Below are 115727 nucleotides of genomic sequence, written 5' to 3' on the forward strand. Positions count from 1 at the left end.
CCGCTCCCGGGGGAGCGGGAGTCGAAGGGAGGGAGCGCGGGCGGGAGGAGGGATGGCGGGAGCGGGCGGGCCCAGGGGACTGGGGGCCGGGGGAGGCGGGGGCGGGGCGGCGCGGCCGGCCGAGGGGCGGCCGGGGACGTGACATCATCGGGGGAGGAGCGGCTGGGCCCGGGCCGCCGCGGCGGGGCGGATCCTGGCGAGTCGGTCGCGGGGGTTGGGGGCTGCGGCCTGGCGGAGGCGGTGGGGGAGGAATAGGAGGGACCCGCGGGCCCTGGGAGGCCCGGGCAGGGGGCTGCGCGGCTAGGGAACCGCGCCAAAGCCGGGGGAGCGCGCCACGCCGCGCTCAGAAACCTCCGCCGCCTCCGGGTCGCCGCGGGACGGAGCTCGGGCTTCTGGCCTCACCCCCCTCTCCGGGTACCCGCCGTGCTGCCCACGCTGACACCCTGTTCCTGCGCTTGCTGCTCATTTTGACGCCTCCAAGCTTTACTCTTGAGGTTCTTTGCTCGCCACTGCGGTCCTCCTTGCATTTCAAACCCTGGTGAACCTGACCTCGGTTTAACCTCAGCCTAGGACTCGAAGCTCCCTCTCTCTCTTAGACTGGGCGCCAGACAGCTGAGCGGCGTCCCTGCACACCCCGTCCCTCGGCCCCTTCCCTGGGTCGCCTAAACCTAAAGCATTTTCGTTTCCAGACGGCGCCTTTCCGAAACCTCTTGATTTCTGATTGCGAGTTGGACACTTAGGGCTCAAGAGGTAGCATTCGGAGCCCAACGCACCTCCTCTTTCTCCCCGGCACCTTCATTTGCAGATTTCATTCCTTTTTTTTTTTTTTTTTTAGTTTCTGGCACAGAAATCATCTCAACCTTGTTCCTAGGGTCAGAGCCATTTCTACCCCTGACCTCACCCTCCAGCTTGATGTGTCCTGGCCAAGCTTTGAACAAGCCCAGAATGAGTCCAGTACCTTCCTGCAGAACAGCAGGGGGGTGGACTGCCCTGCCTGCTTCTTGCACTCTCAGATACCCCTGGAATACCACTTTCCTGCCCCAGCCAACTCCCATCCTCTGTTGGGGGGCCTCCAAGTGTGCAGTTGGTGGTCCACCCCACATTGACCTAGATGAGGGGTCCCAGGGGCACCGCTGGGCTTCCTATCACCCCAGAGGCTCCCCTACCTTCTCTCTTGACTTCTTTCCTCTTTGCCATCCTTCCTTCTCCATGTCCCCCTTCTCATCACCTACAGTGCAGGGCCTGTGGCTCTCACCCAGACTTCTCCAAGTGTCAGCTTTTGCCCCAGGTGAGATTGTCAAAGGTAGGTCCCTCGTTAAGGTGAATTCTTCTGCCAGTCTCTTTCTCCATCTCCTTATCTGACTCTAAATCTTTGCTCCTCCCATGTGGTCCCTGACCAGCAGCAACACTGCTCCCAGAACGTGGGAGCTTGTTAGAAATGCAGCATCTTAGGCTCTGCCCAGGCCTGCTGGATTAGAACCTACATTTTAACAAGATCCCAGGTACACATTACATTTGAGAAACGTTGCTTTAGAGAACCCCCCCAGCACCACCAAGCGTTCCATACTTGCTTCACCCCTCTCTACAACCTTCAAACCTACCTCTGGCTCTCGAAATTTCCAGCAGACAGCCTATCTCTTACTTAATGGAGAGGGTCCAGGGAATGGTGGCAAGATCCCACTGTGTCTCTCAGCCGTTCATGGTTTCCATCCATTCTCAGTCTCATCGCCCATTCTGTTCTCTCCTTGCACCCCCAATAAACATGTGGACTCAGGGATCTCTTGACTAAGTCCCATCTTCTGCACCTCCTGATGTTGCCCCATCTGATCTGTTCGCATCTTGGACCTCCTTTCTTCGGCTCAGACCTCCCCATTCTTAAAAGAACCCTCCCCTTGTCCCCGCCTCCTCCTCCAACATGTGCCCCTCCTGTTCCTGAGAGTCCCCAGGAGCACTCCACCAAGGATGCCTTGCCAGCCCCCAGAAAGCCACTCCCGAAGCCCTAGTGGTCTGGCTCCCTTCCAGCTCTGCCACTGTGTGCCCTTCCCTCAGGCCTCAGGCCCTCTGACTCCCTGTAGCCCTGGGCTCTCCAACCCTCCTCCTCCCACACACACCCCAGGGAGAGCCATCCTGAGGACTAGAGCTCTCTGCCTCTCTTGCCCCTGTGAGTGCCCCAGGCTGCTAGGCCTTGTTTCCGTCTTCCTTCTCCGCTCGTCCACGGCCTCAGAGGCCGTCCCGGGGACACGATCTCCTAGTGTGGGCCTCCATCCTGCTTCTCCCGGTCCTGGACATCAGCTGGTGAGCACAGAGCTGGCCTCGACTCTCGGGGACGAGGGGAGCCCCTGCCTCCATGGAGGGTCCCTGTCCTGGGCCAGGAATGAGGCTGCTTGGTCTCTGCAAACTAGCTCTTCCTCCTACCCCCCTCCTTGTCTGTCCAGGGCACCTTCTCCTGATGCCCATCAGGCTTGGGGCCAGGGGTTCATCTCTGATACTATCTCCCTGCCCCCAGCTGCCCGCCCCAATCACCCTCCATCCTCCTGCTGTCACTTGCTTAGAAACTTCCAAATGTCTCTAGTGGCTCCTCAAGTAGACATTTAGGGACTCAGTTTAGGGACGGTCTAAGCCCTTTGATGCCTGATCCACATGTCTCTTGCCAGTCTTCCCTCCATTCTCTTTCTATGCGAGTCCCTTGCCCGACGCCGAGATCTTACTCTTTCCCAAACACAGGTTGCCACTGCCACCCCCAGGCCTTTCATCTGGCTGGTCCCTCCGGGGGCGGTGCCCTCACCATTGCCCCACCTTTCTTCTCTGGGAGGCTGCAGGGCCCACATTCCTTTTCATGATGGTGGAAGGGCTTTGCTGTTGCAGATCTTCGTGGTTCTAGAAGACTCTTCCCCAAGTAGACTTGGGGTCTAGTTGCTCAGGGTTAACCTGGGGCAGAAAGGGGACTTAGTGGCACTGAGCGAATAAGGCCAGTTTGGAGGGAATCCTGACTTGTTTGGGTTTCTATTCTGTATTAACCACATGGACTAGAAAGAAACCAACCAGGATGGTGTTTGTGGCTTCCTAGGGCCTGCAGCCCCAGAGAAAGGCTTTCTGGGTTAGAGCCGCTGAACCAGGAGGGGGCAAACCCTCTGGGTGATGAGGGCATCAATTGCGCCAGCGTGTAGAAGGCCAGGGAGCAACTTCTGAGTCAGTCCTTGTGGTTGGAGCTAAGTATCTCTGCTTTAGATCCAGCAAATCTGTTTCTTGGAACTCCACGTGTGTTTTTATGTTTTGTGTGGCGGTGAGAGACTTGTGAACACTCCGTGTCATCCAGAGTGAGTGGCCTGGGCTCTTAGAGATGCAGGGGCAAGTACTGGGGCCAGCACGGAAGAAGGGCCTGAGCCTGAGACCAAGACAGCATATGTAAAGGCCAGTGGAGCTCAGTGAGTGGGTTTGCTGTACGTGCTTCAGGGTGGAAGCTTTTAGTACCTGGAGCATCGTAGGTGATGCGGAGGAACATGGCATCTTTCCTGGAGGCCTGGGCCTTAAAACAGAATTTTAAAGATTTTATTTATTTATTTGAGAGAGAGAGAGTGAGCGAGAGAGAGCGCACAAGCAGGGGGAACAGCAGAAGGAGAGGGAGAAACAGGCTCCTCACCAAGCAAGGAGCCGGATGAGGGGCTCGATGCCGGGCTCCATCTCAGGACCCTGAGATCATGACCTGAGCTGAAGGCAGATGCTTAATCGACTGAGCCACCCAGGTGCCCCCAAACCGTATTTTTAAAACCAGCAGAACTCACTCACTCTCTCTCTCTCTCTCTCCAAATGGGGATGCAACACGGGAGAAAACAGATCTAAGGTGGTGCATTAGGCAGAAGGCTCCTGGCCAGGCTGTGTGTTGGGCCATAGCGCCCCCTGGAGGTCCCAGAGTATCAGTTACTTGGATCCACTTCAAGGTCAAGGTCTCTTGATAGGTGTTAACATGTAGACAGAATAAAAATATTAAAGCATCCACTAAATACGGTTGTTCACATGTTCCATGAGGAAAACAAAAATGTCCGGGGCCATCTCAGAAGGTTTCTGGGTGGGTATGCCCCAGCTCTCAGCCTTCCTCCCTGTTGACTTCCCCTGTTGTTAGGGGAAAGACCCACACACTACAGGTGTTAGTCTCGCCTTGGGGTCCCTTCCACTCCCGAATCCAGGCTGGGTTACTCAATCTTGAATAATACACAATGGGAGTCAACAATTTGGCAGAAGAGTTGAGCTCGCATCTCCAGTTTCTAGGCTGGAAGAAAGACTGCACGTCCCCTCCATTTTCCTGATGTCCACACCCCTACCAATCACAAACCATCTCAAAGACAACCAGTCTCATCCTCACTGAGGAAGAGGAAGGAACTGTTTTACCTGGTACAGCAGTGTGTGCAGTAGGCTGGCCCCTTTGCTCACCCAGTAGCTTTCAGAGAGGGCCCGGGACCTGCAGATTTCCAAGCCAATGCTGCAGCAGCATTCAAGACTGTCCCTGGAGGGCTGCTCCTCAGCTATCCACAGGCAGTGGTGGAAAATCAGGAAGAAAAGCATGTAAATATGATATATATATATTTATTTGTGGGGCAAGATCAAATTCCTTTTTTGATGATGGTGGGACGCTCAGTGGGAAAGGAAGCCATCATGTCTGAAGTAAGGGTAGCGTGGGGGCGAGGGTGGGAGGGGCCTGTTTTTCACTTTGTTCTGGGTGAGGTGGGGAGAGGGCCTGGCAAAGGCCAGTTCTCCAGGAGGCTTAAGCTTCAGGGACCCTTATCCACACAGACCCCTTCCAAGGCCCTTTGAAAGCTCCTTGCAATGTGTTCCCATGGTTATATATAATTTTGTATTCAAAAGTTTGTCTTTTTCTTCTGAAAGAGCCATACCTCTTCTGGTTGTATGAGCTTCAGGCTCCCCTGAACCTCAATCTTGTTTGGTAGGAACCATTCAGGTAAAAGATAATAAAGACTAAACTAAGGCAGGTCAAGGGGGAATGAGAGGAACAGAAGAGGGAGATGTTTTCATGGAAAAGGGCTGTCACTTACCGACCCCGTAGCTCTTGCTGATGGCAATTTTTGTCTCTTCTTTGGTGTCCCTAGTGTTCAGAACAGTGCCTGGCACACAAATACTTGTGTAATGAATATTTGTCTGGGAGGTAGAAGTCAGGAACTCATGACTAATTAGGTATGTGGGGGTCCCACAGGGTGCCCCAAATGGATGAGCTTAGCACACCTACCACCTGTCACCCAGCCCTGCTCTGCCCTGTCACCCAGACCCACTCCTGGGGTAGAAAGCCTCAAGGCCTCTCTTTTTAAACCTTCAATGGCCAATTGGTTCGTTGGAACCAGGTCTTGGAATGCACCACATGGTGAAAAGGACTTGGGGTCTGGAGACTCAAGTAGGCAATATTATTGCCTACTTACTATAGTTAATATAATTAAATATTCTTGCCTAATTATCCTCAGCTTCATTTACTTCCTGGGTAAACCTGGGGTGCCGGGGGTCCATTGATGTGACGGTTAAATGTTTAACAACCACCTCTCAAAAAATAAACCTAATTTTCATGAGGTATATTTCCGCTACGGCACATTTCAAGCTAGTGACGTGATGTGACTGGGATGTGTGGGGAAGAGATGTGCACAGTAGGTTCTCCAGAGCAAGCTGAACCCAGCGCGCCCTGGTGCGGGCCTTGCGATAGAAGTCCCCCCTACTTGAACAAGAGTGATGGACCAAGGGGCCCCTTATTCTGGGTCAGGCTGCGTGTGGGCAGTTCTTTTTACTGGCGAGATTACTTCAGGTTGGGTGAAATGTATGTGGATGATCAGTTTGGCCCAATGCCCAACTTTTTTTTTTTTTAGTTTTTCAAAAAAATGTTGATTTTTAAAAATTATGCTATAATGCTGTAATTTCACATGTATACCTTGATGAAGTTTTTGCACATATATACCCATGTAACCCCTGCCTGGATTAAGATACAAGCCCTTGGCCACATCCTAGCAGCCTCTCTGGTACCTCCTCCCTATCATCAGTGGAGTTTTTTGTATCTGGCTTTTACTCCTCGTTAGATCTGAGAGTTTATCCATGTTGTCATGTGTAAGAATTTTCCCATTTCTGTGTAGTATTCCTAGTACTGACTTTTAATATAACTTTAACTCAATAAAAGTGTTTGTTTTCATGCTTCTCATGCCTGTTTCTGTCACTCATCTATGAAACTCTGGATTCCACAGGTTGGCCCTCCTGGCCACAGACTTAGTCCCATGATGCTCTGCTTCTCTTTGGCCCTGACTCATCCTCCACCACTTCCTCACCTCCCAAAACATCGGCCATACCCTTCTCCATAATTAGTCCACTTCCTCATATTCTCCACATTTCTTTAAATGCTTCTCTCTTCTCTAGTCTTAACTGACATCTGAATGACACTGGTTATGGACTGAATATTTATGTCCCCCTGAAATTCCTCTGCTGAAGCTCTAACCCCCAATGTGACTGTATTTGGAGACAGGGCCTGTGAGGAGGTGGTGAAGGTTAAATGACATCATGAGGATGGGGCACTAATCCCACAGGGTTGGTGCCCTTGGGAGGAGAGGAAGGGAAAGCTCTCCCCCTACCATGTGAGGACATAGTGAGAAGGTGGCCAGCTGCAAGCCAAGAAGAGAGTCCTCACCAGGAAATGAATCGGCTAGCACCTTGAGCTTGGACTTCCCAGCCTCCAGCACATAGGACCATAACTGTCTGTGACATAAGCCCCTCGGCCATGGTATTTTGTCCTGGCAGCCCGAGCAGACTGCGCTAACACCCAAGGACAGCCCTTCTCCTAAGACCCTTTCTAGCACTGACCATTTATTCTCTTTCACTGCACTACCTGTAAGTATTTGGAATTTGAACTTGCCCTACTTTCTTTTTTTTTTTTTTTAAAGATTTTATTTATTTATTTGAGACAGAGAGAATGAGATACAGAGAGCATGAGAGGGAGGAGGGTCAGAGGGAGAAGCAGACTCCCTGCCGAGCAGGGAGCCCGATGCGGGACTCGATCCAGGGACTCCAGGATCATGACCTGAGCCGAAGGCAGTCGCTTAACCAACTGAGCCACCCAGGCGCCCAGAACTTGCCCTACTTTCAAGCTAATAAGTTAACCTGTTACTGGACGTTAATGTTAACCTGTTAATGGATGCTGGCTGAAGACATACGATTCCTAGATCAGAGACAAAGAACTTTATTACTCACAGCACAGCAAGTAGCGATCATGTTTGCATCAGTTCCCTTGCCCTCCGAGTCCTACAGGGACCACACGGGGGAGCCCTCTGGGTGCTGTGCACTCAGTGGGTTTGTGTTGCATCAACATGAGACTGGGGAAGCCGCCTCTTCTGTAGAAATCAATAAGCAAGCTCTTTGTCCTTGAGGCAACCTCAAGGTTGCTTGCTGTATGCACAACCCTGAGAAATACCCCAGGCAGAGTGGTCAGGGCCCTATATTCCTGGCATGCCCAGTACAAATGTACAGTGACGCACAGGGCTGACGTGGTTTGCCTCTCCCAACAATTGGCCATGCAGATTCTTGGCTGACTTGAATATTCACATGAATATGCCACTCTATCCGCCACACTGATTAATCTGATCAACAGAGACTGGGACCAAATCCGCTCAATCTGTCTCATGTGGAATTTAATTGAGTCTATTATTTATAGAACTTGAAGCATCAAGATGAGGCCAACCTAAAGTATTGGCTTCAACCTTGCCACCTAGGGTCCCAGACTCAGTCACCAGTGAATGAGTCCCAAGGGGATCAGTAGGTCTAATTTCAGAAGGTTGGGATATAGTCTAAACCCAGGTTATAATCCATTACAATTCTCACAAGTGAGTTTTAGACTAATCTCCTGATTTTTTATGTCACTGCCAATAATTATAGGAGGTAGTAGATGGGCCAAAAAGTAATCCCCATTCCTAATGGAGAGACATTCCATGGCCCACATACAAACATATGCCTCGAAGAGTCACACGTTACTCCAGTTCAAGATTTGTGGTGAATTCTGATTTGTATCACCATTACACAGGTTTGGTTAAGCCACATGGGCAATGTCACCAAATAGGTGCAGCCTCGGTTACCATATATGAACCAAGACCACTTGGGTGACAGGCAAAATATGTGCATTTGTACCAGTCAGACTGCAACAAGGTTGTGTTGGATGGGGTGTTTGTACAAGGTCAGGGGACGGGAGGTTCCATATTCCGGAGCTGCCATTGGTGGCAAAGGGCACAACTGAATAGTCCAGGACCAGCCACGGAAGATGTGAGTCTGCTGTTTCCATAGCATGTGGACAGGACGACAAACCCAGAAGGGGTCAGGCTGCCAGCTGAAACTTAACTCGTATAAACCAGGTGATGGTTTTGCTAGGCTGCAGTGCTGGATTGGGGGGGGACAAAGAGAACGGCAGTCACCCCTCCCTCCCTGCACCTCCTGGCATCTAAGGTGCCACCAGGCCTCCATACCTGTGGGAGCAGTGTGTCCCATTTCAGTAGCAAGCACTTCACCTTTTCTCCAGTCTTTCCCTACTCACACCCTGACTGTTATCTGGCGGGGCCAGGTGTGAGTGGCACAAAATGTGCAGAGACCCCTTATATCTCCCACCTTGGCCTCTGTGGGCCAGCGTAGGGGGACTTGGCAAGCAGTGCACTCAACCAAGTGGTCATTACCTTTATGACCTAGGATCAGGTAAATCCATCAGGCGAGTCCAGGTGGCTAAACCAGAATGAAGTTTGAATCCCCCACCCCCTTCTGCCAGGCTGACAACCAGAGGCTGTAGCAGCTAGGCTGGCCTGGGGTTGATGCTGGGCGACAAAAGGAAGCACTATGCCCAGGAGTAGTCAGAATCCCAAATCTTCAGAAAAGGTCTATATAACCCATCCCTTTTGTCCTGATCATTACGGAAGAAATGGCTGAGAGATGATTCTTGCCTGGGGACAACTGTGCTCAGTGGCCACACTGTCTCACTGAGGTGTGTGGACCAAAAGGAGATAAGGGAGGTAGCTTTTGAGTTTATTTTTGAGGTGGCCATTCCAATGCCTGATAATATGGAATGCCTGCAGATGGTGGGGAGCATGGCATGGCCATCAAATACCTTGACTATTGGCTCCTTGTTGGGTGGCTTTCGCAACAAAGGGTGCATCGTTGTCAGACCGTAGATGGTGTGAAAAGCCAAAACCTGACATGGCTTAGTTACGAGGGCCACAGCGGTGTGGCCAGTCTCCTGATCAGAGTAGGGAGGAACACGATCACCTGAAAATGGACCCATAGCAGTGAGGCACCAGTGATCGTCCAGAGAGGGGGTCAAAGGTCTGAGGTAGTCAGTCATCTAGGAGCAGACAGGAGCAATGCCCCAGGCGATGTGGCTTCTTTACCGTGAGACAGCCCAACTTCTGGGGGGCATTTCAAGTTTGAGATGTAGTGGTGGCTTCTGCATCAGAAACACACAGTTCTTTACTTTGTGCGCTGTCCACAATGCTGCATGTGTTGCCATGCCTTGTGCAGTGATGGATCTAGGCAGCGGTGCCGGCTGTATGGCGAGTGCAGGCTGGGTGGGCAGCCTGAATCCAGAAGGTCGTACTAGAGAAGGGTCCTTACCATGGGCATCTCCATGAATGACCCAGGGTGTCTGATTGGCAGATCTGTTTCCACGGTTTGCAGCTCCCAAGAAAAATGTCTTTGATCTGCCAGTCTCGCCAACAGGACAGCTAGGTCATTGACAACAACACAAAACGCAGTAAACATGGGCCACATCTCATCAGGGGAAGTATCGGCTAGGGCTATCACCACTGCCTTGAGTTCTGCACATTGAGCAGAATGAACATGGCTATTTTGATTCTGCTTCGCTGGTGCGGAGGTTGAGTGTGGACATCATCAGGTGTCAGGGTAACCAAACCACCAGTGAACCAGGCAGGCACTTGGGGGGACCTTCTGTGAATTGAGGGCCACATTGAGCTAGCAGGTGATGCTTCAGGTGATGAAGTGAGGAAGGGAGTTCTCCCCAAAGGGATTGCCACCACCCTTTCATGTACAATTCAGATTATGTCCGGGACGGGCCAGCTGTGCTCCTGAATAAAGCATTTACATTTGACTGTGAAGGCCTTTTATTCTCTTCTCTTGATAGCCACTAAATCCAAGTTGACCTATCCCAAAACGAGGGACGTCAGGTGGAAAGTGACAGGACGTGTATGGGTCAGTAACAAAGTACTAGGTTCGTTAAAAAAAAAAAAAAAGAAAAAAGATGTACTTCTTGACTGTGGTCGGCTGGTGGCGCTGTTGTGCTGGAAAAATGGCCTCTGCGTAATTGCAGCCATAGAGGCTATTTTTCCCGTTCACCTTTCTCCTCTTGGAAGCCTATAGTTTGTTCCAGACAGTTCCAAGTGCTCAGGAATCACTTGTGGACAAGCAGCAGCTTCCGAATGGGCAAGTGTGCTGACAAGTAGGAGCACTCCCAGCACAAGCCTGTATAAGCATCAATACCAATTACATTTTCAGCCGTGGCACCCCCAACGCAGAACACTGAATTGGCCCAAAGGTCCCAGCTATAGGGCTGCTTTAATCTCCTGCAAACGTTGCTCAGAGCCCAGCAGTTGAAATCTGGTGATTTTTTTTACCTTATGGAAAAACAGACCAAGGAGTTTAGTGTGTGCCAATCGGAGTTGTCGCAACAGCTGCAGGAGATAGATCATGCTATTCCTTTTTTTTTTTTTTTTTAGGATTTGATTTATTTGTCAGAGAGAGAGAGCACGAGAGAGCACAAGCAGGGGGAGGGGCAGGCAGAGGGAGAGGCAAGCTCCCTGCTGAGCAAGGACTGCCCCTTCCCCCCCCCCGCCCCCCCAATGCAGGACTTGATTCCAGGACCCTGGGATCATGACCTGAGCTGAAGGCAGACACTTAACCGCCTGAGCCACCCAGGTGTCTGGAGATCATGCTATTCCAAGGCAGAGGAGTGGGAAGGTTGGGGGGTTTCTGGGGGGCAGGGGTGCGGAGGAGGGATGGAGGAGAGCAGAGAGTGCTGGAGGGCGGGGGGAGGCTAGCCCATGGGGCAGCAGTGGGGGCAGCCGGCAGGCTTTTATTTTCTCTTGGCTTCCGGCTTTAGAGTTGACATACCACTGCCCCCTCCCCTGTGTACCTCTAGTGTCAGTCCAGGGAGCACCTGAGCCTGGGGTCATTTTACCCCTGTTCCACACTGCATTCCTTAGTGTCTTCAGCCACCCCGGCTGCATCTATCCACAGGACATGGTAAGGTGGTGACATGGGTGCTTGGGTCCTATAGAGCTACAAACGTTTGAGGCCCTTCCCTCCATGAAGTTCCCAGCATACTCCACTCTCTCATCAAAGCAGCTGAGGGAAGAGAGGGATTGGGGCACACAGAGGGACAGAGCAGGTCTGTGACAGCAAGCAAAGTTTTTTGGTCACTTTGGGTTTGAATGGCCACCGGCGGGGCTCACCCAAATACATTTGTAAAGCTTTTGGTTCACCTAAAGTTCCATTTCAAACATACTGACTGATACCAGTTATTTCAGCTTTTGGAGTCCTTTGATTCAGCAGCCACATCCATATTGTTGCCCCACTGTCATAATGTCCCATCCACCTCCTGCATGGATGAGAGTAAGGGGGAACCAAAGCACCATTCCGGGGGCTTGTTTCAATCCTACCTCTCCGTGCTTTGTCTCAGTAACAGGTAGGCCACTGTGAGATCCTCACTCGAGCCCCCCTCACCCTGCCGCCCACCATTTCGGGAAGATGATTCACTAACATATGCCAGGTCCACAGGGTCCTTCCTGTTCCAGAAAGGCCATGTCTCTGTTAGCATCCCATCCTCACTGCCAAAACTGTCAGGGTCTGGAATTTGAATTTATACTGATGATCAGTGATTAATTGGCCTCTTACTGTTTCATGGAGGCTGGCCAAGATGAGACTCCTGGCCAAAGACTAAGGACTTTATTACTCTTGGCACAGCAAACAGCATAAACAGAATGTTTACATTGCCTCCCTTTCCCCCCAAGTCCCACAGGGGCAATGTGGGGGGCCTCGGTGGATGCTGTGCATGCAATAGGTTTGTGTTGCATCTGAGGACAACTGAGCCTGGGGAACCCACTTCTTTTACAGCAGAAAATAAGCAAGCCTGCTCTTTGTCCTGGAGGGAGATATTACTACATTCCTCAAAGCTGCTCTGCAAGCACAAGCCTGAGAAATGGCACAAAGAACAGTTAGGGACCTCACATTCTTGGCATACCCAGAAAGAATGTGCAGGGACACTCCAAGCTCTCCCAATAGCTCCTACCCTGTGTCCACTTCCAGGCCATGCCGGTCTCTTTTTAATTTTTTAAAAAGATTTATTTATTTATTTGAGAGAGAGAGAGGCATAGGGAGAGGGAGAGAGAGAACCTCAAGCAGACTCCCCTCCAAGCATGGAGCCCAACTCGGGGCTCCATCCCACTAGCCTGAGGTCACAACCCAAGCTGAAATCAAAAGTCGGATGCTTACCTGACTGAGCCACCCAGGCACCTCACCTGTCTCTTTTTAAAAGCCCTTCTTCTCAGTCCTGATGCCCAGACTGGTTGATGGGAGCAGAAACAAGGAAAAGAGCTCTTTAAGGATCACAGATGCAAAAGACTTAAATAGAGGTTAGCAGAGCAAATAGAGCCGTATACTTAAAGAATACTATATCATAACCAAGCCTGCTTTTCTAACATATAAGGATGGCCCAGCATTATAAAGCTCATCAATGTATAATAACAGACTCAGGGATAAATTTCATTATTTCAATGAGCAGATACCTATGAGCCAGAAGTTGACAAAAATAACAAAATTCTAGCCTTCACTGAACTTACATTCAAGTGAGAGACAGAGACAAGTGAACAAACAAATATATAATATGACATCTAGTAGTGACTGGGATAATTGAGAAAGCTGAGGGAGGTGATAGAGATCAACAATTGCACATGGTTTGATCTAATATATAAGTGCAAATTTAGCATTTGATAAAGGTAGAATTTCTTATCTGGGAGAAAAGATAATAAATGATACCAAGGCAATTAGCTAACATTTTTGGAAAAAATAAAGTTAGGTATTTATCTTTCACCTTTTACAAAACCACATTTCAGATAAAATCTGAACCATATTAACCATATAAATGTACAAAACCATAACAGCATTAGCAGAAATACTGGAGAATATATCACCTCAGGACCCCTGGCAGTGATGTGGACGTGGCTCTTTCTGTGGCGCCCTGGCCTGGGGGCCCCTCAGCAACAACATGGTTCAGCAAGTTCCAGAAAACACGAGTTTTCCTGCCGAAGAAGAGGAAATCTTGCAGTTCTAGTCTGAATTTAATTGTTTGCAGGAATGCTTAAAGCAATCAAAACATGGGCCCAAATCTCCATTTTATGATGGGCCTCCTTTTGCAACTGGACTGCCTCACTATGGACATACACTTGCAGGGAGAGTTAAAGATATAGTTACCAGATATGCTCACCAGAGTGGGTCTCATGTTGACAGAACATTTGGATGGGATTGTCATGGCTTACCCGTGGAACATGATATTGATAAGACACTGGGAGGGGCACCTGGGTGGCTCAGTCGGTTGAGCGTCTGCCTTCGGCTCGGGTCGTGGTTCCAGGGTCCTGGGATCGAGTCCCACATCAGGTTCCCTGCTCCTTGGGAAGCCTGCTTCTCCCTCTCCCATTTCCCCTGCTTGTGTTCCTTCTCTCGCCGTGTCTCTCTCTGTCCAATAAATAAATAAAATCTTAAAAAAAAAAGACACTGGGAACCAGAGGACCAGAGGATGTAGCCAAAATGGGGATTGTAGAGCATAACCATCAGTGCCAAGCAATTTGTTTTTTTTTTTTTAAGATTTTATTTATTTATTTATTTGTCAGAGAGAGAGAGCACAAACAGGGGGAGCGTCTGGCCGAGGGAGAAGCAGGCTCCCCGCTGAGCAAGGAGTCTGACATGGGACTTGATCCCAGGACCCCGGGATCATGACCTGAGCCAAAGGCAGACACTTAATGACTGAGCCACCCAGGCTCAGTCCCAGTGCCAAGCAATTTGTGATAAGATATTGTACTGAGTGGAAGTCCACTGTTAGAAGAGTTGTCCAGTGGATTGACCTTGACAATGACTACAACAGTCTGTACCCGCAATTCATGGAATTTGTCTGTTGGGTCTTCAAACAATTCTACAATAAAGGTCTTGTGGATAGAGGTATGAAAGTTATACCCTTCTCTACTGCATGCAACACTCCACTTTCCAACTTTGAATCTCACCAGAAATACAAGGATGTTCAAGATCCTTCAGATTATATCCGATTAACTCGCCTGTTGTGAGAGCAAAAAACCTCTGCCTTAAGAAGGAGGATGTGCGTGATGTCTTGAAGGATGTGTGGCTCTCTTGGTACAATGCCTTTTGCTCCTTCATCTGGAACGTCCTGAAGTTGCAGAAGACGGAAGACATGGAATTCTTCTACAATGAGAACATGGTTTAAGAAAGTGCTAACATCACAGACCAGTGGGTCCTGTCCTTCGTGCAGTCACTTGTTGGGTTCTTTGAGACCGAAATGACAGCTTACAGGTTCTATATGTGGTGCTTTGCCTGATCAAGTTCATGGATGTCCTGACCAACTGGTATGTCAGGAGGAACCGGAGAAGATGAAAGGGTGGAGGACTATGTTATGGCCCTGGAGACCTTGTTAGTGTCCTGCCTTCCCTGTGCAGACTTATGGCCCCCTATACACTTTCCCTACTGAATTGATGTACCAGAATCTAAAGATGCTGACTGACCCTATTATTGTCCAGGACACAGACACACTCAGCATCCACTACCTCACGCTGCCCCATGTTTGAGAGGAGCTGATTGACAAGAAAATGGAATGTGCAGTGTCTTGGATGTGGTCTGTGATTGAATGTAGGTGAGTGATTTGAGACTCCAAAAGCATTCTGATAAAGTATACTTTGAAAGAAATTATGCTTATCCGTGAGGATCCAGAAGCTCTTACTGAGATCAAGTCTTTGGAGAAGTCTATCACTGAGGAATTGAGTGTTTGAAAAGTGATGCTATCTACAGACAAAATATACACGTGGCATTCACCTAAGGGCAGATCCTGATCCCACGGTCCTGGGGAGGCCTCTGAAGGGAAACTTGAAGGCTGTGATGTGTCCATCAAGCAGCTGAGGGATGAGGAGCTGGAGCGCTTCCAGGAGAGGGGGACCATTGTTGCAGAAGGCATGAACTGCATGAAGAGGACATTCGTCTCATGTACACCTTTGATCAGACAACAGGAGGGATGATCCAGTTTGAAGCACACTCGGATATTCAGGTTTTAGTTCTCTTATATGGATGAAGGAGTAGCTCACAACCAGAAACTTCACAAAAAGTGCAATCTGGTTGTAACTGATGAAATAATAGTTTATTATGAAGCAAAGTCTGAAGGGAAGTATCTGAATGTTATTGAAAGCCACATGGAGTTCATACTTGCCACCATAAAGGCTTCCTTGAAACCATATCCAGTTCCAACATCAGATCAAGTCCTTACTCAAGAAAAAAAGATTAGGAGCACTTAAGTGGCTCAGCTGGTTGAGCATCCAACTCTTAATTTTGGCTCAGGTCATGATCTCAGGGTCATGGGATCAAGCCCTGCATCAGGCTCCATGCTAAGTACAGATAGTCTGCCTGTCCCTCTCCCTCAATTCCTCCCCCTGCTTGCTCTCTCTCTCTCTCTCTCTCTCAAATAAATAAATATTTAAACAAACACAGTTAAAGGGGTCTGAACTGGAAATTACACTCACCAGAGGATCATCCCTACCTGGCCCTGCTTGTAGGTATGTCGATCTTAACATTTGTACAAGGGGCAGTAAGCAAGATGGGAGGATTGCTTCCAGAAAATCCAAAAGTAAATAGTAGATTACACTTTTTAAAGCTGAAGTGTTGTTACTGGTATTTCTGGTGTAAAAAATACAGAGCTGGCTGTCTTCCATGGTGAAACAGAAATATGAAACCAAACCAACTTATTGAGTCTCACTGGAAAAACCCTTAGGATGGGAGCAGGGTCTGCCCACACTGTGGTGGACAGCCAGGCACTGATCTCTGCAAGTGCATCAACATGCAGCTCCTCAACAGGCCCACAAGAGTGTTTAATAGGAACAGTGGGTACTCTCCTACTGGAAACCCCACTTGGGTAGAGTTGACTCGCCCGCCAAGGTCTTCTGTTGGAGCAGCCAAGGCGTTTGGCCTTCAGAGCAGGAAGCTAAAGCTGTTTTTTTTAAGATTTTATTTATTTATTTGAAAGAGAGAGAATGAGAGAGAGAGAGAGAGCACATGAGAGGGGGGAGGGTCAGAGGGAGAAGCAGACACCCTGTGAGCAGGGAGCCTGATGCGGGACTCGATCCCTGGACTCCAGGATCATGACCTCAGCCGAAGGCAGTTGCTTAATCAACTGAGCCACCCAGGCGCCCACTAAAGCTGTTGCTGAATGAGACTCACAGATGAAATTATTAAGAAGTCCCCACGGAGACTTTGAACATGAAGATGTATGTTTCTGTGTTCCAGCCAACAGCAGACTTCTAACGTTCATTATCAATATGGTTCAGGCAGCTTTACCCTGGCACATACCTGAATGAACTCGGGAATGGAGGCCTTGCAAGGAATGGCAACAACATAAGGCATCTGAGCCTTTGACACTGCAGGGGGCTGACCCTGCCCTGATCCAACTATCATTGAACTTTTATGGGAGCCAGAAATAAACCCCTCCCTTATTTGGGCCATGGTTATGTTGTTCATTGTTCCCTGCACCTGAATCTAATCCTAACTGAGACACCTGCCCAGCCCCAAGTGAAGGGTCATGATTAATGTAAGCCACTGGTTCTCAACTCTGGTCCATTTTTAGAATCATCCAGGGAGCTTCTGAAGAACACCAGTATCTGGGCCCCATCCCAGATTGTTACATTAAAGCTCCGGCAGTTGGGTCCAAACACAGATGTTTTCTTTTCTTGTCTTGTCTTTTCTTTCTTTCTCTCTCTTTCTTTTTCTTTTCTTTCTTTTTTTAATATTTTATTTATTTGAGAGAGAGAGACAGCAGAGAGAGAGCGCACAAGTTGGGGGGAGCAGCAGAGAGGCAGAAGCAGGCTCCCCACTGAGCAGGGAGCCCGACAAAATAATATTTCTGGATGAGTCCAAGAGTTAGCTTGGACTCACACACAGTTGTACCATACCATGATAAATTCACATCACCATCCCAACAGGGTCCTCGGTATTGCTCATAAACCCCTCTCTCTTTCTTTCAGTCCTGAGACTTGCACCAATCTTACTCACCACTCCTCACTGTACATCAACTCCTCAAACATGCCTGCTCTCCTCATCATGTCCCAGAGAACCATGTTCATTCTCACCTCCACAGGGTAGTAGCTGCCTTGTTCAAATCCTCTGCCAGCTGGTGCAGCCGGTTCCTCACTTCGGGTGTTAGCTGTTAACTGCTCACAGCTACCCGCTTCTCTGGTGCATTGTCTGTGGACAAATGGAGCCTCCAAGAGCCAGAGAGATGCCAGGAAGTTTAGGCCATGCAGGGCCTAAGTGAAATGTGGAATGAAACATAATTTCTATTTCTGACAAAGTCAAGGGTACTACAGGTAGCATGACAATTTCATTCTACCTTTCATGATGAAAGGAAATGCTAAATTTCAGTTGGAGGTAAGAATAAAAGATGTGAGGGCGCCTGGGTGGCTCAGTTGGTTAAGCGACTGCCTTCGGCTCAGGTCATGATCCTGGAGTCCCGGGATCGAGTCCCTGGATCGAGTCCCGCATCGGGCTCCCTGCTCGGCAGGGAGCCTGCTTCTCCCTCTGACCCTCCCCCTCTCATGCTCTCTCTCTCTCTCTCAAATAAATAAATAAAACCTTAAAAAAAAAAAAGATGTGATTTTTGGATTTTCCCCATCCAAGTTCATGATACTGATTTGTAGTCATGGACACCTGTAGGCTCTGTGGACCCCAGGTTAAGACCCCCTTACTCGAGGATCTGTAGGCCTAGGAAACTGACATTCAAGTCACTCAGCCTCACACTATATGCTCCTTCACAGTTAAACAGATTGTTTAACAGTTAAACAGTCCCTCCCCTGCCCAAGAGACTGAAAAACTTTTCAAGGGTCTTGACTAGACTTCCCCATTCTCAGGCAGTATCAGTGAGAGATGCCTTCCTGGGGACTGGGAAGGCCAGGAAAGCTCACCAAGTTCATAGGGATAATATGAGATCTCATATTCTTCTTTAGCGTTAGTTTCAACATAAATACGGAGACTTACAACAAAGCAACAGACAAAGCCGTTGTGTGGCCCGTCAGGCTCCAGGGCAAAGGATAAGCAGAAGACGAGGAAGGAGCAAGAGACCCAGGAGACGACAGCTGGCGTTGGTCCGAGGAAGAGAGAACCGCCCACTGCCACACACCTTTGTATTCCGCGGACCGGAAGTGGGGGTGCCGGGCCACGCCGGCTTCCGGCGTCACTTCCGCCGGGACTTCCTGCTGAGAACATGGCAGCTCGTATAGGTGTCAGCTGCTTGACCCGAGTGAGGCCTGGGGTCGGGTCGGGCCGGGGGCGTGCGAGGGAGCGGCGGGTTTGTACCGGGTTCACTGCAGTGTTCGGGGTCTGGGACTCCCATACCCGACCTCACGGGCGTGTGCGTCTGTGTCGCAGGCGCTGGTCGCCGCCCCGAACCTCGGGGCATGGAGGAGCCTGTGTACCTCGGCCGTGGCGCACGCCGCCCCGCGGAGCCAGGTAAGGGCAGGTTCGACTCCGGTCCGCCCACTCCCCTGTCCCCTCATTCCCTCTCCCCGGGAATCTGTGCTCCCGCCCCAGCTCTAGCTCTGATGGCACCGCTTCCAGGCTGAGGACATGAGGGTGGAGGGAGCCTTTCCAGTGACTATGCTCCCAGGAGACGGCGTGGGGCCTGAACTGATGCACGCTGTCAAGGAGGTGTTCAAGGTGAGTGCCCTGGGGGGATCAGCCAGCACGGACTCTGGGGTGGGTTGGAAAGTCCGGATTTAGTCGATCCTGACCCAGAGATTTTTGGGACGTGCCCCTGAAGGCTGCCTCTGTCCCAGTGGAGTTCCAGGAGCATCACCTGAGCGAGGTGCAGAATATGGCATCTGAGGAGAAGCTGGAGCAGGTGTTGAGTTCCATGAAGGAGAACAAGGTGGCCATCATTGGTATGTGTGCCCCCTTGCTACTCCACCCGTGTGCCCTTTAAAATCACATGAGCAAATGTTCTTTAAGCTTCTTTCCGCACATACTAACACATTACGTCCCCCAAGCTCCCATCACTATTTTGTGGCCATTTGTTTCTTCTGTTAACTCAGGAGTTGAGAGATCATGTGAGCTGTCTCGGCAGGAAGGCTTTAAGGGTTTGACGTCTGTCGGGGCTACATCATGGGTCATCAAATCTTGTTAATTGTGTTTCTAGAATGCCACTTGTACCTGCCTCTTTTCTTCTGTCTTCCCCTTTGCTTCTCTGCTTTAATCTCATTAGATTTTTTTTGCCGGGGGGGCGGGCTTCCTGTTCTGCCCCTACAGTCCATCTTCTGCATCTTTTCTTTTGGAAAGACAATCATGATTTTGTCAGGCCCAGCCTTAGCATAGGAAAGTAAGTTCTTCATAAGCTGACTCTCAGCTCTTCGGCTTTTATTTCCCTAACACTTGTTCTGTGCTTTGGTCACATTGGACAGTTAGTTTCCAAATACATGTACTATCTTGACTTACGTCGTTACTTCTGCCCAGAATGTTCTTCCTTTGATGCTACATGTTAGACCAGTTCTCAGTTACTGTATTATAGTTTCCTAGGGCTGCTGTACAAATTACCTCAAAGCTACTGGCCTGAAATAACAAATCTGTTCTCACAGTTCTGGAGGCCAGAATCCCAAAATTAAGGTGTTGGAAGGGCTTCCTCTGAAGGCTTAAGGGAGAATGCTTCCTGGCTTCTACCATCTGCTGGTGGCTGCTGGTGTTCCTTGGTGTTCCTTGGCTCGTAGATGCATCACTACAATCTCTGCCTCAGTCTTCATATGGCTTTTCCGCTCTGTGTCTGTGTATCTGTTTCTCTTTCTTTTCCTGTAGAAGGACTTGTCATTGGATTTAGGGCCCACCCTAATTCAAGATGATTTCATTTCAAGATCCTTAATTATGTCTACAAACACTCTTTTCCCAAATAAGGTCACATTTACAGGTTCTGGGGGTTAGGGCATGGACGCAGCATTTTGGGGTCACTAGTCAACGTACTGTACTCACTTGACCTAAGGCTTGGCCGAAATGCCCGCTGTCGTGTGTCATTTCGTGATGCGACTGGAGGGGATTTCTGTTCTGGGCTCCTATGCACGGCGTTAATACCTCGCCCATGGTATTTATCATGTATTTCGTATTATTTGTCTTCCCCGATGTGTTGTTTGCCCCTTGAAGACAGGAATTGTGTATTGTGTTTTTTGGTTGATATCCCTAGTGCCTGACGTGTGGTCAATATTCAGTAAGTATTGGTTGAAAAAAATGTCAAGTAGGTAGTCATAGAAACATCAAGAAAGGCCATAGATCTCTTAGCATTGTTTCTCAGCCTATTAAACCCAGGCTCTTTGATCACACGAAAACATTTTCTGTCCTTTTAGATCATTTTGAAGTTTCAACGTAAATTAAATATGGTGGCTAAAAATAAAACACTGGTTTTAACTGCATTTTTCTTTGCCTCGAGAGGCACTTAAAAGTCACAGGTTTGGGAGTGGGAGATGAGAGTCTGGGTTACATCATGTTACTGAGAGGATCAGACACTGATCTGGGTTCCCTTGGGCTTGGCCTGTGCCCGACCCTGACCCCTTTGTTTATGCAGGAAAGATCCATACCCCGATGGAGTATAAGGGGGAGCTAGCCTCCTACGATATGCGGCTGAGGTAGGTGGTGGGGGCCATGGGTCAGAGGAGTCCTGGAGCACCAGGCATGGTGCTCATGGCTCTGCCCCACCCCCAGGCGTAAGTTGGACTTGTTTGCCAATGTCGTCCATGTGAAATCACTTCCTGGGTACAAGACTCGACACAACAATCTAGATCTGGTGATCATTCGAGAGCAGACAGAAGGGGAATACAGCTCATTGGAACATGAGGTGAGGCCCTAGAAACTGGGGAGGCCAGGGGTGAAGGTGGGAGAGCGGCATAGCTCTTTCCCTTCTTTCCAGGGTCACCTGCCTGCTTCTCTCTTCTCACCCAGAGTGCAAGGGGTGTGATTGAGTGCTTGAAGATTGTCACTCGAACCAAATCTCAGCGGATTGCGAAGTTTGCCTTTGACTATGCCACCAAGAAGGGGCGGGGCAAGGTCACGGCTGTCCACAAGGCCAACATCATGTGAGGGACATGGCTTTGCATGGGGTAGGCTCTTGGGAAGGTAGCCCTTTGCACTCTCTTGACTGAATTTGTTCCCTTTGGCCCACGGACAGGAAACTTGGGGATGGGTTGTTCCTGCAATGCTGTGAGGAAGTTGCTGAATTGTACCCCAAAATCAAGTTTGAGACAATGATCATAGACAATTGCTGCATGCAGGTAGTGTCCTCCCCATGTCTCTGCTCTCATGGTGTCAGGGATGGGCAAGGAAGCAGAACTTACTTCTCTTGTACATGCCCACATTTTGCCCCCTAGCTGGTCCAGAATCCTTACCAGTTTGATGTGCTGGTGATGCCCAATCTCTACGGGAACATTATTGACAATCTGGCTGCTGGCTTGGTTGGGGGAGCTGGTGTGGTCCCCGGTGAGAGCTATAGTGCAGAGTATGCAGTCTTTGAGACGGTGAGTGAGGTCCCCTCTCCCCCCGGCCCTCTCTGCATGCCTGTCTTCTGACTTGAGGTCCCTTGATAGCTACCTCCAAATGTGTCCCCCTCCCCCATGTCTTTTCTCAGTGTCCCTGGCCCGATCTCTCTTCCCGAATGCCCTTCCCTGCCCCCAGCCTCTGCATAATGTCTGCCCCCAGTGACTCTAGTGTGCCCTCTCTTCACAGGGGGCCCGGCACCCATTTGCCCAGGCAGTGGGTAGGAACATAGCCAACCCCACAGCCATGCTGCTTTCAGCTTCCAACATGCTGCGGCATCTCAAGTAGGTATCTCAAGTAGGTCATGGTGGGCTGGGGCCGGAGGCGGGGTGTTTTAAGGGGGAGCACAGCTGAGGAAATTGGGAATGATGTGGGGAGAATCTCAGTTCCTTCCTGTCCACATTTGACAGTCTCGAGTATCACTCCAACATGATTGCAGATGCGGTGAAGAAGGTGATCAAAGTTGGCAAGGTGAGTTAGAAAGGCTGTGGGTTTCAGGGCCTTGGCACTCCTCTTTGGGGAACTGAATTGGGGCCTCCTTTCCTCCAGGTCCCCAGAACATCTTCTCTCTGATCTTCCCCTGTGGCTCTCAGGGCTGTTCTTCACCTCCCCTCTCCTGGCTGCTTCATCCTCTGGCTCTCATTTGCCTCTTCGTTCCCGTCTGCTATTCCCTCTTTCCTGCTCCATCCATTGGCTCTTTTATGGCCATCTTAATGCAGCACTTGGGGCTCTTTTTCTGGGGAGAGTGCACGGGGCATGGAGGAGCAGAGGGAGATAGCAGGCAGGACGCGGCACAGGTGTCACCTTCTCCACACCTGGAAGCCCATCCTCGTCTGCGTTCCCTGGTCTCCTCTCCTCCCACCTGGTCTGATTTCCTCCAAGGCATCCTCATCCTGTCTGATTTGCATTTCCCATTTCACTTCATGCTCAGCCTCCCTCCCATCCTGCCCAGGCTGCAGCATAGCTCTGAGAGTGGTTCTGACCCTCAGCTGGGAGCAGGTGGGCCCACGCTCTCGCATACCCGGCCACCTCCTTGTGACTCTGCTGCATTGCGTCTTCTTCCTGGCCTTGCCATCCTTTCTTGGATTCCATTTCCATCACATTGCCCTATCCCCCCTTCATGGGCTCTCTTCTCTTCTTCCCCACGGCTCTTGCCGGTGGTGGCTGTAGGTGCGGACTCGAGACATGGGCGGCTACAGCACCACAACCGACTTCATCAAGTCTGTCATCGGCCACCTGCACCCCCATGGGGGCTAGGCCCCTTTAGTCCCTCCAACCTCACAAGGACCATACTACCTACACCTCCCTTCAGTACAGTGGACCAGAGAAGAGTTCTTAAACCTTTAGACCATAATCATCTGGGCAGAGCCTAGGTTGTCCTGGGGCTGGCTTCCTTAGGGAATGGTGTTATCGGGTGGGGGTGGGGGGTGGGGGAGAGGTTAGGGATGGGGTCTCGGCCACAGGGATGATGGCAGTTCTCCCCTACAGGTTCGAACTTCTGACATGGGTGGCTATGCCACCTGCCAGGACTTCACTGAGGCGGTCATTGGTGCTCTGCCTCAATAGGTCCCACCCATGCCCATGTAAGGTGTTCAATAAAACACATATATATTGACTCTTGTGAAGTTGTTTTTATTGGGATATAAGGGATGGGCTGGGAAAGGTCATGTGGGTTATGCCCCCCACCAGGTAAACGTCCATTCTAATCTTCCTGGGATAGCTTCTGGAGCTTTTTCTTTTTCTTGGAGCTGCTGCTCTTGCTGCCAGCAGCCTCTTCAGGTCCACTGCTGAATGGCTCCTCCTTCGAAGAGAATTTCCTCTTTTTCTTGGGGATGCTCCTATTTGCTGCCTCTTCAGCATCAGTAACTGGTTCCTCTTTGGGGGCAAATTTCTTCCTCTTGGGAAGACTTACACTGGCAGCTGTCTCTTCAAGATCACTACTAACCAGCTCCTCCTTGGAAAAAGATTTCTTTTTCTTGGGTTTGGAGACAGGGACAGATGGGTCTTCCATTCCATTCTCCTGTGGAATCTCCTGGGCCTTTTGCTTTTTCTTCTTTTTGGGTCTTTCACTTGTCTCCTAAAGAATGAAATGGGCATGAAACCCTCATCCATTGTATGAACACACACACCTCTATTAAAATTCTAGCAACTAAGTAGTTGGGGCTGAAAGCAGTAGAAATGATGTGAAAATTGCCCAGTGTTTCTGGGATGGTTTTTAACAGACACTGGAAATCCACCCCAAAGGTGACTCCCACTTAGAAAGGGAGAATGTGTTATCTAAGCCCATGAAATAGCTTATAGAAGACCCCACAATAGAACCATCATGCCATGTTGCAAAGGGGACCCTGAGAAACTACTTGACAAACTGGGCACTCCATGAAAATCCAAGGGGGTGGGGGAGAACCCCGAGGTAGCATCATGGAGACCTCCCTGCCCCAAGCCCCACTAGGAAATGCCACCGCCTCCGGACACAGGCTGAGAATGCGCAGAACAGGGATTTACACTACCCCCGGTTGAGGACTCCTGGGAGGCAGCCGAGGACAGAACACTTGCCCAGGGACCCGGTGTGCTACAACCAGCTCTCTGAGCTCCTGAACCAGTTCTCTCAGTACCTATCTCCTTCCTATAGAATCAAGAGGTAGTTGAGATGTTTCAGGTCCTTATTTCAGTCCAAAACCCTGGACTCAAGACCATGGCTTGAGGTAGCACATCCTTTGTTCTGCTGTTGAGAATCCTACATCCAGGGTCTTCACCCTGGGCTAACGGCTGGTCTGCCTACTGACCTCACACTCCTCCAGGGTACTACTGCTGTTTTCTGAAGATGCGAGGGCCAGGGCGGCCAGCCGTTTCTTCTCCTTCTTCAAGCGTTTCTTCTCCTGCTTCTCCAGCTTCCTAGCCATCTCAGCAGCCGCTTCCTCTGCCTGGCCAAAGAAAGGTGCTCAAGAGGACCTGAAGACTTCAGGCTGTCCAGGCCTCCCTTCTGGCTTCATCGGATCAGGCTCATTAAATCAGTTTTTCACCTCCAGTCTACAGGGTCAGGCTAAGCCAGTTCATCACCTCCAACAGCCAGCTCTGGTCCTCCCCCCACCCAGCAAAGCCCCAACTGACCTGAACCATTGCCTCCTTCATGACATCCAGATTCTTTCGTGGAATCTCTCCGGTCTCATAGAAGGACAGCCGCTCCTCAACTTGCTCTCGAAGCTTCTCCCCAAATACACTTGTGGGCACCTCTAGATGTGTGTGTGTATGTGTGGATAAACAAAGCCTGTCAGCCCCTCCAGGGCCAGCTACTCCCCAGCCCGTTTTCCCTCTACCCTCAGCTTCACTCAGACCCAAAGTATCAACACTCACTAGGTGAACTGCTGTTGACGAAAAATACTGCCATCATTGTAGAAGCTGCTAGGTAGTTAGCCTTCCCTCCCCCCCAGCCCGTTTCTCCCCCAAGCCCCCCCCCCCACCCATACCAGAGAAGCAATCAATTCGTGAGGCAATACTGCATTTGTTTGCCAGGTAGCGGGAGATGCGGCCTTTGTTCTTGGCAGCTGCTCGGCCAATGAAGGTGGAGTGGAAAATGAGTCCATATTTTGGGGTGTTACCCCTTGTCTTCAGGGCTCTGGGAGAAGAATATTTAGTGGGGAGTTTTAAGATCAGAAATTTCAACCCTACTAGCCAAGGCAGCTCCTCCCCTCCCCTGTACCCTCAGTGTCCAGAGTGAGCCGCAGGCTGCTGACCCCACCTCATGCCAACCCACAGCTCCCAGAGGCAGAGGGAAGGCATCCAATGTCGCTGACCTGGAAATCTGGTCCCTTTGCTGGGCCCTGGGAATCACTCAGACACCAGGACTGGCCATCACCCCCATAGCAGAGGTCTGTACGGGTCAGGGAGCCCTGGTCAGCCATCACTGTGATCCCCAAACAAGCAGTGGGCACCAGAAGTGGCACCTGAGTGTGGGCAGGTGCCCTCACTGGTACCTGAACAGGGCCTTTTCAGCCCCCAGGATCTGCACTGTGGACGCTGGATACTTGGCCAGGTTGGTGAGGCTCCCAGCATGAGCAATGAGACGCGCACCTACCTGGAAAAGGATTCAAGGCATTAGAGAAGCTGCAACTGCCCATCTACCAACTGCACAATTCTGCTGTACCCCATCAAGTACAAGTGGGGAAGAAAACAGTGGGTCAGGAAATACAGCAGTATGGACCTATGCTGTCACACGCCTTAACCCCGTTTGGTGTTCCCCATGACGCACCGCTTCCCCAATTAGGGCCGAGAGGCTGGGGGCTACTTGGCTCATCTTGGACCGCAGATATGTATGCAGGCTCTGGCGGTAGTCCGACAAAGACACCACACGGCTGGAGAAGCTCTCGATGTTTATCAAGTCGATGGCCGATATGTCCATGCCTAAGGGACACCCGGTGTGAATGCAGGGCCAGATAGTCACAGCCCCAAACTGTCTTGGCCACTAGGCTGTACTGACCCATGGAGGATCGCGAGGCATCCAGAATAGCCTTAGCCTTGGCCCCATCCATCGTCAGCTCTTCCAGCTTCTCCAGCTTTTCTTCATTCAGCTCCCTTCGGTTTCCAATGAACTGAGCAAGGCGGCAGTAAGTAGCATTGTCGTTGATGATCTTCACCAGCTCAGGAAAGTGATACCCATACCACTCCCTGCAAAGAGCCACCATCACTCCCTGCCCAGCGGCTAGGTCTCAAAGCTACAGCCTCAGCCCTCTCCGTATCTATTCTTTGCCCAGAGAAAAGGGATCAAGTCCAATTCAAAACCTCAACTCGTTGTCCCCCCATTCACAATACAGACCAGGCAAAGAGCCTGGGCTGGGGTGTATATGGGTGGATTTACTCTACCTCCTCTTTCTGTACAGTCAGTGTAAGAACACAGCCTGTGGTAAGCACTGGGAGGCTTGGCCCCACCCCACATTGTTCTACCCACAGGAGCTAGTCCTCATTTCAGCATTCAAAATTCGCTAAACCACAGGCCAAAGACCCCATTCTCAGGGGTCGCTTGGGCACTTTACCTGACACGCATGGAGAAAGTATTGATGTCCTTATCCAGCTGGTCCAGGAGGCTGATGGACTGGATAATCATATTGTCCACCCGGTTCACATTAAATTTAACTTTGGCACGAGAATAGCTGTGTCCCAGCCCCAACTGGGCTTTACAAGCAGACAGATCAGTCAGACCCTTCACCAGGTTGTGGAAGTGCAGACGAACCCCTGGAGGAGGGCAAGACAGTGAGCAAGAGAAGGCTCTAAGCCAGCTCCGGCACCCATGGGTTGCTTCCCAGAAGCGACCTTAAGCACCCTGATTAAATTTCCAGATCCCCCGTCAAAGATGTCAAGAATGTTAATAGATGGTCCCACCTCGCAGGATCTCAGCTATCACGCCTCCAGTCTGGCAGTTGTACCCTAACTCCTCTTGTATAGCAGCACCGATCTTGGGGTCTCCAACCCCCAGGAGGACTTTCTTCTTTTTGGATGGCAGGTGAGTCTCCAAGAGCAGGCGGAGGTCCTCATGAACAACACCTCAATGCAAAGAACAGAGCTCCCACTAACATGCTGAAGAATGCTTAAATCATAAAAGGGATCTGTCCCCTTAACCGCTGATTACATGACAAACTGATCCCACATTGGTCCCAAAGAGCATGCTAAGATGGCATGCCTACATCCTTCCTTGCTTCAGGCTTCGCTCAGCGACATGGAGACATCAGTGATTGCACTCAGGGGATTGACAGACTCAAGTCATCACTGCAAAGCCTGCATCAACCAAGGAAGGAACAGGACTCTGGTCCCACAGCACGTGTGTGAAGTACAGAATTGAAACCTTAAACATACCCAGGAGCACTATGGAGACAAGTATTTAGTATTTGATTTACACGTCCTGGGGCCAAACCTTTTTTCTTGGCTCTTCTGTGTCAAAATTGCCTTTTCCAATTAACTTCAACAATGACCAAAGAACCACCTACCAAATTGCACTTAAGAATCATCTACCACCCACAAAGCCTAGGTCCTGGATTGTGCACTTGAAACATGTATATACCATACTCCCCAGACCTTGGGCTCTGTTTTAAACCACATCCTGTACACACCAAATACTGCCCAACACGTACCTGACTTACAACAAATTAGCCAAGGAAAGGACAATGCAATCACAAACCCCCCCCCCATGAGGATAAGATCAGCAACAACTAAACCTCCGCTCATCTCCCTAAAATACTCGGTTGTGGCCGACTCACCTTCGGACACAGCGTTGGCATTTTCCAAGGCAACCTGGGACGAGGCAAAGGGACAAAAGGCCACGAGACGAACGATGTTGTGGAACTTGCCCAGGTTGAGCACGCACTCCTCTACCTTGGAGGAGAACAGAGCATGAGTGGTTTTCTTCCCTCGCTCTTGCCTCTAGGGCGCAGTAAAGCAGCGGTTCCCAGCCCTGGTCGTAGGTGAGAACCAACCGCACGCTTCATAAATGAGCCGATTACAGACAGGCCCTAAATCCCGGTCGGCTTCATCGTACGGAGAGGAGTCCGGGGGGCTTACTTCTAAATGCTCCCAACGCGACTCTAGTCACGAACGCGGGTAAGGACCCCCCGGCTCTGGAGCTTTCGGGCCCAGCGCACCCCCCAGTGCGCGGCCGGCCACGTGGGAGCGCGCGGTGCATGCTGGGGCCCCGGGGCCCGAGGGGCTGCGGCGCAGCCGGCCAGCCCACCGCCGCCTTCACCCACCTGCGGCAGCAGCAAGCTGATCTCCTCCACCTCCTTCAGCGCCAGCAGCGCGTAGCCGACCGCGTGCTCGAACAGCACGTGCAGCAGCACCTGGAAGAGAGCCGGGCGCAAGCATCAGCGCCGTCCCCGCGTTCTCCCGCCCCGGCTCCCAGGGCAGGCTCTGGCCCCGGTCCCAACCCCGGCCCGGGCTCCCGCCCGCACTCAGGCCCAAACCTCGGCCTTCATCCCACCCGCAACCACTCCTCACCATGGCGCCCGCTCCTGGCCCGGCTCGCAATGCGGCGAGCGGGCTCTGGCGCGCGGAACCGGGCTCCGGAGGCCACGCCCCCGCGCCGCCGGCCAATCAGAGGCCGGGGACGATACCTTTGCGGGCCTCCGGAGGGGACCGCCGCGGTGGTATCGCCCGCAGCGCGGGAGGGGGAGCGCGGGCGCGCGGGCGGCCTTCCGGCCTCTGCTGTGGCGCCCGCCGGCGTGGTTGCCGGGGACGCGCGGGATGGGGCCCGGCCCTGCAGGCCGCAAAGCGGGTCGGGGAGGCGCTTTCCCGGGTAATATTCCAACCCCTCAGGTCTTCATTATAGGAATTCTGGATGGTAGAGGTCGGCGAGCGCCGGGCGGGAGGCCTCGCGCGGGTCTCGGCGACCATTCCCGGACAGAAGCTTGCCGAGCCCGCTTTCCGCGGCGTGAGTGACCTGGGGCCGGGGAGCGCTCCCTGCGCCCCACGCCCCCCGGGACCCCTTCGTCCCCGCTTCCCACTCGGGGACCACCTTGCTCCCGCGGACCGAAGCGGGGCCTGGGGCGCGTTGGCGCAGACCCGGAGGAAACGGCTCCTCGGGGCCCGCTTCGCGCTTTTCGGTTGTATTTTATTTTTTTTTAAATGTTTATTATAGGCGATAAAGTAGAAAAGAATGACGATCTCACTTCTTCCTAGGTCGGTTTCTGGTTCCTCTACAAGAAGAACCAGTTCCTTTGGAAGGGCCACGTGTTGCTCGCCCAGTGGAACCCCCAGTTAGCTCCAAGGGAATTGGAGCTCCTTTTCCATGTCCTCGAGGGCGGGTTTCGGGCATCCTGGCGATTATTTTGAAATTACCTATGCTTTAATAATTAATATTAGAATTATAAACCCCAAACTTGTATATCCTACAGTGGTATATATACTGGTAATTAAAAAAATTTTTTTTTAAAGATTTTATTTATTTGAGAGAGAGCGCGCGCGCGCACAAGCCAGGGAGAAAGGCAGAGGGAGAAGCTGACTCCTTGCTGAGCAGGCAGCCCATGGCGAGGCTCCATCCCAGGACCCTGGGATCAAGACCTGAGCTGAAGGCAGAGGCTTAAACGACTGAACCATCCAGGTGCCCCTTATAAAATCATTTCAAGGGGATTTTTATTCTGTATATTCTCATAACTAAAGTGAATTTATACATTTAACATATTTTCTTCTTAAGCAATTCAGTTATTTGGTAAACAAAATTCAAGTAGTGAGCTCACTTTTTTTTTTTAAAGATTTTATTTATTTGACAGAGAGAGACACAGCAAGAGAGGGAACACAAGCAGGGGGAGCGGGAGAGGGAGAAGCAGGCTTCCGGCTGAACAGGGAGCCTGATGCGGGGCTCAGTCCCAGGACTCTGGGATCATGACCTGAGCCAAAGGCAGACGCTTAACGACTGAGCCACCCAGGCGCCCCGTGAGCTCACTCTTAATACAGTGAATCTTAAAATCTCATAATCTCAATATTGCTTAAAATGTGATTAAATTCTGTTACATATATTTACATAAGGTCATGGGTCTGAATCAATTACTCTCTGACACTTTAAAGTGGAATTGCAAAATTAATCTGTTACATCAATATGTTAAATTCTCTTAAATTATAAATATCAACTTAAGCAGATGATTCCAAAATGTAATGGGAAATATTAATGCTATGACTGATTTTTTTCATTATTTCTGTACTTAATGCTAAATATTCCTGGGGTTACAGGTGCTTATCTACTAAAGTGGAAGTTTTCAAAGGAGAAGTCAGAATCCATTAATGGATTGCAGAATTAATTTAGACATTCTTTGCCAGCATTAAAAAAAATAGGATGAAAGAGAATAGGAAATAAGAGTATGTCACATACAGTATTGATCTGTAAAACTTTTTGCTTTAGCTAAACATACATATGAATGTAAGATACACATGTACACATACAAATTTAAGAGTATATATATAAGTTACATAAACATACATTTCTGTGGATTAAATACAAGAAGGCAGAGAGTCACTGAGCTGGAAGATAGCCAGTCATACTTGGGAGAGAGCTGAGTCCTCTGGTTATATAGGAGCTGTACTGGAGTAGTATGCTAACTCAGAAATGACAGAAGAAAACCACACTTCCACTGGTGAGATACACTCCTGATTAGATGGGATGTGGGGTAAACACTAAAAATCTTTTGGCTTCTTCGCCTCCACTTCTTGTACTAAGCTATCTCCCCAATACTTTATGATCCTGACTGCAATGGGCATTTCTGCAGTGTGTGATATTAGAGACCATACCTTCCCTTTGGGCTGGGTTCATTCTTACCGAGGTTCAGTTCTTCACCACCAAAGTGGACTTTTGCAAAACTTTTGGTTTCCCTTTCTCTAAGCCACCTTCCTCTCCATTGCCGGGGATGATCTTCCTAAAGCAGAGTATCCAATCATGTTCGGTTTGTAGGTGCTCATTGTGGCATGAAGTCATAGGAAGATTAAGGGCTTGGTGTCTCAGGATCACCCGTGGTAGCTAGTGTGCAAAAATGACCCCCAATGATCCATGCCTCCTGACATTAGGTCCTCGTGTAGTCCCACAAGGAACCAGGCTGGGTCTGTGATGCATTCTAGGCAATAGAATGTGGCAGGAGTGATTCTGTGCCCGTGCCAAGCCTCAGCCTTTTGCATTCTTGGGAGCCTTGAGTTACCTTATGAGAAATTCAGCTACTTGGCTGGAGAGACCACATAGAGAAGGAGAGGCCCTGATACTTTATGGACAGGTCCAGTTTTCCCAGCAGCTCAGCTGAGCCCAGCCTTGCAGCTGTCCCTGTCAAGAAAGGAGACGTTTAGGTAAAGCCATTTTGTGTGTTCCAGCCCCTGCCACCATCTGACTGCAGCCACATGAGCAACTCCAAATAGGACCAGTAGAAGAACCACCTAGTTGAGCCCCACCTATGCACAGAATTGTGAGAAATAATATATTGTGGTTTTAAGCCACTAAATTTTGGGATGATTTGTTAAGCAGCAATAAATATGAATCAGTCTGTCAACCAGGATTCAGACCTCAGTTCTACTACTTACAGTGTGACCTAAGTGAATCACCCACCTTCTTGAGCTTTCATTTCTTCTGCGGAATGAACACTGAGGATTCACTTATCCCTTCAACAAACATTGTATTGAACATCTGCTCGGGGCAGGGTATGACACCGGGGTGGAGCTGGGCAGATAGTAGGGACACAACAAATGTTAGTGGTGTTTCATCTTCTTCTTTTGTCCCTTTATGATAAATAGCATGACGACATTTCCTTGCACCTGTTCTCAGGTGAGTCCCACTTCTCCCATTGCCTCCCATAGAATCTACCGAAACTGCCTTTTTTTATACACCCCGCTGCCATAACTTAATTCTACCACTTCAGCCACTAACTCACCCGTGTAGACAGATCACCTCTAGCACAGATTAGTTTTACACGGTAAAACAGTGATGCATTCCATTTTTCTACTGCCGGTGGTAGTAGATGCATGGTTCATCGTCTCTCCCCCTGATTAAACGTTGCTGGAACCTGGAAAATATGTAAGCTTGCCAATTATGGGTACCTCATTTGGCTCATTAATTTAAACTTTTCTTCTTAAATATGCATTGCCCTCGAAGTACTGTTTTAGTGGTAGTCTGCAAATTTTGGTGTGCAGTATTTTCCTTCTAATTCAATTCTACATGTATTCTGGTTTCTGCTATGAATGCTGTGATGACCCACACGTTATTTGGGTTGGTGATAAAGGCTGCTGTCCTCCTTGCTTCCCATTGCTGCTTTCTAGGTGTTATTTCCTTCTCTTTTTCTTTGAAAAACCTCGGCCACCCATCACTGCCTGGTAATGTCTGACTTTGCACTGTGAAGGACATTGCTTACCTTTTAGAGAAGGAGGCAAGATGCTATTGATGAAAAAGTTTGGCGTGCCCCGAGCTGGTGAGCTTCCTAACTTCAGATTTACTACCCTGATTGTATCATTCCAGCTCAGTCTTATAGGTACTGGGGTGGCCCCAACAGCTGACATCATTATATGTGCATTAGGCCCAGGGCGCTCCTTTTATTCTGAAGACACCTCACAGACATGAAGATGGAGTGGTGGCAGGTGATGGGAGGAGGGAGCAGAGAAATGAGACCAAAGCTGCCTCCACTCATCTTCTCAGAACCCGAACTAAACAAACGAATTCAGCTAGTCTTTTTTGGGCTCCTGAGAACATAGGTAAGTTTTGAATTAGTGAGCACCTTGGACACTGTGTGATCCAGCATCCTTTACAGATGAGAAATCAGGATGTTCAGGAGTCAGGTTGAGGAATCTGGGTATTCAAGAAACTACAGAATGAGTTAATTCTTCCATTTGTTAAAAAAAAGAAAGAAAGAAAGGTTTTTGGGCTCCTGGGTGGCTCAGTTGGTTGGGCATCTGCCTTTGGCTCAGGTCACGATCCCGAGGTCCTGGGATGGAGCCCTGCATCTGGCTTCCTGCTCCGCAGGGAGTCTGCTTCTCCTCCCTCTGCCTGCCACTCCCCCTGCTTGTGCTCTCTCCCTCTCTGTCAAATAAATAAATAAATAGATAAATAAATAAATAAAATCTTTAAAAAAAAAGAAGGTTTTTGTGTGCCTGTAACATGCCAGGTAGGTATGTATGTCACTTAGAAAGCTAGGTGCTAGGGATACAGTAGTAAACCAAGTAAGTCACTGCCATCATGGAGTTCACATTCTAGGAGATAAAAAAATCAAGTAAATGTGTACTGCATCAGGTGCTGATGTGTTACAGAAGGTGGCATGGTTTTACACAGGCCCTCAGTGAAGAAGCAACATTGAGCAGAGATCTTAAGCAAGGGAGTCAGCGATGCAGAGATCTGGGAGAGTAATACTGTGACCTCTGATTTCAGGGACCTTCTGATCCCGGGAGACTGAACGTAAGCATGCGAGGAGGTGCAGTAGTGTGAGAGGCTGACCAGAAGACCACTTGGGCCAGCGTTCCTGGGGAAGACTTCACGGCTAGAAGGAATTCTAGGTAGTCACAGAAGAACACTAGATGACCTAGAGCTCTAGGATGGAACGAGCATGGAAGCAAAAGCCAGCAACGAAAGAAGGAACTGCTAGAAATGTAAGATTCATCCTGGTCAGTAGTTGGACAAAAGACGAGGATCTAGTATGTAAGATCTAGAACCTAAGAAGCCTTGAATGAAAGCCAGGATGACACTCTTATTTTCCATCACCCAAAGTTTGATTAGAGACTAGTTTGGAGGTGAGATGCAAGACAGATTTCCCAGAAAGTTCCAGCTGAGAAAGTGTCCTGCATGAGCAGCAGGTCTGAATGGGGAGTTTCGGGTTTCCTGGGCGTGTTCCGGGTTCAGCCTTGAAAGTCATGTTGCACCTGGGGCCTTTTCTTTCTCTGTGTAGATAGAACTGTCCATTCACGGGGAAGGATCATACTCTATAGCATCTAGTCCTTTTTTATTTTGCCCAGCCTGTGGCTCACTATGTCATCTTGGTGTAAATTAACCCAGAGTTTTTACTCATGGCAACACTAATGGGGATCTATGGAAATGGAATGGGCTGTTTAAATTCTGGGGAGTAGGGAGAGCTTCCGGAAAGGAAATTGTGTGAAACAACCACAAGATGGTGGCACTCTACACTCATTTCTAGAATAGAAAACCCTCCCATAGAATTTGAGAAACTTCCAGGAATTCTTGGCCCTTTTCTCAATCATGGAAAGAACCCCTGCAACAGTCTTTGGTAATGAGTTACATATATATACAATATTTATTCCCATAGACACAGAAGAACGAAAAGCATCCAAGGACGATCCTTGAGCTCAGTGTTCCTTGTCTTTTTGGGTGCAGCTTGTGAAGCCTAGAGTAATTAGGATTATAGGGTAAATGTTTTGTTCAGCCAGTGTTGTTTGCGTTCAGAATCTGAGCCTGAGGAATATTTGATCTTACCTGTGCCTGTGATCATATCTGTTATTTATGAGCACATAGCATGGTGCTTGACACTTAGTCTTACTTGTGTCAACTCATAGAATCTTCATAAGAGAATCTGGAGGTGAGGTTTCCATGGCTCATTATGCAGACATGGTTCAGTGATAAAGATGTCTGTATGCTCTATGTACCTCATCAACCCCAACCATGATCTTGGGCCTTTCTTCACATTTTCCAAACTAATACTGCATCTGGCACAATGCTGCAGAGAGCTGTCTTTAATTAGCAATCTCAACACTCAAAAACAAGCCTAACTTACAAAATTTGGACAGCACTCACACACCTGGTGATTTTGCCCTTGAAGATTGTGTTTTAGTTTTGTTCCCTAGGAACAAAAAGGGATAAAGTCCCTACTGACTCTATCTGTAGGTTTTAAAGGTATCTCTTGGAAACAGCGCATGGGATTATAAAATATTCATCTGATCATCTGTCTTCTATCTGCAGAGCTTAGTCCATTTGCATTTATTTTCATTCCTGATATGTTCTTTTTCTATTATTTTACACACTTTCTATTCATTGTGTTGTTTTTTTGCTTTGCTTTCCTTCCCCTCTTTCTTTTTCCTTTTTTTTTTTTTTAAAGATTTTATTTATTTGACAGAGAGACACAGTGAGAGCAGGATCACAAGCAGGGGGAGAGGGAGAGGGAGAAACATGCCTCCCGCCGAGCAGGGAGCCCGATGCGGGGCTCGATCCCAGGACCCTGGGATCAGGACCTGAGCAGAAGGCAGACGCTTAACGATTGAGACACCCAGGCGCCCCCCTTCCCCTCTTTCTTGGAGGTACTATTAATCTAAGAGTACTTTAAATTAAAATTTTCCATTTGAGGTTTTTGGAACACACAATTGGTGTGGGAATTTAGATCCTCTGTGTGAGGGTTGCCTTGTGGATATAAATTCTCAAGGGAGAATTTTCTCCCCACTCTCTGCCAAGGTCGAAAGAGACAAGTGTCTCTTTCTGCAATGCAGGTTTGTTTCTTATGATTCCTTCCAGGAACTTGGGTGCCCCAGCTTTGGGTGGGGCCTTACAGAGCATATCTGAGGTACATTTACTGAATGGAAAGTCACCAGCATAGTGGACCCTGTCGGTACCTGGCCCAGCTCCCCTTACTGGCTGGTGCCTCACTCCCCAGTTTCTGTGAGTATGCAAGCCCGGTGTCTCCCTTGATTTTCTTTTCTTTTTTAAGATTTTATTTACTTATTTGACAGAGAGAGACACAGCAAGAGAGGAAACACAAGCAGGGGGAGTGGGAGAGGGAGAAGCAGGCTTCCCGCGGAGCAGGGAGCCCAATGCGGGGCTCGATCCCAGGACCCTGGGATCATGACCTGAGCCGAAGACAGACGCTTAACGACTGAGCCACCGAGGTGCCACTCTCCCTTGATTTTCATCAAAGGTGTACTCCTACTTAACATGAGTCTGTGTACAGTGGAGTTCTTTATGGACATTGGGTGTGTTGCTTATTAGAAATGAAAGGATCTGACTGCAGACATAGCCTCTGACAGAGAAAATCCAGTGTCTGTTTCATTTTCCCCCCAATAAGAAATGTATGAACTGGGGTAATATCAGTAAGACACCAGTTACAGTTCTCCGGATAAATTGTTAAATTTATTGTCAAATCATTCTTAGCTGACCTGAGGAAAGAAAAAAAGAGGAAGAGGGAGAGAAGGAGGGAGGGAGGGAGGAAAGAAGAGTGATCTTCATGCCTGGCGGCTCCTGGATAGGCTGAATTGCTAAGTGTTAAGATGGAATGAGCTGGCAGGTCAAATCCAAGAGTGCAGAGCTGATGGGACTGCCCTCTGATGACACATCCCCCCTGTAAAGCCACACCACAGCAACACCTTTCCTCTCTTACCCATGTCTTCTTCCTCTGCCTGGCTCCCTAGCTCACTGGAAGTTTCCTGTTGCTTGAGGGTCCTGGGAGCCACCATGAACTAATTCTCTGATCGACATCACTTGAAGAATCTTTAGAGTTGTCTTGAGAGAGGTCTTGCAGTTATTTGAATTAGGAAATCTCCTGTTAAATTATGTCCACAAATTCTTTGATAACCCCCTTCAAGAGATAGAGCCTAATCTCCTTCCCTTGAGTGTAAAATAGCCTCAGTGACTGAGTTCTAATGGATAGAAAGCTGTAGGATTGATGCTGTGACTTCTGAGACTAGGTTATAAAAGGCACGTGGTTTCCCCCTTGTTCTTGCTCTCTCTTTCTCTCTCGGGTGACTTGCTCTGGGCAAGACCAGCTGCTGAGTTGTGAAGACACCCCAGCAGCCCTGTGGAGAGGTCCTTGTGGGGAGTAATCAAAGTCTCCTGTTAACAGCCAGCAAGGAATGAAGCCTCCTGCCAATAGTCATGTGTATGAACCATCCCGAGGACAGATCTTCCAGTCCCAGTCAAATCTTCCAGTGCCTGCATACCCAGAACCAGAACTGCCCAGCAAAGCCACTCCCAAGTTGTCGACCCATAGAAACTGTGTGAGATGATCAGTGTTTATTTCTTTAAGCTGTTAGGTTGGGGGGATGATCTGTTGTGCAGAAATAGACAACGAAGACATTCCCTCACATAAAATTGTGCATCACCAGAACAGGATCATGTGTTTGTGTTTATGGTGGGTGTTCAGGCATATTGGTAGCCACCGGAAGCCTGACAGTAATCACTAGGAGGCTGGTGACTCAGGCCCCTCTTATTCCCCTCTCCAGGGGCTGGCATTACCCAGGCAGGTGGTCTTGAAGGCCAGGTGTCACGTGGTGACCATTTTGGGGCCTCCCAGTCCTGCTTGGTTGGGTTAGATTGCCTGGATTCCAGTGTCAGAGTGCCCGGCAGGTAAGCTCAGGGCCAATGTGTGTCCTCCCAGAAGAAGGCATATGACACACAAGAGTTTGGAATTGGGGGTTAGACCTGAGATCCACAGACAGGAGGCACCTGCAACATCTTCTTTAGCCTCACCTGGAGATGGACGGGGGCGAAAGAACGGATCTGTTTCTCCTGGTCACGTGTGCCCATTCCCATCCCATTCTGGGTCATGTGTGAAATGCTGGTGCTGGGTCAGGAAGGGGAAGGAACTGGGAGGGAACCTGGGGATTACTTTAATTTATAGTTTATGAAATCTCTGTAAAATCTCCATCTCCCCACCAGGACTTTGCCTGACTTCCAGGGTGTGGGAGATTCTCCTGAAAACCCCTGGGGCCAGGGTTGGGCCATGGGCGGGGGAGAGGACTCTCCTTAGAACACTCAGAGACATGGCCTGAGATGATCTTGAAGCTATATTGCGCCCCAGGGTCTGGGAACATGGGGCAGAGGAGAGGAAGAAACCACCTGCAGGACACCTGCCGTGTCAGAGTCTTAGACTGTGACTTGCATGCTGCTGAGCCTTTGTCCTTGTTGCCAAGGCCCTCTCAATGGTCTGGCCTCTCTGGCTTGTGCCCCGCAGGAGACATTCTGCACAGAACCGCACCCTAACACTAGTTGAACGTAGAATCACCAGAGACAAGGCTCTGTGTTGCACACTTTGCCAAACTCCTCAGAGAAACCATCTTCAACATTCCTTCCACAATAAGCAGACTATCAAATTCCTTTTTCAAGTTTGGTGCTTGAGAAGGATTTTTCTGCCCTGAGCGATCTAAGTTGTCTTCAATTAGAAGAAACCCGTGCTCCTTGCCTTGCTGCTAGAAGGCTCCAGTGCATTTTTGCTGCTTAATGGCCTCAGTTCCCCCCCAGGCTGGGGTCTGGGGGATAATCATCTTCCTACTCACCGTGGCTGGACTTTGGTTCACTACCTTTATTTTCAGTGGCTTCTTGTACCTTTTATTTAAACCACCTCATCTCCTTTGGGTAGAGGTGATGGTTGGGAATGTGGGCCGCTCTGCATCCTCCTCCCAGTTAGTCAGGTTAGCAGAAACCAGTGCCCCAACATGGGGGCCATGAAAAAAGTCTACGGTGGTGGTCGTGGCCCTGCTGCCTCATCCCAAAGTCTGGAGCTGAGGGAACCACGGCGAGTGCAAGGTCCAGAGCTACCTGAACCAAGATACTGGAAAGGGCAGTTTATGGGGAGTGAGGAGACTCAGCTCCCCTAAAGAGTGGACAAAACCATTGTCCTCCCCTAGTGATAGCCAACAAGTGCCTGAGACTAAGTAATCGAAATTCCCACTTTCAATGAGAGGAGAGAGAACATGCGTGTGTGTGAGGAGAGAGAGGAAGAGAGAATATTATCGTTTTGGGTGTGTGAGCTGGTGGGGCCGAAGGACCAGCCCCAGGATGGTGCTTGCGTGAGTCCCAGGGGTCACTGGGGAGGTCTCTGAGCACTCTTTCCAGAGGCTGACCTCCAAGGATGAGTCTGAGGCCGAGCTGGGCCAGAATCTGGTCTGACACCAGGAGGCCGAGCTCCAGAGATGTGCCGGGAGGCAGGCAGTGTGGTCCCGCTGGCAGAAGTGGAGGTCCCAGGATCCTGAGCCTTCTTGTCTGGGGTCTGGTTTTGGCTGGCAGGGTGAGGTGTGGTCCCTGGAAAAGGAACCGAGACAAGAATGAGGATGTGGGGGAATTGGCTTCAGTTTCCTGGTATCAACGGGAGCCCTCTGGAGCTGCCCTGCTCTGTGTGTGGATTTCAGTCCCATTTGGCGAGGTGGGAATGTTCAGACGGTGCTCGGGTGTCTCGGGGCACATTGGCTTGGCCTTGGCATAAACAGATCTGCTGGAGGTAATAGGGTCTGATGGCTGGAGAGCTAGGTTTTTTTTTTTAAGATTTTATTTATTTATTTGACAGAGAGGGAGAACACAAGTAGGCAGAGCGGCAGGCAGAGAGAGAGGGAGAAGCAGGCTCCCCGCTGAGCAGGGAGCCCCATGTGGGACTCGATCCCAGGACCCTGGGATCGTGACCTGAACTGAAGGCAGACGCTTAACCGACTGAGCCACCCAGGCGCCCTGGAGAGCTAGGTTTTGAACTCTGGCCTTAAACTGGACTCTCTGAGCCTCGGTTTTCTGGAGTATAAAGCTGGGACAACAGTAACAGTCTCTCAGGTGGCATATGATGCTCCCAGGTGGCATATGCTGCTGCCAGGGTCACCTAGGATGCTGGAAGGGGCTGTGTAACCTGCATGGAATCATATCCAACTTCCAGCGCTTTTGTTTATTTGTCTCCTTCCCTTCCCCTAACTGACCTCAGGGTGATTACTGCTTGCTCTTCACCAACCCCAGTTCCTGGGACACAGAAAAGGACTGGGTTTCCCTGGTGGGTGAATGTGGCCTATGACTGAAGTCCGGGCTTTGACGTGCCCCACTTCCTCTAGGCTCCTCCCCTTGCACCTGTCTGGGGCAGACGGGGTCACCGGGTGGAAGGAGCCAGCGACCTTGTGGCAATGTCACTTGGGAAGAAAGTGGCTGTCAAGTGGAAACACTGTTTAGACTTTACGTTGAGGGAGAAGTAAACTTTTCTTGTGTTTGAGTCATTTGTTTGGGCCTGTTTGTTACAGTAACTGGTATCATTCTAGCGACTACTTGGAGAAGAGAAGCTAAGTGAGGGCAGCCATGGAGGCCACCGGCGGCCATCTTCCTAGGCTCTCCCCCACAGCCTACTCCCACTGATGTGTTCAGATCCCACGAATTTTTTAAAAAGCAAACACTGCAGTACAAAAAAGTAAGCAGTACAAAATCGAAAGAGCTTTGGATCTGTACTAAAAACTCACATTTGGAAAGGGCAAACTTTAAAGTAGCAGCCCAGTAGAGCAAGGCAGGGAAGGAGTGCCCAGGGGACAGGCACATTGGGACTGTGGGGACGTGAGCCAACCACTGTCAAACCAGTGTAAGTTCCTTGGTTTCTCATGGAAAACATTTTGTACACCTATTGTCTTCCTTCCATACACAAGTCCACCACTGTCCAAATATGTCCATTCCATTTTCTCATTTTTGTTGGTGATACTACAACATAACATTGCATGTACTCCATTTCCTGCCCCACGTGGGACAATTAGGTGATTTCAGATATTTTCTTCAGTGTCATGACAAGCTGCCAGCCAGTTACTCTTCTGCATTTCAGCCCTCACCCACTCTTGGAGGGCATCAACGGACTGCCAGCCGATCTGACCAGTAAGAATGTCTGTAGCTTCAAAATGTCTTCCATATATTTTGGGAGACTCGCTAGGGACAGGTTCTATTGTGACACAGCCTTCTTGTCCTCTTTCTGCAACATCCATTTGTTTACTTGCTACTAACTATTCAGTAGTAATTCGTTACTATTCCAATATCAATACTGATACTGACAAGTATTCCAATACCAACACAGTGTTTGCCAGGGATGCACACGGTGTCCCTTGTTCTTCCTGACCTGCTTCCATAGGCACTTCTGTCACTGTTGGACCTCAAGAATGAAAAATAACCCAACAGGGGACGTTCATCTTGCAGGTTAAATTCTTCGTTTCTGTTTTTTGTGGTCCTGCCTCGATGTCATAAAGTCATCGAATAAATAATACAATTTCTGCACTAAAAATTCTAACTCCTGAACAGTCAGCCGCGTCTTGTGCGTCTTGTTCACTTCCGGCATCAGAGGCCAAAATCACAGCATGCTGATTCGGTTTAATTTTACAATAGGAACAAGCTTTGGGACATGGGGTCTCTTTTGATTTGAACTTTCCTCTCTCAAGGTGGAGATAGTCTGTGACCACTCCCCGTTGAAGCCCTGTGACACTTTCTTTGGAATACATGTGGCCATTTCTCATCCTTTATTCTACATATTCCAGTGTTTCCCTCTCTCTCTCTTTTTTGAAGATTTTATTTATTTGACAGAGACACAGCGAGAGAGGGAACGCAAGCAGGGGGAGTGGGAGAGGGAGCAGCAGGCTTCCCCCGGAGCAGGGAGCCTGATGTGGGGCTCGATCCCAGGACCCCGGGATCAGGACCTGAGCAGAAGGCAGATGCTTAAGAACTGAACCACCCAGATGCCCCATCATCTCCTTTGTATTTATTTATTTATTTATTTTTAAAGATTTTTTTTTTATTTATTCATTTGAGACACAGAGATACAGAGAGAGAGAGAGAGAGAAAGCATGAGCAGGGAGAGAGGCAGAGGGAGAGGGAGAAGCAGGCTACCCACTGAGCAGGGAGCCCGAAGCAGGACTCGATCCCAGGACCCTGGGACAATGACCTGAGCTGAAGGCAGATGCTTAATGACTGAGCCACCCAGGCGCCCCCAGTGTTTCTCTTTTTTAAGAGAATGCAAACTGGTTCCAGTAGGAGCAGCGGCTGGCTGCCGGATTCAAATCTGTTCCTCCTCCTAAAGAAAACATTCAAAACAACACAGAGAGCAAATATCTCCTCCATCCCCAGGTGGCTGTGACCCCCGTCAGCCAACCCTCAGGGCATCTTAGAGGCATCTGGGTGGGACACCAGCAGTGCTCCTCCATTGGGTAAAATAGCCAGATGGAAAGAGGATATCAGAGGGGGACTGTCAGACTCAGGAGAGAAAGTGAAGAAGATGAAATCACTTCAGAAAAGAAGGCTCACTTGTGGCGAATGTCAAGAGTCACAGTAGAAAACGCAGCGAGAGACTTGGTGGGTAGAGGTGAGGGAGACAGCCCCGCAGGAGAAGTGGAGATGCTTCTGCATGTCACAGACGCCCCAGCTCGTAGTCACAGGTTCTCTCTCTGTGTGCCAGGACTCTGTGAAGCTCGCCTCTTGCTGAATCCTATCTCATTCTCCCTACCCCATGAGGTAGGATCTATGATCGAGTCTTAGCTTAACGTGCCCGACTTCGCACAGCTAATTGTCAGAATTCTGACTTCATCCCAGCTCCATCTGATTGCTCAGCAGATGCTCTTTACACCCTTCCATGTGGCCCTGTAAAGAAGGAATCGTCATGAGGGGCGCCTGGGTGGCTCAGTAGTTAAGCGTCTGCCTTCGGCTCAGGTCATGATCCCGGGGTCCTGGGATCGAGCCCCGCATCGAGCCCCGCATCGAGCCCTGCATCGGGCTCCCTGCTCCACGGGAAGCCTGCTTCTCCCTCTCCCACTCCCCCTGCTTGTGCTCTCTCTCTCGCTGTGTCTCTCTCTGTCAAATAAATAAAGAAAATCTTAAAAAAAAAAAAAAGGAATCTTCATGAAATAGAATTTACCTTCTTCGATGAGTTGAAGCTGGGTGGCATTTTGGGAAGCGTCTTTAGCTGTGTCCTCTGACTGTGCTGTGCTTCTGCCTTTGACAGATTTGTGGCTCTTCTCAACTTCGCGGAGCTGCAGAAAAAGAATGAACCCTTCTCAGGGAAATGAGTGGTTGAGGCTCAGAGCCCAGGATGGTGAGATCTAGGGAACAAGGACTCTGTCTTCGGTTCTTGGTAACTACCATTCCCTGGAGAGGGCATCCCAAGACTCAGCTTTGCACAGCATTTGAAGGAACATCTGGCCAGGGGAGCACAGAAACCCTGCCAATCCTGCATTTCAAGGTTCTCTGTATGTGGGCAGGAGGACGGTGAGATTAATAGAGGGAGATGCCGAGGGGGAGCTGGCTGCGAGGCAGATGGATTAGTTCCAGAAGAGGCAGTGAGGAGCAAGGAGGACAGGGCTTAGAGTGGGGTGGGGTCTGCCCTTCACCGCTTGTAGGAGGGGGGTGGACGCTGGGAGAGTGGAAGAGAGCAGTCAGAACTCAGCTGGTGTGGAGAGAAGCTGCCTGTGTGTGGCCGGGGGCTTAAGAGACCCGTTAGGCTGTGGGGACAAGCACTATGTCATTCTGACAATATTTTCTCTAGTATTTATAGTATTAGTTTTAATCTGTAGGTATTATTGGGGGTACTGGTTTTACTATGTATGAACATTGCTTGAGTCCATTGAATTTCTCCTGTTCTTTAGCAACCTCTCCAAATTTAAGCCATCATTATTGTGTGCCCCCCGAATATCCTCAAAATATAAATGCATGTTGTTCAATCTTACAAGGCTTCCTACAGATACAGATAGTTTTGGATCTGGTTTAGAAGGAAGCCATTTAGAGGATACAACTGGGCTCACAGAGCAAATTAGCAAAAACCAAAACCATGACATCTTTTCGAATGAAAACTCCCGACAGACTCACCGCTTGGATTTTCTTTCTCAGCTGGGCATTAGCTCGGGAAAGGCTTTTGGAAACTGAGTTCAGGTAGTAGATGGCCAGGCTGCAAGAGAAAAGTGACCCTCCTGTGATACTGCAGTCTTGGAAAATGACAAGAGCTGGACCCCTTCTGGAGGAATCAAGGCAGGCTTCCTGGAGTAGGTTGCCTCTGGGCAGGGTGGAGAGATATCCTACGATTCTAAGTTCCCCACTTAATGTAGAGAAGGTTCTGGACACCCTGCTTTCTATTTTATTAAATGTGGAAATGACATACACCTTTTTAGCTCTCGGAGTGCTCAGTAAAGGTTGGCTAAAGGAATCATCCTTCTTGGAAGTCTGAAGAGGTGGGGGAGTGTCAGGGGTTCTTGAAAGCAGAAGAAGCTGCTTATGCTTCCTGGGGAGCTGCCCTGGGTCAGGCTGTGTCGTGTGCATCCCACTCCATATCTCAGTGGTTTTCACCCCGTGAAGTAGAAAGGATGTCTCCCATCTTTCCAAATCAGTATCCTAGAACTCAGAGAGGGTAAGTACTTTGTCCAAGGTCACCCCATTTTTCAGTACTTGTTGGAGTCCACATTTAAAGCCGAAGCTCCTTCCCCAGTCATCAAGGGCTAAGAGAGGAGGGTCTGGGTGCTAGGTGCCTGCCCCAAGTTTGCCTAGAAGCACAAGTGCAGAAGGCCCAGAGGTCCCTGCTTAGGGAGCATTGATGGGGATGTCTGGCCCTAGGCTGGTTTTCAGAGTCCAGCTCCCACTGGGTGTCCTTGGAGGCTTCCCTTTCACAGGAACTAAGGTTGGGGGCTATGACCAGGGTGCACCTCCTGAGAGGGGAGGGGCCACAAAAGCCAAGGTGCCACCTGGATTGGGTGCTTCGCTGGCCTATTACTTGGGAGCTTTTGAGGTTCATCCTTCTTTGTCACTTTTCTCCCTGGATTTCAAGTCTTAGCTGCTCCAGCTTGGGTCTTCTAAGCCTTCCTTTCAAGGCGGGGCCCCCCCAGAGCCACTTCAATGAGTCCACGAGCTCTCTCCAGCCAGAGAGGAGGAATCCCATTGTCTTTGGGGCAGAGTGTGGGTCAGAGGCTGTCATGTGAGCCCCCAGCAACAGAGACTCAGGTGGAGTCAGGGAGGATGGGTGGAGGCAGCAGGATCTGTTTTGCAAGGCTCCTACTCCGAAGGCCAGGCCTTACCTTCTCTCCTAATTAACCACCCATTTATCAGGGAGGACTTGGAGGTCAGAGAGGAGGAAATGCTCATGGGTGGCTTTGTCCCTCCGTTCCCAAATTTAGCATTTCCCTTTGCCACCTGCAAGGGTCTGGTCTGGGTTCCAGAATTTCCTCAGACAGTCAAGGGGTAGTCCAGGTTTGTCACTATCATGCCAGTCCTTTCTCAGGCCAGGACTAGGAGCAGAAGATGTTCCAGTCAAGGGTGTAAGGAGATACACCTATTTGGGGGAGCAAGTCAGCACTCTCTAGAAGGATTGGAGAAACACATACCTATGACCCTGCACTTCCACTTCCCAGGTCTGTCCGAGAGAAGTCCTCACACATTTGCACAAGGACCACATTTGCAATAGCCAAAAAGTGGAAACAACCTAACCACCTCTCGGCAGAGGGACCAAGAAACTGTGATTTAATCACACTGCAGAGTAGAGCCATTAAAGTGTGCGCTGGTGTATCCACATGGATACATTTCCCAAACATAATGTTGAGTGAAGAAAGTGAACCATTCCTGAAAAAATTTAAAGCCCAGAAAAGGATAGCCGGGGTGTGATGAAAACACCCAACTATGGGTGGAAACGCTTGGAGAGGGAGGAAGAGAGCAGGATTGGGAGCGGGCTTGAAGTGTATCTGTAACATTTTATTTCTGGTAAAGAGACAGATCTGAAGCAAATAATGCAAATTAGTAACATCTGTTGACTCTTGTGATCCTGTTCACGGTTGTCTGTACTTTCCTGTATGTTAGGAATATTTCACAATTAAAAAAAAGCATGCCAAAACAGGTTTTTATAAAGAAAAAACCCCTAATATTTTCAATAGTACCTTTTCGATGTAATTCAAATTCAGGAGTCTCACTTCCCACCTTTTTCTTTTCTTTCTTCCCTTTGTTCCTTCCTTGAACGTGTGTTATTTGCCTCCCCTGCCCTAGGCCTGGGCTGGTGTTGGGGACACAGAGATCATCCAACCCACCCACCATCCTTAGGGGTTTCTCGTCTTTGGTGAGAGGGAGAGTGGGGAAAGAACCAAATGCTCCAACGCACCCAGGGACAGGCTGAATCAGTCCCTCTGCTTTCTCAGAGACCCAGAGTGCACAGGTCTTTGATATTTCTAGTGAGCCTGTAGGAGAGTGCAGCAGATAATGGCAGCGCCCATCCCTATTCCTCGGACGCTGTCTTTCGGTGTGCTCCCTTCACCTGTGTGCCTGGAACTTCCCTTCCATCCCCTGCAGGAATGCAGCTGACCCAGATTGCCGGGGAACTAACCCACCCCTCTTCCCTTTTAGGTTTCCCAGTCCCACCCACCAGTGACTGATGGACGCTGGTCTACAGATGCCCCAGCCCTCACCCTTGAGCAGGATAACTCTGAGACCCACTGTTTCCCAGAGTTCCTCAGCAGGATTAAAGTCATCCCAGTGGTAATGACTTTGCTGTCCTCTTCCCCATCGCACTTCCCTCCCTCCTTCCCCAATGAAGGGAAGGTTGCCAGGAGGCAGAGCCGCGGGCCCTCGCTAACTTACAACATCAGCAGGATAGCTGGGATGATCAGGCCAGGGTTGGCGAGGAAAGCAAAGATCTTGCCCAGGAAGGTTGGAAAATCGTTTTCAATCGTCTCTTGGATGACGTCATACATTCGGTTTTTCCCACTGTGAAGAGGAGAGAACACATGACAGCTCACAATACGAAGCTCGTGTGGCATGAGCAGCTGTGCCCATGTCCCCGTGGGCCCCAAGCTGCCACTCACCACTGCTTTCCTGGAAGAACCAAAGCTCTGCTCCAAAGGAACTGCACTTAAAACATGCCCCATGAGGGGCTGCCATTTGGCTCTGTCTTATAGCTAGTCAGCCCCCCCGGGATTGGCCAGCGTTATGTCCTTGGTACCTCAGAACTTCTCAGCCTACGTTGGTCTCCTGGGTGTGACACCTTCCTCAGCAAGATGAAAATGGATTTTCTCCTCTACTCTCCTGGGAGAAAATTGCCTGCCCGGTGGTTGTAAGATCAACATGGAGCTCCCTCTGGGCCCCCGGAGAAGGAAAGAGTTCTCCAGAGGCTTATGTGGGAGACAACCTCATGGGGCCACTCAGAAATACCTATAATTCGTCTTCAGATGATAGTTTCAGGAGATTGGATCACCTAGGACAGGCTCCTGGACAGGTCGCAAGGGCAATTTTGATTTTCTTCAAATACCCAAGAACCATTATGCAAACTGACTTCCACAAATGCCTGCCCAGAGACTATGGTCCCCTGCAGGCTTTGGTTAGTGGTTTCAGGGCCAAGAAATGGACTTTAGGGCTTGAAATTCCTGGTTCAAATCCTTGCTTCTTCATCTATTAGCTGTGGGACACCCTGGATAATTTACTTATTTTCTTTCTGCCTGTTTCTATCCGTTCCCTCGCTCTCCTCATTAGAGCTGTATTGTCCAGTGTAGCTATTAAAAATTTAAAAAATTGATTTAAAAAATTAAGTAAAATTAAAAATTCAGTTTTTTAAATTATTTTATTTTATTTTATTTTTTTAAAAGATTTTATTTATTTATTTGAAAGAGAGAGAATGAGAGAGAGCGAGTACATGAGAGGGGGGAGGGTCAGAGGGAGAAGCAGACTCCCTGCCGAGCAGGGAGCCCGATGCGGGACTCGATCCAGGGACTCCAGGATCATGACCTGAGCCGAAGGCAGTCGCTTAACCAACTGAGCCACCCAGGCGCCCAAAAATTCAGTTTTTTTAGTCTCACATTTCAAGAGCTCAATAGTCATGGGACTAGTAGCTACTATTTTCGAAGAGTAGATACGGAATTTTTTTCATCACAGAGAAAATTCTATTGGACAGTGTTGCAGAGGTTTGTTGCAGAGGTTTGATATCTTTGGCCAAGATACTGAAAATTTCTCTGTCCCAGTTTCCTCATCTGTATAATATAGTATAATAATTATATAGTATAATATGGTATTATAAGGATAATAATTGTATTTGCCTCAGAGGATTGTTGAGAGGGCGGAGATATAAATTTATATAAAACATTGTGTATGGGGCCATCAAATGATAAGTGCCCTCCAAAATGTGGCAGCCAGAACCTTCATTTTTCTCTTCTGTAAAGAATTGATCAAGGAGGGGCGCCTGGGTGGCTCAGTCGTTAAGCGTCTGCCTTCGGCTCAGGTCATGATCCCAGGGTCCTGGGATCGAGCCCCGCATTGGGCTCCCTGCTCAGCGGGAAGCCTGCTTCTCCCTCTCCCACTCCCTCTGCTTGTGTTCCCTCTCTCGCTGTGTCTCTCTGTCAAATAAATAAAATCTTAAAAAAAAAAGAATTGATCAAGGATTGGCAAATAATGGCTCATGGGCCAGATTTGGCTTGAGACTTGTTTTCCTGTGGCCTGAAAATGAAGAATGGTTTTTATGTATTTCAATGGTTGGGGGAAAAAAAGAAGAATATTTTGAGATATATAAAAATTGAAGTAGGAGGGGCACCTGGGTGGCTCAGTCGTTAAGCGTCTGCCTTCGGCTCAGGTCATGATCCCAGGGTCCTGGGATCGAGCCCCGCATTGGGCTCCCTGCTCTGCGGGAAGCCTGCTTCTCCCTCTCCCACTCCCCCTGCTTGTGTTCCCTCTCTCGCTGTTTCTCTCTCTGTCAGATAAATAAATAAAATCTTTAAAAAAAAAAATTGAAGTAGGAAATTCAAACTTTAGTGTCACTAAGTAAAATATTGTTGGAACACAGCAATGCCTATTTATTTATATATGGTCTGTGGTTGCTTTTGTGCTCTAGGGGTTAACAAGAAATAATTGTGCCAGAGACCATCTCAGTGGCCATCTCAGTGCTTAGCGCTTTTAAGTGCCACGCTTATCACCATATTATGACATTCCATTAATTCCTTTTTTATTCTTATCAGTGCCAACTTGTCATGTAAAAACAAGAAAAGTGAATTTCACATGTTATGCTTTTAAGTCACAGTTAAGTGTGGGTTATTTTGTCCTTGAATCATGATGTATTAGATGACGTATTAGTTTCCAGTGGGTGTTATAACAAATTGCCACACAGGTGAGTTCAAACAACACAAATTTGTTCTCTTATAGTCTGACGTGTTTCACTGGGCTGACGCCAAGGTGTTGGTAGGGCTGCACTCCCTTCAGAGGGAGGTTCTAGGGGAGAATCTGTTTCCTTCCTTTTTTTCAGCATCTAGAGATTTATTCCTGGCATTCCTTGGCTCATGGCCCCTTCCTCCATCTTCAAAGCTGGTAGCTAGAATCTTCAAATCTCTCTCTCCTTCCATGGTCACATCACTTTCTGTTTTCCTGCAGTCAAATCTCCCTGTGCCTTCCTCTTATAAGGACACTTGTGATTTAGGGCTCACCTGGATAATTGAGGATAATCTCTCCGTCTCAAGATCCTTAACTTAATCACATTGGCAAAGGCCCTTTTGCTGTATAAAATAACGTCCACAGGTTCCAGGGATTAGGATGCAAATATCTTCAAGAGCCATTATTCAGCCCATCACCACATGCTCTCTGGTCCTTGAAGATTCACATTCATCCCACCTGCAAAATACATTCACCGCCATCCCTACATCCCCCAAAGTTGCAACCCATTAGAGCATCAACCCACAGTCCAAAATCGCATCTAAATATCATCAGCACAAAAGTCCCAAATTTCACTAACTAAATCACGTATAGATGAGACTCTGGGTATGATCCATCTTGGGGCAAAATTCTTCTCTCTCTGTGGACTCATGAGACTAGAAAACAAGTTATTTACTCCCAAAATACAATGGTGGGTCAGCCATTACAGTAAAAGTTGGCAGTGTTACTGCCCATATGACATTCTTAAATACCTGGTGGGTCTTCCATGTATGTCATGGGAATTCAGTCCATTGGACAAGAGGGTCCCTCGCAGATCTTTGCTGCATAATTCTATCTCTATGTTTGCCTTCTGCTGAGATGGTTGAGAAGATCACAGTCACAAGCTTAAGAAAATCCTCTGTGTGAATGAATATGCAGGTTTTTTTGATCCTTCAGAGGCACTAGCAAAAAGTTGCCCAGCCTGCCCCTTGGTTTTTTCTTTAGAACATGCTTTCCTGACAGTGAATCTGTTTTGAGTGTCTTTTGCAACCTGGACAGGCTGAGAATTTCCCAAATCATCAAGATCTAGTCCCTCTTGGCTTATCAGTTCTTTTCTCAATTTGTCTCTTTCCTCTAACATTTTAGTATAAGCAGCAGGAAGAAACCAGGTTGCACCTTCAATACTTTGCTTAGAAATCTCCTTAGCCAAACATCCAAGTTCATTATTTACAGATTCAGATTTTCATACACCTGTAGGACATCATTCAGCTAAGCTTTCTGTTCTCTATATAGCAAGGACTCCCCTTTCCTCCACTTTCCAAAATGATGTTTCTCACTGACCAGTGGTGAAGTAATTAAATTGTGTTTGATTGCAGGAGCTGAAGAAATGTATCCGGAGAAAATAAACTTGCTTAAGACTTGGAGAATTCCCAGCAAAAGTAGCTGCTTGAAGAGTTGAGGACATTGAGAACAACGCTGTATTCGAAGGGAGGCAAATGATGTCAAGTGGTTTTCCTTGGCTCTTGATGAGTCAGTAGATGTTACTGATGCTGCTCCGTTGTTTATTTGGGGAGTTAATGCCAAGTTTGAAGGGACTGAAGAACTGATTACTATGAATATACTATGTGGAACAAATAGGGGTGAAATTTTCTCAAAGAGGTTGAGAATACATTAATTCAGCACAACTGAATGGAATGGAATTCGGTACAACTGAAGTGAAGTGGCTCTGCTATGATATGCTACAGTTGACAATGGTCAAAATGTACAGAGGGCAGAAGAAGGCTTAGCTCGACAAATTTACAAAGCTTGTGAAATTTTAGGTGTGGACAGACGATGGTAATTCACTATCTTATTCATCAGTGGGTAATTTGCAGAAGAAATTTGAACCTATCGCGTGCAATTGCAGTCAATAGTGTCAATGGTGAATTTCATTAGCTCTCACAACTTAATCATTTTCTGATCTGTACATTTTGTCAGAAATGGAAGCTGAGGATTCTGACTTGCTCTACTGCACAGCAGTTCAATGACTTAGCAGTAGTAAAGTTTCATGGGAATTTTTCTTCCAGGGTAGGAGATGTGTTGTCATGTCTGGTACAATGATGGACCCAGGCAGCAAAGGTGGCATTCTGAGCAGTAAAACTGATGTTTGATGACAGGAAACAGTAACTTTGAGCCCCTGTTATGTGAGATATTATCACCGCCTTTCCCCCAAGAATTCTTTTCATTGGTAGACCTATATTACAAAAAATTGTACTCTATTATTTATTTATTTATTTATTTTTTTAAAGATTTTATTTATTTATTTGAGACAGAGAGAATGAGAGACCGAGAGCATGAGAGGGAGGAGGGTCAGAGGGAGAAGCAGACTCCCCGCCGAGCAGGGAGCCCGATGCGGGACTCGATCCCGGGACTCCAGGATCATGACCTGAGCCAAAGGCAGTCGCTTAACCAACTGAGCCACCCAGGCGCCCTATACTCTATTATTATCATATCTTGAATTTTGTCAATAATAAAAACTTTGGGGGTGCCTGGGTGGCTCAGTCGTTAAGCGTCTGCCTTCGGCTCAGGTCATGATCCCGGAGTCCTGGGATCGAGCCCCACATCGGGCTCCCTGCTCTGCGGGAAGCCTGCTTCTCCCTCTCCCACTCCCCCTGCTTGTGTTCCCTCTCTCGCTGTATCTCTCTCTGTCAAATAAATAAATAAATAAATAAATAAATAAATAAATAAAATCTTAAAAAAAAATAATAAAAACTTTGTGGCCATTTGTTTCTCTAATTATATAAGTATTTACAAAATATTCTTGACTTTTTTCTCCTGATTCCCAAAGCCAAAAATATTTACCATTGGGCTCTTGCCAGAAAAAGGTAGCTGAGCCCTGATGTAGATAATGCTTCCCACCTCATAGCCTTGTTATGAGTACTAGCTACCCCCAGCTTGGGCAGGGCTCAGGCTTCACAAACTCATATATATGCCTTACCATGGAAATTAGCACTCTCCTTTAAGTACTTTGCAACTAATACACTAAATCCTCATAACAACACTATGACGGAGGCACTACAATTATTTCCATGTTATAGGCAATTAACTTGTGTAGGGAGTTAAGTAACTTCTCGAGATGACCCAGCTGGCAAAGGCCTGAGATAGAAGACTCTAGAGTCTATGCTCTGAGTCAGGGGGTTGAGAATTTTTTTCTGGAAAGAGCTAATAATAAAGATTTTGGGCTTTGGGAATCAGATGGTCTCTGTTGGAACGACTCCATTGTGCTGTTGTAGTGAGAAAGCAACCAAAGATTATATGTAAGCAAATGGGTGTGGCTGTGCCTCAGTGAAACTTTAGTTACGAAAACTCTGTTACGCAATGTTGCCCGTCTCATCCATTGATGTCTGTCTGGATCTGGTTGAAACCCTAAGTCCCTCCCTGTAAAAGTGAATTTTTGTGATGTGAAGGGTCTAGTTTGAGCACTGACCATAAACCAAGTGGTCTCTTCTAGACACTGGGTATAAAGCAGTGAGAAAGGAAGCAAAAATCACACCCTCATGGACCTTATGTCCTGGTGAAGGAGACAGACAACAAACACGATAGATAAGCAAAAGGCCTGGCATTCTAGACGTTGATATGGAGATGCAATAAGCAGAAACAATGATAAGAAGTGTGTGTGTGTGTGTGTGTGTGTGTGTGTGACATTTTAGTTAGGTTCTCCAGGGAAGGTCTCATTGAGAAGGTGACCTTTGAGAAAACACCTGAAGCAAGTAAGAGAGAGAACAGCTGCTGGTGAGTTTTGATCAGAAGGGTGATAGGAAAGTGGTGGCAGCCATGTTTCCTTTTGAGTTCCGTTTTCAGGTTCCTTTCCCTGCTCTCTGGCTGTAGGTTGTCAGGGCCTCTCGGGGTAGCAGATGAAGCAAGGGTGGGGCAGATGGCAAGGGCCAGGCATGGCTCAGGCCCACTCATGTCTGGGGGCAGGTAGGCAGCCTGAGCAAAGGGGCCCTGGCATTTGCACCTAGAGCTCAGCCCTCCAAACCTTGCTTAGGAAGAAGTCAAGAGAGGCTTCTACTATTTCTATCATGTGGCTCTCCCTTCAGCCTGGCATCCCACACCTTCTACAGCTCAGCACATTCTTCTCCTCTAGATCTAGCCACCCCCCCCCCCAACCGCCCTGTTCCTTCCATCTGAACCCCTGTGCAGCCAGATCTCACTCTGCCACGAGCACTCCACTAACGTCTCCAAGCACCACGGCACTTGCTGGGGGGCACCCACCACAGGGCTTTATCTAGGTAAGTCCCTTCTAAACAGGAAAGTACCAGATCAGCATTTCCCCATGTGTTGATCCACAACAGTAGGCACAGAGCCGGGACTAGAGTGAGCTGGGTGAGGCCCTAGGATGCACAACGTGGAAGGAGGTACTCATTCGTAGGATCATGCAAGCTCAGAGTCGGTGCCTCACCAACCTCACCCCACTCCCGGCCCTGGACGCATGTTACATGAAGAAAGAGTCTGTGGTCAAGAAGAATGGAAACGCTGGCTTGCACACATTATCTTATTGCACGATTCTTCCGATCCATTATTAAAGAGTGTGCCTTGAGCATTTCTAAGTGGGAAGGTGGCAGATAAAAGGGGCAGCATGTTCCAAACTGCTCGAACCACAGAACTCCTTCTTATAGAGTAGAGAGATGGCTTTGTTTGCAGAGGGTCTCACACTGGGAAAGAGAGCAGCAGATGCATATTATTTTTCAATATACCTTCTTACATCATTATTTATATGTTCTTTATACAATGCCCAGTCTCCTAAACTAGTCTGACTTATACCCTGAACCGACAGTGCTGACAAATGCCCTGCAGAGCATGGGGACCCAGTCAAGAGTCTCAGTCGCTGCTTCCCATGTGAATGGCACTGATAAATGTATGGTTATTTTATCTGCAGAGTATCCCCCCCTGCCCCACCCCCGTTACTCATCCCATGGTAAGGAAATCCAGGGCAGTAGATTATCCACATGTTAAAAGGTCAGAGCTGCGCTGTCCAATATGGTAGCCATCAGCCATGGGTGGTTATTTACATTAAAGTGAATTATAATGAAATAAAGAAATTCAGTTTCTTGGTCCTCATTTCAAGTGCTCAAGAGCCACACATGGCTGGGGGCTACCATACTGGATCCGCAGCAATATAACATTTCCATTCTTGCAGAAAACGCCACTGAACGGCTCTGATGATTTGCCCAGAGCTCCATGGCCTTTTGCAGGCTGGTGTAACGCTAGGAGAGGACTTCTGAGCCAGTGCTCTGGGAGAGGAGCTGCTCCCATGCAACTGAGACTGTGCACCTGAATGGCCCGCAGTCGAAGGAGGGCGGGAGGGACATGATGGTGTAGGCCACTGGCAGGAGGCTGAGGAAGAGCACCAGCAACAGGAGGCCCATGTAGAAGTTGTTGGATCGGGAGGCCTTGAAAACACGTTCGTGGGGGACGTTGCTGCTCATCACTGCCCAGCACTGGAAGTACATGGAGGTCAGCAGGCGCAGCACGTTGATGCCTACCAGTCCTGGAGCATAGAAGGAGCCCATCCTGGAAGGGTAGAAACCGCACACCCGGTTGGCCCCACAGCAAGAGAGGCCAGGGAAGGATGACAGGAGGAAATGGGATCGATGGGTTAGGAGCATGAGGCCTCGATGCTTTCCCTGCAGGTCCCAAGGGCAGGGGTCTCCCATTTAATCAGGACATTTATCGCCAAGCCATAGCCACCCATTCCTCAGGAGAGGGAGACCTCCAAGCACCACTAGCTTGGGTTCTGACCACAAGGCACTTGGCAAATTATTTGGCCTCCTGTCTCTTTCTCCGTGGTCCCCCTAAAATAGCAGTGCTGCTCAGAAAAGTGTCTGAAGTTCTTAAATGAAGAGAATGGGACACTGGCTTGCAGTGAGCCCTCAGCCTCTTAAAAGTCTTTGGCTGATATTATGCAGCCTTTTCTTCTAACCCCCGCCTCAGAGGAGGGAGCTCCTTGGCTCCTTTCCTCCTCCTCTCCTTCTTATTTTCTCCCTCCTTCCTCTCTTTCCTTTCCTCCTCTGCTTCTCCTCCCTCTCTCCCTTTTTCCTCCTCCTTCCTCCCCTCTCTACTTCTTCCTTTTTTCCTTCCTCCTTCTCATTCCCCTTCTATCTTCCTCTGTCCCTCTCCTTTCCTCTCTGTCCATGGTAGCACATGGGTGGGCCGGATATGGTCCTGGTTCTCATCTCGTCCTGCCTTCTATTTGTCATCTGAAAGGAGGCAGTGCGGAGGGGCCTGAGGATTTGTCCAGCCACTTCCCCCAGCTAGTTGGGAGGCCAAGCCTGGGATTCCAGTTTTCTGACTCCCCCAATGAGGTGGTCCCCAGACAAAATGCATAGCTCACCAGATCATTCCTTGGTTGAAGATCAAACCGAGTACATTTCCACTAATATCAAACTCAGCGTACGAGGGCTGCAGGGGGAGGCAAAGAGAAAGGAAGTTGTTAGGCATTGGCCAGGCCCCATTCCCAGTCAACTGGCTAAGCCAGGGCCACTCTAGCCCAAAGAGCCTACACTAGTGACCCGAGAGAAACCTTGGCTTCAGGGTTCTGTTTCTTATTTATTTGTTTTTTTTAAGATTTTATTTGTTTATTTGACAGAGAGAGACACAGCGAGAGAGGGAACACAAGCAGGGGGAGTGGGAGAGGGAGAAGCAGGCTCCCTGCCAAGCAGGGAGCCCGATGCGGGGCTCGATGTGGGGCTCGATCCCAGAACCCCGGGACCATGACCTGAGCCAAAGGCAGACGCCCAACCAGTGAGCCACTCAGGTGCCCCAAGTCTTGGGCATTTAAAATTTAACATTTAAAAATATTTTTTAAAACGTCTCATCTGCTGGGTTTTGTGTCCTGGTTAGAAAAATTGTCCTTACCCCAAGATTGTAACTTTATATATGCTTTCTTTTAGAAATTTATGATTTCATTTTTTGATTCATTTTTCGGTGATGAAAACTTTGATTTACCTACAATTTGTGTATTTAGGTGAAATGGGTGAGAGATATAGTCCCTCCCCCAGTGGTCAACCAGTTGTCTCCACCCTTTGTTATATAATCCTTCCTTTCCCACTGGGTTGAAAGACTGCCTTTATCTTTTTTTTTTATTCTTATGTTAATCCCCTACATTACATCATTAGTTTTAGATGTAGTGTTCCATGATTCATTGTTTGTGCATAACACCCAGTGCTCCATGCAGAACGTGCCCTCTTTAATACCCATCACCAGGCTAACCCATCCTCCCACCCCCCTCCCCTCTAGAACCCTCAGTTTGTTTTTCAGAGTCCATCGTCTCTCATGGTTCGTAAGACTGCCTTTATCTTAAACTAAATTTCCACATAGATTATTTCATATACATTGTATTTCTGGATTTTCTATTCTGTTCCATTGATAACTTTGGCTATTCCCTAGTACCGGTTTTGATTATTATAGCTTCATAATATATTTTAATATAACAGTAGGTCTAGTCCCTTTCATTTTGCTGTCTTACAATTTTTTCTGGCTATTTCCACATGTTTATTTTTAGAATGAACTTTAGTATTATTTGGGGATCTTGTTGAACTTATAAATTAATTTGAGGGCAATGACATCTTAGCAGTTTCCTGTTGTCCTATTAAAGATGGCATCCTCTTTGAGCATGAGGTTCATTCACCCTTGTTCTCAGATGAGATTGTGAAATTTTCCTCACTGTGAGGAGGAAGTGAGTAGGCTCGTGTAAAATTGTTGCTGGTGACTAAAAGGAAAAAAAAATATGACAGAAACCTGTACCATTACCTAGATCAGCTACCCTACTGCAGGCCACGATGAAGAAGACACAGGTAAACAAGATATGGAGCTCAGTTAAGGGGAAGTGTCCCCCAGCCCCACAAACAACAGTGACTAATAGGGTCAGGGAGTGAGATGTTGTGGAAGAGACACACACAGGACAGATGAGGCCAGACATTCTGCCATATCACAGAGGGCCACCACAGAGAGGAAATGACACACATTTAGAATGAGCAGTTTCCCAGGTCGGGGGGTGGGGGTTGGAGAGAAGAGTGACCCAGGTGGAGGGAATAAGTCCAAAGAGGTTTCTCAAAGCATAATCCAGAAGACAGCACCAATGGTTACTGTGTTCTTGGTTTCTTCCAAGACTTTCTGAAACATTCACATCCACATCTGCCCTCTCCCACCCCAGGATTTCATTACAATCTCAAAAATTAAGAACTACCATTTCCAGGGCACCTGGGTGGCTCAGTCAGTTAAGCGTCTGTCTTCGGCTCAGGTCATGATCTCAGGGTCCTGGGATTGAGCCACAGGTCAGGCTCCCTGCCCCCACCATTTGTGCTCGCTCTCGCGGTCTCTCTCTCAAATAAATAAATAAAATCTTAAAAAAAAAAAAAAAGAACTACCATTTTGCCTTATCCACTTTGGTTACCTTTCCTATCATTTGCTCAGTGTGGACTCCAAAGGATGGTGCTCTTTGCCTTCCCTAATGAAAGTTGATGCCACTTTGGCATTTCTCTACTACCACCTGCTTAGCACCGAAGCATGTGAACTACCTTTCTCAAGGCCAAATGCCTCCATTTCCCAGAGAGGAAGGTCACATTGTTAATTACATGGGGAAAAAGTGGAGTTTTCTTCTAGGAAGGCAAATAGGACACTGAAAAGAAATATAGAGGAAATGCTTCACTACTTTGCAGAGCAGAGTGACATCAATTATCCAAACGAATGCCCAGGAATGCATCTGACTATATCAGATAGGATGGTTGCGACGCCCCTCTGCAGGATGTTCATGAAACCGTGACCTACAAATCCAGCCTCCAGGTCCCAGCACCAGCAGTAGTTCATGAACCGGACAAAACAAGCCCGCAGGAAGTCCCCCAGCAGGATGGTGATGTACGTTACCAGCATGTCAGACACCGTCAGCCTCATGAATTCCTGCAAGGGGGAGCACAGGAAGAGGTCATGGTCAGGGTCAAACCTTGTCCACTTTTCCCAGTTGACTGCAGCCATGCAAAGTCTTCCCCACCCACCCGAATCTTCTCTGTGACCTGCTGGTTCTTGGTGGCAGAGAGGTGGTGCCAGAAAAAGGACCCCAGGCTTTGGAAAATGCTTATTTTTAGGTCCCAGCCTTACAAGTTACAAATCATATTGCTCTTGGAATAGTCTCTGAGCCTCTCAAAGCTGATAATGATATCAACCTTGCAGGGTTATTGGGAAGCTTAGTGATTATGCATGCAAATTGCCTGGCACATTGGCAGTGCCCAATGTAGGGTAGTTATCAGCACTATTGCACAGAGAGGGTATCTGAAGGCTCCCTCCTTGCTTCCTCCACCTCCTCTGAAATGTAGCTGCCCCTAGCTAAGACTGAATCTGACCATCGTCCCTGTGGACAAGAGCCAGCATTCTTCATCTCCTGCTAATTGGATTTTTGGCTTGTTATACAGAGATAATAGTGCAGGTTTTTTCATGAGCCACATAGTGGAAGAGCCAAAAGCAAAGTTTTTCTCTGCTTTATAGAGTGTATATAATTTATTAATTTAAAAAAATGGAAAAGATCTACCAGGGATCGTCACAACCTTTAAGACATCTATCAAATAGCCTTGGAGTGCCTAGAGGGCCCAGGGTCTGCTTTATTCATTTTTGTATCCTTCAGGATGATTAATGAATATTTGCTGGATGAACGGCTGTTGAGTTTTCAGGATTATCCTTCAATAAGAATTCAAGTTAATGCTCCTAAGTAACAGACAAGTCAACATGTATCAGGCCTCTACTTCTGTGTAAGGTTATGCTCTGGGACCTGGGGTGGAGGTGGTGGAGGATACAGGTGAGCAGGATGTAACAGCTCAAACCCATCATTACTGACAAGTTAGAAAGAGACAAGCTTTAATTAGTGTTGGGAACAGTGATGGGCATTCAGGGAGGAGGGCAAGAGAGACGCCTTTCAAGGGCGTGAGATAGGAAACGAGAAATCCTATTGCGGAATATTCCGAAGGAACCACGTAGGTAATGAACTCTCTTTTGCCTTCTAAGGAGGGTGGGTTTTATTGACTTGAAGACTCTCTCTCTGTTATACCCTGTGATGGCTTTAGAAATGCAGGAGTTAGGGAAGCCGGTTTGCTTTATACATTAATGAAGAGGAGGATTTCAAGAGTATGGGGGAATGTGGACTGGAGGAGACCAGAAATGGTGAGTCTGAGCCCTCCATGGAGGAACTGGGGAGAAAAGGCCCCCAAGACCCTGGGAGAAGGACACTCTGCTACAGGAAAATATCTGCTGGTGGATTTATAGGCAGGGTTTGACGGACTGTGTGATGTAATCTCTTCCTTCATTGTACTTCACCATCCTCAGTTAAAAACACTGCTTTCTAGTGCTCTATGTGATTGGGTTCTTCAGGGAACTCATGAAGAAGTAATAAACTCTGCATCTCAGTGTGGTGGCATATGAAAGAAAACCCTGTGCAGGAGATGGAGTTGAGGAAGAGAAGGCAGCTGATCCCCGTGTTACCTGTGAATTCTTCAAATTTCTGCCTAGGAAGGCAAAGAACATTAGCCTTTGAAGTCCATACTGTGCAAGCTACAGGAATAATGGTGACAGTGCATAAGGAGAAATGGTAGTTGTTAATTTTTGAGACTAATGAAAACCATTAATTCTCTTTACAAAGATGCACAGACGCATATATACACAAATCCTGCATCCAATTTTTAGGAGTATTTATTCCTTATTTCGAGGTGGAGAAACTCAGGCTTTCAGTGAAATTTGCAGTAAGACTCTAAATGAATCCAAGTGGTATTAGGCTGATGAATGGAGCATGTGGAAAAATATGTGGGATGCTGAAAAAAAATGAGAAAGAGAAAAGGTAGACGTTTCCTAAGAAATACTGGCTTGACATTTTGGTGGCTTAAAAACAAACATCAGGGCGCCTGGGTGGCTCAGTTGGTTAAGCGACTGCCTTCGGCTCAGGTCATGATCCTGGAGTCCCGGGATCGAGTCCCGCATCGGGCTCCCTGCTCGGCAGGGAGTCTGCTTCTGCCTCTGACCCTCCCCCCTCTCATGTGCTCTCTCTCTCTCATTCTCTCTGTCTCAAATAAAAAAATAAATAAATAAATAAATAATAAAAATTAAAAAAAAAATAGAAACATCACGAAAGAAATAACAAAGAACTGAGAACAGAGATCACTTTTGCAGGAGAGCGTAACTACTCACAATGCCCACGGCTGTCTCCCAGCAAGAACCCCGGGGCACATCTGCAGGGTGCAGGGGTGGCCGGGGGACACTCTCGTTCCAACCTGAGGAGTTGTAATAGTTAAACAGTGTCCAGTGAGTGATGTTCTTTATAGTCTCTTCATTAGAAAGCTAGAATGGAAGATGGAGATGTGGGGTTGGAAGGAGCCAGGGATGGTTCAACTTTTCCCACGGGAACAACAATTAAAGCCAGAACATGCCACCATTCTACCACATAGCTTCTGCCCTACCCCTCAGCAGTCTCTACAGAAATGCCCTCCCCAGCCTTTCAGTCTATACAGGAGAGGGGGGCATTTGGCTGATGTCCTTGGGTGTTTTCCATGAAGTTCTTTTCTAAGTTATTATCTGTCCATCCATCCATCCATCTATCCATCCAACCATCTTCCAGTCATTCATTTGTTCTTCTTCTTTTTTTTAAAGATTTTATTTATTTATTTGACAGAGAGATAGAGAGCACAAGTAGGCAGAGTGGCAGGGAGAGGGAGAGGGAGAAGCAGGCTCCCTGCTGAGCAGGAACCGCCGATGCAGGGCTCCATGCCAGGACCCCGGGATCATGACCCGAACAGAAGGAAGACGCTCAACCGACTGAGCCACGCAGGCGCCCCTCATTCTTCTTTTGAGAGTAATATTTTTCAGGGTCTATTCTGGGCAGGTAAGGTAATGGTGACACAAGAGTGAAAAAGAGAGACAGGCCTCCCTCAGAAAGTTCACAGTCTAGGAGGTGACAAAGATGAACAATTATAAAATAGAGTGATAAGAGCTATGGGAAATACTCTCTGGGGACCAAGGAAATCCACATCAGACCATGGGGCCACAGAGAACTTCCTGGAGGCAATGACATCTGAGACAAAACCTCAGGGAGGGTTAGTCAACGAGACAAACATGGGGAGAAGCATGGAGAGACAGGCAAGAGAAAATTCTGTCCCATGGAGGAAATGTGAGGCTCAGGAGAGAACAGCTCACTGGGGTAGGAGGAAAACCAGAGATGAAGGTGGAGGGGTAGGCGAGTGACTTCCATACTTAGAATATTCCAGTAGTTTTCTGTTAAACTCAGGTAAAAGTTCATACAGCTAAATAATGAGGAGGAAGGGGTGGGGAAGAGGACCATCATCATCTGACCCTTCCCTTAGGTTCATTTCCCGCTTTTTCCCTCCACTCCAATCTTTGGCATCCTGCAGTTCCTTGTTTGCACCAGCTGTTCCCTCTGCTTTTTCCAATGTCTGGTAAGACTCCCCAGGTTGGGCGGGGGAAATCTGGAGTCCCTCTATGGACTGCCATGCTTCCCTTAGCTTGCCCCCACTGAAGCACATGCCACAGCATGCTGTATTGAATGAGTCTGTCTCCCAGCCTAGATGTGAATACCCTTGGAACAGGACTGTGTCTTGCTGTCTGCTGTACCCTCAGGGCCTGACATAGTGGGTGCTCCATAACCATCTAGTGACCGGTGATGGAAGGTTGGGTCAACCATGACGTATCATGTCAATGGACACTTACTTGGCTGGTAAACATTTATGGCAGCTATGATGCAATATAGGAAAGGCTGCAGATAAAATATTAAGGATACCAAATGACATGTATATGATGTAAAAAAGACAGTAAAGACCTGTAGCAAAATATTAACAGTGGTTGTCTTTGGCTCATAGGATTCTGGGGATATAGATATATCTTTTTCTTCACTGTACTTTTCTCAATTTTCTAAAACTTCTTTAGTTAATAGGAATTACGCATAAGGAAATTATAGTTGAAAAAGGAAATTTGGTGGGCACCAGGGGCTGGGGGAGTTTGTGGTCTTTACCTTGAGGTGAACATCATCCATCAGGGCCAAGAGAAATGTGTAGAGGTTCCCCAGGAAGAGTGCAAAGATGCGTCCCAGCTGCCACTTCAGTCCAATGCGTGGGTGATAATTCTCCAGGGCAGCAATGGTTTCAAACAAAGGGGGGCAAAACATACCAAGCAGGGACATCACAATTTCTACCTGAGAAATCAGGAAAGCCTGGATTACTCATGTCATCAATATCACTTGCTTCGCCACCATCTCTGTACCCCCCAGGGCCATGCATCTCCATCTCCTTGTTGACGCCTCCTCTGCCTCTGGAGATGCTCTCAGGTCTCCACAACTTGCTGTGTGACCTTGGCTAAGGCACCAATATGCCTGGAGCAGTCAGCATATATCCCACATATCATAACTCTGTGACTGGTTGCCATCATGATTGTTGCTATCAGTATTGATAAAAATAGCAATTTTTCTTTTTTTTTTTTTAAAGATTTTATTTATTTATTTCAGACACACACAGAGAGAGAGAATGAGTCGGGGAGAGGGGCAGAGAGAGAAGCAGGCTCCTGGCTGAGCAAGGAGCCCGACGCGGGACTCAATCCCAGGACCCTGGGATCATGACCTGAGCCGAAGGCAGATGCTTAATCGACTGAGCCACCCAGGCGCCCCAAAATAGCAAATTTTCTTTGAGAAATAAATGAGTTAACATATGGAACAGTGCTTTGTGTTCTGTAAAAGTCATGAGCTGGGCAAGAGTCACTGTGGTAGCTCTTATCTCAGGAACATGGAAGACAGGAAGCTGAGATCACAGAAGGGAACTAACAGCAGAGGGATGTGGTAAAGAGTATGGCATCTGGAGTCAATTCTCTGGGTTTGAGCCCCAGCTCTGTCACTTGCTAGCTTTGTAACTTAGGAAAAGTTATATAACTTCTCTGAGTTTCTTGTTTCTTCATGTGTAAAGTGGGAATGACAGTTCTTGTTGTGAGAGTCAGAAGAGATCGTGGACATAAGTCTACTAGCCTAGAGCCTGGTAAGCACTAAATTTTGGCTCCAATTTTGGGAGAATCCTGACTCGTATAACTGAACCTGATCATGGTAGAACTTTTTTTTTTTTTTTTTTTTTTGTAACTAAAACTGCTTATTTAGTGGAGAGTAAATCCTTGAACTGCTGACCAAAGTGCAGGTGGGTCAAATCTTCTGGGGTGGTTCTGACTCCCTTATACTCTATCACACTGACTGTTGGCTTGCCTTCTTACCACTTTCACACCTGTTCATGCAGTGCTTCACATCTGGAGGGCCATCGCCGCACCACATCCACCACTGCCCTTCTTCACATGTTTGTTTAATGCATAGCCTAATTCTTGCCTTTGCCACAAAATGCCCCTGCCTCTCCAGCTCACAAAGAACTCTCCACCTGCCACACCTCTGTAACCCAAAATGTCTTAGTTGATCACTATTCCTGCCCACTGCTGTTTGTGCTTTGGTTTATTCTTGTCAAGTCTGCTTCCCAAGGAAATTGCAATCCACTTAAGGGCAGAATCCATCTCAGGCATCTTTTGGATCCCCCTATTAGTTTGGTGACCTGATGTTTTAGATAAGTTAATTGTAAATAGCATGTAGCTTAAAAAAATTCATTGTGATTATTATTGCCTTTATTTTTTAAAAGATTTTATTTATTTACTAGAGAGTGAGAGTGAAAGAGAGAGCACAGAGGGAGAGGGAGAAGCAGATCCCTGCTGAGCAAGGAGCCCGATGTGGGGCTTGATCCCAGGACCCTGGGATCATGACCTGAGCTGAAGGCAGATGCTTAACCAACTGTGCCACACAGGCGCCCCTATTATTGCTTTTAAACTGTAGCTTTAATCCATTTACATTTATTGTAATCACTGACATTAATTCTATCTGATTTTATGCTTTCCATTTGTCCTACCAGTTGCACATTTCTTTTTCTATCCTTTTTTGCTTCATGGGAAGAGATAGATTTTCTTATTATTTAATTTATTTAGCTCATGATTCTGTGGGTCCGTATTTTTTCTCTGGGCTTAGGTAGGTGGTTCTTTTGCTGGCCTCACGTGGATTCATTCATGTAACTATGGTCAGCTGATGGTCGATGGCTTCATTCATATGTCTGGTAGTTGACTGGCTATCGTGGAGAGTGATGAGATAACTGGGCCATGTGTCTCTCATCATTCAACAGGCTAGCCTGGAACTGTTCACATGCTGGAGGTCTCAGGGTTTCCAAGAGGGCAAGTTCCAATACACAAGCATTTTTCAAGTCTGCTTATATCATGGTTGCTATTGTCTCATTGCTAAAGCAACTCACGTGGTTAAACTAGCTGGATTCCAAGGGTGGGGAAATAGATTCTACCTCTTCATGAGAGAAGCTAGAAAATCATATTGCAAAGAAATATAGGATTATAAGAAGGGGAAGAACTTGTAGCCATTTTGCCAACTACTAAAGATATTAAATTCCCAAGAGATTTATGAGTTCAATATAATCACAATGAAACTTTAATGAGTTTTATTGTGAATCTTGATAAGAGAACTCACTCTGCCAGACATCAAGACATACTTCAAGGCCACAGTTTATCAGTGTATTTTTTAGTGCAGGAACAGATAAATAAACCAATGGAATAGAATAGAGAGCCCAGACTCACACTCACACATTAACAGATACTTGATTTATGATGTATGGCACCGTAGAGCTGTGAAGAAAAGATCACCTTTTTAATAGTGGGTGCTAAGACAACTTACTATTCCGTTGACTGACATGCTAATTATAATCCAGCCTTGACAACCTGTAAAAGCCTAATAAGAGGTGACTCTTTGTTCAAACTTAACTGGAAAGGGATGTAATTTCACTTTTTAAAACATGTCTTATAATCCAGATTTTCAGTAATTCATCTGAATTGCATAGGAACCAGTATAATTTCCATGTTTGCCCTCAGTATTCACTTCTACAGAGATGTCCTTTTTACCTCATTTCTTTCATACCAGCTGACATTTTGCATTTTGGAGAATTCCTGGGATCGTTTCACCACAAAGTAAATGAGGTACCCACTTCCACACAAACAGCAGATGATAAGAAAGTTGGCCAGGACCCGGAGAAATCTTGTCAGATGGATATTTTCTTCTTTGTTACTCTCTTGTTCATCCACTATTGATTCCTTAATGTGTGGAAATAAGATGTGAATAATGACAGGCCAGGAACCAATGGGAACCATCATTGTTGGCTTCCTGAGATGACTACTCACTATATTTTCATAAATGAAATAATACAGAGGAGGTAGGGCAGAGCACTCTTGCCCTATGGGGAATTATTTTCTTTTTTCTTTTTTTTAAGATTTATTTATCTATTTTTAGAGAGAGAGCGAGAGCACACAAGAGGTGGGGAGGGGCTGAGGGAGAGGGAGAGGGAGAGAGAGAATCTCAAGCGGACTCCGCACCCAGCACGGAGCCCCACGTGGGGTCCAATGAGGGGCCTGATCCCATGACCCCAAGATCATGTCTTGACCCCAAATCAAGAGTCTGATGCTCAACTGACTGAGCCACCCAGGCACCCCAAGTATTATTTTCTTTAAGAAGATAGATCTTGTTGGGGCGCCTGGGTGACTCAGTCATTAAGCGTCTGCCTTTGGCTCAGGTCATGATCCCAGGGTCCTGGGATCAAGTCCTGCATCAGGCTCCCTGCTCCTCAGGAAGCCTGCTTCTCCCTCTCCCACTCCCCCTGCTTGTGTTCCCTCTCTCACTGTGTCTCTCTCTGTCAAATAAATAAATAAAGTCTTTGAAAGAAAAAAAGAAGATATATCTTGTTGTTATTGCCATTTTGGTACATGTGATAACAAAAGCTTAGATTTATTGAATACTTACTGTATGCCAGATGTGGTGCTAAACACTTGCTTTGCATCATCCCTCCTAATCCCAGTAACAAACCAATGGAGTAGTTTCTATTATTACCCATGTCATAGATACTATGGCCCAGAGAGATCTCAGCAATTGTCTGACTGGGATTGTTTTAAAACTATACATCAAATAGATTAAATTAAATGTTAACAATACTGAGTCTTCTAATCTGGGGGCCAGCAAACATTTTCTATTAAGAGCCATATAGTAGGGGCGCCTGGGTGGCTCAGTCGGTTGAGCGTCAGATTCTTGATTTTGGCTTGGGTCATGATCTCAGGGTTGTGAAATCGAGCCCTGAGTAGGCCTCCAGGTTCAATGCAGAGTCTGCTTGTCCCTCTTCCTCCCCCAGCTTGTACTCTCTCTCAAATAAATAAAATCTTTTTTTTTTTTTTTAAAGAGCCATATAGTAAATAGTTCTGGCTTTGCAAGCCATGTGGTCTCTTTCACAACTACTCAGCTATGCCATAGTACATGAAAACAACCACTGACAATATGGAAATAAATAGGCATGGTTTTGTTTCAATAAAATCTTATTTCCAAACATAGGCAGCAGGCTGGATCTGCTCCTGGGCCATAATTTATTGATCTCTGTCTAATCCATGAACATGGTATATCTCCATTTATTTAGGGTTTCTTAATTTTTTTCAGAAATGCCTTATATTTTTTAGTGTAGCAGTCTTGTATATTTGTTGTTGTTGTTGTTAACTCTATGCCTAAGAATTTTATGTGATTTATGTAATTTTATTGTAAATAGGGTTAAAATTATTTTCTAGTGGTTTGCTGTTGTATATAAAAATACAATAGTCATATATATGTGTGTATATCTATATATATTATATATACATATATATATATATTATATCTATCTATCTATCTATCTATCTATCTATCTATCTATCTATCTATCTATCTATCTATCTATATTTTAAGTAGGCTTCACTTCCAGCATGGAGGCCAATGCAGGGCTTGAACTCATGACATGAGATCAAAATCTGAGCTGAGATCAAGAGTCAGATACTTAACCGACTGAGCCACCCAGTTACCCCTAGATTTTTTATTATAAACTTTTCATCCTGCATCAGTAACTCTCTTTGAAGACAGAAATAGTATGTGCCAGACCCAAGAGAGTAAATGAGGTCTCCTGATTACCACAGTACCTGGAAGGAGACTTTTCTAATCAATGAACAGTTACTGTATTCAGGTTCAGGTTTAACTAATTTATCAAGCAGTTAATATGCACTAGCTCATGCAGTTTTCATATGTGCTCTGTTATTTAAGGTTATTATCTCTGGTTTTAATAGACTCAGAGAAAAGCCTTCACCTTGCCAGATGTTCAAAGTGTTTCATAGACATGACCTTTTTTGTCTCTCTTGGGTAGGCCTGGAGGAAGAGGCAAAGCCCCTTTGACCCCTCTCCTGCGCTTGGATGTTCTGCCAGTGGCGCCCCAACCCCCGGCTGCCCCATTCCTGGGAGAAGGAGAAGGGAGGAGAGCCCAGCCAGCTCCCTGCGCTACCCACTGCCAAGCTGTCAGGACTGTAGGCTCACAAAACCCATGTAGTGAGCTGCTGAGCCCAAGCTCTGCTCCTGGTGGGCGTACCTGCCATTTGTAGGCATTGGTGAGTGGGTAGCTACCAGGAAGGGCCAGAAGAGAACAGAAGGAAGAAGAAAAGACAATTAAGTGTGTTGTAAATCTGACCTTTGGCAGGTCCTGGGGGAAAGAAAGTCTGACTGATCAGACGGGAGAAATATTGAACTATCAATAACTCTGGATGGTTTTTACAGACATGGAGGAACAAATAAGGTGTGCTGCACTTCAGCATACTAGTTTCTGCCTTCATTCATTTGTTTACCCTTAGGTTTGCTTTTATTTTATAAAATAGAGATGTGTAGGCCACTTCACATATCTTTTGTGAACAAATTAATGAGATAATTAAGTAGGGAGTTGCTGTACATTTAATTGACGCCCCCCACCCACCCAAACCAGGGTTCTCAACTCTTTCTGGGATTTCTAATCACTCAGGGAGCTTTTAAAGAATTCAATGCCAGGAATCCCCCAGCTCCTGACCAATTATACCAGAATGTCTGGGGGTTTGGGCCCAAAAGATTTTTAAAGCTGCTTAGGTGATTCAAACATGCATCAAAGGTTGAGAACTGCAGCCCCAAATGAGTCCTTCCAGGTTCTCCGGCAGAAAAGAGTTCCACAAGGAAACAGTCAGGACCAAGTCCCAGCATCCATGATTCTCCGCCATATTAGGAAACAGATGGTGGGTAACAGCCTAGAGCATTCTTTCTTGAAGGCTTGAGAGCTAGGATCACACCTCTGGTGGTAAAGCTCTTTCCACAAATTACTTGGGGATATTATTTACCATGCCCCATGCTCATTAGGTGAAATCTCCTAATGAGCAGAGGGACCCAAAGTTCCCCCAGGACGTGGGAACTACCCTGGGGCGCCTACCTTGAAGCTGGTGGTGATGGAGGCGTATTTGTTGTCGGCTGTCTCTGAATTCCCAATCAGGTAATCCCAGCTGGTGAACATCTTGAAGCTGAATGTGAAGTTAGCACTCTCCCCATCACTTGCACTGCCCTGGGTATTGCTGGCCATCCTGTAGGGTGCATACCACTGCTGTTAGCCCAAGGGAACCTTGGCCTCAGCTGGTCTGGGGCACAGGTAGTTGGCATCCAATGAAGAGAAAGAGCCAAGATGATTGGAATTGAACTAATGATAGCCAGGGTGCCTTCCAACCCAGATCAGAGTCCACAGCAAGCACGCATGGTATCATCTGGATAATGAACCACTGAGCTGTGTTTTCTACCCTGACATCTGTTTTCCTGTGGCTTGACTCATCTGCCAATGTTGTTTGAGAACCCTTTATGGGGACTCTATTCTCAAGCAGGAACAACCCCTTCTAATTCACCTATTTTCTTGAACAGAAAAGATATTTATTTTCTGATATAAAATCCAACAAGTCTTGAGGTAGTTGTTACTGCAACCAGTGACATGTACATCCTTCTCTTAAGCAAACTAGGTTGAAAGTCCCTTGCACCTGCCTCGTTACCCACCCATTTTATCCTACCTATCCTCATGCTTGCTGTGGGAATCAGAATTCCAAGCAGGTCCTCTATCAGATACAGCATGTGTACAGGAGAGTTTGTGCCTCTCTATCTTATGTGTTGGCTTTTGGGATTTGCTACTCCATGGGCTTAGTTGACTCAGAGTTTTGGTTCATCAGGGAAACCTTCTGTATCCCTATACTTATCTGGGATAATAACAGAGAACATTGCAACAACATGAGGGCTAAGAATAAAAGCAAGCCTATTTCCTCTGATAGATCTGGCAGGGCAGCCACCCATCATCCAGTGGTGACTATCATGTGCTGGGCAGTCCCTCGCGAACAGTAGTATTTCCCCCTGAGATGATGTGACAGAAAGCCATGCTAAGCCCCCATGCTGCCTTTTTGGAGTTTCTAACCCCTGCTCAACTCCTCTCCTGCAGACACAGCTACCTGTGCTCTTCTGGGAGGAATGACCTCATGTGGCCCTGCTGAAGGGGGGGGTGGGCCCTGGTAGTCAGGTTTGTGCAGGAGACTGTACCTCCTCACCCTGCACCAGCCTGTGCTGATTGGGGTCCCCTGGCTTAGAAGAAGGCTATTCGTGGGCCAAAGTTTTTCTTCAGAGGATATAAATTAAGAGACACAGACATATTAAAAGGCCGTTTCTGACCACAGAGACAGGTAGAATTGGGGCCAGAGAGGACACCATGGTTAATCACACCACATATGTTCTTTTGAGTTTTTTACATGCAAGCTAGAGTTAAAGAGGAGCAGAAGAGTTTTTCTGAGGAAGCTGAGCTCTGGGGAAAGCAAAAACAGACTTTGAAGACTTCTCCAGCCTTACTTTACCAGGTACCTGCTCACTCTCAAACCACACTGGCCTTTTGACAGGTTTTGGAACTCACTAGGGTATTTGCTGCCTCAGGGCCTTTGCATATGCTCTTTCTTTGTGTAAACTGCTATGCCCCAGACTTCCAGTGTGACTGGCAGTTCTCAGCATCATGTAAAGATGTTTCTATCCCATTTCTCAAAACTTCCTGTATTACCCTGTTTATGTCTTTTATATCACATATGACAATCCATATCTGCTTTATATGTCTCCTTGTTTTCTCTCTAAATCCCCACAGGAAGGTAAGGAGGCACAGACTGGCCTGTTTGTGTGAAGAAAATGAAAAGCCTGTAAAAGAGATGGTCGTACTTACGATCTAATGACAATCATCAGGCTATAGCCGAACACGCTGACCCCCACCATAAAGTACGCCATGGGCAACCTGTACCTCAGCCACCCGATAGTCCTCTGGTTGTTGTAGAAGCCATAGAAGAGAGCAGAATACTTGATGTAACCCTGTGGGACAGGTCCAAATGCTCTGGGTTTGTAAGCTTAGCACGGATGGTCATCAGACGCTTTCATTCTACCTGGGATTTCTTTCTCAGGGGTTTAATGGGAGTCTGAGGGGTGAAAGGAAGAATTCTGGGTGTCCTTGTTCTTCCTTTAACTTCTGCCAGTTGCTCCAGAGTCTATCCATGTCTCCACGTCTCTCCTTCATTCTCTTTATTCTCCATTATATAGAACACATACAGATACCGAATGAGAAGGAGAGCGTTGCTAACATTCCGGATACAATTAGGGGTAAAGGTGTGCTTGTGTGTGTGTGTGCGTGTGTGTGTGTGTGCACATGCACAAAGAGCTCCAAATTCTTTCCCCCTCACATTTCCAGGGTCTTACTGTAACACTCTGGAAGTAGGCGGGGGTCTGTGAGATTTCTCAGTACAAAACTTACAAAGAAAATGATACATTTGGGCGCCTGGGTGGCTCAGTTGGTTGAGTGACTGCCTTCGGCTCAGGTCATGATCCTGGAGTCCCGGGATCGAGTCCCGCATCGGGCTCCCTGCTCGGCGGGGGGTCTGCTTCTCCCTCTGACCCTCCCCCCTCTCGTGCTCTCTGTCTCTCATTCTCTCAGTCTCAAATAAATAAATAAATAAATAAAATCTTTAAAAAAAAAAAAAAAAAAAAGAAAATGATACATTTACAAGGCTTACAGTCTAATCTGAACCTCAAGTTTTGTTTCGTTTTGGTTTTTAGGTATAATTGGCTTTAGGTATAATCAGTACACTTTTCAGGTGTAATAATTAGCTTAGAATTTTAGCGTTTCTTTTACATCTTTGCTGAAGGTAAAACGGGATTATTTTGGCCTCACACAGATACGGAGTTGGAAAGGGGAGGCAAATCTTAATAGTCTTTTCATATACTTGAGGCTGTTTCTTCTTTGATATACCTAAACTCAATAATAAATAGTCATCCCCTATTAGTTGTAATGTGGAACCTGAATCACATAATAAACTTTTCATACCTTGTTACATTAAAATCCACTGCACTCCCCAAAATACTAATTGAAAAGAGAAAAATACTAACTTTGCAGTAGAGAATTCTGACAGATGCTACTTTACCCAAGAGATTATTTAAAAAAAAACATATTTAAAAAAAAGAAAAAAAATTTACCATTGGTAACAACAACAACAAAACAGAGGATTATTGTTGAATAGATTCAGTTTGTTTTGGGCAGATAGGATGTTTCCATAGGGGTCCTTGAGCAAAATAAAGAATAAAAGAAATCCTTAGTGGTAGTACACAGTAGTAATAGTAGTATATATAATACTTAGTAGTATAGAAGTGTAGTAGTTATTTGCAACACCCTTACTCCAAATGACTTGGAAAAATACTCCAACTCACTTCCACACATACCTGAGAAGTATGAACCTGACCTGAACTTGAACCTGAGCATGAACAATGGCAGCAGCAATGACCTGTTGCCTGAACCATCACAGCCAGGCTTCTCAGCCTCAGGAACTCCTTGGAGCTGCAGACCAAGCCCCACAAAGGCATAGGGCTGAGGAGACCCAGAAGGAGGGAGGGGTGTTCCAAGCCGTGTCCTGAGCAAAAGCAGTGGGGCACTGGTATGTGATGCATTCAGGGACTTCCCCCAAACTTGATAAATATTGGAACTTAAAGTATGAGGTCTGAGACAGAAATGGAGCTGGAGAGGGAGGGAGCAGCCAGGTGGTGAACAGTTCTTTCTTAAACCTGATTTAAAACACTGGATTTTATTCCATTTGGGAATGGGAATAAATGAATATCAGATGTAGGGAAGCAATGGGGGCAGGTTTGCATTTCAGAAAGATCACTTTGGCAGCAGAGGGAATGAAGATTTTTAGGAGCCGAGTCAAAGCAGGAAGCAGAGGTAGAAGATTCTGACATGGTCCTGGTACGGTGGGGACATGATTCAAAGAAGAGGCAAGAGGGATAGAGAAAGGGGGACTGAATCAAGATAGAGTTAGTGGTTGATTGGTTGTGTGTGTGTGTGTGGGGGGTGGTAGTGAGGAAGAGGGAGAAGTGTAGGATGACTTTCAGGTTTCACACTTGAATGATTGGGTGAATGGGGTGGTTCCAATAAAGGAGATGGGAAAACGCAATGTGGGTTTAGCTGGGTAGATGTTGAATTTGAGGAGCAGGTAGGATATTCAGTTGAGGATGCCATGTGAAGCTTGGGAATGGCGGAACTGGTGATAGCCCTGGAGTCTTCCTGTGGGTATGAGGAGAGAAAACCACCCTAGAGGATCACTTACATGGATCTGGCAGAGAGAAAGGAACAGTGTGTGGCTGCAGAAAGGACCCATGAAGGGGACTTAGGAGGACATGGTTGGCTAGTTCATTTGGCATATGGGGACCCCATTTGAGTTAAGCGCTACTGGTTTTCCAATGACTAAATGCAGTGTTTCACACTTATCCATGCAGATTTTAGGCCTTACAATCACATGATAGAAGTGCATTGGCATGTTGGGGATGGTACCTCAAAATCCCAAAGGACAGAAAAATCCATGGCTTTTTCTTCTTCAGCCCGAGGCACTGTCTTTCTGGGAATACTCCCATAGGGCACACCCATCAGTACCTTGTGTAGGGACAGAACGACAAGATGAAGCATGCAGAAAATACAAACACATGGAGACATTCATATACTGGGTGAAACATTTCCCTTCTCAGAACAGGAAATACCTACTTTCTTCTTTAGATAACATTAATCACTTCCCTGGTTTTAGAACTATCACATACTCATTGTAGAAAATGTGAAAAAGTACAGAAGAGCATTTAAAAAAATTCCCCATCACTTGGGTGCCTGGGTGGCACAGTCATTCAAGCGTCTGACTCTTGGTTTTGGCTCAGGTCGTGATCTCAGGGCTATGAGATGGAGCCCCAAATCCAGCTCTGTGCTCATCACGGAGTCTGCTTGAGATTCTCTCTCCCTTTCCCTCTGCCCCTCCTGCTTGTGCTCTCTCTCTCTCAAATAAATAAATAATAAATAAATCTTAAAAAAAACTTCCCTATCACCTCCATATCCCAAAGATGACTGTTAGATATTCATATATTTCCTTACGGTTGCTTCTGAGTTTTATATATATTTTAGTCTGGTTATTTAGCTTAATATAATTTTATGACCAATTCTTTATGGCCTATGGTATGTCTCAAAATAAAATGACTTCAAAATATTTAATCCCATATATCTATCATAAATTTACTTAACAAATCACCTGTTGTTGGACATTAGAATATTGCTAGTTCTTCACATGTACATAGTTCTGTTATTAATAACCTAATATATATGCCTGTTTTTGCATCCTTAATTCTAAAAAAATCAGAATTGTATGAAGTTTACATATTGATTTAGGAAGGATTGACTTCTTTTTTTTTACGATATTAAGTTTTCCCTTCTAAGAACATATCCTCCTGTGTATTCAGTCATATTTTGGTCCTGTAATGCTTGATGGTGTTCCTCACAGAAATCTTCTAATTTGTCAGATTTCCCTTGGAAAAGATCCCAGGCCAACACTCTGAAGACCTGGGATCTCATTCACTACAAACGTACTGTGTGACTTTGCACAAGTTGCTTATTCCTTTTCTGTCTCTCAATTACTCATTTATAGGTAGGGATGCACCTATATCCGTAATAAGATTATATCTGGGGGAATAGTGAGGAATACTATTTAAATGCAGGGTTCTTTTTTTTTTTTTAAGATTTTATTTATTTATTTGAGAGAGAGACAGAGCATAGAGGCAGAGGGAGAAGCAGACTCCCTGCTGAGCAGGGAGCCCGATGTGGGGTTCGATCCCAGGACCCTGGGATCATGACCTGAGCCGAAGGCAGACGCTTAAGCGACTGAGCCACCCAGGCATCCCTAAATCCAGGGTTCTTAAAAAAAATAAATTATGATACAAAGCATTCTATTTCTCCCTTTTTTCAGGGTAAAGAAAAAAAACTTACTAAGATGTTAATTCTCCACTGATCTTAAAGTAAAACAAAAGATAGAAAAATGTAGGATCCACTTCTTAATTTAGAAACACAAGTATTTTGAGCACCCCCCTCCTGTTTGTTTGGCTGGATTGGCCTAGGGGATTGGAGGTGCCCCTCCCCACCCATGGGGCACAGGGGCCACCTGAGACCCTGGGTGGGCCACCAGGCTGCATGGCTGAGCAGGTGACCTCTTTGAGGAAGAACTGGCATCAGCCTTTCGGGAAGTGTGAGAAATGTGGAAAGACTCTGATGTCAGGGGGCCATGCTGAGCATGAAGGCAAGCCTTACTGCAATCATCCCTGCTATGCTGCCACATTTGGGCCCAAAGGCTTTGGGTGGGGTGGAGCTGAGAGTCCCACTTTCAAGAAAACCCAGGTCATGGAAATGCTATCCCTGGCTGCCCATTGGGCCACTGCCCTTCCAGGCTGATTCCAGGCCTTATCCCCAGGCACCCAGGGCTCCCCTCTAGACTCCCATGCCCTCAAAAAAGCTGAACACTCCAAAAAAAGAAAAAAAAAAGGAGCACAAGTGTTTTGGTTCCATTCTTTGCCCTGAACTATCTGGGCAATGAATAGGAGTAGAGAACTTAAAATGAATGACTAATTCTTTGTCAAACAGAGAGTATTTGATTAATATAAATGAGGATGGTGGTCATAATAAGCCTCAACACTACCTAAAGATCTAGGAAGCTCTTGTCTTACCTCTGGGATGATAACGAGACCAAATATTAAGCCAAAAAGGACGAGGTTAACTCCGTACATCCATCGGAGAAAGATGAAATATGATGCCACGGAAGAACCAAAGTGACCTGGCATAAGAAAAGGCAGCAGGATTTACATGTTGTGGATGGAGGAAGGTAGCACGACCAAGCACTTCGTGAGTGTGATGGATTCAGTTTGCACATCAGTCTGTGGAACGGATAGTTCAGATAAATAACCTGAGGCTATGTGGGGCTAACCAAACTACCTATGCTCCCGCAATCAGAAAATGAAGAAACATAATTTAAATCTTGGCCTGACTAGCTCAAAGCCCATTCTGTTTTCTAACACCATAGGACCTGTGAAATGATCCGACCAGCGGGTCAAGAACACCAAGCCCTTGGAAAGCTCTTTAGTAAACCAGCTAAACACAGCTACGCCAAAATACTCACTTTCAATGTCCTTGATCTTCATTTCCCAGGGTATACATTGAGTCTTGAAATTATCAAAGTCTCTTTTAAACTTGACCCACTTCTGAAATTAAACAGGTAATATACTCAGTTCATTAACATGCTGCCTTGGGGCCTGGAGGGACATGTTGATGCTGACGTGTCAACACCAAAGTTCAGGAGCGGGGTGAGAGAGAAGCCAGCACAGCATAATGCCTTGTGTTTGTCTCTAGTGCTGATAAAATTTCATGTTTGGACAGTGTGTATATGAACTTAGGAATTCTGTATATACTTTTGGCTTGGGGGATCAAATTGGGTTAGCAACCTCTGATGCAACTTTTTTTTTTTTTCATCTTAAAACAAACATTCGAGGGGGAAAAGAAATCTCACAACTCTCACATCCACATTTGGCAGACAGCCAAGTGCCTAAATCTGATAGGAATTGTTGTGCACGCCCAGCCATGTTGGAATTGGTAGAACCTCAACCCATGGCTTCTGTTCTTTTCCTGGTGAGAACAACAGCCTGTTTTTTTTTTTGTTCTTGTTTTTGTTTTTCTGAAAGGAGTTAGGAAGGCATTTTGCTTCTTTCCACGGTCCCTTCCCAGCTCCAACACTCAGAGTTTGTACCAGTTGGAAACCTGAGTAGCTGTCTGTCTACTGATTGGGTGAAAATTTGTCAATCTCAAGGGGGTTGTTCTCCAAAAACCCTACTCCTTGGAAATACATCCATTTGGAACTTAAATAAAAAAACTCATAAAAAACAGCGGACAAAGAAGTAGTGGGGAGAAGATCCTAAGATCAGTTTCTATTATTACAAAGGTCTAAGAACTTGCTCATGAAGGAAGTGAGGTTTCCTGTGTAAATTCACTAAAGGCTCAAAATGAAAATTTATCTGAAGGGATCAGATACGTTTCCAGAACTGCGGGCTTTGACTGTATCTTGATGGGATGATTGCTATACAAGGAAGGAAGCCACCTGTCGAAAAGGACGGTAGTCACAGGTACAATAGAGAAGAGGAACATGTAAGCAAAAGCCTGGTTGATAACAATGGCAAAGCTATCCCTAAAACAGGAAGGGGTGTGGAGAATAACAGATGGTGGGCATTGGGCATTCCAGTCCCGCTGCTTTATCTACCTTCCCTAGCTCTGATTCCATGCTCAAAATTCATCGTTGGTGGCTTATTTGGCTTTCTATGTAAGTCTGTCTATAAAGGAAGCATTGCCCATCACCTGTGATGGGCTGTGAGTATTTTGGATTCTATGGTAGTGATTTGTGGTTGCAAGTTAATAGATTGGAATTGGGATTATGGTTTAGCTACCCACATAAAGTAACTCTACTATCAAAAAATAAAAGGTGCAGGGCGCCTGGGTGGCTCAGTTGGTTAAGCGACTGCCTTCGGCTCAGGTCATGATCCTGGAGTCCCGGGATCGAGTCCCGCATCGGGCTCCCTGCTCAGCAGGGAGTCTGCTTCACCCTCTGACCCTCCTCCCTCTCATGCTCTCTGTCTCTCATTCTCTCTCTCTCAAATAAATAAATAAAATCTTTAAAAAAAATAAAAAAATAAAAGGTGCAGCTGATGTGAACTCTTCACACTGCCAGTTCTCTCATGGTTATTTCTCCTTGTAAATTAATAATCCAGCACCTGGTTTTACCTATCAGTCTCAGAAGCTTTATTAATATGAGTCTTCCCCCCGAGGGATGGATCCCCTGTCAGCGTGCTGATAAAATCAGTACAGGATATAGACTTGCAAGAACGAGGGCCAAGAGGGATAATGAACATTGCCAAGGGAGGCCCCTGGGGACAGCCTGCCGGTTAGTTGATCACCTGGCAACCATCTGACAGCCCCTCGAGGCTGTGGGCATCTTGGCCTGAAAAGTGATGCCCTGGAGGTGGGGCAGAGGCCGAGAAAGTCTTGGAGAAGCTCAGCATTGAAGCTCTTATCCTTCATTGGTTTAGAGAATCAGAAAACTGGGATGGAGCGTGGCCAGGAGAAGACCCCAGCTCCCTTCCTCAGAGCCACGTGAGACGGTAGCTGCAGTCCTGGGACTGGGTTATTAAATGTGCAAGTTGTCTTGTTCTCCAGCTCTATATAGAAAAAGGATTTCAGATAGTGGGTGAACAAGATGCGGGCAAGCTACGCATTCTGTGAATGAAATCCAGATCTGAATGACTGAGACACCCAGTGAGGTCTGAGAAATAGTATTGCAGAACGAGAAAAAGGGGACAAGACTCTGCAATTTTTGAAAGGCATTGAGGCTACATAACTAATTTTGAGAAATGATTCACCATTCTTACAGGGATACGATAAATAGGGTTTCTAAGTAAAAGATAAGTTGGGATTTTAAAAAGAACGTAAGTGAAGTGTGGAAGGATTATAAGGTAGCTAGGGCTCAGTAATCGAAGGAAAATAAGCATTAGATGTAATAAAGACTATAACTGAAACGGAAGAAAATGGACTCAATGATATTGGGAATAAACCTGAGAAATTTCTGAGGATGCAAAGAGAGAAAACAAAGAAGTTAAAGCAACGAAGGAAGGCAAACACAGACAGGATTGACAGCCATCCTTTTCCTAGGGAAGAAGCTAGAACTATTTGCTAAACAGAATTATTTATTGAAAGTATATTTGAAGAGCACATTCCTCAGTTGGAGAAAATAAAAAAAAGACGTGAGCATGCAGTTAAGTGGTAAATAGTTTCTAGATAAAATTAATAAAATGACCCATGGATAGTCACCAGGCAATAAAACTGAAAAAAGGAGAAAAAAATAGTATTAGGAATAAAAAAGACCCAAACCCAACATATACAAAAAGTAATTCCAAAAATTATGGGACCACCATCTGCAACTTTTTGGCAATACATATGAAGATCTTAATGGAATGAATGGGTTTTGGGAAGAATATGAAATAGCCAAACGTCCCCCAAGAAAAAGATAAAACTCAAATGCACCAATGAACAAAGAATACATGAAAAAACTATCCAGGTGTTACATAAAAATGGATGATTTGTCAAACAATGTGTCTGGGTTTGGGGCTTGGGAAATAAGATCTCAGTGCTTTAACCTCATCAGTTTTGTGAGTTTACAGTTCTTCATTGGAGAAGAAACAAATCTCAGATACACTGAAGTCCCTGCAGATAAATGGAGAGAAATTGACAGGAGACAGTTTCTATTCCTGGACAAATTAGCTGGTCGGCTTGACCTCGCACTGAGGATTCTGGGAGCTAAACAGAAATGGAGAACCTGGGCAGGTGCCTGTGATGGTCACCTGGGTTCAGAGGCTGAGCAAGCCCTTCCGAGGGCTTGGCTTGCTGCCTCTGCACCACCCACCTTAGCCACCAGCATCCTATAGGCATAGAGTCGCTTGCCTTTCCCCTTTCCCAAGACTCCTTCGTACTTCTCCACAAATTCTTGGGCCTCCCTGGTTAGGAAAAAAAAAAGGGGGGGGAGGGGGGTAGAGGCAGAACTTCAATCAACACGAAACGAAAAGAAATCTGAACTATGAGAGAGCGTGTGTGTATGTGGCTGAGAGCCTGAGTGTTTTTATACCCCTAGTTAGAATGTAAGCTCCCTGAAGGCAGGGTATTTTGTCTGTTTCCTTCATGGAAGTTTCCCAAATGCTAAGAATAGTGCTTAATACATTGTAGGCACCTGTAGGCAGAATTTTGGCCCCCACGACTTTCGCCCCCTGCTGGCACACCCATGAATGGCAAAAGGGACTTGGCAGATGGAATGAAAATTCCTGAATTTAAAATAGGGAGATTATCCTGGATTCTCTGGAAGGGCCCAGAGGAATCACATGAGCCCTTAAACCCAGAAGAGAGAGAGAATCAGAGAGAGAGAGAGAGACGTGGCAGAGGGGGAAGTCAGAGAAATTAGAAGCAAGAGAATTCTCCACCCTCTGTTGCTGGGTCCCTCGAGAGGAAGCCACATGGAAAGCAAGAGAATTTGGCAGCAAATTCTGCCAAAAACCAGGGAGCTTGGAAGAAGACCTCTAGCCCCACAAGGGAAACTCAGCCCTGCTGATACCTTGATTTTAGCGGGGTGAGACCCTGCGCAGGGAATCCAACCATGCCACAGCTGGATTTCTGACCAGCCCACTGTGAGCTGGTAGCTAAAGGAGTATCGTCTTAAACAGTTATATTTGTGGCCCATTTGTTGCAGCAGCAATAGAAACAGACACAGCAAAACAGGTGAAGGGGACGAAGGGGTAAAAAATTCCAGTTATAAAATAAATAAGTCATGGGGATGTAAAGTACAGCCCAGGGAATATAGCCAATAATATTGTAATAACGTTGAATGGTGACAGATGGTAGCTAGACTTATCGTGGTGAGTATTGCGTGATGTATACACAAGTGGAATCACACTGTTGCACACCTGAAATGAATATAATACTGTATGTCAACTCTACTTCAGTAAAGAAAAGGAAAATGAATACAGCATTCAGTAGACATTTGTGGACTGCATGAATGTTGAATGAGGGAGTGAATATATCCCGGGAAGGCTGGATGAGAAACACATGGATCAGTTTGTCTATTACGTATTCTGGGTGGTGTGCTGGGGCTGGTGAGAACGGGCTCCTGAGTACCCAGTGTTAAATATTCAGGAACTTGGCCACCCAGCTGTTAAACTGTTGGTAGCTTGAAATTGGCCACGGTGGGAGTATTTAGACCATGGAAATCAGCAAAGGCTGCAAATCAGGCCCCCTTCATCGCAGCCCCCAGAGAGCCAGTTTTTCAGCAGCCCCTGTCTAGAGCCGCACAAACGGAGGAGGATTCATTGCAGGGTGGCCAGGAGACAGCGCTGTGGAGCTGCGTGTCGGGGCTAGGGCTACAGCCCCCACTGTTTGCTACGCGATCCCTATCCCACCTCCAAAGTGTATGTGCAGGCAGATCAAGCGTCAAAGTCACATTCTAACCTCAGGTTAATCTTGAAGCTGGTTTTATTCCGATGTCTCTCTATTAATGAGGGTGACTGTCTAGCTCCCGAGCCCCTGGGGTCAAAAGCTGGTCTGTAGGGGATTAAGGCTCCTTAATGGGATCAGCTCCCTGTTTGCCCCCAAGGCCATGTCCTGGCAGTTAGTTATCTAACTAACACAGCCATGCCACAAAAAAAATGTTTTCATGAAATTTGCATTTTTGTTCTCTTCCTGTATTTTACAAGTGAGCAGAGGCTCCTAAGCCCTTGGAGTTCGTGAGTTTAAATGCACCAACTTTTGGGGCACCTGGGTGGCTCAGTCGGTTGAGCGTCCGACTCTTGGTTTCGGCTCAGGTCATGATCTCCTGGGCCGTGGGATCGAGCCCCACCTGATCGGGCTCTGCGCTCAGTGGGGAGTCTGCTTGGAGATTCTCTCCCTCTGCCCCTCTCCCCAGTCTCTCTAGAATAAATAAATAAATCTTTAAATGTGCCAGCTTTTAAGATTTGGGGACTTCAAGTGAGGATTCTCCAAAGAGCCAGCTCATGTTCCTGAGCCATTGGGCCCGGCAGCAAATGCTTTTCTTCTTGATATCTGGACCCCCAGAGAGCCCTCCGGAGAACAGAGGGCCATGCCCAGCACTGGGTACAAACTTTGAGGACCATTCACTATGAAAAGCCCACCTGGTTTAAGAATTTTGGTGGACACAGCAAGCTTTTCTGGATACAGTGAAGATATGGAAATAGTAACAACTAACTTTTTTCAGCAAACTCCTTTTTAAACATGTTACCTATAATCCAGACTGTCCCATTCTTCCTTACCAGAGAGTATTTGGTTTATGGAAACATCGGCTCCTGCCCGGTGCTTCCCGATTGTTGCAAATCTTACTTCTGTAAGGTGCTTCTGTCCCCTCCTTGTCACCAAGTGTCCTTTGAAAAGGGAACTTCCCGCAAACTCGCCTGTCTTTTTTCCTCAAACCTGACAGTGTGTGGTAAATGCAGTGAAAAGGCAAGAGAGGAGGCATCCCGTTTTGAGGAAGCTTTTAGGGGTGTGGATCTCAAGGTCACTTTAGGCAGGTGATGATTAACCCCTCAGGCCCCTCCAGCACTCAGCAGAGGAGGTAGTTACTGAAGAAAAGGCTTTCAGGCGCAGAGACAACCCAGACCACACTTCAGAATCCCCCCCACGTTTGCCTCCTGGAAGACCCTCTTTGTGAGTAAAGTGAACACAAGTTTGGAAAACATGGTTAGGATGGCCAGTGATGGGGGCGCCCGGGTGGCTCAGTCATTAAGCGTCTGCCTTCGGCTCAGGTCATGATCCCAGCGTCCTGGGATCGAGCCCCACATCAGGCTCCCTGCTCAGCGGGAAGCCTGCTTCTCCCTCTCCCATTCCCCCTGCTTGTGTTCCTGCTCTCGCTATCTCTCGCTCTGTCAAATAAATAAATAAAATCTTTAAAAAAATAATAAAATCTTTGCCAGCTAATCCCAGCACCCATGTCATCTTGGTGTTAGCATCTTTAGTTGTCTTTTATCATTCAGCTTGGGATCTTCCTGGTTCTTGGTACGATGAGTGATTTGCAGGTGAAGCCTGGATACTTTGGATATTATAAGACTCTGGATCTTGTTGAAATCTTCTGCTTTAGCAGAATCCTCTGCCACTGCTTCAGTGAGTGAAAGGGATGCTGTCTGGTTACTTCCAGGTGGAAGTCCATGCTCCTCACTCGGCCCGCTTTGGCATCCGAGGCTGGGTAGGAGTTCTTCATTACTGCTGAGCAAGGATGGGAGTTCAGGCTTCCAACCAGGTTCTCCTCACATCTTCCTGGCTAGGAGGGATGACTTGTTACTGCCAGGTGGTGGTGAAAGTCCAGACTCGCCTTGTGGCTTGCACAGACACCAGAGGGAGAGGGAGGGTTCCTTACTGCCCAGTGGGGAGGAAAGTCCCTGCTCCCCACTCAGCCTCTTCTGATACCACTCTGGTGGGGGCCCTGGGGGCACCAGTTATAACCTGGCAAGGGAGAAAATCTAGGCTTCCCCACTTGGCCTTTGCTGCCAGGGGCAGGGATGGGGCTGCTGTTCTGTTTGTGGGGCTTGGCTAGAGTAGGATTGTTAATGCCTAAGAGTTTTCTGTCTTGCCAGACTGTCCCTTTCCTGGTCCTTTGACTAGAGAGAGCAGATTTTTCTTGAGGTGTTTTTTTTTTTTTGTCTGTGTGTGTCTGTCCGTGTTTCTGGGTTCCCAGCTTCTCTAATATCCAGTCTGGGAAATAGAGGGCAAGAAGAAAACCCCAGAACTCAATGCCTGATCAATCCTTTGGTCCTGAGGTCCTTAACCAGACCATCTTCTTCTGTCCACCTTTCTGAGTCTTCTTATGTTTGCTTTACAGATAATGTCCAGGGTTTTAGTTGTACTCAGTGGGAAAAATAGGCAGAAGAATATCTACCCTATCTTCCTGGAAGTGGAATTCTTCAGATCTCTCTGAAGAAAGCAAGCAGCTTGGGTAATTTTCTAAGATATCAGGCTTCTGATAAAGTTGAGGGACACACCTGATTAATTCTATGGTTAAAGCAAACATCCCTGACTCATGGGCCCTAGAAGCTCTTTTGCCAACATTATGGCCTATCTTGTGTTCTTAATGATACCTTTTGCAATATCTTCTCTGATCCATCTTTGTTCCCCTCCCCCTCTCCTCCCCACAGTGTCTGACACAGAAGATGGTCAAGCCTTAATAATGGCAAGAACTATTTGCTATTTACCAATTGCACACCACATGCTGGACACAATACAAATATTTTGAATTGGTCTGAACAACTCTACAAGGTAGATATTATTATTCCCATTTTGTAAATGAGGAAGGTGAGGCTCAGAGGGCTTCTTAAGGGAAGGAAATCATCCTGAGGGGCACTGACCAGCCAGCCAAAGCCACCTGGATGCGGCAGGGGTGGGAGCGCAGGCTTGCCCCAGTTCACCATCGGTGTTCTTCATGCATTACAGCCCTTCCTCGGTTGTCCCAACAACTATGCCCACGTCAGCCAGCCGCCTGAGTGGGCCAGAGACTGGGGTCTCCACACCATTGCTTCTGAAAAAAAGATGTAGGGACGCCTGAGTGGCTCAGTCAGTTAACCGTTCGACTCTTGATTTTGGCTCAGGTCATGATGTCAGAGTCGTGAGATGGAGCCCCGGGTCGGGCTCCGCGCTCAGTGCGAGTTTTCTTGGGATTCTCTCTCTTCTTCTCCCTCTGCCTCTCCCCAAGCTCTCTCTAAATAAATAAATAAAATCTTAAAAAAGAAAAAGAAAAAGAAAAAAAGAAGATGTAGTCTGGGAATGCTGTTTGCAACGGAAAACCTCACTGCCAGAAAAGGAAATCATAGAGGATGCAAAGGGATACATCCTAGAATGTTTAGTAACTCTAGAGAAACGGTTACCAATGAAGAGTGCAGGCCGGAGCCAGAATTCCTGAGTTCAAACGCTAACTGAGCCACTTAACTCACCTTGCAAACCGGGGGCAAATGACTTGATTGTTCTGTGTCTCAATTTGCTCATCAGTACATGGGGGACAATAAGAATAGTCCCTGTATGACAGGGTGGCTGTAAGGATTAAGTGGGCTGTGACACACACCAGCACTCAGAACAGTGTCTGGTACACAGGGAGCCCTCAGCAAGTGGAGGCAATTTATCAAAAAGAAAGAATCGTGAAAGATGAATGAGACGTAGCTCTGCAGAGCAGAGCACCCAGTCGAGTGAGGACACAGTGCCTTGGGGATCAGAGGGGCAATAAATAACTCAGCCTGAATGCAGGGAGGGCAGTGGGGAGCTTCCCTGAAGAGGGGACATTGGCCCGAGTCTTATGGGGTGTGTGGGAATTAGCCAGGGTGGGCTGGCAGAAAGCAAAGATCTAGGCAGAGGCGCCAGCTTGCTTGGAGATGCAGAGGCTCCCTGGCCTTAGACTTTGAGTCTGGGAGGAGGAGTCTTGGGAGAGGGAAGAGGAAGGAGGGAGGCCTGCAAGGGAGAGGCCAGTGTTGGCTGAGGATCCCTGCCCCAGGGACAGATGCATGGGTCTGTTCGGCTTCCCAGGCTTTAGCCACTTCCCACTCACCCCAAGAGCAGGAGCTCTGCCCTCGGGCTGGAGGAGATGTCAGACTTCTCCTCTGGGCAGCTGGACAGCCCTCAGGAATTTTCCCAGTCGCTGCAACTTCCAGCTGGTGGGAGATCTCATTTCCATAAGCACTTCAGTCGCTCTTTTTCCACTGTTAATAAAAGATGTGTTCAGGTGACACCTGAGTGGGGGTGAGGTTCCGCGAGGGTGACAGATGGCTGTTCTGCGCCCCCCTGACAGGAAGAAGAACATGGCCCCGACGGACTAGAGAGAAGAGTCTCAGAAAAAGGGGCTGAGAAGGCAGACAGCCACTGCCTAGAGCTGTCCCTGCCACCCGAACTGTAGCTGCTAGCCACATGGGATGATTTAATTGAAACAAATTATTATTATTATTATTATTTTTAATAAAACCAAAACCATCTGTGTCTTGGTCACATTCACTACTCTTTAAGTGCTTACTGGCCACCTGCGGCTATCGGCTGCGGTATTAGTTCGGATTTAGAGCACTCCCATCATGCCCAGCGCTTGTGGGTCCGCACTGGCCCGTGGGCACCACAGGCACGCATTTCTTCCTGTGGCTGCATAGGACACGATGTAATAATTTGCTGGCATGGAGTAAGCTCTGTTTACCAGAACCCTGTCCCGTGTCCGTGCGGCCAGCATCTTGGCAGCGCCTCTCGGGGGCAAACCGTGAGGCCCAATGTGTCCAAACGCAGCTGCCAAATTGTTCGACGTAATAGAGGGTGAGGTATTTGACTTGAGCGTTGGGAAACTCATGTGTGAGAGGAGCCAGGGAAAAGGGCTTCATAAAGAGGGAAGGGGAGAGGGAGTGCCCCCCCAACCCTGTGGCAGAAAAGCCAGGGGGGAACTTGGGGGGAAATGGTAATGTTGGATGGGTTTTGCTTTAGTTTTTTTTTAAGTAGAAAACCAGAAGTTAAGCAATGTGACTCCCGCAGCAGGGATGTGAGACTCATAAAATGCTTGGGGTGCTGGCCTTTTGTATGGAAGCCGGAGCTGAAAACAGGAGTCAAGGCCTTGGGTATGAGGCCTGAACAATATTCACGGAGCATCATGGCAAGCTTGGTCCAGGGTCAGGCACTCGGGCCACGAGAGTAGCTGAGACAGACCCACTCCCTGCTCCCCCGGCCCCCCACCCCAGACACACAGGTGAGTGTGCTACACAGGGAGCCGTTCTGGGGGCCTAAAGAACATGGAGGGAGTTCTGAACTTGTCGAGGTGGGGGGGGTGCCACAGAAAGCCCCCCAAGGAAGGCATGTCTGTCTTGGGTTGTGAGGGAGGCACAGAAGCCACCGGATGAAGGGGAAGGGGTGCGGGACAGAGGGAGGTCGGGCAGCGCGGAAAGGTTGGCTCTATGCCAGACCGCCATGATCCTCTGTCTCTCCCGCCAGACCCTGTTCGGTGCTGGCCAATGGCAGGGCCTCCATCAACAGCCCCCCACTCAGGCTTCTCTGGGCTCTAACAGCCCCCCACTCACGCACTGTGCTTATGCTGGGGAGCGAAGGGACCAAAGCAGAGCGGGAGGGTGAATCCCCCTTCCTGTCAAGTCTTCTTGGGGCCGAGAAGGGGAAGGGGCTCTGGGGCCATCGGAAGGACCTGAGCCTTTTGGACATCAAAAGGCCCTGGTCGACCACCACCCACTCACCTGAGCTCCCTAAGCTTTTTCGCCATGGGCCAGGGCTTGTTCCGCATGGTGGCAATGAGCTTCTTCTTGTCTTCTACCTGCTCCAGGATCCGGGCCCGTTCCTCCTCTGACAGAGTCTCCGCTCCAGAAGCACTGGAGGCCAAGGAGGGTGGTCTGGAGGCAGAGCCAGGGCAGAGCAAGGGAGAGTGAAAAGCTGGCAAGTGTCTTCAGGTGCTCTGTGGAATGCAGAGAAGCCCACAGGCAAGGCAGGTGGGCTGTGTTCCCTGGCCCTCCCAGCGCTGACCACCCCTCAGAGGCCCGTGCCTGCCCAGAAGCCCTCAGTGACTCCCCTCGCCTGTCAGAAGAAGCCACCGCTCTGTCCTGTAGCCCAAAACACCGGGACAGTTGCCTCCTCCGACTCCATTTCTCTGAGTCCTCCGCACCCACCACATTCGAGCACAATTCTCTGCTCAGTAGAAATACAACCCGAGCCACATGTTGTAATTTAAAAATTTCTAGTAACCACATTAAAATGACAAAAGGAGATGGGCAAGTTAATTTTAATAATACATCTCACTGAATGCAATGTGTCAAAAATTGTCATTTTAACATGCAACCCATATAAAAATTATTCATGAGATATTTTATATTCTTCTTGTACTGTCTTCAAAATCTGGTGCTCATCCCACAACCACTGTGCGTGTCAAGTCAGACATTAACTTTTCCTCGAACATACTTGATCTGCATCCGGGATTTCATAAAATTTGTAGTTGAAACGGTAGATTCACATACCCAGGTTGTTTTAGACATACTTAAAAGTTTCCCAACAAATGAGTCAAGTAGCAAAAGGTCACTTCCCTTTGACATTTGCATCTGCATTGACAAAAGCAGTTTGCCTTTTATTTTTAAGAGGAAATGCACTGGCTTCAAAGTTAAATTGATCTCAAAGCTACAGCTGTCTGTCCGAGTTAAGTAAATTCACAAACTCCTGTGTCAACCCAGTAGTATTAACACTGAATTAAAAAGAAAGGAAATTAGAAATTCAGCGCCTTGGTCGAGTTGGCCACAGTTCAAGGGTTCAGCCCGCCGGCTGGTGGGGACGGTGCTGGACGGCACAGGGAGGGGCAGCTTCCAGCTGGAACCCTTCTCCCCATGTGAGGAGCCTCAGCATCTCACAGACAAGACGATGTGTTCGCCTTCCACAAAATCCTAGTTCTTGTGTGTGCTCCTTGCAGCATCCTTCACTCGCAGACTCAGTGACTCTGGGAGGGACACCAGCCCCCCGAGGTGAGGGGGGTGCAGGAAAAAGCCAGGCCCCAGCTGCCTTCTTAGCAAGTTCCATAGACGGAAACACCAGGATGTGGGCTTGGGTTAGAGAACAATTTACAGCAGCGCCTGTGAGTCTTAATTTCTGAGGAATTCAAACCCTTCACTGCTGGGAACCCTTGGGCACATCCCATGATGGTTGCCTTTGAGTCTTTCCACAGGGGTTCCCTCAGTCTGGGGTTGGGGAGCATTCGGTCATTGCTTGTTCAAATGCCACCTGTACTTGGACGACCGGCTGGAATGCTTACCTTCTCCGTGGAGGAACCTTGATGTCCCAGTGCCCCCCCAAGAAGGCATTTCATTAAATCCTTTCTCAGATACATATTGCTTTCTGCCTTGTCTTGTGATGACTGATGCCCATGGCCTATCTCCACTGCTAGACTGTCAGCAGCTGGGAACAGGACTGAGTCTTTTCTGTCTCTCTATGCCCTGCCACTGCACTCAGCTGACTTTGCATCTGCCATCCAGATATCTGCGGTCTGTTTGGCGGGGGGCAGCCTCCCTCTAAAGTTCAGGACACTCCAGGGCCCAATCAACATGCATTCAAGTTCTCTTTAAATTGCTAAGGGCACCATGCTTTCTTTACCCCTTCAGCTGATGTCCAAGGACAATCAGACAGTAGACAAAAGCCCCAACCAAGCCAGGAATGGCTGGCATGGGTGACAGAAAAAATCAGTGGGCCCTTTTGAGGGCCACAGTTCCCACTGTAAAGGTGGAGAGGTCCGGTGGAAGAGCCTAGAGCCCTGTGGGAAGGAACATCATCTTCACCATAACACCAATTCCTTCAACTATTTCAAAAGCCTCCCCAGCCATTATCAACAGGGATTCTTAAAACCTCCCAAGAAGTGAGTAAAGCCAAAAAGGGAGGCCAAGAGAAGCTGATGTCCCATCAAAATTTGCAGCCAAGAATGGAACTGATTGGAATCCCTGAAGGTCCTCTAGATCGAAGCCACATATCACAGAAGAGGACAGAGGTCCGGATTGGGGAAATGGTGTGCTTAAGTTCTATGATGACTGCTAAATCCAATTTTGTTCGTTTCTCTCAGTGCTTCTTCCAGAGCTGTGGTGAGCCACCAGCTGAGATTCAGGAGACTTGGGATCTTATCCCACCTGGCTGCCATGTCACCTCCCCACTCAGTGCTTCCTGCCAGACAGGGGGCCCTGGCTCTGAGAGTACCCAGTGGCCAGTCCGCCTGGGATGACCAAGATCCTCATCCCATTTCTGCCCCAGATGGGGAAGGCAGGGTAGTGGACAGGCAGGGACAAACAGAAGCAGATGAGAGTGGGGTCACCTATACCAGGGGAGGGGACCTCAGCCCTTCATCAGGGGAGGGAGAGGGGCCACAGGAGAGGAGGGTGCCCATCAAAAAACGCACCTGAACCAGAATCACAACATACCTGTGTTTCTTTGGCCGCTTCCACATCTCCTCCTTCCTTGACACCTCCTTTTCCTTCTTTGGGGGAGCTCTCTGCTTCTTGAGGGAAGCCCTCCCATCTCTCTTCCTCCTCCCCTCGAAGGTCCTCTCTGCGGAGCTCCGCCCCTGCTCCCCCAGCTCCTCTAGGTGTCTCCTGGGCTCTGCCTGCTTCCTCCGGGGAGACCCTGGCCTTGGGCTGCCCCCGGCCGGCTCCTTCTGGCCAGGCTGAGCTCCACGCCTGCCCGCCGCACCTTCGGCTCTGGCAGCCTGCTTCCTTGTGGGTCTCCTCCCGGACCTGTCACCTGCAGGGACAGGAAAGGGACAGTTCTGGCCTCGCTGGCCTCCACCGCAGGAAAATGCCCCCAGCTGTGAGGAATCAGATGTCCAAGATGCTTCCTGGAGCTTGTTGGCTCCAAAGGCCACTTCTTTGGAGACTCTGGTTTGGGATGAGAATTAATGTCTCCCTCCTCTGACAGCTTGGCATTACCACGCTCTTGCCTAAACCTCAGGTAGAAACCTAGGCACATGCCTTTCCTCTTCTTGGGTATGTAGTTCCTTGGGATCAGAACTGAGTCATCTCCGGAGCCCCAGGGCCAGCCAAGCATGGTTCTCTGTTTGGCAAGCGTGGACCACTGGCAAGGAAGGGCTGGGCAGTTTCCTTTCCCCAGGAGCTGCTGCCTGACGTGTCCCTGCCTTTGAGTGTGTGTGTATGTTTGTAAGGCATGACTTTGTGGCATTGGCCAATGGCCTGGTTGGACAGAATTGACAGTATGAAATTTCCTCAACAGTTTGCCCAACAGCTACACTAAGTACAATTCTTTGTATAAGCATTTACAAATTAAATGCAGGGAAATTATCATGCAGTTCTGGTATTAATAACCAACGTCTCCACCACTTACTAGCTGGGTGTCTTTGAACAGGTCACTTGACTGCTCTGAGTCTCAGCTCATCTCTATCATGGGGGATGTTCATCTTACTCCATTAGCTTGTTAATGAACACAGAACAGTGACTAGAACAATGACTGACATCTGAGAATGGATGTCATTACCCTAATACTTTTACCCAGAAATAAGATATTTTTTGCTTATAGGAAAAACACAGGTTTCGAGCTAGACTGCTTTGCCTAAAAAGATCATTTCTATCATTTTTTTATCTCTGTGACCACAGATAAATTACTTTTCTGCACCTCAGCTTCCTCATCTGTAAAATGGCTCTAGAAGCTCCAATTTCCTTATGTGGCTGAGGGGCGGGGACGGTTAATTAAAAGCAGGAGTAAAAGGTCTGGCCCGTGGGAAGTACTCAACAAAGGCCCCCTCCCCTCCTGTCTCCAGCCTGCCTTGCCACTCTTGCACTCTGAGCCCCCACATCCGAGTGGGCAGTGCCTGGAAACAGTATTGTGCAGGGCACTCGTTCTCATTGCCCACACGGGCCCCCATCCAGGCTTTTCTGCCAAGGGCAGGGAGATTTTCCCAGCTGCATTGCCAAAGCCCCAACTTTGGGCAAAGCAGAGGAGAAGTTTGCCACCTGCCATTCCCAGCAGCAGTGATAGAGTCTGGGATGTGGAGTCCCAGGTTCCCAAATTCTCACCTCTACCCTCCTCCTTACCCAGCCTCTCAAGGTTGTGCCTGTAATATGGTGGCCCCAGAGAGATTTCCTCTCTGCTTCCCTGACCCTTGAGATTTTACACTCTGAGAAGCAAGCCACCCTGTCAAACAGCAACCAGAACTAGCCAAGGATAAATGGGGCTGGATTTGGGCAGACTGAGCTGGGGATTCAGAGTCTGGATTTCTGGGCTTGAAGTCTGGTTCTGATGGTTGTTATCTGGGTAGCTCTGGGCAGGTTGCTTATTCTTTCTGAGTCAGCTTCCTTGTAGATACTCCAGTAAGTGCTGGTGGTGGTCCACCCAGATCCCCATTACCTGGCCACTCCATCCTCCCCCAGCTGCCGTGTGCGGTAGCCCTAATAGCGCACAGGTTCTCCCTTCTTGGTTGATGGGAACTATCTTGCTGGGAAATGTCCAGAAATTTACATCCCTTTCCTCTCTTTGAGTCAGCCCATAGCCACATCCTTGCTTCTCTTGCCCTTCTCTTGCCCTGCCCTGCTTCCCTCACTCCACACCTCCTGAGATTCGCCCTTGATATATTGCATGCTCAAGAATCCCTATCTCAGGGGCGCCTGGGTGGCTCAGTCTTTAAGCATCTGCCTTCGGCTCAGGTCATGATCCCGGGGTCCTGGGATCGAGCCCCGCATTGGGCTCCCTGCTCTGCGGGGAGCCTGCTTCTCCCTCTCCCACTCCCCCTGCTTGTGTTCCCTCTCTCACTGTGTCTCTCTCTGTCAAATAAATAATAAATAAATAAGACGCTTAACCAACTGAAAAAAAAAAAAAAAAGAATCCCTATCTCAGGCTCTGCTTCCAGGGAACCTGATCTATAGACACCTATCTCAAAGTGTGGTAGGGAAATCCAACCGAGATAATATCTGTCGAAGTGTGATGGAAGCTGGAGCATGCTAGATTTGTGAATGGAATTTGCATTGAGGTTCAGAGAGAAACTGCTCCAAGTTCTCTTTTTGGGTTTCAAACTAGGATATTGGTAGCATTTTCAAATGGACAAGGTGCCTGCCTGCCTGGCCAACTGAGTTGGCCAAGAACTCAAAGGTCTTTTATTCACTAATTCACTCACCCATACCAAAACATGTATTGATCATTGACTAAATACTACACAGGCTACAGCAGCAAATAAGACTGACAAGATTCTGTCCCTCAACATGTTTTGAGTTAGTGAAAGAGACAGTGTGATCAGTTCTCTGATTCAAGAAGCACAGGGGTGGGCTTCACCCAGACTTCAAGCAAGGCAGGGGGAGGGACAGCGGGAAAGGGAAAGGAGAATCTTAAGCAGGATCCACACCCAGGGCAGCAGGGCTTGATCCCACAACCCTGAGATCATGACCCAAGCTGAAATCAAATGTCAGATGCTTGACCAACTGAGCCACCCAGGCACCGCAGAAGGAAGAAACTTCTAAGCTGAGATCTGAGATCTTATTCTTTTTTTTTTTTTAGATTTTTATTTATTTATTTATTTATTTGACAGGGAGAGAGAGTGCACAAGGGGGGTGGGGGTAGCAGGCAGAGGGAGAAGCAAGCTCCCCACTGCGCAAGGAGCCTGACTGTGGGACTCGATCCCAGGACCCTGGGATCATGACCTGAGCCGAAGGCAGATGCTTAGCGGACTGAGCCACCCAGGTGTCCTGAGATCTTATTCTTAAGATTTTTTTTTTTAAAGATTTTATTTATTTATTTGAGAGAGAGAGAATGAAAGACAGAGAGCATGAGAGGGAGGAGGGTCAGAGGGAGAAGCAGACTCCCCGCCGAGCAGGGAGCCCGATGCGGGACTCGATTCCGGGACTCCAGGATCATGACCTGAGCCGAAGGCAGTCGCCTAACCAACTGAGCCACCCAGGCGCCCCAAGATTTTTTTTTTTTAATTTATTTATTTGACAGAGAGATAGCACAAGTAGACAGAGCGGCAGGCAGAGGGAAAGGGAGAAGCAGGCTCTCCGCTGAGCAGAGAGCCTGATGCGGGGCTCAATCCCAGGACCCTGGGATCATGACCTGAGCCGAAGGCAGACGCTTAACCGACTGAGCCACCAAGGTGCCCCTGAGATCTTATTCTTAACTGATCCAACAGATGAGAGTTTGTTTAAAACAATGCTAGCAACAATGTATTGGGTGACTGTAGCTTATGGATAAGTGAAATGAATGGCAGCAGTGTTCAAGGGACAGGAAGGAGGAACTGGGAGCACTCTGTTATAAGGTACCTGCAGTACCCATGAAGTGGTATGGTGGGTGTTATTTGGAAGCGGACTAGGATGAACTATAAACGGATATTGCAAACTCTAGTAAAACCACTAAGAAAAGTTTAAAAAAAGAAGAAGTATAACTGATATGCTAAAAAAAGGAGAGAAGCTGGAATCATATGAAATAGGGCTCAGTCAAAACCACAAAAGGTAGGAGAGTGGAAGACAAAAATAGGAACAAAGAACAAGGGCCAAGGATAGAAAACAGCAACTATGGCAAATATTAATCCAACTATATAAACAATCACCTTAACAACAATGGTGTAAATATACCAGTTAAAGAAAGAGATTGTCAGAGTCGATAGTAAAAAAGGCCCAACAAGAAATCATGTAGAAGAAATCCACTTTAAATATAAAGACAAATACAGATTACAAAGAAAAGGATGGAGGAAAATATGCCATGCTAACACTAACCAAAAGAAAGCTAGAGTAACTGTACTAATTTCAGACAGAGCAGATTTTAGAGCAGGGAAAACTATCAGGGAAAAAGTAAAGCATTACATTACATGATGTTAAAGAGATCAGTTCTCTGAAAAAGACATAACAATTCTTAACATGTATATGCCTAACAACAGAACACCAAAAACTGATAGAACTGCAAGGAGAAATAGGCAAATCCATGATTATATTTGGAGAGTCCAGCCCCTTTGTCAGTAATCGAGAGATCCAACAGATACAAAGTCGATAAGGACATAGTTCAACTGAACAGCACCGTCAATCAACTGGATCTAATTGATGTTTATAGAACACTTAATCCAACAACAGCAGAATACACATTCTTTTTGAGCCCACATGGACATTCACCAAGATAGACTACATTCTGGCCCATAAAATAAATGAGTAGTCAAATATTGTTTCTAAGACACACGCGATCCTATCCTAAGTGTTCAAATCTGACAACTTTTGATTTATTTTTTCTAAGATTGACTCCTAAGTGTAAAAGGAAGTAAAATAACTTTCAGAATATCTTTTGTACCTAAAACTATCTTAGAGATTTCCCAGAAGGTCCTGGAAAAATCACAAAAACTTATTCTTCCACCTTACAGAAAAGAGAGGTGCCAGAAACAATAAAGATTATTTGATATGTTACGTTGGAGTTTCATGAGAAAAGTTATCAAATCAGAAGAGATTCTTAGCCTTTTCTAGCTTAAACTGGTATAGGTCGAATGTTTAAATATTTCAGCAACTGTATGCTCTATGGGCAGTTCCTAGAGATTTGTCATTGCCCTTGCTGTCCATGACCTGTTTCCATAATCAGAGTCCTGAAGGTGCTTTGCCTGATATTAGGCAACAGTATAATAATCAGTCATAATTCAGTTGTCATTTAAATTGTTTATTTGGTATCAAGTCTTTAATTTGAATCTGGCATCTTTCAGGCCATTGCTTTTCTACTGGAGATACATATCAGATTTACCTATGGAGCTTTATTAAAATACACATGCTTAGGGGCGCCTGGGTGGCTCAGTTGGTTAAGCATCTGACTCTCTGATTTTGGCTCAGGTCATGATCTCAGGGTCCTGGGATTGAGCCCCATGTCAGGCTCTGCGCACGCTCTCTCTCTCTCTCTCCCTCCCTCTGCCGCTCCCACTCCCTCTTTCTCTCTCTCTCAAAAAAAAAAAAAAAAAAAACAGCACACATGCTTAGGACTTACTCTGGACTCACTGAATCTCTTAATAGTCTTGACATCTTTTTCTTATATGCTTGATATATTCTTGTTTTGTTGTATATATGTCTTTATCTAATTATACCGCAAGATATTTTCTCTGTAAAGATTATGTTTAACCATCTTTATAAGTCAGAGATAATGTTCCTTGTCTGTAAAAACATGCTTAATTGTTATAAACATTTTGCCCAAAACGTTTCAATTGCCTTATTACGTTTGTTTTGCATCCTATAGGAACGACCAAATTTCCTGGTCAGTTTCATTATTGCTATGAAATGTTTCACTTTTGAAAGTTATCAGTAATAAGTTAACCATAGCCATTTTAAGTTTCTGTCACTTATAGATACCACCTGTTTTACTCTGAAAGTTCCTTGAAACCTCAATTGTAGGCTAGAGTTTTTGTCTTCAACCAAAGGACTGTCTCAGAACCCTGATTGAAGGACTTCAGCGCATACTGCTAACAACTAGCACAGTAGTGAAACTGTCAAGGATTTGATTCTTGGATTCATGTCCTTCATCTGAAGAGACATCCCCATCTTCAAATTACCGAAGACTGTCCCTACTGGTGACCTCGGGCTGAGGGTTAAAGCCGACAGTCTTTGGATATAGACAGCTGTGCCCAAAATCCATGGAACAAGACCACAGATTGTCACTTTGTAACCTGTATTCCTCTGTTTTCTATTCTTTAATCTAATTCTATCTTGTGCTAACTTAAGGCTATTTTTAATTGGATTTTTTTAAAAGATTTTATTTATTTATTTGACAGAGACAGAGATAGCGAGAGCAGGAACACAAGCAGCGGGAGTGGGAGAGGGAGAAGCAGGCTTCCCCTCGAGGAGGGAGCCCGATGTGGGACTCGATCCCAGGACCCTGGGATCATGACCTGAGCCGAAGGCAGACGCTTAACGACTGAGCCACCCAGGCGCCCATTTAATTGGGTTATTAATAAGCCTCTATTTCTAATATTGTTGTTTGCATCCTTAATCACTCCTTGGAATGAATCCAATACCCAGTTACAATTCATCCATGAACTGGCTAAAGTACCTATTTCCCTTGGGAACCACTCAGCTTTCTTTGGTCCCAGTTCCTTGTAAGAAATCAGTTGGCTCCCTGGGTAACTGGACTCAACCATTGGGCGATGTATTAGATGGTAAATTCCACAACAGGCCAGGTGGTGAGAAATCCAAACCCCCATCGCATCCTAGGAGGACCTTGACTCTGTTGAAGCAATATTTCCAGACCTTTTGTGACAGTTTATTTTTGTCACAACTTTGAACTTTCGCTGAAATAGAATTTGGAAGGAGATCAGGGAACAGGTGGTGTATTTTTGGAGACTCTCACTTTCACAGATCTACAAGTAAGACATGTTACTCTTCTTTTTCTTTAGTTCCACCTAATGATCTCGATGCTACAAAATTCACCACCCGACACCAAACTACTCTTGATGAAGAGTGCCAAAAAATTACAGCATTATTTCACAATCCCATAGGAGTATTTTGGCCAAAACCAGATCACTATGTGGTCCCCAATGACTGGTATCAGATCTGGTACAGAAGCCTACTATTACCCTTACAAATCAGACAGGAACGTGTTACTTTGGTAAACTAATACCTATTCTCAGGATTGCCTGTGACATTCCCAGGATCTATTTTAGCCCATTAGTTTGTCTTATAGGAAAACAAGATTAGTAGACAGTTTCACTGAAGAAGGAGAAAAATGGGCCCTGATTCAAGAACCGGCCCTAACTACTCTAGGAGAATTGTGAAATTCAGGACTTTCATGTCCATACTTTACAAGAGGTCTGGATAGTGAAGTGAATGTTATGATTAAGAAAATAGCAGGTGAGTAGACAATGCCACCAAGAACCTATCTCCTGAGAGGTTTATGAAATTGGACAGGTGATGATTTAGAACAGAGCTGCCTTATTTTTTTTATTTTTTTAAGTTTCATTTATTTAAGTAATCTCTACACCCAATGTGGGGCTCAAACTCATGACCCCAAGATCAAGAGTCACATGCTCCACCGACTGAGCCTAGAACAGAGCTGCTTTTGATGTATTTTGGCCTTTCTAGGGGAATGTGCAATGTTTCAGGAGAGGAATGTTGTACTTGCATTCCTGAAGACTTCTCAGAGATCTTTAATATTACTAAAAAGATCCAGGAAGTAAACAAAGATATCAGGAAACTGGGAACTTTGATTAATGATCCCATATTTGGTTCTATGGACTTTTCCGATTGGGCATGAGATTTGTTCTTTTATTTAGTCTGGGCATTCTTGGCTGCTGGCTGCAAAGTGAACTATACAAACTCTGGTCATAATCCTTCTCTTCGCATTTGTCTGTATACCGGGGTTCAGATCGGTGATCCCCAGAGTTTCAAACACTGTTGTGCAGCTGTTGTGTGTCAAATGATTCAGCAAAGAGTCATCCAGAAGAAAGAGCTGGAGAACCTCATATACAGGTTGAAACAATTACCCTCAGAAATTTGGAGGTCCAAATAGCTATCCACAGACAATTGACATGCAATTAGGATTCCTCAAACAGTGGTGAAGATCTGGATTGACATTCTTCAGTTTGGGCTGAAAAATGACCACAAAGACCAACTGAGAACTGAAACCATTTACCCCACACTCGTCCCAGACACGGAGAACCCAAACTATACCTTCGTGTCTGCATTAAGATGACTTTGTGCTATACCTCTGTCTTCATTACCATGACTTTATTTTTCCAGGAGTCCCCTGCCCAGGCAAATGGCTTGATTGGTCATTGCAAGATTTCCCCAAAGACTCATCAGCTCTTCAATGGAAGGCATCACAGACAATTTGCACCCTAAGGTTCTTTGAATGCTTTGCCTCAAAATCCTGGCCTTGCTCTTTATTGTGGACTGTTGTACTGTAATTCTTATGCAATCCCAATCAAGCCCCCCACTTTGGAAGTCCTGCCTTAAATCAAACTTCCAATTCTCAAGAAATTCTGACCTTCCCTTCCCTTTTCTGAGACACTGCCAAAGCTTTGCCTGCTATAAGCAATAAAGCAGCTTTGTCTTATTGATAGGTTGCATTGGTGACATTTAGGGAGCCAGTTTTTGACAATAACTCAAACAAATTTTTGTTTTTAAAAAGAAGGAACAAATGGTGGATTTAAAAAAGCCATGGAAATACAGAGAGTGTGACAAAGTATAATTGGGACTGATGTTTACTCTGATTCTTGAAGGATGGACAGGATTTTGCCAAGAGAAGAAGGGGAGGGGTGGTGGTGCTAGCAAGGTGAGGGGATTCTAGGCAGAGGAAACAGGGGATTTTGAGGGGCCCCGGTGGAAATGCAAGAGGTCTGAGGTAGGGGTGACAAAGGCAGAGCTGAGTCTCTGGTGGGATCCAGTTGCTGGGGATGGGGAATGTGGTAAGGGGAGGTCGCCCAGAGAGCTATACCCATGGGGTAGCTGGGTCGAAATCTGGAGGCTGAGGGTGTGATACTGGAGCCTGTGATCTTCTTTTTGGTAATGAGCTGCTTTCTTCCAAGCATTCTTTCAAACACTGTTTTGGAGGATGTGGTCTGCATCCAGGTATCACGCTAGCAACAATGCAGAGGTTGTTGTGGAACATGGACACTGGCTCCCAGTCGCTGCACACAAAAGGGCACCAAGCAACGGTCTGACTCCACCATTAACCATCTTTGGGACTCGGTTTCTAATTGGGGCAATTACTGCATGAGCTAACTGGTCCTAAGCACATTGAAAAGCAGTGAGTGCTGTTTACAGATGCAAAGATAGGTGATTGTATGTGCCGTGGGACAGGTTTTCTTGGCCCACTCCTGCCCTAATCTTGGTCAGAAAATGTGAAGCAGGATTACTTAAGTATAATGAGAACTCATCCAAGTTAGGAAGCTGATCAGTATAAGCCAGTGAAAAATGGGTTTGCCCCGTAGATGTTCTTCCCCATGGCTCTGGAAGGCCTCGGCTGCCATCTTGGAGGAGGGATGGAGCCATAAACAAATCCACTCCCTCCAAAGACCTGGGAGTGAGTGTGAGAAAGTGTGTGTCACTGCTGCTGTGACCCCTAGGAGAGTTCTAGAAGTGAGAGAGAGAGAACAGAAGTGCAGAGAGTGTGTGCAAGGGGTGAAGGAGAAGGGTCTCCTGGACCTGTATCCCCTCCTGGCACTATATTGCTTGGAAGAACTGGCTAAGAATGTCAATATCTGTCTGAATCTTCTTCTGAGCTCTGTGTGTCCTCAATCAGCTACCAAATGATCTTCTTTTTGGTAATGAGCTGCTTTCTTCCAAGCATTCTTTCAAACACTGTAGATAGAAGTTGGGGGTTCATGCATTTTTTACAGGCTGTAATGCCTGCTGTAATCTTATTTCCCAACTGAACGCAATTCATATGGAATGTGGAGAGCAAGCCAGAATTTGCTCTTCAATCTTCCCCAAGCCTCTTCTACACAGAAAATGAGCTGCTTTTTAAATTTTTTTCTTTACAGTCAGTTTTCCATGGACTCCACATAATGAATAATTTAGGAGCCAGGAAAGCAGCTGCTACATTAGGAAGACCTCCAAGCCTAGCGCGCTCTCCTTCACATGTCACAGGCCTCCTCATGCGTACGCACCTGAACCAAGGTGAAAATAGGCTGAGGAGAAGCTGGAAGGCCCAGGGGGTCTGGCTCACCCTCCAACTTGGTGATTTTAACCTGTTAAGTACATTTAGCAAATGATCTGGGAGGAGGAAGAGTTCTAACCCTCCTTGTCAACTAGAGTAATAACAAATTACAATTACTTTGAGAAAATAACTTTGTATTCTCAGACATTTTTTTTTTCTCCTTGTAGACTATTAGCTGAAGGAATAGGCTATCGGGTCCCCTCAGAGGTGACTCCAGAGGAGATTTAAAATGAAAATCTTTATGTAATTGGGTTTCAGTTCATTTAGTGGATTCCCAATATTTAACTTTGCTGTATTCCTTGACCATCTGGACCCCTGAAATGAAAATTCTGACCCATTTCTTCTTTCTTTATGGGGGAAGGAAAAATGACAAGAGAGATGGGGTGTGAGTGGCATATTTCAGGAAGAAAAGGTTTGCATTTTAGGCAAAATGACTTTCCGTTTCAGTCCTGCTTAAGGACCATGTGCCTACAGGTGATCCCCAAGAACAGTGCCTTTGGCTGGGGCAGAGGGGAGCCAGGTTGGGTGCAGAAGGGACAGCAACTGGAAGACTACAAGGAGAATGGAATATGGAGAACCAGATCCGAGCATCCTACATCTAGACAACTGTCACCATGAACACTGACCCTCCCATGAGGAAGGGGTTTCTCGTCCAGTCACACTTAGGCACACTTTCGAACGCTTGTCCCCATTTCTGGAGGGAAGGAATGATGGAACGGTGGGTGGGGTATGGAGGACAGACATGGCCAAGGGGCAGCTCTGGGTGCAGGAAGGGATGTTGAGATGCCAATGGTGCCTCCCTGGCCCCTCCCTCCTGCCCAGGATCCTGGCTTTTCCACAAGTCTCGCTCCTGGGTCTCCCCCTTTGTCATGGAGCTGCCTCAGCAAGGACTCAGGCTCCTAGTGGTGGAGGAGCCGTGGATGACAGGAGGGAAAGGCTTGGCAGAGGAGACAAAGGAGGTGGATCCTGGCCAGCGCGTCCATGTACCTACAGTGTGCCTGAGTGGGAGCAGGACAAGTCCCTCCCCCTTGGAATTGTCCGGGGGGACTCTCTTCCATCCCCACCCCTGGAAGTCCATTCTTTCCTGAGATTCTGCTTCCTCGCTTACTGAGGGGTGCGCAGGCCCCGCCTGCGATTCAAGGAGAAAATGGTGTCATGTCTCCAACACGTCTAAGACCTGAAGTGTAGGATGCCTGACCTGTGGCTCCCGCCCTCCTCACGGCCGTGGAAGGTCTTGTCTCCTGCCTATACTTCCTCTGGCTCCTCCCGCAGCAGGTGGCCCCACTCTGGGTAAAGCCCTCTCTGGCTCACAGAAGAGCTGTGGCCACCACATTCCGCATGGGAAGGTGGCCTAGCACCTGCCCCCAGGGCGCTTTATATGAGAGGGAGGGAGGGGTAGAAGAAGGGAGAGAGGAAGGACGATGGATGAGAACTCTTGATGGTGGCTGGACAGGGAATACATCACCCCATCTCACACACACCCCACCTCATGCATCGTCCCACCTCACCCATGCCCTGAGAGCTGCTCCTCGCCCGCCCTCTTGCTCCACGGCCTGCTGGAAGAGATGGCGCGTGACGGATGGCGGACCTCTGGGAGTCCCCCTCCCTGGGTCACCCCCGTTTCACGGTGGGAACCCTCAGCTGGTGACGGCTGCCTCAGACCAGGCCCTGGCTCCGATTATTTCACTAACAAGCATCCCCGGTCCTGACATATCTCCGACACCCTGGAGAAGACATGAGGTCAGAACATCCCACACCCTGCTGCCCCAGACAAACAGAGACAGACAGACAGAGAAGGCTGCTGAGGGGATTGCTGAGGAAAGGCGATTCTAACCAAGAGAGCAGGAGGCTGAAGGCCCCGGTGGGCTCTGAGGGCCGCCGCTGCTCAACACCAGCACGGGGTGGTGCACAGCATTTTCATCCTCCCAACGGCCCTGCCAGGAAGCAACGTGCCTTCATTTCCTAGAAGAGGCCAGGAGAGGCTGGATAACCAGACTGGGGTCACTCAGAGAGCAAGTGGCAGGCCCTGGACTCATGCCCGGGCCCTGTGCCTCGAGAGCCCCCCTCTGCTCACCTGGTCCCCCACTGCTGCTCAGGAACCCCGTGGGTGGGCCCCTCAGAGACGAGGACCACTCACCTTCCTCCCCCCGGCCCTTTAGCTGGTGGCTCATGGTCCGCGGGGCTCCTCAGCCCCCACGCTGTCTCACTCGGCTTGCTGGTCCACACACACCTTCCGCCGGGGATGCCTTTCCTCCCTCATGGTGGCCGGGCTCTCTTTCTGGGCCCCGCCAGCAGCCAGGGTTCCTTGGCTTGTTAGAGATTGAACTGGAGGTAGGTGAAGGTTGGGAGAGAGGTGGGCGGGAGGTGGGGAGGTCCCAGCCCTTCAATCCGGCCACACACTCCTCCGCTCAGGTTCCCCAGCAAAGAGGCAGCGTGGCCTCATGTTTCAGGCATCACTTACACACGGAGGGGCCCTGGAGGGGCCAGGAGCTGACAGCTCACCTCCCAGCCATGAGCCACCTGCCCTGGGGAATGTGAGGAGCGGTCCAGGGCTCTTTCCCTCTCTCTTGAGTCTCTGGTCGGGACAGGGCACCAGGAAAGTCCTAGGAGTTGGTGAAAATCAATCACCGGGGCTTCTGCTTAAAGTGCAGATTCCCAGGACTGACATCGGGCATTCGAATCAGTAGGTCTGGGCCGCGCCCGAGGAATCCTGATGCCGAGTCCTGGGTCCCCTCTGATGAGCTGCTCCCCCTCCTGCTCCCTGTCACTTACTCTGCAGCTCTTCCCACTGCTGCCCGTCTTCCAAAAGGGCAAATCTGGCTGCTTTGGAAACCAGAGGTTCAGAGTCGATCCTGACTCTGAATCGGGTCAGGCCCTAGGGGGTGGAGTTCTTCACCTGGGATCCCTGTGAGCAGAAAGTCAGGGGGGGGGACATAACAATTTCATTTTTCTTAGTCTTTCAACTGACATTCAGCATTTCCCTCAAAAATGTGTGATTGTGTCCCCAGGAGAAGTCACAAACATTTTCTCAGCCCATTGAACTGTGGGGGGCTTCTCAAAGTATCATTTATGCTTATATCGCTACTTTGAAAGTATGATAGTTATAAACCTGCTCCTAGACCTTGTTATTTACTTATCAGGAGGGCCCGTGGCCTGGCCACCTTGGTCAAGGGAAGGGGAACAAGAACCATCCCATGTGGTAGGTAGCAGCTGAAATGCACACGGTTCAGCTCAGGCTTTAAAACTTTCCTTTTTTTTTTTTTTAAAGATTTTATTTATTTGACAGAGAGGAAGAGGGACAGTGAGAGAGGGAACGCAAGCAGGGGGAGTGGGAGAGGGAGAAGCAGGCTTCCCGCCAAGCACGGAGCCTGATGCAGGGCTCGATCCCAGGACCCAGGGATCACGACCCGAGCCAAAGGCAGACGCTTAACGACTGAGCCACCCAGGCACCCTTACTGTTACTTTTTCTCATTCTTCACTGCTTTTCTTCTTTTTTGCCCATACCGCCTCAATATAATCTGATTCTGATAAGGACTCCGGTGATAAAGGTTTATCTTCAGGATACATCTTTTTTTTTTAACTGAGTCCTTTCATGTCCTTTTCTTTCTCAGTTGCATCCTTTGACTTTTTTTTTTTTTAACACTTTTTAAGATTTTTTTTCATCCACACAATGTTTTTCTTTTTATTCAACTATAAGCAAACAGCAGAATCAACACAATAATCCGCAACTCCAGATCGGCTTTTCTATAGACAAGACTTCCACAGACACAGACTTAGGGATTTCTGACAGTGGCCTCACGCAGCCCTGCAGCTCATCTAGATGGCTGTGTCTTTTTTTTTTTTTTTTAAGATTTTATTTATTTATTTGACAGAGAGAGAGATAGCGAGAGCAGGAACACAAGCAGGGGGAGTGGGAGAGGGAGAAGCAGGCTCTCCGCTGAGCAGGGAGCCCGATGCGGGACTCGATCCCAGGACCCTGGGATCATGACCTGAGCCGAAGGCAGACGCCCAACGACTGAGCCATCCAGGCGCCCCTAGAACTTTCCTTTTGTCACCTGGCCTTTCTCATCCTAATGGTTCTTGCAGCACCACCCCAGCCCCAGGGTTCCAGGGCAGTGAGGGGACTCTGCTGCATTCTGTGGCCTCCATGCTATAGCACTGGGGGGGGTCCTAGTGTGCCCGCAGCCAGAGCGAACCCCTGCAGGGCCCCCTGTGCCCACCGCAGCAACCCGCCGTCCCCCCTCCCCTAGCTGAGGGCTCTACGAGCTCACCTGCCCGCCTCCCCTGACAAGTGAGGACCCTCCCAGCCCTTCCCGCTTCTCTGTTGTCTGAGGAGGAAGGCTTTCTGCATCACCTTCATCGCCGGAGGGAAATGCTGTCGCATCCAGCACCTGGCCTGTCTACACCAGGGAACACACCACTTCTCTGCTTCCCACAGAGAATGGCGAGCGCCCACTAGGGCTTGACTCAGTTCTAGGCACGGGGGACCCATCAGTGACTAAAGCAGAGACCCCTGCCTTCGGGGGCTGTTTCTGCTGTCCCTGCCGGAAGTGGGGGGGGGGCTCCGCATCACAAGGGGCAAGCTGGGAATTCAGAAATGTCTTCTCTCTCACAACAAAGGCTATGACAACTATTGCTAGAGAATTCAAAGTCCAAGTTTGGCAGGCAAACTGAACACGGAGTATTTTGCTTTATTGGTTGCACACCACTCACATTAATACTCCTGAGGTGAACACACCCTCGGGTGTCACCCTGCCCTGAGGAAGGGAGGAAGGAGAGTCTGTCTTCATCTCCAAGCCTCCAGCCCCCCTCAGGGTTCCTGGGAAGCAGCAGCAGGGGACAGGGGAAGCCAGGGCTTGTGAGGCACAGGGACCTGGGTTTGAGCCACTCGCTCAAGGAGTGACAAAAAGAGATGTCATTAATATTTTATTTATTTTTTATTTTATTTTATTTTTTTTTAAAGATTTTATTTATTTGACAGAGAGAGACAGCGAGAGCAGGAACACAAGCAGGGGGAGTGGGAGAGGGAGAAGCAGGCTTCCCGCCGAGCAGGGAGCCCGATGTGGGACTCGATCCTGGGACTCCGGGATCATGACCTGAGCCGAAGGCAGACGCTTAACGACTGAGCCACCCAGGCGCCCGTCATTAATATTTTATAACTCTTATTCACATCGCACGTGTGTTGCATGGTGCCGTGTGCTCCGTCCTGGCCGGGAGCTCTCCGAAAGATCTCTTTTCCTTTCTGCCAGGCACTTGCCAAGCCCTTTAAATGACTTATTTATCACCCCAACCATCTGAGGCTGATAGTCTCATTTTCTCCTTCTCCTCTTCCTCCTCCTCCCTTTTTTTTTTTTTTTAACAGATGAGGAACCTGAGGTTAAGATAAGTAATGTGTCCCCACAGTCCCCGGGAACAGGGGCCAGCCCTGGTGACTTCTCTCACTCCTAGGCAAGGCTTCCAGCCTCCACACGCTTCACCTCTCAGGAAAAATCTGGACCACACCACATCCTTCCTTCCAAAGGTCCCTGCATTTGCCTTCCACCTGGCACCAGGCTTCTGGTCCTGCCCCTTCTGTCTCTCTCCTGCACGGCAGCCGGGGGAGCCCCCAAAGCAGAAGTCTGACCACATCTTGATCCTGCTTTAACACCCTGCCCCAGAACCGCCCCCCCCCCTCCCCGGCCTCAAACTCCCTATCGTATCAGTTAAGGCCCCCTCCAGCTCCCCTTTGCCTCTGCATATCAGTCCCATTCCAACCTACTAATGCACCTTGCTCTCGGGACGGGACTATGCTTTTCCTTTGCTTTTGCTTCTACTGTCCTTTCTGCCCGGAGCACAACTCTGAAGGTTACTGCTCTCAGGACTTGCGACAAGGCCTTGGGCACACTGGCCATTCGACATTTAAAAATATGACTCGGAAAAAAAAATATATGACTTGGAATGACGTTTTCCAACAGACTTCTCTGGCTTTAGCTACTTAAGACTTGAGTTGCATTTATTGGACATTCGACTCAACATAAACATTGTTCTGAAGGGCCATAATATTGGAGTGGTGTGCTCTCAATATTTCACCGGGACGGTGACCAATTCTCTTGCTCGGGTTGAGCGTGGTAAGCTCTGTCATCATTCTCTTTCATTGGGTGTGGCTTGATCCGAGAAATAAAACCCTCAGTCCGATATGACAACCAGAGAAATAATGTAGGATTTCAACTAAGAGTTGCAGGGCATCTAAATGCAGTGGTGCTTTTGTCTCAAAAACCTTTGTTAATGGGGAAGCTTCTGTGCCATTGTAAATTTCTCTCTCCCATTTAAAAAAATATATATATATGTATATATAATTGGCTCTGGGTATCTGCTTACAAAACCTCCAGTGTTGCTCACGGGACGCTGTAAAGCAGCACAATGCAGACTCCGGTGACAGGTGATAATGACCTAGCCGGATGGTGTGAGCTGAGATCGCCGCCAGGCGCAGCCCTCCACCTGCTAACCTGCAGCAAAGACCCACTGCTGGGCTTGCTTGTGGTGCCGGGGAGCACAGAAGCCATGGAAGATCTGGCCACTGGCCACATGTTCCACCCCCCTCCCCAAGATTTGGAGGTGTGTATTATGAACAGAGTATTTCTCAGTTCCTGGACTTTTCTCATTCAGGATTTGAAGGTGGGGCAGAAGGGTCTGGTTTGCAAGCAACTGGGAGAGTTGTCTCTGCCATTTCGGGCTCTTAGTCTGGAAGGGAGACTCACACCCAGGTGTTTGTGATCTGAGGGACAGCAGTCCCAGGGCAGGGGCAATTCCTGCCAGATTAAAGCCAGACAGACCAAGAGCCCTGGCTAGGCACCTCTCCTACACAGCCCTTGAGGGAAAAGCTGCAGCCAGATGGCGTCTATGGGCCACGGATTCTCTGCGTCTGCTTCTTCCTTCCTCCGCTCCAGGATGCAGAGTCAGGGAAAGAGAGCTGGGAGCCGGGATTCCGAGGCTCTGTTACTTCTGCCTGTAGCAGTAAGGGTGATTAACAACTGGAAAACTCTCACAGGCAAATGCGTTAAATGAGAAAAGTCAAACCCCATTTACAGGTGGTAACAAATCCTCCTTCAGCCCCCCACTAGGTGTAGGTCATAAGCAAGATACTGAAGATTTCCATACCCTCCTTTTCTTCATCTGTTGGGTGGAGGTAATTCGGCTACAACCCCTACAAGGGTCCTTTGGGCATAGAGGGAGACAACATGGTTATAAACAGAACACCGAGGAGTTCAGAGGGGTCTCTGGAATGCCTGCCCACCTTCACTTGGCTCACAGCTGCAGGGCGTGGACCCGTGGTGCACGGCAGGTCCCACTTTTATCAGGCACAGACCGGCCCCTTTTCCTCAGTTCCTCTGTGCACCTGCCGCAAACCCCTTTACGGTGTGCAACCGCTTCACAGAGGTGTGGCCCCAGTGGCAGAAGGGTCCAACTCACCCTATTACTGCCCCATCTCTCTCTGCCCCTGCCGTGCTCCCTCCAGCTCGTTTAGCTCTGCAGGGGAGCAGTTTCTACTCATTCCGCGGAGCAGCGCTAAGTCCAGGCTGTGGTGTGCAACCACTCTTCATCCACGGCCTGCCGGTCACCGGGTGAGGTTAGAGCAGAGCCCAGGGCAGGAAACCCTAAACCGGGAGGCTTTAACAGCTTGAAGGTCCTTGGCCACTTGTACCACGGGAATCTCCCCCCCAACCCCATTCCGCAGATGTTGTCTTCTGCCACTTTGTTTCTAGAGCTCCCTCTTATAGGGAGACAGGGCTCATCTGATAAACTAGAACAGGGTAATTACGCACAGGTTGAAGTGGAGAAAAAGTCCTTATACTGAGCAGGAAATTCTCCCTTTTAAGACCCCCCGGGGGAAACCACTAGACCGGTTGGTTGAAATGCTGCCTGGCCAGCATGGACCACAGCAAAGAAAGCTGGAAAAGACGCAGAGGGACTGCACGTAAGATGCTTATGTTTGTCAGGGACATCATTTATCTCTCTTAGTCACTTGGGTAAGAGCTCAGAAGTCCTCACTTTTTTTGATGTTTGTTTTTATTGTCTGGAGGGTTTTGATTTTAGTCTCTGGAGCCCAAGGTGGGGACTTTGACCTTGGTTAAAAATTCCGGATTAGCCTTTGGGGTGAACAATTCAGAACTCCTGAGGAAACCGTGTGGCCTTGGCCCCTGAAGGGGGAGGGGAGGCTGAGCACTGGGAGTGGTCGGCGGGGATCCAGGTAGACTTTGAGCGAGGGACTCAGCTTCTGAATGGAGAATGGGGAAGTTGGCCTCCCGGGCCTGCTGTAAGGAAGGTCCCCCCTAAAAGTCCTCCCCACGCCCCCGCGCTCCTCCCATGCCCCCGCCTTAGACCTCGGGCCAGGGAGGATTCAGGTAGGGGAGGGCGCTGATGGGCCAGTGGGGGAGCCGGGTGGGGTCTCGCGTAGCTTGGCACATGGGGCTTCCCGCCCGGCGGGCCCCTCTCCCATCCGCGCGCTTGCGACGTGAGAAGTGGCCCGGGAAGCTGTTGGCCTGCCCGGGTCCTGGTGGGTTCGTTGGGCGCCCCCTGTGGGCCAAAGCCGGAACTTGGCGATTGCGCAGACCGCAGGGTTCAGGGGCAGGGGCAAGCAGTGGGAACCGACCCTGGAGCCAGGACCAGAACCAGCCTCCGCAGAGGTCTGGGGAGACTGGGCGAGCTGCACCACCGGTAGGTACTAACCGGCATATGTGAAAACAGCCTCAAAATCACACAATTCTTTGCCAAGGTCAGCATTTCTTGTTAGAGCAACTGTAGATGCATCTGAGCGGTATAATTTATTTTTTCTTTTCTTTTCTTTTTAATTTTTTTTGAGCAGTATAATTTAAGAGGCTCAGATCTTTGATCTCAAAAGTAGCTTTTTATTTTTATTTATTTTCAAGTTTTTATTAAGTAATCTCTACACCCAACATGGAGCTCAAACTCATGGCCTTGAGATACAGGGTTGCATGCTCTTCCGACTGAGCCAGATAGGCACCCCTATTTTTTATTCTTAACATTAGAATTTCTCAGGATAAGAGAATCATAGGCTTTAATAACTGGCTGCTGTAGTCAATGATTATTTATTTCGGCTGATGATTTCTGGGCTAGGTTATTAGGTATTCCCAAAGAAATTCAGTTTCCCAAATATATTTTCCTTAGAATTCATAGGAAAGCAAAAGGAAGAACCTGAAACAGTAACAAATTATGTGGATGACTAAAATCAACTTTCTAGGGGCACCTGGATGGCTCAGTCGGTTGTGTGTGATGCTTGATCTCAGCTCAGGTCTCGATCTCAAGGTAGTGAGTTCAAGCCCCATGCTGGGCTCCACAATGGGAGCCTACCTAAAAAAATCAATCAATCAATCAATCAATCAATCAATCAATCAATCAATAAAATCAACGTTCTGATGGGGTTTTGGAATATAGGTGAGGTTCAGTGCGGTGGAGTCGGGAGCCGTCGACCAAGAAAATTCTTGAGACGTCTTTGGTGCAAAATGGTGGTTTATTAAAGCACGGGGACAGGACCCCTGGGCAGAAAGAGCTGCTGCCTTGGGGTTGTGAGGGGTGGCTGATTATATACTATGGGGTGGGGGGGGGTAAGGAAAAGGGAGGTTTTCAAAAGGATTTTCATATGTTAAAGAAGACTCACGGGATACCAGAGGCCTTGCCTTTGTCACGTTAAGGTTGTTCACCCCTCTAGTAAGGCATTAACATTAAGATAGTTGGGAACTTCCTGGAGGAACATTACACTCTGCCCACTTCAAGTATCTGTCGATGGGCTGCAGGTTATAAAGACATTTAATTGTATTTACATTCCCTTCTGGGAGCTATTGCTAAGGCTTTTGTAAGTAAACTGAGGGAGACTCAGGTCTTGCAGGATTATGGTCTCTACAAATTAACTATTTGTTTTTCCTTTAGGGCAGCCAGGAGTGCCTGAGGAATGTGACATATATCCCATGGTGGGGGGGGGGCAGTTACGGGGTGTCAGCTTCTGCTTTGTCCTCAGCTTGCCTTCTGTTCTCTCATCAGTTCTACTATGGCTTTGATTGTGACATAAGAACCCAGAACAGGCTTTCACTAGGAAGTTGGAAGTCTGATGCAGACTAGCAGAACTATGTTTTATTTTTATGGTAAAAGTCACTTCTCGGGGTGCCAGGGTGGCTCAGCTAGTTGAGCGGCTGCCTTCAGCTCAGGTCATGATCCTGGGGTCCCCCACTGGGCTCCTTGCTCAGCGGGGAGCCTACTTCTCCCTCTGCCTGCCACTCCCCCTGCTTGTGCTCACTCTCTCTCTGATTAAAAAAAACTTGAACTCTGAGTTCAAGCAAATATAAATGTAATTAAGCAGTTAATGTCAACATTAAGACTAAGCTATATTGACTTCTTATCAGGAGCTAGAGCACATTAGCTCAGAAATGCAAATTAACAAATTAGCTCAGAAAGACACATCTCAAACTAAATATCTTATTGCAAGTTAAAACAAATTAAGATAAATCTAAGTAGCATTCCTTAACCTAACTTCCTATGGGAAATTAGAACATATTGCATCTCTGTGAAATTGATGAGGGAACAGAAGGGAAGCTGAGGACAAAGCAGAAGCTGACACCCCACAACCCCCCCCCCCCATAGGATGTATGTGACATTCCTTAGGCACTCCTGGCTGCCCTAAAGCTAAGGAAAGGAAAACAAATAGTTAACTTAAAGAGACCACAATCCTACAAGACAGGAGGCTCCCTCAGTTTACAAATGTCTTAGCAATTTACAAGAACAAAGCATTTCTATCAATAACCTAGCTTCCAGAAGGGAATGTAGATACAATTAAATGTCTTTATAACCTGCAGCCCATCGGCAGATACCTGAAGTGGGCAGCGTGCAATGTTCCTCCAGGAAGTTCCCAACTTTCTTAATGTTAATGCCTTACTAGAGGGGTGAACAACCTTAACTGGACAATGGCAAGGCCTCTGGTATCCGGTGAGTCTTCTTTAGCATATGAAAGTTCTCTTGAAACCTCCCTTTTCCTTACCGCCCCCAACCCCATAGTATATAATCAGCCACCCCTCACAACCCCGGGGCAGCAGCTCCGCCATTTTGCACCAAACATGTCTCAAGAATTCTTTCTTAGTCCTCGGCTCCGGACTCCACCCCACCGAACCTCACCTATATTCCAAAACCCCATCAAAATCAGGCTCAAAATCACGCATTTGTGATCAAATGTATGAGCTTTAAAGTGCTATGTAAAAATTTCTACATGTGCAGATAAGCTCAGAAACACACCGTCACCTCGAAAGTTCTTAGTGCGAATTGGAGCAAATTAAGTAGGTTAAGTAAAAACAGCGTCACAAGTAAAAACAGTTTCACATCACACAGTTATATGTAAAGTAAATCAAAAGTAACATGTTGAGTTAGTGAAAATAAAGTGAAACTAAACTATGCGTATAAGTGAGCAATATCTCTGTAAACAAGCTAAGAATCAGACATTTCCCTCTAAGGAAACGTTTAATGGTGAGAAAGAGAAAATAAAAATGAGTTAAAATCAATTTAGATAAATCTAAGCAGTATTAGGGAATATGTCATTATTCCTTAATCTACCTTGTTAGGAGGAATTAGAGTAAATAGATTCAATGCGAAGCACTTTTGGTGAAATCAACTTCCAAATCACTCATTCATTTCAAATGAAACTTCTTATTGCCCCTTAAAGATAATTCATATGTAAAAGTTAATATTAACACAAGCCCCACTCAAGCATTCTTAAAAGGACATTCTTAGAGTAATTTAGAGTGTATCTAAGAGTTTATGTGAAATCAAGCTCAAAACCACTCATTCATTTCAAACAAATCTTATAAGCTTCGTAAGTTCTTTGTAAACTTTACCCCTGCAAACCAACTCAGAAGCACGTTCATCTCAGAATTTCCTGCTTCTCTCACTCGCAAGGGGGAGCTCTTCAGGTCTGGCATAAAGGCCCCTCGTTTCCCCAGACAGAAGCAGTTTTGATTGAGACCACCAGCACCTACGTCCCTGCTTCCCCCCTCCAGAGACTGAGTCCAGATCTCAGCTTCAGAAGCTAAGTCCCCATCTCCCGTTTGAGGAGCGAAGATCCCACTCCCCACACCAGAGGCTAAGACCCTACTTTTCCATACAGAGGCAAAGACTGCACCACATGCCCTGCTGGCTAGGTCCACACTTCCCCTTTCAGAGTCTGAGTCTCAATTTGGACTGTAAGAAGTGTAACTGGGCCAAACAATTTCCGAATGGGGGCGGTCCCAGCATGCGTTCTCATGGTTTATTTGAGCGTGGGGATGAGTTCAGCCAGGGTCAGATAGCAAACATCCCCCGTGATGGGGTGGAGGTGAGGCTTGGGCCCTAAAGGCCCAGGTGTGTTTGGGAGAGGGAGCATTTCCTTGGATCTTCAGCTCTGTGAGTTGTGGAAACCCAGGACTGATCGTGAATGTCAAGTTTTGGGTTGGTTCCTTTTGGTGGGGCTTACTATTCCGGGCCCGTAATCAGAGTGTGTGCGGAGCGTCTCAGGCTCCCCTGTGCCTTGGTTTGTTGGGGGGTGGGTGGAGGTGAGCTTGGTGTGGGTGATATACACTTAGGAGGTTATGGGGGAGTGTCTGGAGTCCCTGGGGGCTTTTGGGGGGTGGGGCAGGTTTTGGCCTGGGACGAGCATCCTCCAGTGATGGTGCACTGCCCTGCCGGGGCTTGGCATCTAAGCAGTTTTTGGAGTGGGGGCAGGTCTGCTTCTCTGGGACCTGTTGTCCCAAGGTTTGTCTTGGCATGCTGCCTCGTGGCAAAGATCTCGGGTTTGGTTGTAACGTGAGTGGCCATTTTGGCCGATTCCCCCTTTTCTGCTTTCCCCTTGTGTGTCAGGGGTCAAACCACTGGTGTGGGACTTAGTGGGATTAGGTAGGGCAGGGACCTTTGAGGGCTGTTGGCCGACCATCCAAATCACTTCTGGCATCTGATTGGGTTCAGGTGTCAGGACTTTAATTTTATTTTAGTTTTTTTGGTAAGGACAAATTGTAAACCTACCGGTAGAATATAGTACAATGAACCCCTGTGGACCTATCATTATATTCAACATCTATTAATTGGCAGCCAGTCTTGTTTCATAGACATCCCCTCAACCCTGTGTGTGGATAACACTTGTTACATCCCACAGGGCTGGACCACTGCTGACATTACCACTGACCCAAATGGCTTGGCACTCTACAGCTAGAGTTCAGATCTAGGAACTTTCTAGCTTTGTCAACTTGAGCAAGATTTATAACTGCCTCAATGTATCACAAGACCTAGCTTATGGGGTCTTCAAGAGGTAAAATTTGTACGGTGCCTGGAATTGTCTCTGGTATATAGTAAGAGTTTAGTGAATAGTAACTATCCCTGATAATATTACAACCTGAGGCCAAGAGGCATTAAAAAAGATTAATTCCCTATTTAATTGGAGCATATCAGGGCAGGTTGTAGTCTGATGCCCACAGCTGACTATGTCCCTTAGAAGCTATTTACGTTCTTCTCTGAGAGATCTGAGCCTTTCTTTTTTCTTTAAAGGAAGAGAAGCATCCCTCATTTAAACTTGGGGATTTCTAGCCTGGTATCTGGGGGCCAGGAGACGGTCCTGAAGCTCACACTGCCTCTTTCATCCTCACCACCTGCTTATATATCCCTGTTTGCACAGAGAGGACTGGGAGGAGAAAGAGAAGACTTCTGGGCTCCTGACAGCTCACTTTCAGGTGCAGACCACCCACCTTTTGCATTCCTACAGTGCTTTCTGAGCTCCAAACCACGGGCGAATTTCCTTTGCTTATTCTGACATCTTGTGTCCTGCAATGTCCCATTTGAGACTCAGAGGCCTTGCTTGGTTCCCTAGGATCCCAGGACTGATATAAGGGCAGGGCCTTTACGGAGAGTACTACCCCAGACCAGGTTGCCACCATCCTTGCCCCAGCAACATTTCTCTGTAAGTTTATTCCTATGCATCTGTGTTCTTGATGCTTTGGGAAATGCTTTTTAAATGTAAGTTTCCAGGGGCATCTGGGTGCCTCAGTTGGTTAAGTTTATCTGACTCTTGATTTTGGCATAGGTCATGATCTCTGGGGATGTGAGATCGAACCCCGAATCAGTCTCCATGCTTAGCACGGAGTCTGCTTGAGATTCTCTCCCTTTTCCTCCGCCCTTCCCCCAACCCGTGTGTGCACGTGCGCTTTCTCAAATAAATAAAATCTTTAAAAAAAATAAATGTAAGTTTCCGATTGTTTCTACCGGTATTTGTAAGCATAATTGATGTTTGTAGGTTGACCCTTTATACCCTTCCACCCTGCTAAATTTAAATTCATTTTTTCAAGTTTTGTTTTGGTTTTTTGGATTCTAGGACACATTCATGCCAATGTAAATAAAGCCAGGTTTATTTCCCATAGATAATCAGTTTTATTAATTTTCTATGTATCCTTCCTGTATTTTGTTTTTATGAAAAGGCTCAAAGATTAAACACATACATACATGTTTATGCCACCCCACCTCTCCTAAAGGTGTCTTTGGTTAAACTGAAGTATTTAATCGATATGTAGTAAGATTTATCCACTTCTTCCTTAATGGCTTCTGGATTTTATATATATATATTTTTTTTCTTTCTGAAGATCTTCTGTCTTTCCCCAAGGTCCTCCGTATATTCTCTTATATGTTTCTTTTTTTTTTTTAAGATTTTATTTATTTATTCATGAGGGACAGAGAGAGAGACAGAGGCAGAGGGAGAAGCAGGCTCCCTGCAGAGCAGGGAGCCCGATGCGGGACTCGATCCCAGGACCCTGGGATCATGACCTGAGCCGAAGGCAGACGCTTAACCGACTGAGCCACCCAGGCGTGCCCCTCTTATATGTTTCTAAATGTTCATATTTTTTGTTTCTAATCTTTAGCTTTTACACTGCTTGGAATTTATTTTTATGTAAGGCATGAGCTAGGAATCTAACTTCCAATCAGATAGCAGCTTGTCTCCACTCTTTGGGACGAGGCTGTCCTTTCCTGGCTCTGTTGAGATGCTGCGTTCACCATACATTAACCCCCAAAGACACATGGACTCTCTGTTCTGTTCCATTTACTGTCTTTTGCTGCCCTGACACCACAGTTTTATTTTTTGTGCCATTATATGTTTTCTTTTTGATTATAAAACGCAACACAGGAAACAAAGCCACACAAAAGAGTATAGAATGAGAAGAAAGTGAACACCCAGGTCAAAAGGAGAACTTTGTTGGTCTCCCCAGATGTTCCTCCCATTTGTTTCATTCCAATCACAACTTTGTCCCTTCCTTCCAAAAGTAACCTTTTCCTGAGCTTCACTAAGGGTCAGTCACCTAAGTATGCATCTCTAAACCTTATGGTTTAGCTTTTTTATCTTAAAAAAAAAAAAGACCTAATTATGATTTTTTAAAAGTGTCTTTTATTTATTTATTTATTTATTTTAAGGATTTTAAGGATTTTATTTATTTATTTGAGAGAGAGTGCGAGAGAGCTCCAGCCGGGGGAGGGGCAGAGGGAGAGGGAGAAGCAGGCTCCCCACTCAGCAGGGAGCCCCACAGCTCGGCTGGATCCTGGGACCCTGAGATCATGACCTGAGCTGAAACCGAGAGTTAGACGCTGAACCGACTGAGCTACTCAGGTGCCCCCAAATGTTTGTATTTTTATAAGGAAATAGATTTGTCACAGTGGGCTTGGCAAACAGAAAAGGACAGTGAAATGAATCTGGATGTACCATGTATAAATTGTATCATTTGCCATCTCTGAGACACCTGTTAACAATCGAATGGCACTGCCCGAGGATCCTGTCCGTGTGGTGGTGTTGAGATGTAGGATTTTGTGACACAAGTTATGCCTACAAATGTTTGTTTTCTGCAGATTTCATGTTATATTGTCTTTATAGCCATAGATAGATTCTCATTCCTGAGGTCTCTTATAATGGAGTACGAGAGATTTATTTACTGTTGGGAAAATACGACAGTGAAAATAATTAAATTGATTTCTCTGGGAAATAGCAATAGGCAGATTGAAGTTGGCTTTTTACACTCATTTATATATATTGTAAATATTTAAGTCTTTTTGGATCCTATCTTTTCCCCAACATTTTCTTATGACATTTTACATGCATGTGGAGAAGTTGGAAGGTTTGCTACACCGAGTATCCATGTACCCTCTCCTATGTGGATGGATAGATGTGATGAAGCCAGTCCGGCAAAATGTTAACAGTTGGGTCACTTGTGAATAAGGAGATTCTCAGGTAGAAATATTTTACTATAGGTTTATACATATATTTCGGCACAAATACACACACACACACACACAATCAGTTTACTAAAAGAAGACTAAAGTTATCCTCACACAGTAGGTTTTCTGATGTTAAACCGTCTTGTCCATTCCTGGGATAAAGTCTACTTGGTAATGATGTATTATTATTTCTTTAAGGTACAGCTGGATTCAGTTTGCTCATGTTTATTTAGGATTTTTGCACCTAGGTTTTTTTTTTTTTAAAGATTTTATTTATTTATTTGACAGAGAGAGACACAGCGAGAGAGGGAACACAAGCAGGGGGAGGGGGAGAGGGAGAAGCAGGC

General features: G+C 47.4%; 3 protein-coding genes, 1 long non-coding RNA gene, 5 other non-coding genes and 1 pseudogene across 12 annotated transcripts; 3 read left to right on the forward strand and 7 right to left on the reverse strand.

Annotated features, from left to right (window-relative positions):
* The first annotated feature begins 13285 nt into the window (after positions 1-13285).
* On the forward strand, positions 13286-17312 carry LOC110579678 (annotated as a pseudogene).
* A 1214-nt stretch (positions 17313-18526) lies between these two features.
* Positions 18527-23464, forward strand: IDH3B (isocitrate dehydrogenase (NAD(+)) 3 non-catalytic subunit beta). Of its 3 annotated transcripts, none has more exons than XM_021689131.1 (12): positions 18527-18577; positions 18706-18786; positions 18895-18993; positions 19097-19217; positions 20879-20939; positions 21016-21148; positions 21253-21386; positions 21479-21581; positions 21678-21824; positions 22033-22127; positions 22254-22314; positions 23014-23464. In XM_021689131.1, exons 1-12 carry the CDS (start codon positions 18542-18544, stop codon positions 23098-23100), a joined length of 1158 nt encoding a protein of 385 aa, XP_021544806.1. In that variant the 5' UTR covers positions 18527-18541; the 3' UTR covers positions 23101-23464. The 3 variants fall into 3 exon arrangements, with proteins under 3 accessions (XP_021544806.1, XP_021544807.1, XP_044774870.1); XM_021689132.1 differs by having other exon boundaries at positions 23332-23451; XM_044918935.1 differs by lacking the exon at positions 23014-23464 and adding an exon at positions 22499-22617 and having other exon boundaries at positions 22254-22315.
* NOP56 (NOP56 ribonucleoprotein) lies at positions 23461-28894 on the reverse strand. The gene is made up of 12 exons (XM_021689130.1): positions 28822-28894; positions 28575-28664; positions 28089-28203; positions 27217-27378; positions 26871-27069; positions 26318-26505; positions 26090-26241; positions 25815-25915; positions 25308-25456; positions 24952-25073; positions 24627-24764; positions 23461-23920 (listed from the first exon to the last, which is right to left on the reverse strand). Exons 1-12 carry the CDS (start codon positions 28822-28824, stop codon positions 23546-23548), a joined length of 1794 nt encoding a protein of 597 aa, XP_021544805.1. The 5' UTR covers positions 28825-28894; the 3' UTR covers positions 23461-23545.
* On the reverse strand, positions 24835-24905 carry LOC123326109. The gene has a single exon (XR_006540888.1). It is a non-coding gene; the product is annotated as a small nucleolar RNA SNORD57 (small nucleolar RNA).
* On the reverse strand, positions 25166-25236 carry LOC123326110. Its single transcript, XR_006540889.1, has one exon. It is a non-coding gene; the product is annotated as a small nucleolar RNA SNORD56 (small nucleolar RNA).
* Positions 25667-25752, reverse strand: LOC123326127. The gene has a single exon (XR_006540906.1). It is a non-coding gene; the product is annotated as a small nucleolar RNA SNORD86 (small nucleolar RNA).
* Positions 26627-26757, reverse strand: LOC123326121. The gene has a single exon (XR_006540900.1). It is a non-coding gene; the product is annotated as a small nucleolar RNA SNORA51 (small nucleolar RNA).
* Positions 27539-27606, reverse strand: LOC123326129. The gene has a single exon (XR_006540908.1). It is a non-coding gene; the product is annotated as a small nucleolar RNA SNORD110 (small nucleolar RNA).
* A 127-nt stretch (positions 28895-29021) lies between the features above and the next one.
* On the forward strand, positions 29022-37363 carry LOC123325989. 2 transcript variants are annotated; one of them, XR_006540803.1, is made up of 3 exons: positions 29022-29119; positions 33710-34131; positions 37116-37363. It is a non-coding gene; the product is annotated as an uncharacterized LOC123325989 (long non-coding RNA). The 2 variants fall into 2 exon arrangements; XR_006540804.1 differs by having other exon boundaries at positions 33710-33927.
* A 1711-nt stretch (positions 37364-39074) lies between these two features.
* On the reverse strand, positions 39075-101297 carry TMC2 (transmembrane channel like 2). The gene is made up of 19 exons (XM_021689333.1): positions 101264-101297; positions 88941-89259; positions 86238-86390; positions 78899-78989; positions 75575-75656; positions 75126-75232; positions 72928-73026; positions 70282-70424; positions 68485-68632; positions 65105-65293; positions 62148-62327; positions 60314-60463; positions 57917-58045; positions 55482-55549; positions 54422-54661; positions 46583-46708; positions 43841-43919; positions 42894-43008; positions 39075-39292 (listed from the first exon to the last, which is right to left on the reverse strand). The coding sequence occupies exons 1-19, from the start codon at positions 101295-101297 to the stop codon at positions 39075-39077; spliced, it is 2670 nt and encodes an 889-aa protein (XP_021545008.1).
* Between the last annotated feature and the right edge of the window lie 14430 nt (positions 101298-115727).

This window comes from Neomonachus schauinslandi, chromosome 10, assembly GCF_002201575.2.
Source record: "Neomonachus schauinslandi chromosome 10, ASM220157v2, whole genome shotgun sequence".
Lineage (NCBI taxonomy): Eukaryota > Metazoa > Chordata > Mammalia > Carnivora > Phocidae > Neomonachus > Neomonachus schauinslandi.

Excerpts from the sequence above, each read along its gene's own strand:
- TMC2 (XM_021689333.1), bottom strand. The coding sequence starts at position 101,297 with ATGAGCCACCAGCTAAAGGGCCGGGGGGAGGAAG. Across the intron at positions 78,990-86,237 it reads AAAAAGCTTAGGGAGCTCAG|GGAGGCCCAAGAATTTGTGG; the intron begins GTGAGTGGGTGG and ends TTTCCTAACCAG. Across the intron at positions 73,027-75,125 it reads GTCTCGTTATCATCCCAGAG|GTACTGATGGGTGTGCCCTA; the intron begins GTAAGACAAGAG and ends TCCCTACACAAG.
- NOP56 (XM_021689130.1), bottom strand. Across the intron at positions 28,204-28,574 it reads TCAGCTTGCTGCTGCCGCAG|GTAGAGGAGTGCGTGCTCAA; the intron begins GTGGGTGAAGGC and ends TTCTCCTCCAAG. Across the intron at positions 27,379-28,088 it reads TGCCAACGCTGTGTCCGAAG|GTGTTGTTCATGAGGACCTC; the intron begins GTGAGTCGGCCA and ends CTTTGCATTGAG.
- IDH3B (XM_021689131.1), top strand. The coding sequence starts at position 18,542 with ATGGCAGCTCGTATAGGTGTCAGCTGCTTGACCCGA. Across the intron at positions 20,940-21,015 it reads TCCTACGATATGCGGCTGAG|GCGTAAGTTGGACTTGTTTG; the intron begins GTAGGTGGTGGG and ends CCCCACCCCCAG. Across the intron at positions 21,825-22,032 it reads AGTATGCAGTCTTTGAGACG|GGGGCCCGGCACCCATTTGC; the intron begins GTGAGTGAGGTC and ends CTCTCTTCACAG.